Raw genomic sequence first — 144,179 nt, forward strand, 5'->3', positions numbered from 1 at the left:
GGAAGAAAATCCTTGAGCAACTTTTACGACTGCCTGATCAATAGAAGTGTGAATGTCAATAACCTGAAGTGTTTGTTAACTAAATGCTGACACCCAAATTCCTGCAGCCAAAATAACCATTACGTAAATCACTCAAAAAACAAAGTGAGGGAAGAAACTATAGTGTTTTCCTGGTTAAAACAAATAGCATGCAGTAGAAGCTTACACAAAAGCAAAAATACAAAAGAGAAGGTTAAATAAAGGTGTTTTTTGAAAATGCAAAATGACAAAGTTGATTACATAGCTATAATACTACTTGACCATATAGCTATGTACTTGATCTGTGAACTCAAACTAGAATTGAATTGCATGTTTACACAAAATGTGGTTTTATGTCCACAGACCTAGACAGGTAGCATACAGAACATATAGTTATACTGTTACTTGATCTGTGAACCTAAACTAAAACTGAATTATATGTTTACACAAAATGTAGTTTTGCATCCACAGACCTAGAAAGAAAGCATACAGAAGAGGTGCTAATGTTAATTTTGCATATATATATCTAAATGCCACTGAAGTCTCCCAAAGAAAACTTCTCAGTTTTTATGCCATACTGAGCTCAGATATTCATCAGTGAAATGCAGCTTCAGACTACCAAAAGTATACATGATATTTCTGGGAAGAAGTTAAAGCACATATCTATCCCTAGTCAGAACTAAAAGGAAAATTTGGGCTGTTGGAATGCACTCAGCTCTCCCCTGCAGACTTAGCCTCATTTTTGATCACTTAAACCTTCTGGGGTAAGAAAATGTTTCCAACATGCCTTAATAGACAAGACTCAGATGGATTAATGAAGTAACGAAGAATCAAAACTCTCCCTAAATAGGGACACACACAAACAAAAAGTTAACTCTAAAGTGGTCTACAAAAACTCTGATAAAGCAGTGTGAACTACAGAAGCCTGTTAGGTAAGGACATGACATGTTGAAGTGATGTACTGGTACATTGCTGTCTGGGGGAAGAGGGAAAGATCTGGCAAAACCCAGGATGAGTATTTAATGTATTCTTAAAGATTTCATAGTTTTCTCCCTCATAACCTATTTCTATGCTTAATCTAGAAAACTTTGCTTTAACTAGAGAGTTTTCCCTAATGTAGAACTAGGTTTCCCTAGTACAGTACTTTAATTTTTATTTTTCCATGCAAAACTGAACAGATTACTTTTTGTCCTAACCCAGTGAACATGGAAAACAACTGTTCACTATCTTCTTGACATTTTGGAAGTCTACTGTTATGTTATCAATATTCTCTTAGTCTTCTCTTACATAAACAAACTCAGTTGTTTAAATTTGTTGCGAGGAAGTCATATTTTAGAAAACTTTTTTCCTGGATCTCTGTTCTGGATTCGCTCCAATTTATGTGCTTCTTTCACAAAATGTGATTGGGTGAAGTTTGAAAACTTGATGAGGTCTTCCCAATACAGAATAAAGAATTCAGTATATAACTCTCATGTTATATACCAAAGGATCCTGTTAATTCAGGTCAATACTAACTGTTTTTGTTGTAACTGCTTTGCATTGTTGACTCATTCGATTTCTGGTTAACTTTATTTTCCATCTTATTTGCAGAGCTGCTATTGCCTAATCAGTTCTCCCAACACCACAAAGGGTTTTTGTTAGTTATCTCATTTTTCCTTCTAAGTATGGTGTCCAGTGCTTTTCTCTCTTGGATTTATTCTCATGATTTTGTACCATCACTCCAACATACCAGGCTTACTTCAACCTTTGCTGTTCATCTTCAAAGTGCTTCCATCCTTACTTACTTTAATCTGAAGTATAAATTTATGAAGCTATTCCCTAGTGCATCTCCAACATCATTAACCTAAATGACTAGATTAGGTAGAATCAAACCATCTCCAGGAATAAAACTTGCAACATATCCTTGAAATATGCCCCCAGTTTGACAGAATCACTGGTGATTACTCCCTGAATACAGTAATATCCTTACATTCCCATCATCTCCACCATATTTCCCTAGCTTACTTATGACACTGTTCAAAACCTTTATTAAACCTGTGATATATCACAGCTACTGCTTCCTCTTTAACACTAAGCCAGTTATCCTGGAAAAGAGGAAACCAAACTGGTATGGCATGTTTTGCTCTTGGCAAATCCACCTTGTTTTTATTCAACTTCTTATCTCTTACATGTGTTATTTTTCCCTAGATACTCCTCAGAATTTCTTCCAATAATATCCCACCTGTCTGTCTTAAATCTATTTGGGGCTTCCTTCCTTTCTTTAGAACTCTATTGTTTTTGTAGTCTCCTATTACTCAAATTATTGTCTGACCTCTGACTGAATTGAATTTCAAACAAATTTAATTCCTCTTGCTTATCTATTAGCTTCCTCTGCGTCTACAGTAAAAAGTTGCCACCAAGACATTCCCAGAACTTGCTGGATTGTCTGTGTCCTCATCTTCTGCTTTCCCAAAGTGCAGACATCTGAACTTTAACTGTATCTTTACTGTGAGACTCTATCTATCTGTTCTTTCCCCTTTTATTTTTACCTGAAAACATTGAACAGGTCTGCCTCTGTCTCTTTCTGGACTTCAGAAGGATCATATACAATCTGAATGTACAGTTCAAAACCACCTCTCTGTTCTTATCCTCTCCTGTACCTTTGTATATCAGCATTCCAGTATTCTCTAGCTATGTTATTGACCAGACAGTTGACACTTATATATTTCCCAGCGTATTGTGAAAAAGGGAAGAGGAAGAATTGTATAAAAGTGCAGAATAATATCACAAAGAATATAGGATAAAGCTATAGGGATAAGTACTATATGTTTTTTGTTGTTGCTTTAATAGAATCACTTAAGAAGGAATCTCTCTTTTTGGAAAGAATGGAAGATTAAATCATAGTTTAAAATCAGATATTAACTACTGGAGATCTTTTAAATGTTTATTTTGGAAACCTTTTTTAATGTGGAACATATTTAGCTTGCTGACACAATCTGTGAGCTGTAAATCAACTAACAAAAAGTATATTTCTCATTTACATTTCTTTCATTTTCTCTAATTTTGTCATTATGCATCAGGAATGACACAAGTAAATTAGCACCACAAGTTGCAGAAATCTGTGAAAATATTTAATCTGAAAGAACAGTCAGTCTAGTACCCATTTGGAAGGAAATCTAAGACATTTCTGGGGGGAAAAAAAGGAGTACAGAAGAGCAGCCAGCTGCCTGAAGAACTTGCCAAAACATCAGATTATCTCAGTGTAAAAGAAGATCTGAAGATAGGTAAGGACCAACATGGCTCAGTAAGGAACTCTCTAATGAGTTTCAAATGCAAAATAAATTGTACAAAAAGTGAGAACTAGGTTCAGTAGCTATGGCTACTGATAAATACTCTGAATCCATAAAACCAGAGAAGCTAGCAGACAAAGCTAGATGCAGCTAGTTTATTCCTTCAAGTGAAGCACTGGGAAAGGAGACTTAAGAAGGGCATGTCCTTCCCATCCTTCCCAATAGCTCCCCCTTCCAGGGAAGGAAGCGGAGCCACTCTGCAGTCAAGGAAAGAGGCCAGAAGAAAGCCAGGCAAGAGGGAGTCTGACCTCCTTGGGAAGCAGCAGAGCTGGAGCTCCACACCCTGCTCCCTGGGATGTGTCTTATATCAGCTTATATCAGCTGTTCATCGGCAAAAAACAAACCATGACAGTCGCAGGACCAGACACTCTCATCCCCCCGCCCTTTCCTCTGAGGGTTGTAGCATGCCAGGAGGGGTAGAGCATCCTGGCATGTACAGTCTGGCAAGTTGTGGCACTCTTCTGCAGCTCACTCTAAAAAACAGCTTAGATCTGGTCTTTCCCCTTCTCAGGGGAGATCTTTCATGCTAAGTCTACCATGCCAAAGGCAGGAGCCACCAATACCTACAGCTGTGACAAAGTCCAGCTTTTCAGGCTTCTCCTTGGTGTCAAATGTCTCTGTGCATAAGTCTAAATATCCGCACAGGTCTAAATGAGACCTATGCGCACATCACCCTGCAACAAGCACTTCTGAGTACGTATCAGCACCTAACCATAGACACTTAGGAAACTTCCAGGCCAAGTAGAAACACACCTGCAGGGTTAGACAATGCTGGAAATGAGGACACAGAGTTGTTGTTGTTGTTGTCTTGAACCTACAGACCAAGGTGTAGAATGTGCAGAATGTAGGCACGCTGCAAGCTCAGGGAGTCAAAGTTCACATTTAAAGATGACGGTAGTTCAGTCTATGGGTGTGGACGGCCTAGTGCAAGTCTAAACAGAGAATAATGACAGATGACCTCTGTCTTGAGATGTAGATGAGAGGATATATTTCAAAGCCAAAGGCAATCTCTCTCCTTTGTATCCCGAATGTGCAGAGATTTGTTGTATATGCATTGTGACACAAGATAACATGCAAAGTGCTTAATAGTTCCTTCAAAAAGTAACTTGAGACCACAAAGGCCTTCAGCATTAGCTTACACCTTTCCTAGGAAAAGCATAGGTTTGTTCCCAGATGAAAAAGGAAAAGTATCTCTTTATGGGAATTAAGTAACTTGTTTCCAGTCATCAGCAGGCCAACGTTTGTGGAAAAGCTTTCCTTCTCAACTGAAGCCAGGAAAGCAATACAGAGATACTGTGTGAGAACATATGGTATGATTTCATATTTTATCTCCTGGTAGCCAAATTGCAAGAGACAGCTAGCCCAATAACAGGAAAGACAGGTGTGGAAAATTTCAGGGTGGAGACTGAGATATGAGACTAGATATGCGATCAGAAACAGCCTGGGACAGGAAGTCACAAGCTGTAGGGGAGGGGACAGGATAGGTAGGTAAAGTAATCAGGCAAGGGGCAAACAGAAAAAGGTAACGCCATAATCCAACATTTTGAATGGCACTATTTTTTGTGCCCACCAGCTATATCATGGTATACAACACAGTATCATTTCTCTAATTCGCCTCCTCCAGCTCCCTTTGACCCCAGCCAGGCCTGTCTTGACTAACATACAACTTACCATTGCCCTACTCAGGCCTCTCAACTCAAGTGTCAGCAGGCTTCTGCATAGCTTCACACTCACTGATGATGCAAATGGATGTCAGTCTGAGAGGAAATATTTAATGTTTTAGCAGTCTGAGTTCATTTTTAATAAAGGAAAAGCTCTCTTAGGAAAGCATACACAAAAGTTTTGTGTTTAAACAACAGGAATAAGATTGCAAAATCAAGCCTTCTGAAATTAGGCAATATAAGAATTGAGGTTGAAGGCTTAACGCCACACCTTTGTTCAGACTCATTATGATACATTCCTTAAATGTATTATATTTTTCCCCACCTTACAGGGCACAGGATGGACCAAGCCATGGAGGTGAATCAGGCCTCCACTGTAAATGTTCATTCACTGCAAAAGCTGGAAGCTGGCAAGGGATGCAGCAGGGGCTGGAGGAAAAGAAAGAGCAGACTGACTTTTTTAAGGAAGTGAATGTTTTCTTGGAGAATTAGGTTTCATCCTGAGCTCTCCCACAGAGCTCCTGTGGAGTAACAAACAAGTCATTTATACCAAATACACACAGATGGTCAGTGTGTGTTTTATGTACTTTAATGTCCAGTTAGATCATTAGCTCATTGCTTGTAAATGATGCAGCAAAGAGACTTTGAATTTATTGGCCAAAAAAGGTTAGCTGTGTGCATTACTGAATGGACACCTGGTTGTTAATGTCCCAGGTAAGCATAATGACACCGCAGATAAGTCTAGCTTTTGAATACCTTAAGAAAGCTTTCCTAAAATTTTTTCTTCTTCTTTTGCAGTATAATATCATCAGAGTTACTCTGTCATAAAACAAACAAACAAACAAAAAAAAACAGAAAAAGTTTTCATAAGTTTTTCCTAGATGAAAATAAGGATAGCTGTCAAACACTCTTCCCTTCTGTCCTGCACTTTCATGTATTCATTATGAGGTACTGGAAATTGTTCCCCAAGCCCACAGTACAAACACAGCTTTGGAAACTAGTGTTTGAGACCTGACTTTAAACTTGGGGAGAGCCACAAGGTCCAGGCAGTGGGTTCTGAAAGGCCTTCTAGGCCCTGTGAGACTGCAGCAAATAGCTGGAAGTTCATTAAAATGTTTGGAAAGAGTACATCAAACTGTTGAAGAGTAAGTTACGAAAGCCTAAAATACTTCAGAGGGAAGCATGTGTCCACAAGGCTAATGACTTTCCAAACCAAAATGTCCAAGCTCTCCACTAGTGTCAGGTTTTACTGAAATTCTGCTGTGTCTGTAAATATAAAGGTAAGCAAAAATAAAGGTTTTTGAATGCAGGGAGGTCAAAAGATGGGCAAACAAATTACATGTGGTAAAAAATAGCTGTGCTAACTTTGAAATGGGCCTTTTCTTTAGTCAAAGCACGTACACATTAACTATTTATCCTATAAGGAGAAATTCAGACCAAGTAAAAAAAGCTGAAACTACATTAGTCACTACTTGACAACAGAGTGTGTTTCATATCAAGTGTGGCATTTGTTTCTCTACCTAAATTTAGCTCTCTCCCACATGAACTTGGAGTCATCACTCCTACAGTGTTTAAATGATATGGGAAATGCAGAAGTTTGAAAATACAGTAAAATCAATATCTGCATTAAAAATATTGCCATTAAAAACATTGCCATTATTTCACTGTAGTTCACAAAAGAATTGTGGTCTCTGATCACATGCATTAAAGCTATACTTGAGTCTCCTGGAAAGGCTGAATGACAGCATATAACCAGAAGTATCCATGGGTTACTGACATATTTTGATTTGTCTCCAAAAAGTTAGTTATGGACCCAATTTCATGTCAGATGTACTGGAAGGAGTCAAAGGATCCCAGCTTCTGAGCTAGCCTGAACTGCCTCACCGCTGAGGAAAATACATCCCTGTATTAGGCAGTGAGGTCAAATTGACTGCATCCAAACACAGAGAGGAGCAGCCAGCCCTGGGCCATCCTGTTGCCTTAACAGCACTTGGGACTTTAGCTGACCAGAAAAAGTAGTTTGCAGCACTGGAGAGCTTGAGGCTGGGCCTAAAACGAAGGGAGAGTTGAGCCACGCTGGCAGAGAAGCTGCCCTGGGGTATCAGGGCTTTTCCCTTTCTCGCAAGAGGCTGCCCAAGAGATATGGGCAGGTGGGCAGAGGGTGCTGATGACGGTGACGAGAGTGGCACACAGGGTGCTCACGAAGAGAAGGGAAGGTGAGGTAGCTGTGCTTTTCCCTGAATAAAAGCCTATTTATTTCAGGCAACAGTGACATTATGATCCAATAACACTATGTCAGCAGGCCACTTGTTTTTAAAATCTCTTTCCCCTCCAATGCTTCTCTCAATGGCTGAGTAAAGCGCTTTGCTTCAAAGGGAAGAACTGGGTGCCCGTAAATCCAGAGACTCCAGAGAGTTGAAGAGAGAGCCTGCAAGGCTACCAAATTTTAGGCAAGGAGGTCCTGTTCTGCACCACACATTGTGCGCGTGGTCCCCTTGCATCCTCTTTGCTGAAATATATACTACAAACATAATAAATGAAAGGAAGATGCCACAAAAAGGAACCACTGAAACTGGACCAACTGCCTAGAGAGACATAGGACCAAGAATAATCTCTGTAAACTTTGTTTTGCCTGGGCAAACAAGCTGTAGCATGCCCAGACCTCTTCAAAGCACTGCACCATAATAACTTGTTTTTAAGAATCACAAAACTAAAGTGCCATGATCCCCTTTTTAAAATCATTGTCAAAGTAGCATTTAATCAGTTTTTTTTTAATCAAAAAGAAATGGAATGAATCAAATGTTAAATATTCCAAGCACAAAAATCTAAACTACAGAGCTGGTGACTGATGTATATCCAAAGTATCAGGCTGTTTCTGCATAACCAGACCATGTCCCGTACTGGGTAGGCAGATAATTAAAAACTTGAATTACTAGTTTAAGGGAGGGATCAACATTCTCCTTTTATAATTAAAGTGGAAAAAAAAAATCTAGACACAGGCCATAATTCTGAAATGTGATCTCATAAGCTATAAAGTATTTCTGTCAAACCTTCAGCACTCATGTTCAAGCAGCTGGCTTCCGTGTCCTAAAGCACTGAGACTTATCATTACTGCACTTTTTGCTCCTTGACACTAGTGACCTGACATTCCTGGTAGAGACTCCACTCCTGCTGCTTGCTTACAGTTTGTGAGAGGCTGCTGGCCTGAAGTTCTCAGGTACCCTCACTGGGGTAACATCACTCCATCATCATTCCCAGGGCACAACCAAGAGTGAAAGCCACATGAGTAACCATTAAACAGTAAAAATAAACAAGCAGAAAGTGACATTCATGTGACAGTGGAAAAGGACAGAACAACATGCAAGGGTCTCCTATTCTCTGCATAGTACTGGCACTTGAGTCATTCAGAGAGCTGACTTGTCTGCTACAACACAATTTTAATTAGAGCCTGGAGCACTCGCCCCAGCAGGAAAGCCAAGCCTCGTTAAGCGTTATTTTGCAAGGGTAACTGGCATCTTCTGGCAGTGTCTAAAGCAGATTAGGACTTTGGCCACGACTACAAAGACATATCCAGCAATTGTGTTCAGTATTTAATTCTTTTGATCCTACAGCTCTTAAAAGCTTGAAAGGGCAGTAAATAAGGGCACTGGAGATTTAACTAAGGAAATAATAATAATAATGCAATAACTAAACTCTTAGATGGCATTTTCTTATCTGCAGATCTCCATCCCTTTTCAATGGAAATAAAGAGCACAAAGTTGGAGGACATGATACAACCTTGCAGGAAGACCCCCCCTGTCATCACACGTATTGAAGCCCTTTCATAACTGTACACAACTCCAAGTTAAAAATTGTTTCTTTTCCTTTCCATTTCTCCTGCTGAGAGGCTCTTCCAGGACCTCACTGCTGCAGTGATTAGCAGCCAACTTTTTTTTGGTTATGTGTTTTTTGTCTCAGTCGCCTCCATTAGCTGCAATAATTCCATTCTCTTCTTTCTGCTCTCCCACTGGATGTATTTACAGGCAGCTGCCATGGCCTGTCTTTACCTTTCCAGGCAGAAGAAGACAAGCTCATATCACCTATCCTCACAACACAAGGTCTCCATTCCTCAAGTGTCCTTGCTGCACCTCACCCCACCTCTCCCTACTGGAAGCCCCCTTCTTCCAGTAATCCTTACATTCTCCAGTGAAATTCATATTTCCAAATAGCACTTTATCTGTATGGTTAAAAATATATAGAGAGAGAGCTTATACATTTTTTCCTAGCAAGAAGGGATCAGTCATATAGCTCTGCCATTTTTAGGTGGAGGTGGGAATGTCTGCCCTTTCTCTGCTATGCTTCCTCAGGCATTTTACTGGCTTAAACTCAGCAGGTAAACCATCAGCTGTGATTAAAGGCAGGGTGCTTCTTTCTATGCTGAACTGATAGCTCTTCTCTACTAACAGGACAGAGGCCCTAATCTCCAACATCTGTAGTCTGGCCAGGATACAAAGACAAGAGCTGAGAAAGCACCGTAGTTTGCTCATTGCTGCCTCTGAAGAGTGCTCAAGTTGGCTTCAGACCAGCCATGGCAAGTCAGGAAGGAAAAGAGTGGTAGTCAGATATGGATACATGTAATGATACTCTTTAATTAGCTGTGAGTTCAGTTGTGTCCCCAGCTTGAAAGCCACAAGTCACTTGAGGGTCTTTTTTTTTGTAAGTAAACAAACATAACATCAACTATTTCCAGGCATAGCCTGGCCTAACTAGCACTTATGATGAAGCATATTTGGGAGCCAAAGTAAGCAAACAGGATGATTCACTTATCCTGCAGCAAAGCAGACTGACAAATCCTCCAGGACCAAGGCAAAACAGGACCAATAAAGCCTTAAATAAAAAGTACTGTGCAAGCCCTGCAAGACAGAAATGCTGCATTGTCTGCAAAGAAATCAGAGCCCATCAAGACTTGCATTTTTGTGAAACTTAGATACATACAAGTGGAGTTCCTGCAGCACTGTTCAACAGGTGACAAAACAATAAAAACGATGAAAAAGAGGACTTTCACTTTGTGTCAGGACTGAGAGATTTATTTTTTAATCCACATTACAGAGGAGTTTACTGTTTACACTAGAAATTGTGGTCAGTTCTCAGACAATTTAGTCCTGTGTAAAAACCTAAAATTGGTAAGAGGGACACACAGTTAAAAGAGCCATACTACACTTTGTAGTTACAGATTCACTATTGGGTGAATTTCCCAAGTTCTGACAAGCTGGTTTGGATCCATGTGAGTTTTTGAAAGTTTCCCCTGGGTGCTTGGCTCACCATGTAAGGAACCACAAGAAAATAATGATACATCATACTTCTTGAAAACTGATTGGTGCTATATTAGCTCTACCTGATTTAGCAGTTTGCATCATGTGTAGTAGTTAATGTACAGACTGCTACAGAGTATAAGGTCCAGTGTAATGAACACACTAGAACTGACTAATGAGTCACCTTGTTGCCTTCTAGAGGCCAGGTGTTGATAATTAGCCAGTTAAGTGTAAGAGAAGATACCAGTGTTAGAAGGAGACAATGCGTCTTTAAGGAAGGGAAAAAATGCTTATTTTAATTAAGAGATTCTTCTAGAACATCAATCAATCCTGCAGGTAAATAGAAGAAAAATTATTATAGTTCAGGGAGAAAAAATAAATCTGTTCAGACCCTTTGGAAGACTTCAAATAAGATACCGGCTAGAAAGGTAACATTTCATCCAGACAGGATATGCTGTAAGGTATGCAGCCTGTGGTTTAATCTACACAGAGAGACTGAATCCTTGATGGACAACAAGTTAGGAGAGAAAGAGAAGAGAGAGATAGTCCCTATTTCATTTGGTATAACTACATTAAACATGATTTTCTTTCATTTCTTAACCTGTGCCACTTAAAATATTTGTTTCATCCATTTTAGTGAATAAACGCCCTTCTTTGTATCAAGTCATATGTGATTTTAAGGTCCTGGGTTACAACAAGGCCCTCTTCACCAAAAGCAAAGGCAAATCTATAAACTAAGCCAATGCTCCCTAGTATTATCCTTCCCAAGTAGTCATTTTGACCACACAGGTCAAGTGGAGCGCTGACACCACCAAGGGAGGAAAAACAGAACTGTCATCCAATAATCAATGGCAAGCAGGAAGAGTCTGGCAAGCAGCAAGAAACGGGGATGCAAGCTTGAATGCAGAGCGCCCAAGGGAGATCGGCACAAAGAGCTTGAGGTGTTTACCGTGCTGCAGGCTATAGTTTCTACTGCCCTCCTACAATGGTACAGATAGGACACTGATACGGAATTTCCTGTAAATATGACTACTTTATATGTCAAAGGATAGTATCTTTTTTTAAAGTGGTGTTTTTATAAACAGTCTCTGTTTTTCCATTGGCAGTAGACTAGTTTTATGGTATACTATTAAGTAACAACATTTTTTCTGGTCTACTAGTGCTGCTTAGCATGGCCTGCTAGGAATACATGGGCGCTAGCTCCAGCTGAATGAACTGGCTGAAGGCTGTGGAATGGCTGGCAGCCCCTTTTGCAGTATGCATGCACCGAGAGCCCTTGGCTTTCCTACAGTCACATAGCAGACTTCCTCCTGCTCCCAGGGAGACTCTCTGTGCTTCAGCCTCACACACGCACACTGCAGGCCTTTGTTTTCTTCCTGCAATAGCTGTGGCATTTCTCCAACCCATGGACCATTTTCCATGAGCCACAAAAGTTTTTCCAAGACATGGACCAGACATTTTCAGCACATCTTGTACACTGCAGTCCGCAAGGCATACCTGGATGCCAGACTTCCAACCTTTTGCAATATTTTCTTTCAGCATGAGTCTGTGTCCTTGATCTGCACAGGGAGCTGCCAGCATGAGAACCATTTCCCAAAGTAGCCCAGCAGCCTCGATTATGTGAAAGGATGTCTCTGGGGTTAAACCTCTCTGATAAACTGCAGTCACATGTTCCATGACCAATCTTTCCCGTAACCAAGGGTGGATCCATCTAACTTTGTCTTTAAATTAGTAGTTTAGTCTGAGTAGCTATTGGAAAAAGACAGGCACCTCTAGAGGGCAATTCATCCCTTTTATTTTAGACACCAGAGATAACTGTCTTTCTCCACTGAGTGGAGAGGAAGCATAAATGGCTAGCTGGGATCAGCTGTATTCCTTTCCGGTGGTCAAAGGTTGGGTGAGGGGCACCCCACCCTTGGTTGTCTTTAGCAACTCCAAGGTTATGGGTAGACTGGGGGTTCTCAACTCAAAAACTCATTCCTTATTTTGTTTTGCTCTCCTGGGACTCCTGCTTTGCAGACTTGAGTCAGAATAATCATCAAATGCTTCACCAGCTATTCTCATATTTAAAGTGTTATTTCTGGCTTTCCTGGCATTTCACATGTTTCTTGTGCCTCCCCCCTTCCACCTTCCCAGCTAATAAAATATAAAATTTGTAAGTTTCTCCCTATCTTGATCTGCCAAGATAAGTTCTGTGCACAGCTTCTGTTCTTATTTCCGCTGCTCTGACATTTATGCAAGGGTTTTGTTTGGGAACCAGCATGTCTAGTTATCTGCTGCTCTTCAGATTACAGGTTTGCTCTGTTTTAGATGCTACTTTTGTTAAACATTATGCTGTCTGTTTGGCTGCAAAGCTGACATCAAGATCACATATGCTGTGCAGAACAAGAAAATGATTGATACCTGAACTCAGTTTTCCTTAAAAGAAGTATTTCCACAGAAGCTGTCACTGCCCTGGACACTACCTTGTGCCAAGACCACGGGACACCAGCCTGTTTCCTCCTGTAAATGTTTCTTTTAAGTTAGTGCAGATAGATAAGCTCTGCTGACCAAGTGCTACAGATCTACACAGTCTCATGAATGAGGTGGCCTGATCGCCTTTACATCGTTAATTTTTCTGAACACAAATGTTGTGACACAGAGCCTGAGTTCTTGATGTGAGATGGCACTCTCTGATTCTGTAATGCTTTTCAGGTCCAATCAGAAACTGGTAAAAATAAGTCCTTAGAAACTGGAGGTTGCCATGAGATTCAGGGCATTTTCTTCTCAAAGTGGGTTGGGACTAATGTCTCCAAACTTGCAGGGATGGCCCCACCCAAAGGGCTACACCTATGATGACTACCAGCATACCATGATTTTGACCAAAAAAAAGGAGACAAAAATTTTGATGTTTGGAAGCTGAATAAGAGTGACACATACACACACTGCTTTGGGGAGCTCATGCTAAATTCCTATTCCCACAACAAAAGCTGTCTGTGTTAGTCCAAGTTTCCAGCCACAGGCTCAAGGGGAGCCAATACTTCGAATCAGTAGCCAGCAAGACAAAGATTACCCAATTCTGCCTGCCCACAGTGAGCCAAAAGCCTCAGGGGACCCCAGATGAAGGACAGCCATGAGCGTAGTGGGTGTGGCGGGCCCCAAAGGGCCAGGCCCTTTGGCTCACCAGGATTTGGTCTGCCTTTGGTGTCAACGGGCACAGCTGTGAGGACGGACTGGGAGCAGAGGTGGCTGGGGGATGGAGATCATTGCAGAGCGCTGCATTACCCCGTGACACGGGCGTCACTGTGCAGTCAGGGGCTGAGCTGGGACAAACACACCGCTTTGGGAATGGCCTGCCACCCCTGCTAACCACTTCACAGCTTCCCTCCCACCTGACCAGCATGCCAACACTTCATTTTGGGTTTTATTTTTTTCATTTTTCATGAAACATTCTCAAGAACAGTACAGACTATGATACATTTGTTTATAACAACACAGATCAATGTAAAACATTTACATCATTTAGATGACTTGAAGAAGTCTACCTACCATGGAAGCCTTCAGCATGTTAGTATACTAGTAGACAGAGAAGCAAATATCACTTACTTCTGAAAAGACAAACCTTTGTTTCTTTGCATTCCCATTGTGTTCAAGACACCACTGAGTATGTAACATCAGCTGTCTGTGTGCCTGAATTTTTATCTCACATTCACATTTCTTTCCCCTCCTCTAGTCTGGAGGAGGATCAGAGGTATTTAACCTTTTTATGGCACAAATATTCCATATACCAAAAGTTCTATTTCTTTTCTACCACTCAGTCAAATCCAACCCTGCCCCTACAGCCAGATGTGCTATAATGCTGTTCTTGGAAGATACAGAAGGATGGAAAGAATAAATCACCTTTTGAAAGGTTATACTTATTAACAAACTTCATTTGTTTTCTAGTTAGAGACTAGCGATTGCTGATAAAAATGAGCATCCCCAATGTACCTAAAACTTTCTTGTTTTTCTCATGTACCTTCCAGCAATAGTTTCCCTATAGTTTTCTTCCTTCAAAGAATGGATATCCAAGTGGATTGGCTTATTTCCACACTTGCAGCCACCTTTTTCCTATCTGCCCATAAAATGTGTATTTCCTTCTCATCTTCAACATCCTGCACTTGACAACAATAATTCCTATGGTCTTGTTTGGTTATCACCAGTGGTTACCAACTATTTATTACTCCCTCCTGATCTGCATCAAGACTGAAATCTAGTTAGATTAACCTAAATAGGTAGTGTTTTGCATCATAAGTATTCAATCTGTATACTTCAATTTAAAGGATACATGGTTCCTGAAACTGCTCCAGTTTTAGACTGGTGCAGGTTCATTGTTTATGAGAATCCATTCCACGCTTTTATATTCGTATCAGAGAGGAGAATCAGGTCAGTAATAAAAGAATTGGAAGCACAGAAGGGCAGGATTGCACATCATTACTGGTAATCTGTCAAATCACCTCCAAGAATAAAAGCTGGCATTAGTCAAATGATTCTCAAAACAGTAAAACATCCTCCAAATTCTTTTCAATGCAAAGATAATAACATATTACAGCTGCCTATGAATCTCTAGCTGTGAGAGGTCTGTAGATTAAACAGATCTGAATTAGCCAGTGTGCAACCATTACTTTGATGAAGTTATCTCTGGGGAGGGATATTCTGAAATAGGACACTTAAGCAAAGAGTAATCCAAATGCTTAAAAAAAAAAAAAAAAAAAACACAGATTTTCTGTGGAAAAGTTCATAGTCGTACAGTTGCCACGACAACTGTATTTGGCTCTGGAAACAGAAAAAAAAAAAACAGTTCTTTTTAGATTGAAGTGAAGCAAAGTGAGTCTGGGTGCATAAAAAAAACTCTATTTTCACTCTGGTGTGGAATAGTCCTTCTAGAGCAAGACTTCTCAAATTATTTTTTTAGGTTTTAGGATTTTTCTTTTCCTTTTTTTTTAAATTATAAGACTAGAGGAAGTAGAAAGGGTGAGAGCACCTCCTTTTCCCTACACTTCATGTAATCAGGACACAAATCTGGGATTTTAAGTGCTCCAAAATAATATAAATTGCACTCTAGTTGCAAAACAATAGAAGGAGGTTTCCTGCATCTAGGCAGCATTTTATACAAACTTATAACTTAGTCAGATCATGGAACACTTGGACAAGAGAAAAACAAGCTGATATACTTCCATCCACTGGGAAAGCAGCAGGCCTGGTCTGAAATGTCTGTCTGTCTTATGCGAAGGATATCCAGAATGAAACATTTTCTGTTTGCAGTTGGAGAACACAGCAGAGTTTAAACCTTTGCTATTGTATATCCTTTATCAGCTCTCTGCTTCCAGCATTTGTGTATGCATATCCCCATCAGGATCACACAGGCCAATGCGATGGGAATCATTGCAGTGTACCAGGACATGCCGACAGCTGGAAAAGTAAAGAAATGAAATATTTTCAAAAAACCTCTCAGGAACATAATTCTCTAAGTACAAGGGGGAGGAGGGGAAACCACAACAGAAAGGATGTCTGCCAATTAACCTTTCAGCAGGGTTGATCATCTGTGAGAGGAACAGGCCTATTGATTCAGCGCTTTGGGAAATGGGTTTATCAAGATGGGAGGAAGATATTGGAAAACAATAGAGGGCGAGAATTTAAAGTTCGGTCTTTTTGCGTACATGTGGCTCTTCCCAACCCCTGTTCAGAGTAACTATGGGCTCTCTGTCTTAATTTGGCCAAAGCATAAACACTTCAAACAGGAAATCAAAGCATCACTTGGAGTGCCCCTCACCTCTCCAAGTGGAGAGGGAATATGTAACAGCGAGTCCACTCCAAAGCTCTGTATGCAATTTTCTCATACAGCAAAGCCTATGAATCCACTAATGAACATGCCAAAACTGTGATCTTCTTCCTAAAATACATCTAATTTCCAAGACCAGTGTCAATCCACACCATTTTGGATTATACCAGCCTGTACTGGTTCATGAATTGTCTCCTTTGTAGTAATACCTGTGTAGCTCATGGAAGATGTGAGCAGAGTATCATCTAACTAAATGAGTACAAATCCCTCATCATAGGATGCTTCAGTGAGTCATGAGTTATAACTCATAATGAAGACTGTAAAAGTTTGTGTGCCTTTCTAACATGATATGAGCAAACTCTAGTGATTCATCAACATCATGCAAAGAAGCAATAAGCATTGCTTCACATTGTTTTTACAGCTGGTTCTTGGCCAGTGGTCTCTTATATTGTAACATTAATTGCACTGAGCTTAGGGCTTCTTTTCCCATCACTATGAGACAAAACAACAACACCCACCATAATTTACACTTGTTTGGAGGCAGTCTGTGCATGACGAGAAGGAATACTCTGATCTTTATTCTGCTAAAGTCTTTTTTTCCCCCCTCCCCCCATACTCGTTGAGGCACTGGGGGATGTCTGGCCTTGTTGCACCCAATGGGAGTTTGCCACTAATCTCACTGGGGCCACCATTTCACACAGTATGTCTAAATTTTACCCCTATCCAATGAACAGATCTAACAGCACAGATCCTTATGTCTGCAAAAAATGTCAATAAGGGGTCTACAGAAAGTGTCTTCTGTGCACAGGCTATTCTAAAACACAATGTAGAGTTGAGTCTACAGCAACCAGTTTTCTCAGGCAATAATTCACCCCAGTAATACTTCTGACAGTATAAATGGCTTAGATGATAATTTAGCACCAGAATAATAAAAACTGATTATCACAGGTTTGTCTCTCAAATAAGCTGCCAAACTAGCTACCTTCCTGCTTGACCCTTGTTGGTAGTACTTGGTATCCATATCCATTCCGGGCCAGACACTTGAAGTCTGTATAAAAATCCACTTCTTTAACAGAATCAAAAATCAATGGCACTTCAATGAAGTTTTCACCATTTTCTATGGTTTCTCTGGAAGAAAAAGAAAAATAAAATTTGAATTCCTGTTATAAGCTAACTTTTCCCTATTTGATATGTTCATTCTAACAGTGCATAGTAGGAAAATGCATTGGGTATTTGCTCAGTTCTGAACCAACCCTTCTGTATTAGAGGGCACCCGTGTCTTCTATCCCAGTTGTTGCCAAAAATTTGAGTCTCAGTACGCAGTATCCCTTCTGCATTAATTGAATCTTCCAAGAAAAAATAAGAGCTGGATTTGTCTTGCCAAAATAAAGAAAAGGGAGGGTAGAAAAGCAAACAGAATTCTGTGTACCTTTGAGCTCTCTGCATAGCAAGGAAAGACAGACTTAATTCCTTCCATCTAAAACCTATTAATTTCTTACTGTCACCTGGAAGACAACCTGTGGGGAACATAACCCTGCAAATGTTCACTCAGGAAACTGAACCACCATTCCTTTATAGCACATGCCCAAAACCAAGAGCCTAGTACAAGAAACTGTCTAAAAAGTTTCCAGCTTACTTTAACCTGATTGTATCATCAGCACAACTATTTAACAGGTTTTTTTTAGCTGCAGACAAACATTGCCTCTCGATAACTTCTCTAGCAATGCCTAAAAGATATCTAGCTGCTCTTTAATGATTTGTTCATAAGCCTGCTATGCGCTGTGGCAATGGAGTTCACTGCGGACTCATCCCAGTATTGTACCACAGAAAGGCAGCAACACAGCAGGGGGTGCTTTGCCAGCGATTTCTGCAGACAGTTGGTTTTCCTAGTGACATTCGACGTGTTTCACCTTAATGCCATTCTGAGGGCTTCCTGCAGAACTGAGGTGGTTTGTGCACCATAGACTCCACATGACCCCAAGCTAGAGTGGCCCCTTTTCTGGTGCAATTATACAATACTCTACTCATCTGAGTAAGAAACTACATGGGCTACTCTCTCCTAAAGCCTGCAGTGACTATAGCTATTCAGCAGTATACTTCAGGGCTCCTGAGCATGGGTTTAAGGCTGTCCCATTTACCCACATACACAACATTATAAATGAATGGTTTCAGTCAAGCTGCAGGGAATATCAACATACATAAGGGCTCAGGCTCACAATTTAGTTACCACGACGCCTCTGGCTCCAACTGTGCAATAAATTGGGCGTGTCCAGGTTGTTTTCTGGCACTGAGGCCAAATGGCCAAAAGTAGCCTATGTCCACAATTGTTAAACACTCTCACCCTTTAAAATTTTTGCCACATGTTTGCCACATCCCAAAGCCCTGTTTGGAATGGTTCCTGCCCCATGTTAAGTCCCAGTTCATAGCCAGGATCTGTTTGGGAAGGTGCTAGTTGGAGAGGAACTAGTCTAGCCATTAACACCATGGGCGATGATGTTCCAGAGCCCCGGAGCTTTTCTGGGTTTGACTATCAGTATAGGCAGAGCTACAGTGACCCAGATGAGGGTAACAGGCTTTGTGGACACCCTCAGACCTAGAAGTATGCACACAGTGAGTTAGTGATGCTCAGGTGACAGGTACTAAAATCAGATTTTCCCCCTCCTAGCAGAAAAGCCTTGAGGCATGCAGTTATGAAGCAACTCAGACTGTCTCTGCAAGACAGGGAGAGACAATGGATCAGTGCAACAGGATGTGGGACATCCTCCTTCTCCCTCCCACTAGCATCCCTCCTTGATACTTCCCAGGTGCCAGCTCTAGCACTCACTGGGCCTCTGTGAGTCCGTGTAGCTCACTAACACAGAAAAGAACAGTCCTAAGAGGGAAAAAAATAATAATTAAACAAAAAAACCCCAAACCACTGGATCGTTTTCTGTTGTCTTAGTGTAGTCAAAAGCTCAGTGAAGTATGTCATGAATGTGAGCACTGACACAACGGAACGGATGTTGCAGCTTCCCTAGAACGGGGCAAGGGGAGAGATAAGAGAAGGACTGGGGAGGATCAAATGCTGTCACTTTCTGCTGCAGTCAGCTCTTACATCAGCTCAGCTGCCCATGAAACTACTCCTCATAAGAAATCAAGTGTAAGCGGCTAGGATGGCCCATTTGGCTCATGGCAGCATAACATGAACAAAATCCAGAGATAAAGACTTGATTTCACTCCTCCTGAGGCTTTTTGGTTTGCCTGTTTGTTTGTTTTTCAGCTCTCACATTTACCTCAGAACTGTTCATTTCCCATTTCGTTACCTGACCTCCAGCTGCACAGTGCAGGTTAAAACAATGACCACAACAAAACTCTTTCAGCCTGACTTACTGTCGTTCCCCAACTGTAACTCTGCTTTGCTCATAAGCCACATCAACGATGGTGTTGTTTGCGAGCCATTCCACCTCAGTATAGACATATCTGCTCAGTCCAACAAACACTTTACATGGTAGAGTCATCCTGGAGCCTGTTGTAAAAAGAAAGATAAAAAAAAAAAAAAAATCAGAAACATATTAAGAACTACTCTTTCTTTTGGTGAAAACCAAGATCTCCAGTGGGAGATCAAGTTCCTACACACACCAGCCACCACCACATTCAAAACTGAAGTTAACCCCTGATTGTTTTTGATCACCTACTCCTTGGCAGCAAGATCATTCAGTTTGGCTATCCTACCCCCTACTATTCAAATTACTTTCCCATTGCAACAATCAGTAACTCTTGCACTGGACACATTCATCAGGAGGCAAAACTGTGGTCCTATGGCCCAGTTCTTTCTCATGTATTGCAGTCAAAAGGGCCTGGTGTAATTTACTACTCCAGAGCTTGTTGGAGTACTTGCTTAACCAGCTGTGAAACATCATTCATGGACGCTATAGGCAAGGGCACTCCATTCGATACAGGACCTCCAGTGATAAAGTGATGGTGCAAAAAATTCAGGAATTTTGTTACAATTATCATAACTCTGAGATAAAGATAAAGAGTCTTCACACATTACATTGAAAACACAGGGCTCATTAATGCATACAACTTATTGTTATAGCTGCGCAGATGATGATAAAAGACATATAAACCACTCCAGGGAGCTATGCAGGCAAGAGACTGACTTGATAGTACAACACTGTTGGAAAGAAAGGTGTCAGTTAAAGCTAAGAGTTACAGGACACAACTCTATGTGTAGTACTCAAGTAAAAAAAGCATGATGCAAGATATACCTGGCATTTTCTGAGAAGGGGGAAAAGGAACAGAAATTTCTTGTCATAATATAATCTTCTAAGAAAAATAAAGACCCTATCAAGGTGCTTTATAGCTAATCACAAGTGTCTGGGTCAAACATTAAAAAGCAAAGAAAAATGTTTCCTCTCAAGAGAGCTAGATGGCCTGCTCAAAGCTGTCATTTGATAGATCTATTTCAAGGAATATTGAAAATGGAAAGTTCTTAATGGGGGGGAAGCTCTGAATAGATCTAAGGATATAACATAGTTTTCTTGCTTTGTTAGTTGCTAAAATCTCCAGCAATTTTGCTTTAGCTTCTCCTACATGGAAGATAACATCCAGTCATAGACAACAAGAAGCAAAAAATCACTACAGCACAGACCCTCAGCTGATGCAATTGAGATGAACAGAACTATAACAATTTATACCAACTAATTACACTCTGAGAGGACCTGCTTCGATTTTTCTCTGATTAGATATTTCCAAAAATAACATTGGGCCTTACCAAGAGCAGCTGATGTTGTCTTTTGAGTTGGATACACAATTACTGGGGTAATTCTCTTTTCTTGTTCTGAACAGAGAGAGAGAACAGAGAGTCAGTGCTAGCACAACAGAAAATTTGGCCATCCTCCCAGAACTATAAATACAAATGTGCCACATTTCTCAGCATCTTTCATTTCTTAGTTAAGCATTTGATTATACCCACTGTCAAAGAGAGAAATTCCAACTTCAAGTCCAGACACAGGTGTCTGTGGAAATAGTGAGATAGGATCAAGCTTACATCTTGATCCTGAAAGCAATGGTCATATGGTCACCACAAAGAATTTATGGCAGATGAGTGAGTGTCTTTTGGAAGGAATGGTAACAGTAAGCACAAAGCACAGTCCTCTTCATGAGCAGTAAGTGTGGAGATCCTTGCACATCCATTCTCATACTTGTAAAAGTGAAAAGGCCAAAAGTTTAAGCAGGGAATGGATGTGTACATGGCAGTAAAAATTACACCTTTGACACTAGCACACTGGCAAGGTGCTCTTACTTCAGAAATTGTTTTCGCTAATAGGCATCAGTAAATAGCCACAGGAAACAGCACTCACAGGTCTGTCTCCTTGCAGAGTCCTATCTCTGCACTTGTGGTTTTGTGCTTGAGGGCACAATGCTCTGTACTTGGACCTGCTGGGTAGCAGAATATTGCAATTTAAAATCACATCCTGAAGATTTCTCTTTGTCTCTGCAAGTTACTGTATGTAACTAAGTACTCTGAAAGGTTATTGTAAGAAATCTGCAATCTGTGAGCAAATAAATTACATACTGCAAGCTGGGGGGCAGAACAATGGTAACTGCAAGTGAGGACAGGTGAGGAGGCTTTGACCCACCTTGTGATACCAAGAGGATAAAGATGGGTTCAGACCTCGTGGTCTTTGCAGGCTCTAAACTGTGGAGCCCTGGAGCTGCCAAAGCATCGTCTGGGCTGGGTGGACAAACTAGATGTGGCACTCCTGTCCTCTGGTGGCCAAGCTGCGCACTGGCACTGTGCTCACTGAAACACTGTCCACAGCCATACAGCCAGCAAGTCAATTTTGTTTTACTGGTTTGCGAAATAGTGGCTTTCCCCCACCCCTATTAAATATATTAAATGTTTTATTTCCTAAGCCCTTTGAAGTCATTTTCAGTGACCTCCGTGACACAAATTATTCAATTTAACAACCACAGGCACTTGCAACATTGAGTTCTGTCTTCCACAAATGTGCTGCTAAATCCCAGGGTAAGTGCAATGGTTAGCCAAAGTGCTGATCTGAGCTGTGTTGATGGTACAATGGGAAACYCTGTTGGATCAGTACCAACAACAAGCTCCTCCAGCATTCCACTTTTTTTGGCAATTAACTTGGCAGTGCTAAGAGATTGAATGTGAGTTCTCCTCCTGAGTTTCACTAACAAAGACCACTCTGGCAAGACATTTTCTTAAGTGCTATAATGTTGTAAAAGGTGAATATTTACCAACAGTCTCCAGTCGAATTGTCCTGGTGATTTCATACATTACACCTTCATATGGAAAGGACATCTTGCAGGTATAATAGCCACAGTCTGTCGGTAATACTGAAGTGATGATCAGAGTATTTGAACCTTCTAGTCTTACAAATTTTTCATTGTTATCTTCCAAAGGCAACGCATCCTGGAGAAATAACAACTAGTATTATGGCTCAAATAGGTGTGGGTCTTAGAAGACTGGTTACACTCTGTATTACCTCCAGGTGAAATCACTTATCCTTGTCTCTCATAAATATAAGTTCACTTATGACTGTGGAATCTGAGCAGCTCCATTTTCCCACCAAAGAGCAAGTTCTTCAAATGTGTAACCATCTCTAAAATGCTCTGAGGCATTGTATGAAGTGTGAAGAATTGCTATTTTAATATACATAATGTGCATGTACAACTTTTCAATAAAATGCATATTTTAAGACAGAAGATGCAATAGGCTTTTTCCTGAGTCCTCATAAGAGTAATCTCATAAGAGACAAATACATTTCAGTAATCATGCAGGTTTTCACAACACTATTACTTTCCCTACATGATCTCAAAAGCTGTGATAAATTCCTGCTCTGTATCACTAACACTCTGTTCATACACAGGTTGGAGCTCTGCTGGGAACTGTTACACTCCTTCGCCATGAAGACAGGGTAGCTCTTTCTGACAGTCATGACATGGACTATACTGTGGAGCGAACCTTTGACTTAGATATCTAAGTCAGTTATAGCCTGGTTCTGAAGGAAAACCTGAACAGAGAAACTTTGTTAGTATGGTATCAACCATAGCATAGGCACTACTGTATGAAACCACCCTAGGTGTTATGTCCTATGTTAAGAATGGTAGTTGCAAGAGGCAGAGCATATGATCATAGTATGAGTGTAAATGTAAGCTAAACCAAGGTATGAGGAAAGTATGAGAAGAATCCCATGCTGTCCAGTGCAAGATTAGACCGCTGTGGCCAGTGAAGTGAGGGATATTTGGCTTTTCAGGCAAAACCAGGCCTGCCTACCTGAAAAGTCATGGACTAGCAAGTCAGGCAAGAGACCAGAGTAAGCTTTGTGTAATAAATCTGTTGGCAGTACCTTCAAATGCTGTATTTTGACTGCTAATGAAGACTACACTGTCTGAACACAGTTCACACAGGGGACGCATCCAACAGGCAGTCCTGCTTTATGGGATTCACTACAGGGACCATAAAAAGAAACTCACTACCGAAGAGAAGGGCCTAGTGTGAAGTGGCAAACCCTGAGTCAGGGTAATCCAGCCTTAAAAATAGTTACACTCACTGTGAGAGCATATAATGTGGAGCATTTCAGCCAGCTCATGCATCACATCCTCCTAGAGGTCCTGGAGGACCTCTCTTAAAATTCACATCTGTCCCCAAAATCCCAGAATATAATGCCATACTGTCAAAATGTTAATGACTTGAACACTTCATACTCAAGAGAAATGGAAAGCAGAGATACATCTACCTTTACAAGAGGGATGGGATTAGGGTTTGCACAAAGAAAAATTGAAAGCTCTACCTTGTACCATTTGAGTTCCAGGTCTGTCTTATTTTGTGTAAAGTCCCACAGGTCAGGGCAAACGATATTTCCAGCAGTGAAAGTGAAGAGGACTTGGGGATAGGAGATCTCACGAGCAGCCGTTTTTTCCACGACCGTGAGGTGGATGGACACCTCAGCACAGTAGGAGGCATTCCTGCAGACACAGCAGGGGAGACATTCAGCTGTGAGCACACACCCACAACAAGCACTCAAGTTACACCCTTCAAATCAATGGCAAATGAATTTGAAACCCGACAGCTGTGAGTTAAAGCTGATTTGAAACTGGTAACTGCGGGCACTGAAGCTTTCTCTCTAGTAATTGAGGTGATGTGACCCAGGCCAGTGTATTCCTCTCTGCCCCTGTATTTCCTGCTGATGTGACCAAATCTGGACCACCCCATGGTCTGAGAGGTGCCCTCACTTCCACAGCCAAGCCCTCTGCCCTTAAATTTGAAGCCTCTATTTTGTGTCATTCATTTCTTTATGGCTCTATTTCTCTCCTTAGCCATTTCTAAGAGGCCAAGACTGAGGTCATACCAGCAGAGATGCTGGAAAATCACTGATACTGGTTTTGACACAATCTAAACATGCTGATGACACGTTTGCTTCAGAGTTTCAAACTGGTTTTTTTTGGTTTTGTTTTTGTTTTGGTACATCAAGTTTGCTGTGTACCCTGAGGCTAAATCATGATTTTAATTTTGCAAGGAGGGAAAAAAATGTGTCTTCCTAAGTAGTAGCAGGTGCATCATGAACATTCCACCCATTGCTTTCAAAGAAATCTTAACTGTAAAAATCCAAATGATTGGGACGTAAGGAACAAATAAAAACTTAAAGCATGTATTAAAACACATATACAGTTACTATTGCACAACTAATAGGCATTTCTGTGAGTATATGTTGTTTTCCATAGAAAAGAAGGGGTTCCTGCTTTGAAAGTTTAACAATAACTTTTCCTTCTGACACAAGGTGGCAATCACTTCCATTCCTGAGGAGGAACAACCTTCTCTTTCTGTTTAATTGCTTCAGTAACATCAGCACAGATCATGGGGGGGGGGGGGGGGTAAGTTCTTAAACCCTGTCCTTTCTGACCTCTGAGAGCATGCCTCTGAGAAACGCCTTCATGCACGGCAGCATTTAACTTCTGCCAAGGGTCCCTGAAGCAGGGGTCTGTGTGTGCTGGGCTGAGACCCGCTGGAGCATTTCTCCATGCTGCAGGCAGATGGACTTGCACTACTGTGGAAGCGCTCTGTTGGGCTGTCACATACAGTTTGGGTTCCTAAATCCAAAATATTTGCTCAACAGAAGCAGAGATCTGCAATGTTTGTCTCTACCCTCATTTTAGAGAGTGTTGAAAAAATGGAGTAGTTGAGGAACCGAAGCAGAATAGTCCAAAAAAAAAGGGGATAAAAAACAACCCTTCAAAGTCTCAGGCAACCAATCCGTGCTCTTGGACAATGATTTCCAACCTTTCAGTATTCCAGCCTCACTATCGAAGTCTTCTCTTCTGCCCCACCACTGCAATCTCTGCTAAGACATGCAGAAGTACCAACTTATTATGCAGAGCATAATTTATTAGCTTGAGTTTTACCTGCCCTCTCTTCTACTATTGACACACCTCACTCATGAGGTATGCCTTGCCAGCAGAGAAACAGCACTTTATAGAGGCAACTCCAGATACCGAGATATGTTTTACACCATAAATCCCAGAACAACAAGGTGCCAGTTCCCAGGCGTGTACTGGAAGACTGAATGGAAAGCAGAGCTGGCAGGGGACAAGGACACAAGAAGCCTTCCAGAGTTAGGAGGTTCTAAGGTTCAGGCCCTAACAACGACAGTTATTTCCTTCTTCCTCAGTCCTCCACAAATGCAGATTCTAGTTCCTCTTTTGAAACTATAGGGCAGGCTGTCAGACTGTAAAACCTCAGAAATGACCAAGAAGGCTCAGAAAAGTTATGGCTCAAGCTTCACACTATTGTACTATCACAAGTCAAGTACTCTTCTAGTAAATACACTAGCTATCAGGTCTCAGGAGATCTTTCAGCAAAATCAAGGCAATTGAATTCTGTTTTTAAGGAAGAAAAATTAAGATCAGGGAAAAGGAACAGGAAAGCAGCAAGCCACTTCAAAACCACAGTGACCTGGTATATGCTTCATAATGCAATCTGAAATGAGAATGATACTGTTTGCTTCTCTAAAATTGTCAGGTAAGGGTTGCATTCTATAGAATTGTGTCTACAGTACATTTCTGTTTGACGCAACCTTGACTGACTAATAAATAAATTAGAACAAAATCTTATGTATGCTATTTCCACATGATATTGCAGTCAGAATGGCAATATTTGGTCAAGACTTATCCAAATGGTAATATATTTAGTAGGCACACAATGCATTTAACGGTTCTAACTTTCCACATTTTTTCTCTAATTAAGTTGGTGAGGAAATGATCTTATCCAAACCTGCTACAAGATAACCTGCTACAAGATATACAAGATAACTGGATCTTAGAATCAAGCTAAGAATGCATTTTAGATACAGTCATCTTTTTAGTGCACTGGATTTTCTTTTCAATACCTACCTTCTGCTGCAGATATACACTCCTGAGTCTTCTAACATTGCTGGTAAAAACCAGAGTGCATCTCCTTTTGCCCAAATTCTTGGATCTTCCTCTCTTCCTGATATCATGGTTTTTGAATCATTTTTATACCATGTGATATTAAGGGTCAAGGCAGAAAAATCCAAATGTTTGTATCTGGGGGAAGGGCATTTCAGAACCACAGGTTCTCCGTGCAGTTCATAGTAGTGTTTGAAATACACGGTGTGATCTGGGCATTTTTCTACATAAATCAGAGACATTTTTGTATTACTATTAGTCTGTCACATCAAAAAGGAGGGAGAGAGAGATAGAAAAATGAAGCATATCGTTACCTGTGCTTTCCACTTGCTGGATTCTGAAAGCAGAGGCACCCATTGTGCATGCAACCAGGACGAAGAAGAGCCCACACATTTTTTCCCAGAGGAAATAGGAAGGAGAAGACTGGGGGAAAGCTTCTTGAAATCTGCAGCAAAGTTTATTACAAGACACAAGATACAATTAAAATACTCTACATTAACTTGCATATTGTAATAGTTTTTACATCATTAAGAGTTAACTGCTCTTTTCCTAACTGCAGAACCTGGTGAGCTTTGGTTCACCCTTAGTGAACAGAAGGGCTTCTTCATCTCTAATTCATGCAGGCTGACTTGTGGAATAAGAGCATCTGGCTTGGCACAAACACAACAGTTCTGTCACATTCCTTTCATTCCAGGAGATGCCAACAACATACAACAAGATGCTGCTGTCCCCACGGCTTTTTGGTGCAACAGCTAAGGGTGGAAAAACATAGCTCTGCTTATTTTGCAATAAGGTGTGACTGAGGCACAGGCCATCAGATTTGAGTTAGCTGTAGCACAGCTAGTTTGGGTAACCATAGGAGCAAAATTGCAGCAGAACAAACTTTAGCACCCTACACAGTCACTTCAGGTCTCTCCCAAGGTTGTACAGCCCACACTAAAGCCTGTTTTGCTTTACCTTTCCCACTTCCAAAGTAGACAAGTTAGCATAGCTCAGGCTGCAGGCATACTTCCTCATATAGCCAGAGCCAAGTTTTCAAAGTCTTCATCCAGATTTTCTCTTGGGACAAAATACTTTGCCTCCCATGACATACATACATACCCACTTTGCTGCTCGTATGCAAGGGAGTTGTCAGTGTGGATGCTATTATCATCTGTGGAAATAAAAGATGAGGAAAACCCTGAACAACTTGTGCTAAAAATCTGATGCAGTGATACAAGGGGAAAAGAAACTATCCACTGCCAGTCATTCATTAACTATCATCTGTATTGGCTTAGCATGCACAGGACAGCTTCTGTGTACATCACTGAATATTTTCTGGTCTGCCACAAGATTTCAACTGCTGTAACTCAGTTGATTTCAGGAGAGTAAGTCCTGTGGACTTGGTGTATAACAAATAGAGACTTAATATATACCAAGTGCAAAAGTCTCATAGCATGTGTTTATATGTCATCTGAGTGTACAGCATGCAAACTACATGAAACATGCTATATTTGGGCATCAGTTTATGCCTTATATATAAAGTATTTATATACATATCAGCACATGACACACATGGCTATATGTATTATATAGGTAGACACATGACATATGGTCTTTCTACTTGCTGTAGCTATACAAGTTACATATAAAAATGTAAATTATATACATTTAATGTTAGCCTAACACTATGATTGCCCTGTAGGACAATTATTAAATGACTGGAGAACTACTTCAAACTGTATCCAAAAGCAGAAACATATTTCTCACAGTATGAATGCACTCATACTCATAGACACATAGAACCATAGGCATCTTCTGTGTATCCATATTGCTTGTATTTATAATGTGTATTTAGTCATAATTTCTCCCTATTCTGGTGGCTAAATTTAGCTGACATCTAATAGTTTGACTGTAATAAACTATTTCCAGCTTGTTATCGTCTTTACAATAACACAAAAGCAACAGCTATCTCAGTAATACTGTTTCATAACAACAGGTCTTCTCCCCTACTGCTAGGTCTGCAAACATTTCCAGAGAATTGGGATGGAGCAGTATCTCCTCTCCTCACAAAGCTGGTGCCATTGTTTGCTTCACTAGTAAGCCTCATTGTTCAAATGCTATCCTGTGATAGAGAACTTTTTCTTTAGATGGTTTGCCCTATGAACACACTTGGCTATTTTTTTCAGAGCTTTCAAGTCCCTCCAGTTTGGTATCTAGCAGTCTCCAGAAGCCCCTATCCAATCTGAGGTTTTAGGGGTGGTTTTCATTCCCAAATTTCCATCACATTCACTTACCTGTGGTTCTGCATTCTTTCAGCATTAGTTTCTCCTGAAAGGATGTAAGATTAAAAATTGTTACCAAAGAGTTTATATAGAGTTTAACTCAATACAAAACGGAAATTTGTCTCTTGTTGCCCAATCAGATTTGTGTCAGAACCAAATGACATTTTAGACACACCTTTCTTTCCTTCCGCAGAGTGACAGTGAGAGAAAGAGGGGGAGAGCAAGAGAGAGAGAGAAAAAAAATGTATATGGGTTTCCCAAAAAAGGGGAAATGACTGCTAAATATGTGACTAAATTTCCCTTTTTTCTGACGAACTGTAGTTTGCATACACTCATATTTTCACATGACTATTTTACATTCTACCTAATATAAAACGTTCTCATGAGGAACAAAAGGTATCTTGCAGCTTATCTGGCACCTAAATAATCGCAGTCTTCATATATTGTCTTTAGTAAGTTTTCTTATGGACATGGATTTTCTTCTTTTGTGATTTCTCACATCACTTGTGAATCACAAATGTGTTGGTTTCTCATCCCTTCCATAACATCCACTTCATTGTCACAGTTTACATTAAGGCTCTCTTTATAATTGAGTGCAGAGAGTTAAAAGAGATGTAAGCAGATTATGGCTCATGAGAAGAAAGGGTAAGACATGGGTTATAAAGTGTGGCAATGTTGACCTCAGCCTGTCTAGAACAGGGCTACTGAGTGGAGAACTTAAGTTGGAACTGGACCACAAGCAAATTTTTCCCGGGTCTTGCCCAGATCCAGGTGCTATTTCCTGCAGGCAGCTCTGTACTTCTTACAGTTTCTTGATCTATCAGGCACCATTTGCCATGCATTTCCATCTGCTAGCCCATGAAGGCAATGCATGGTGTCCAACTGACCTGCCAGAGCTGGAGTCAACACGCAAGTCCCTGCTAGCAGACCTCAGTAAAACGTCCCCACAAACTTGGTAAACCTCAGCTAAGCAGCCCAGATCTGGAGCACCAGGGTCCTAGTCTGAGAGTAAGACTTCGTGGTGCTGTCATAAACCAAATAATGACTAATAAAAACAGCATAACTGTTTATCATGGTAACAATGCATGAACCCCTCATATACCATTTATTAATAAAACTCTAACATAAACCATGAACTGTTTATTTAACTGATAACAGCCTCAGTTATACTGGAGACCTGAAAATATTGCTTAAGAACTGAAAATTTGATGGTTTATGAGACAATGCTGCCGTCTTCTACACAGAGAAGAAACATAAAGCTGATGATATCTGTTAACGTACTGCAACTTTTGGGGATGTGTCATATGTTTGTGTTGCACTTATTCCTTTGCGCAGGCAATAGCCACCACGTTACAGCAATTTCAGTGAGTAAACAAAATGAAAAAAAAGTCACAAAGCCCCAAATTTATATCTGGAATTCTCTTTACAGTTTTTATATCCTGATCAACACAGTCGTTGCAAGGGTCACTGTAGCTACCTGCCCCACGGATGGCTGCTCTTAAGCAATCCTGTCAGCTATGAGCATGAAAGGCTGGTGAGGAATTAAAGTTAGCTACAGCCCTGTGGTGCTGCACGTTCTCTGTCAAATGAAAGGAATCATCTCCATTGATGCTAGACTGCCACATTTGGGGAAAGAAACCACTGGTCTGGTTTTCTGGAGCCACGGCGCTTCATTCTGAGAATCTGACCTTATGAATTCTAAAATGATTATAGTTCTTTCTTTGACAGTTCAGGGACAGAAGGACCAGAGAGAAGGACTATCAGGTAAGAAGACCTATTTTATATTAGATCTAATTCAGGTTTTTGCTATATAATAATCTTTCCACTTATGCAACAGAGGTGGGAAACTCAAATGGTAACTTTGTACAACATCACAGGACTCAGACAAATTCCCAGCAAATAAACCCAGACCTTTACCAGATTCAGAAATAGCAAAAATGTAGGAAATGAGGTTTGATGTCTTTAAAAAGCTTACACCTACCTGCAAATTAATTGCATTCAGTGGATAAAGCCATCTGAAAGCAAAATGTTCAATGAACAGAATGAGAAATACTTGCTTTTCTGGTGATTTGTGTTCCACGTCCTTAACACCCACGTGCATACACACACACACATTGTCCACTGCAGCCACTTCAGCACAGATAAGGAACAGTCCTGACTTGCCCTCCAGAAAGCAAAGTTTTGGGTCTCCCATCTGTACACACCACCAGCTACCAATTTTCCTTACATTTCTACAAACCCAGACTCTTTGTGAATACAATCCCTTAGAAAATACAGCTGAAGCTTGCTAAAGGATTCAAAGTGAATTCATAGAGCAATAACGTGTGCTGTCCAGCCTTAGAAAACTAGCGTAAACCCAAGTATCTACAAAATAACAGTGCGGTTCCCAGATAATGTGATGTTTTCTGCCACACCTAACAAGGATCAACACTTTCAATCAACTTTCTTCAGAAGAGTTCCATCCTGGTTATCTTTTTCCCCATAAAATGTTCTGGTCACATGCCCCAGTCCCAGGACTTTAAGTTAGCATGTTATATCTAGAGGTGCAAAAGCCTTGTTTAATATAGCTCAGGAGGAAATGAAAGATAGAACAAGCATTTTTTTGGGAGCTTTGTGCTGAGAAAACCTTGTCACTTTGCGGTCTGTTATTATTGAGTATTTATAAACAGAAATACACAAGTCTAGCATCTATATATATAGACTCTTTTAGGGAACTTGGTGTCATTCTGTGGTTTGGCTGTGCAGCTGATTCATTTGTACAGCTCAAGATGCTGGAGCACAGCTGTGAAATTCCTGATTTGAAGACCAGGCTATTTCCCACATGTGTCACTCTTTGTTCATCTCAGTAGATAGCTATTTCCCACATCAGGGCTACATGCAACTGCCTTGCTACATTTGGGTAGATTTTTCTTTCCCAGGAAATCCCACTAAAACAACCAAAATCCTGTATAATATCTAGCATTTTCTCAGTTCCTTACAACAGAAGCTTTCAAAAGGCCTTCACAAGTAAGGTCCATCTGTTTATTAACCCTTGTTCATGGAAGGGGAAATCTGGGCATAATAGAGGGAGGGATAAGACCATTTGTGTGAGGAATGGTTAAAGGTGCCAACTTTTTCTACTGACTCCTGGATTCTGCTTTCTTTCCTGAAGGAACTCATCAAAGTGGCTCTGTGGTTAATGCTGAGTATGGCATCCAGGAACTCAACTCACATGAATTTTGCTATTTATTCTGTTACTCAATTTGGCTGAGCCAAATTCACATGATTAAAAATAGGAGAAAAATTCTCTGGTTCACATAAGAATAAGGTGGTGAGGCATTAAGAAATATTGAATATTGAAAGCTGGCTGGCAAGCAGATGCAAAGTAAACCACAGCTATTGCACCAACACATGTTCTTGGGCTTATTGATATGGGCAAACCCGGTTTTGATAATTTATAATGTCCCTGTGCATAGTTCCCAGATGGGCTTTTGGGGACCACAGAAAGGGAGAGGGAAGAAGCTTTCCAGCTCTGAGAAAGACCAAGTAGATGGGACAGAAAGCGTAAGAGTAAACAAAGAAATTAGCTTGATATGCAGCAGACACCAAGAATACATGAATTCATACACTTTGCCAGAGAAATAAATCCTGTCATACACCAGTTGTGTCTAACTGTGACTGAGAGAGACTGGGGGAGGTGGACCAGCCAGATATACTGTTATGAGACAGTACTCATTTTGCAGCAGCAATGACACCTTGGTAACATATTGCTTCCCTGCTACCCCTTGGTCTCCTGAGTCTTCATAAGAACCTTTTACTGCAAAGCCAACTGGTGAGGCTGTGAAGGAGCTGGAAGGGAGGAGAAGGAAAGCCTCTCTGTAGACATCAAAAGGTTGCATGGGACAAAGTAAGCACTTGAAAGCCTCAGAGTCATCAGCAATTAAGCCAGAAGTACTTGAGGTGGGAGAAGGAGGCACTGACCACACGATGTTGCTGGCTATGGCGGGCACGCCTGACAGCACAGGCAGGTGGAAGAGCATCACCAGCATTTCTTGGAACAAGAGGGGTGTCAGTGATCTAACGTAATGTGGTCTCTCTCTCTTATCCTGTAACAAAAAGATGCGTCTACCTTCTTTGGTGTCTCACCTGCCCAAATCAAATGGAGTTTGAGTCAACAGAGGAAGATTGGCGGAGGAGATTCCCCCCCTGTCAGTCTTTGCCATTGGTGTACACATCACACCCATGTTTGCAATCTGTGCTTGGGACACGGGAGGATCTTTATCCTGACCACTACTGTTGCACAGGGGCTGCTGGCAGCTGATTACATTGTCTGTGCACATACACACAGCTGTAGACTGGCGCAATAAAGAAATGATTAGTAAAAAAGTGGGGTTTTCTGGCTTTTTATTTAAGTAAAAAAACCACCCTGACACACGGCCTTCACAACACAGATGCAGTGTGGACAAGCAATGAAGGAGGATTGCTGCAAGATTGTTCTGAAGTTGAGATTGTTGAAAGTTGTAAAGATAAATGCAGTCTCTATCCCTATATGCTGAACTGGAGAGAATAATCTAAAGCACCAAGTAGTGGTAACCTCACCACTGCCATGTCTGAATGGCTCTCAAAAGTTACAAATGTCTCTTACTCCCCTTCCTTTCCTCACACACAAAATGATATAGATTCATATAGAATGACATATAGTATTCATGGTTTATCAAGCAGCTGGTTCACCAGTGTAAAGCCTCAAATGCTGATAATTACATATTGCAAGTGAAGTCAATAGGATTACAGCTGAAATGAAAACACAAATGCTTGTGTACTTCTTTGCAGATCTGCAGATGATGGCTGAGAATATAGGCAGACTGCAGCTTGCAGTTCAACTTGAGCAGTTTCCCAAGCTACCAACTATTCCCACTGCTCAGATGCAGTAAACCTACAATGTAAGTTCCTCTACCGTGTCTCCGTGCAAGGCTTTAGGCAAAGCTGCAGCACCAACAAGGTCACTGAGCATGTCTGGGCTGACCAGTGAGTGCTACTGATCCTGAGAAAAACAGTGAGCAGACAACTATGGTAGCTTTTCAAACCACAGGCAATGAGTCAGTAGGGGCACCAGGGACATGGTTTGACAGCTAGCAAAAGCAAACCTGAGATTGCTGAGCAGATATATATTTTTTCCACTTCCAAAATCACAGTGTCTGCTTGCAATCACAATCACTCTTTTTATATGTGAAGCAACAAAACATGCTCTATAGACTTTGATGTGAAAAGTATACAGGGATCAAAAAACACAGCAGTGATTGTGAAAAGCCCACAGTCACAATAGATGGGAGAAGAGTACTCTATACAGTTGAAGAACATGAAGTCATATGGAGTTACATGAGCCAGAAAAACAGGAATAATGTAAGATTTCTAAACCAGTTGTGCTTGTTGATTGAAGTAGCCAATCCAGAAAACAAGGAAGGTATTTCAGAAGCTAAGCAAAAACAAAAACAGTTGAGAAAGACTTTTTTCATGATTACCTTTTTGTTAGCTGAACTTTAACTGGTGAGAAGTTACTTCACAGCTATGAAAAGCAGTGTCAAATATACATCCTACGATCAGGGAAAAACTGAGCTGGTATGGATCCTACATTATTGTAGGTGTACTGGGAGAGTAATGTTAATTTATTTATTTTTTTACATGGACCTGAATGAAATCTTTGTCTCACCAAGAAGATGAAGTTATTTACTTAATGGCAGTAAATCTTCTCATTTATCTTAGTTTTAATAACCTTCTGACACACAAGTGTATTGCACCCACTTGTTTTAAGAAGCAGGAAAGTGAAATACACTTAGTGGATACAGTTACCTGAGGTATTTCTTTCCTAATCCACCACCAAGATGTGTAATTCAGAATCACAGAAGTTGCGAGGGGCTAGGGAAGAGTCACAAAGCAAAACATGAAAGGAAAGATGGTAAAGAAATAAAGACACCAAAGTTTCAGTTGTACTTTGCATTCTTCCTTGGTTCTTCGTCTGTGTTTAACATCATGATGGTCAGCATTTCTGACTGGCATTAAGAGTTGCTTGAGAAAAAAATGAGACAAGATAGGCTTGTTCTGGACCAGTGATATAATGGAAGAATGGATTACAAATAAATGTGTAACAAATAAATAGATGCACTAGATAATGCTTCTCAGGGAAAAAAAAAAACAAAACTCGTGCATATTTGAAAATGGGATTTAGGAGAAATCAAGTCAACTCAGAAGGAAGAGAGAAAAATCCAACATCACCATTGCACCTCCAAGAAAGAAATTCAAGAGCAAGCCTAAAATCATGCTGCAAGATCATGTCTGCTTGCAACAAAGATGGGATATGCTTAGCCTTTCTTTTTATCTTCTTTTTCTCGGTTCAGTATGTGCATGTAGACTGTGGAATGCTGAATAGAATAAGATTTTGAACCATTAATTCAGGTTAATGAACACACTTATTTTAATAAAAGCAATTAACATCAACTAAGCTTGGAGAGTTCCATTATCTTCACAATGGCTGACCACGTAACAGAAGTACAACTACATATGGGGCAGCAAAATTAATTTTAAGTTGATGTCAGACTTTGAGTACACTGAGCTAAAACCTTCTCCAGCACACATCACTCTACAAGCTGCAAAGGGAAGTCTTCATTTTGGCAAACTCTGTGAGGTTTTTGCACATGATGAAGTCAAGACAATATTTAATGTTATTAATCTAGGTCACAGTGTGGGAACAAGAGAGAATTCAGGGAGAAAGATAAGGGGGCACACGGGAAAAACAGTACGTGGCAGCCAAAGCACACCACCCTTTTGCAACATGAGTAACGAACTAGCTGGTGAAGGCCAGACAGTTTGTTCCAGCTGCACGGCGGAGGAGGGAGCGATACGGAGGTATCACGGTCCACCCCTGACCACAAAGGGTTGCATCCCAAAAATAATTGCTGCTCACAGACTAACTGTTGACCTATAGTACCCCYAGCCTCATTATCTCTGCTTACCATATTAAAAATCATGCCCTTTGCTGCATAACGACATGTAAATAAGGGGGGGGGCATACCCCCAACAACCGCGCAAATGGCAATCTGGCCAATGAAGTATGTCTGCCGCGCTTCCACATCCCACCGTCAGCAACTATAAAACAGAGGGTAGCTCACTAAAGTTTTTGGAAGGGAAGAAGACTGAACCGCCGACCTGTTCACTGGAGATTGCTGACGAGCGAGCCTCCTTCTCCCTCCCCCAAACAGGGACGCCTCTTTGGTAAGACTTGCGCCTCCAACAAACGTTGGACGTTACCCAGGAAAATATATTATTATTGAAAGCGCTTAATCGTTAGTTTGAGCTCATAGAAAGAAAATTTGTAGCAGCAGGTGCATTTATCAACAGCAATTCCGAACCTGTTGTATCTGTCGCTTTAATAAAATCTTATTCTTTTTACTTTGCGAAACTGTCTCAGGGAAAGTCCTCACACAGGGGGGCTCTGGCAGGCAAACATAAATTATAAAGATAAGGAAGGGCCTTCCGTCCCTCCCTTTCGCACGACACACAGTTATAAGTTCCATGTTGGAAAGAAAGAGCAGAGGTTTCAGCAACAACAATATGGATTTACTACACATTTTCCTTAGTCACAGTCTGGAAGACTTCACTGGGACACAGATAACTGGAAATAGAAAGAACCCAAAACAAGGGTTTACAGTTCACAGGAAAATTTGGGAAGCTTTAATGAAAGATTGCTACTTTTTTTTTCTCTCTCTTCAAAACTTCCCTGGATTCAGAGCTTCCCAGCAAAACTGAGATCTTTGTTGATCCTTCTGGCTGTAACTTTCAGGATCTGTTATCTCAGGGACATTATTTCACCAGTGTCCTGGCAGGGACCAAGCAGAACCCCGCATTTACTTTAAGGACAGCTCATCAAACCTGACCTTTTCAGAAGTGCTGAGCCATTCCTCTTGTGTTCACAGAAAGCTGAAAGATCTCAGGACCTTTACAAATCAGTATCTTGATTAAAATACAAGTTCTTATGAGTAGGCTTCCCAGGGACAGTGGTTTTGGCAGGATGTATGAATAATTGATACAGTTCTTGGCTTGATACCACAGTTACAGGAACAAAACAAAAATGAGGAACTGAATTTAACCATGTAATGCCCTAATGATATGGCAGTACTGCTTGGAAACTTTAACCACCACTGGCTTTCTTAGAAGCTGCAACTAGCCAGGTCTGCACAGCAAGAACACAGCACCCAGGAACAGGATACCTTGCTGCTGCTTGGCAGCTCAGAGCTGCTGCCTGTTTCTTGACATGTTTATGAAACTGGTCTGGGATGAAAGGTCTGTCATTCCATGTTCCACATGGAATTCACAAATTTTTTTGCTGTGTTTTAAAAGATCCAAGAGAACTCCTGAGAGAGAATAAGTAAGCAATCAGATAATGCTTGGCACTCCAATGGTAATTTTTAGATTCATTAGAGTCTCTTTCTCTCTCTCAATATATAGATGGAGAGGAAGAGAGAGAGAAATATTTATAGATATATATAGATATATCCATAGATGGAGATGTATAGAGGCTGCCACCTACTGAGAGGAAGGACATGTATTCCAAGTGCAAAAGTTCCAAAAAGAATCGAAGAAAGATGAGAAAAACAAAAGAGAAAACCAGGAAGTACAAAAGTAAGCCCAAGCAAAACCAGCAGATGTCTTGGTGGACACAGTTTCACATGAGTCTGAAGAGATTTTAGGTATTGCATCTAAATCTACACTTTGGCCCACCAGGTCTGGACAAACATTTTCCATCTCATCAGAATGCCCTCCTTCATAACTTGGCACTTTGTGAGGATGAGCCAGAGGACTTTAGACATAATTCACATTGCTTTTTGAAAATGCGTTACACAGTGCCGACAGTGTGGGGAGGAGGGTTTGATTTTTGACAGCACCAGTCAAGTTCCACTGTACATTCAAAACATCTCACAGATCTTTTATATTTCTTGTAGACCTTTTCAAGGTTGCAAACCTCCAGCAGCAAGAAACATGTTCTCACACTCTGCGAGTGTAGCTTTGTGCCCTGCTTTGCTGCATCAGATCTTGAAAAAAGAGCAGGAGAAAAGGACCCACTGATTAAAATCTCTGCCTGGAGGGACAGAGATCATCTGAAGGCTTTTGCTGTTTCGTGTTGATCACCAAGCTCAGTGAAAACCCTGGAAAAGGGTGACCTTGGTCATCATATCCTGTCTTTTGCTATCACAGACTGATGGCATGTAACTCCTTCCCCAATTATCCGTATAGCCAGACTGTTACAGTTTAAGTCCATCATTCTTAAAGTGGAGGAGACCAAAACTGTGCTGGGTAAGACCTTCCCAGCACCTGTGTGTGGGCAGTAATGCTTCCTTGCCCACCCAAAATGCCCTGCCTTAGAGCTACTAATTTTGCAGACACATTATCTTGGTAGTTTACAGTCTATGTCAGCACCATTTGTGACTGATGTGCTTCCCACAGCAGCAGAGGTTAATGAGGACCCAGCAGCTGGCCCTGCCTTTGGCACAGCTGACTTTCAGCCCATTTCCACAATTTTAGGATCATTCAGTTCTCCTCCTCTCTCCTCCCAACTCCTTTGTTATTCAGAGTCTTTAGGACAGTCAGTCGTGAAAACATCAGCAAGCAACCCCAGAACCAATCTTTGAGAAATTCCACTCATCTTGCACTCCAGCCAGATATCCCCGTTTCAGCATTCACCTCTCATCTGGCTCATGAGTTACCTACAACTCTTCTCCATACTCCAGCCTAATAACATTTTCCTTGCTGTTCATCTTTCTATCCACAATATTTATTCAGATCTTCAAATAGGTAGGTGGCAACTCAGAAAGACTATGAGGAAAATGAGCACATCTTCAGAAAATTGCTGCTAAGAGGTCTTTACAGTATTCTCCCCCTTTACAGTCAGAACAGTCATTATTAGAGCAACACCAAACACTACTACCAATAATTAAGATGATTGAGACTTTTAGTCTGAATCGTGGGGCTGAACCTGAACCTCCCACAAGGATCCACCTACCCTCTTTTATAGCATCTCAGTGTCTCCTGCTAAAGCAATTCTTTTTGATCCAAAATGCATATTCTTTTCTTGCTCTTCAAGAAACAGACTTGGACAAGGAACCCCTGCACGGTTTCAGTTCTTGCTCTACTGCCTTTTTTCGTTGTTCCACACAAAGTGAAACAGCTACAGGACATTGGATGTGCTAGCCAGGGAAATAATCTGGCTGAAACTATTTGCCATAAACTGGGAAAAGTTTTGGGAAACTCAAAACTTTTTTACAGTAAAACACCAGCTAAAAAAAAGGCTACTTACTATAACACAATTAGTAGCACTTTAGTGAAGTTTATATGTATAATGAGAACTTGAGGACTACTTTAAAATGTGTTTATTTTTTATGGTTCTACTACATTAGAAAGTTCAGTAGCAGCAGTGCTGTGTGTTTTTTAGGTCAAGATCAGTTAATGGCTTTACTGGTGATATCATGCTTACTACAGGATGACAACATCTTGAAAGCCCTTGTAACTAAGTTCATGGAGCCATCAAAACTAGGATTCCCCTCTCAAAAGCACACTCAGACAATTTGTCTTTTCCTCTTCAATAAATTTGCTTCTTCACTTTCTAGAGTCATTTCCATAATAGAAGACAGTGATTTTTCTAGCATATCCTCAAGTCCTCACATGTTTTATAGCTGAAAGTTTGGTAGAACAGGAGAGGTATGAAATTTTCTGGCACTGCAGTCTGCAAAAGGGAGCTATGCAGTGTTTTCTTAATGATTTAAACAGCTACCATTTTTAACAGACTTCTTAAATAAGTGTTTCAAAACCTTGTAATGTTGTAACGAAGAAAGGCGCCTGGCAGAACCGTTCCTTGAAGCTGTACTTTCTGAGAAGATGAAGAAACAGCACCTTGAGGAAAGGATTCTGCCAATGTGTCAACTTTGATGTTTTTGTAAGAGGGGTTTTCATCAGAAGTTGGCGATTTCTCCGGATTTCATCAGGAGAAATAATTATCTAAAGAGACAGTGCTTTCAAAAGGGCTCATCTCTGACTCAAGATCTGTTGTGAGTAAGCTTGAGTTGCTTTGAGTTCAGCTGTTCTATGTTCAGCAAACAAAACACAGTGTTTACAAACCCTGTAGTATTTTATGCACATTATCAAACCCATTTCAGAAACAGATTTTCCTAGACAGGGGACAAGTTTCCCTGCATCAAAGTGGGTGCAAATTCATCCACACTCTAAGCCAAGTTCTGCTGTGCCTCTGACAAGTGTTCTTATCCATGTTTCACCCCACTCTGCTCAATAACCCTCACCTCTCTGCAAACCTGTCTGTTCTTCTTCCGGCACCCTGATCAATCATGCCCTAGGCTGCTGGATCATGTATTGAGATGGAGGACTTTATTACCCTTTTCTATTAAAAGAAGCTTTATTTTGTACAGAGGCAAGTTGCCTGCTGATACTTCTACAGTAAAGGGTAAGTCATAAGCAGAAGCAGTACCATGACACCAAAGACAGACAATGCATAAAGTTGTACAAAGCCAAGATAGACTGTTTTTACCAGAAGGAGTTCAACTGTATCATGCCAACTGTACCACTGTAGAGAGGCCTCTCAACCATGTGCCTGCTTCCCCCACAGAGGCTGCCCACATCAAAGCAAGCAGCTCTTATGATGTTTCCCAGCAATGTTCAGCCTTCATCACAGTATGTCTCTTTACCTTTCTTTCCTGCAAATACATATCCCACTGTGTACATATACACGCACATATGTATACCTTGCAGCCACTCAGGATAGAGTTAACTCTTTTGCCAGTAAAAGTCTTTGTAAGCCAAGAGCAAAAGGTGTTCTGGACCTTCCACACATCAGGAGGAAGACCAACACCATACATATATGTATAGGCAAAAGCTCCTTAGTGAATAGCAAAAGTGGCGGCAATCACCTCTACACCTTCTAAGGGCCCTTATGAACCTTCACAGGCCATCCAACCATGAGGGATCAGGGCCTGCAGCATCACAGAGAAATATCTGTGGTCAGATGGCGAATCTGAAGCTGTAAGAATATAAGAGCTGTCACAGTGGGTAAGACTGAAGGTCCACCTAGCCCAGTATCTGATCGCTGACAGCAGCCTGCAGCAGATGTTTAGGAAGATGCAAGAACAGGGCATGTGGAGTGTGACCTTCCCCCTCACGTTTTCTGGCAATCCACAATTTAGGTCATCCAGAGCTTCCAGAAAGGGTTGATACAGATCCCAATGACGTTTGGCTTCCAGGAATTTGTTGAAGCCCTCTTTCAATCCATGAATACTTCCAGCCTCTACCACACCCTGTGGCAATGAGTTCCACAGCTTAAATATGTTTTTTATGGAAAAATAATACTCCTTCTTGTACATTTTAAACATGCTGATGATAATTTCACTGGACGCTCTCTAGAGCCTGTAGTGTAAAAGCCAGAAAACACCCATTCTGTATTCACCTTTTCCATACCACCCCAGGTTTTTAGCCATAACTACATCCTCCCAGTGGCAACTCTTCTCTGTACTATTGAGTATTTAACCTTGTCACAGAGGGATGCAGCTCCAGGTTTTCTCTCACTCCTGCTACGCACCTGCATACTTTTTGTAATCCTATACCTCTCTTGAGGTAGATGGCCAGAACTGCACATAACATGGATTTTAGAAGGTCCATAACAATATTTTCTGGTTTGCTCTTTGTTCTCTTCCTACCTCAGTGCAGTCCCAGAAATCCAGCCATGTCTAGTCACTAACAACTTCCTGTTTGCCACTTAGGCTTAATACTGGGCAAAGGCACTTCATGATGGCATTGCATGTCCCTCTGTCATGCATCATCTTCATCTACCAAGTGGCTTAGCAAACAAGGGATGGCAGGTTTGCAAAGAGCAAAGTCTACATGCAGCAGTTCTTGTGTTGGCAGGCCATTGCAGCAAGCTCTACCCACAGACCTAGGAAAGTGGCTTTTGACATAAGGGAGATCTTCCTCTGCTGCACAGCCCATCTGACCCTCGGCACTACACCCAGTGCCTGCTAGCTGGGTACTCTGTTTCTTGACCCTTCCCAGAGGTAGGGCAACCCGATGGCTTCCTTTCTCATTGTCTTCAAATTCAGTTGCTCGCCAGTTCCCTTTTTATATGCCTGACTGCAGGGACCACAAAGTACATCAAGACTTTCTCCAAGCAACCAGGCAGAATTTTAAAAAAGCACCGGTTTTCAGGAGCAGTGGAGCTGCAGGAACAACTCTCGTAGGCCCCAGATGTCCTGTACTTTCTAGGGTGCACCATAGAACATGTGGATGTTTCCAGAAAATGTCCAGGAAGGTGCTGGAGCAACTCGTCATGGGACAACTGACCAGAATGCAGAGCATTTATTGGCAACCCACACGCAAGTGGGACATACTGAAATGAAAGCTATGTATATTGATTGCAGAACAGAGTGTACTGTACATACTCTACTCACGCAACCGTATGGAGCTCCAGCACAAATATGCAGCTGCAAATGTAGACATGCCTCTGAGAATGATCTCATTTTTGAAACCAAAGGGCTGTGGATTCACCCCTTGCACCATTTTGTGCCAAACTTCATGCTTTGCACTCTGGCGCATAAGGTAGGTCTCAGGTTTTCTACGTGAAAGAGGTAGGCATAAGGTACCCAGAGTTCATTGTGCAGAAGGCATCTGTACAGTACACAGATTCAGTAAAAATGCTTGTGAAATAAGACCCTGTGACTGTGTTTACTTAGGCAACATCCCTGTGCAAGTATTCATTGATCTGTTTTCCACAGGGGCCGTCCCAGATTGCGTGTAGCCTGCCCTGTTCCGGAAAAATTGCCACATACCGAGAAGCTTGAACTTGCTTCCTCTTTACAAACCTGATTTTGACAAACATGCTACTCTCTTTGACAACAAAATCTCGCCCTGTTTGACTTGGTCTAAATTTCAACCAGTTCACTCCCAGGGGAAGTCAGCAATGCTGAAGAGTGAGATGATGGGACAGCACCTGAGAACAATTAGAATCTGCTTTTGGAAATGTTTCCTGGTAAATACCAGGCCAAATGGCCATTAATAATTGCACCTGTCATAAATTTTAATATGGCCTATTGATGTATATTTTCAAAATTTTCTGCTGTCCTTGAGATACAGAAGTTTGGAAAACCTGGCTCAAATTACTAATTATTACTTCTTGCAGGATATCAGTTATGATCATCATTGCCTACATGTTTTTCCCTAACAAATATGACAAGGAATTTTTTCCACACTGTAGGATGCTTCCAACCTACATTTCTCCAATTTTGGTAGATTTTGGAAGTGTTTCCCTTTGATGACTTCAGTCATCTAAGAGTCTGCACAAAAGTACTGACAGCCAAGAAATGGCAGTTAATGTGAATGGCAGACACCTTAACATTGCCCTAAATATGACCCAGAGCATTGGCCTTTCTTAACAATAACCCAGCAGTGTTGGGGTGACCTACTGGAAAGCAATGCATTTCAGGATATGACAACACAGATGCCTAGTTTCAGGGCTCAGCACCCATCACAACATGGTGGGGAGAGTAGGAGAAGCGAGGATTTTCCTTAATAGCACATCAGTTTCAAAAACAACTAGTGCAACTGTGGACATGCAGTTTTAAGAAATAGAGGTCACTGTTTCCAGACATGATCTACAGGTGAGAAAGAAGAGTTATGAGCTCTCGTTAGCTAGTCTGGATGGTAGCATAATCAGTTCAACATAACAGAATGTATCAACAGAAACTGTTGGGCTTTTTAAAAAAAATTATGCACCAACTTTCCTGTCTAATCATTTCCTTCCAGCAGCTGGAGCTGAAAGAATATCCTATTCAATAGTCATTCCTGCTGGTAAGGTTATGGGTATTGAATCAGTGACTACGCGCATCCAACTAGTCCAAGTCTAACTGTATTTTGAATGCAAGTACACTGGGGAAGAAAGCAGTAGAAGCGGACACACAGTGCAGTTTGTCATGTCAGTATTTAACTTACCTCTCCTTTCAGCCCTAATTCTTCTTTCTTCTTTCTTTTTTTCCTTCTTTTTGTTGGACTCTTCTCTCCACTTTGCCAAGTTTGAATACTGATATAAAATTGATGTTTTCCAATGGGTGGTCTTGTTCTTTTTTGATCCACTGTTAGTTTTCTTTTTGTGAAAGATTTAATCAACGTTTCAACAAAAAAGACACCATGTATCATTTTGCCTGTCTCCAGAAATAATAATTCTCTTCCCCATCTGTGATCCACAATAAATATTCATTTTATCATGTATCCAGAGGTTTATCAGCAGTATTAGAGACAGGCAACTTACAACTTGAAATGTTTTCCCATTCAACATTAAAGAAAAACATACACTTTGCATCAAATATGACCCTATTTATTTTAGAAAAAAAAAATCCAAGTTTCATAAAGTTTTTTACAGATCTCCTTTATCATTCTATAGGGTTAGCAGGGTTCAGTTCCTCTTCCCCAGTTTATACCATATATCTTGGTCTCTCAGCAAAAAGACAGCTGGTACCATCTGTTTGTGCAAAATGCTGCTTACACTGCTAACTTAACAAGCTCTGTTTTAAAATGCTTGCTCCCTCCCCTCCTTTCTCGTATCACACACTGTTCACTTCAAGGATGCCATGCTTTCCTTAAATATGTCTCAAATACATCACTTTTTAAACATAATTCCCAGCACTGATCAAATAAATAAGTTTCAGTCCATCAGTTTAATTAAGTCTCAGCACATCAGCACAGACGTGGGGGGGTTGTCCATTGACGTATGCACCTGCTCATGCACCCTTGTGCAAAAACCTTAAATAGAGACTCAAATCTAAACATTAGGCCTAAACAACTGCAAATGAGGGAAGTGACAGAATCTGAATCTGACCCTGTCCCAGTATTACATGTCTCAGCACTATCACCAGCCACGGGGAAACCTCCAACAATCAAGGCTAACCAGCTTTGCTTCTCTAGCCCAGCTCTTGTTGTGCAGCATAAACCATTCATACTATTCTCTCAATGAGGAAAAGTCTAGGTTTCTAGACAGGGTTCATTTAAGGTAGCATTTTCACTTTCTTGCAGCATCTAAAGTGTTTTTTTTTTAATATAATAAAAAGGTTTACATCAATTTTCTTTGAGTAAAGCAATATAAAACATGCGAAGTATCTTCCTGAAAATCTACTGACATTTACACTTGTGCTCTTTTAAGATTGACATATGAGCTCACAGTTGTACAGTATCTGAGAAATAACAGACATGCTAGTTGCTATACCTGGAGATCAGAAACTTAGCAGAGAACAAAACACAAGATCACTGTAGTTCAGGAAGACCTCTGGTAAATAATAGCAAAATGGACTACAAACCTTCTGTTTCAAATCACAAAAAAATAAAACTATTTAACCTATGAATACCAAGCATTCTGCAATAGCAGAAAGTATTAACAAGTGTTTGGTTACTTTAGTATGTTGTGGACAGCATTATCAGGTCAATACATCACAAGCTTGCCTTGCAGAATTAGGAATCATGTTCTTCCAAACTGGATGAATCTGACACTTAAATTTTGTTCAGTAGAAGTAGTTTGAAGCTTTTAAGTGTAGTAAAGTGAGAATTTTAATCTTCTAACATGACAAAGACAGCAGAAGGGGTTCCTAACACATTAAACCGATAGGACTTCAGACATAAACTTTGATTTTTTTTTTTTTTTGGAAAAGATAGAAAGAAGAAACTGAAGGAGAAATTAAAGGGATGTCTCCAGCTGTACTCTGTGTCTTTTTAGGGGCTGTTCCTTGCCTGACTTCTGCAGGCAGCATCATCACTCCAACCCCTCAACTGGCAACACATAGGCTTAAAAGATCTTACACAGGTAAGATGGGGAAAATACAAGCTTTTGATGCTGAGCCACAGGTAAGTGTGCATGGGTAACAGTTCTCTCTTTGAGATTTTTCTGCCACAATACAAATCACTTAAAGAGAATGCAAGAGTACTATATTCTGTGTAAGGGACTAATACTGTCCATTTAAAATGTAATACATTTCTACTGAAAAAGGATTGTTCCCTGTTGTCCATTACTAAGAATTTACCTAAATTAATTGTCAAAGTACCTAGACAGCAGCAGCCTTCACAGATCCTTCCAAGAAAAGTGTTTCTACTTTAGGAAGACCACAACGGACATCCCAAGTGTGGGAATTAATTAAACTGCTTTCTAATTGTTGATAAATGAAATTTTATTTTTCTCAGAGGCCTTTTCAGAATAGGCTTAACTGGTAAAAATCTTATGAATTCAAAAATAAATACAGTCACCATTAAACCTTTTTGAGGCAAGATATATGAATTCACAGCCTCTTCATACTTGCATCCTGACAACACATACACACGGATAACAAAACCTCCACTCCCAAATACCTCTCAAGTCTCCATGGTCTGTGTGAAAACTCTCACTCTCAAATGGCAAAAAAATGTACTTTATCTGAGACATGAACCACTCCAGGCTGTGGCTTAACTTAGTTCATCAAGAAAAAAAGGGGGAAAATACTGGCAACATGCAGAGTGGTCAAGATACTGCAAGAAGTAGAATTTGCCCATCTTGACTAGAAGTATTTACATAAACAACACCAATGTGCTTCAGCTGAACAGCAAAAGGCACACTTTATTTTTTTACCTCTGACACCATCCTGACATCCAGAAGTATTAACCGCTGCTGCATCTGCAAACTGCAGATTTGTCAGCACCTCCCCACCTATTTTCATTGCACAAAACCTGCACAAGAACCTGTGCAGCCTGCCAGCAAATTCCTTCAGCTCCAGTCTTACTGGAAGCCAGATACACTTTTCTATGGGCATCTCTTTACGAGAATAGCACGTGCTGGAGCGAGATTAGAACTTGCAAAATGGGCTTGCTTAATAACGCCACATTTCAAATCCAAAGGAACTTCTAGGCCTTTGCATTCAGTGTTTGAGAAATGTCAGCATGGAAAATGCTTTCCAGAGAAAGTAGTCAAGAAGGCTATTACGAAATGTCATTAGTCAGGCCTCAGAGTTACCACAGCCAACCTGAACCCAAGTCACGTACATGAAGTTATAGCATTTGCTGATATACATTTTGTAAACAGATGGCCTATTTAGGAGCAAGAGTTGGATTTGGCCTGTTCAAAACCCCTTTTGCAGCTTCATCCCTTCATGTAACTCCTCTATTATTTGCACAAATTTCCATATCAGCCCAAAGCTGTGTGATTAAAAGGTAGAGTTTTGGCCTATCTTGGGGAATTTTGTACTGGAATGAGCACACAGTAATACACTGCAGTGCAGAAATGAAATCACAGTGCCACACAGAACGCATTTTTGCTAGAAGGAGCAGGAGCTGCATTCACTGAAAAATCTTCAGTGTAGAATTGCTTCAGCCCATCACATTGCAAAACAAACATTGCTTTGGGCAGAAACAGAAGTAGGGTAGTAGTTATTTCAGACACTCGGATGTTAGATCAGTACAAGAACTCTGGAGGCAAAGATATGAAGGATGGACCGAGGCATCAAGGAGGAAAAGCAGCTGCAGGAGGGAATGGAACTAACACCACTTTTCCACAGAAGGTTAATTTCACAGAAGCTGCAAAAAGCCAAACTTCTAAAACTTCTGAGATGTTAGGAGTCCTGCAGGCCCTAAAGGCATGATTCCCAGAGGGAAAAAAGCTGCTTCCCCTGAAGTGGAAGCAGTCAGGTTTGCTAAGGGACAGGTCTTTACTGTGCAATGGGATCTGATACAGAGAGACTCCCCTAACTGGTGGAAACCTCCTTGGAAGCCCCCACAGTACAGCACAGAGCATGCAGCCTCACCAGCTTAGGCCTGGCTTGATGCCCTGAGACTATGGAGCATGGCCCTATCCAGCACCCAGCCCCAGTGCAGCTGGCATGCAGCCCCTGGTGTCTCAGCACCCTTCCCTAGGAGCATCGAGAGAGGAACTTGACCTCACCATGAAAACATCTCCCAGTCCCTGGGAAATCATGCCTTCCCTGCATTCAGTGCTGTTACTGCAAAAGAATGGGAACAAGATCTGAAAGCCAGTCATTTAACTAACGGGAATAAGAGTGTGGTGCACTCAGTACTACTAGAAATAAAACTAAAACCGAAAGGGTGACCTGTTCATAGAATGGGAGCAAAATAAAAACAGCAACTTCACTTGGCTCATTTTCATGAGGAGGTCCATCTCTTTTCCTCCTGCTCCCTGTGGCTGAGCTGCAAGGTGGAATAGGTAAGGCCTGGCTCACAACAGGCTCCCCTGGCCAGTGCTTGCCAAAACCAAATCCCTCACCACGGTCTAGGTTGCCCTTTGCAACAGTCCCTCACAAGGAGAGCTGAAATTCCTTCTACATGATGCACAGGAGTCTCAGGGCACTTTACGACCTTCCACAGGGAGAGTAGGTAAAGGCCCAGGCGGACTTGCTGGTGTTATTTATCTGAATTAATTTTCATTGTCCTGAGGTATTTTGGAGTGCGGTTGACTTGAGAAAGGAGCAGAGATTTGCAGATTTCTTCCAGTTTACACTCTAATTTCCTACAGAATCCAGATTCATAGATTTCACTTCCAGGCAACAGTTCTGACTGGAAAAGGCATAAGGGAATGTTTTAACCATTAGTCCTTCCCTAAACCCTCTATTCTGACTGGTCTTTTCAGAACAAATATTTTGTTGCAACGAATCTTAACTGTAAACTGATCCCAGGAGATCAATATCTCGGATCAATTTCAATTAAAAAACACAACTGTGAGGCATTTTCTGTGAAAACATGAAAAACAGCTCTGAATAATGATCTGTCTGAATCGCAGCTACATGCACATGTGCAACAAGAAACACAGGGGATCTTTTCCCCCTTTTGCCCACATGCTGCGGTGCCCACCTTCCATGTCACCAATGCAAAGAATTTCTCTTTAAAAGCTCCCAGGCTGTATGTCATGGGAAAGCTTCTTTGTCAAGCAGAGTGGGTGGAAAAGTCTATTTCACACCATTTCCCAAAAAAAAAAAAAAAAAAGAAGAAGAAAAAAAAGAGAGAGAGAAGGATATGAGCCTTGTACTTCTATACAGAAGATGCATCTTTAAAGGCAGTGAATAAATCATCTTCCAAAGACAACCTTGAGAAATAGACAGCAGAAATGGCACAATCACCCTTTTTCCTCCTTTCACCCTAAACCTCTCTCTGTTCTGTTGACCGCACATTTTCCCCTTAGGAGACAACCAGCTTATCTCCTCTCTAATTAACAGCCATCTCCTGCAAGCTATCTTTCCTCTCAACAAGTCCGAGGCAGCCAACTGAACTCAGAGGCCTTGTTCTCCGTTCACATTTGGCCCACCTGAGGCAGGGCTTGTGTGCTTGGCAGAGTCTCTGAGTTATTGTTTTTTTCCCAGAAATATCCGTTGTTCTAACAAAAAATATCACCCCAGCCTACAAATCCTGTCTGGTAAACTCTTCAACAGCTGTCACACCGCCTCCCATATCCCAGCAAGGACCAGCATGTGCTGTGCATAACATTTTTCCACCCACTGAGCGTGCCACACTACTGGTATGTCTTTTCCTTTTACTGAGGGGCCGGGGCATGGGATCAGATGTAAATCTCCCCAGAAGTCTTCAGGCAGTCACATCAGCCAGCATTACTACTTGTGAAATACTACCTTTGTCATCCAGTGCCTCTTACCATCTGTCTTCGTTCTTCTCCACGTTTGTCCTTTTCAGACCATCCTTTGCCAGCACAGCTGTTTTGCTCATTCTGCCATTTCCCCTTTATTGAGGGCACCTTTGGCTCTTGCTGTTGTTCACAGAAGAAGCAGTTTGCTCTGGTAGAGATGTTGAGATGAAAAAGATTTGTGACATCTATTGTTCCACCTTTCATGTTTCTAAGTGAATTCATATGTTCATCTGTTCATTGACTTATTCATATGTGCTGGTCAGCTCGATCATTGCCAGTAGTTTCATTAAACCAAGAGAATTTGGTTTCTGCTTTGTTTTCAGATCCCTCCTCAACTTCTGTAAAAAGTGTTACAGTAAACCCGCATCAAAACTGGAGCATTTTGTAGCTAAAGCTGGAATTGAGCTCTGCTCTGGTGTCTCACATATACCAATTTGATTATTCCACGCTACCCATTGACCTCTGAAAACCCAACAGCCACATTGGATCTGCAGTTCCATGAGAGAAAGGTAGAAAGCAAACAGTTCTGACAGTGAAGGAGTAACCTTAGTGTAAGCTCACTTGCCTCTGTTAATTAAAAGAAATGGAGAACACAGCATCACTGTTATCAAGGGCATTGCTTGATAAAGTTTGGAAGCACTGCATTTTTGTGGAGGCCCTGAGGGTGCAGGCAAGACTGACCACTGTGCCTTGGAGAATGCAATGTGCTGGTCTGCAAGGCAGGACTGTCAGGATGGCTTCAGTCAGATAACCCATCTTGCAAGAATAGCCCTCGCTGCTTCGTGAGCATGAGAAATGAATGGCTACATATAGAGTAGCTTAAGAACCAGAACTAGGCCCACCAAAGCCAAAAATAAGTGAATGCGGCTTTAAAAAAAAAAACTACCAACAAACTTTTTTTCCAGTTCTCAGGGTGTTTCCAGTGGGGTTGCAAAGCTCTGCCTGATGACTTTGTGAGGGGATGCATTGCAGGGGCAGGGCGGGGGGGGGAGGGATTCACCTGATCACCACAGAAACCAACATCTCTGTTATTCAACCTTGGCATTCTTAGTAGCCACTGTTACAAAATAGGTGGTATTACAAAAGACATTTACCACCTCTCATGTCAAGAGTTAAAAAAGGTCAGATGAATGATGCTTGATGCCCTACCCCCAGAAAATCGGATTTCACCCTTCTGGCTTCTACCAGAGATCCTCCCAGCCCATGTAAATGTCTGTGGGCTTGTTGCTGTGAGCTCTTCTCTTCTAGGCACCTACCTGAAATACATGTGACTGGTCTGCAGCCCTCAAGCTGCAGCTGAGATCTGTAGGTGCTGTGGTCTGAAGGTAACTAAGGGCTTCTCACATGGGGCAGCTAATAAGGCACCCAGCATCTCATGAGTGAAAACACTGGCTAGCTGCATCATACTGTTTCAGTTCTTCATATACAGAAGTCAGAAGGGGCTATGAATTTTCCATCCGAATCTTTCTTTTAAATCAGAAAATTAATTTGCCATTTAATTGATACTTCTCATAGAAAACCTTCTCATCCTGTAAAATATATGTATTCTGATTAAGGAAAGTGAGAGGTAAATTTCCTTTAAGGTCAGTTTGATTGAGACAGAATATTATGTTTAATCAATACATTCTGAAATGCTTAATCAATGCCATAGAAATTACAGAACATTTTCTGATCAGCACTTTGTCTAATAGGACTCCCACTTAGCGCATGGGCTTTAGAAGTATACCTGCCCCCTCAAAAGCATACATGTCACCTAACATAACACATTTCCTTCAAACTTTTTGAGCTGGGCTACGGCCACTGACAGAGAAGCTATCATTTCAAAAAGTGTGGCATGTAGGGAGCAATGTGAAAATACATTCAAAATTCAAACTACAAGTAACATAACGACATGTTGGAGGTTGTTATAGCAGACAAAAAATATATATATTACAAAATCAGGAGTGAAGAAGTTAGTTTTGACCAAGTACTGTAATGTTTCACTTTGACTTTTCTGAAATAAAATGCTTTTAAAATTCCTTTCCAAAAAAATTCAAGTTTACATTCCTTATTTCAAGCAAGGACAACCAGAAAAACATAAAAATACTTCTAATGATAACCTTCCCACTTTACAGGAATGTAGAGAAGCTCATTAGTATTTGGGAATCATAAGTTGATACAACCTATGAGAAAATGGGCACTTTGGATGACACAAAATAAGACAGATATATCAGGCTCCAAACTAATTAATGAGGATGAAGAAAGTTTTTGAATGCTCATCCACCCAGTGAGGACCATCTGCTGTGCAGTAAATAAGGCACTTTAGGAAAAGTTCATAAATGTAATTAAATGCTGAGCAGTAGTAAGATGTGTCTGGGCTAAGGTTAAGTTAGTAACATTAGCCCTGGAATTTTCCAATTTTTCAGCTTTTTTTTTTTTATTTCTGTTTTTAAAGATTTGTATTACAACATGGGCTGGGTATGTTATGCAAGGCAGTTCGCAAACACACGCAACAGATGACAAGTTCTACACAGAAGAGAACACGTCATGACGAACGTGTGAAAACCTCCCATGGGATGGAGGTACCTAAACCAAGTGTGCACTTCCCTCAAGGACAGCCAAGGCATCTGAGCTGCCCTCACTGGGCTGGGAACCCCAAGCACCCGGGCAGCAGTGGCTGGGAGCCAGCCATGACACCAAAGGGCAGCCAGAATAGCGCGAGGCTTTGGTGGCAGCACCTGGATCGCTGCCTCCACAAATATGCCTGACCAGACTGGGTCATTCATAGAGAGGTAGTGCTGGAACAAACCTGCAACTAATGTCCTTGCTCTTTTGCTCTAGCTACTATGTGATATAGGCAAAACTGACTTCTGTCTCGATTTTGGGTTGTCACTCGTAACATCTGAGTTTGTAAATTGGTACCAGTAGAAAGTTACTCTCCTGCTGCAAAGTCTTCGATATCGTCATTCGTAACATGCTGCCACATCAGGTCTCCTGATTTCATGAGCAGATTTCGGGGTCCCTTGCACTCCAACTCTGGCTCCAGGATTGCTGGGCTTCTTGTGGCTCGGCTGCTCACCTGCCACATTTTACAAGGGGCCTTTTAAAGCAAAGTGACATATCGATGACTGTTTGTCTCAATATTGTAAACTGAAACCTTCCAAGTTCAGATCTCTTGGCACTGGGAGTTGATGCTGGAATGCTGTTAGCCACTCCAAAGTGCGTATTCTTGCTCTGAGTTAGGGCCCCCAATTACCAATTTACCAAATCCTTATCTAATATGAAGCATGTGAGTAATTCTGTTGAAACTGGTTGCTGGGCTTACATGATTGATGGTAGGCACGGGTTTATACGCTTCACTGAATCTGAGTTTAAATGATGCCACTAAACAGCTGGGCAACATGAAATAAATCACTTCATAATATCCCTGGTGTTTTCACTAGTGTAAAACTGGGATCCTTCCCACCGGCACATCTTGAAAAGCACTATAAAAATGTATTTATTTGCATCACAAATAATAGATAAATTCATGCTTAACTTGAATTACTCAATTTAAAAATACGAGCAAAAGGAAAAACCATCACAGAAGTATAATAATGATAATTGCACCTTAATTACCCATAACTGATTCTTTATGCCCTGAAATAATTTATTCTCCTTTTATACTTGTCTCTGATATCCATTAGAGTCATTACAACTGCGAGTCTATAATTACATTCTCTGCATTTTAACATTCTGTGCTGGTTTGTGCTCTCCTCTTATCTTTCAGCTAATTTCATTACAGAAACACCAGGAAAATTTCCATATGAATTTTCCAGAAGTTCTTGTGATTTGATTTGGGCACGTTTAGGACTTAATGAAGCCAGTCCTCAGGACGGAGCTTTTGTGCACGCACACGACTCACTCCCCAGCCACTCCGCGTGGCCTCTGCATCACAGCAGGCTCCATCACGAGGAAGTCTGCCTCCAAGTCCAGAGCTGCATTTACAGATACTCCTGGCCCAAAACACTGTGTTTGCCTGCAACTTGCATCTCCCACCTACTTTTGATAAGCACTGTAAGGGCTCTTCTAGGAGAGGACCCAAGTCTGCTTTTCTGCCTCGTGTCCCCAGCAGTAGGAAACACGGGGCTGCCAAAAGCCAGGAACCCCTCCATGTTGCGAGTAAACATGCTCTATGCCATATACATGCATGTGTACACTCAGCACCAGTGAAAAATTCAGTAAATTCATTGCAACACAACAGAAGACTAAAAAGTCAATTCCCTCAATGCTTTGCTTTCTCACAGGTCTACTCTTGCTAATGGCTTTCTGTCTGACTTACCAAAGGTTAATACGTATGAACATCTGACCCAAGAAACCAATCCTGGTGGGCTACATTTTTATCACCTAGACCAAAAGTCAAGCAAGTCAAGCAGCACCCCAAGGGGATAAGTCGGTTTAATGGTTAAGGTGAAAGATTTCTAACTAAAACCTCCATTTTCTTACTACAACTTTGACTCACTAAGAGCTCCCAAACATATCATTTACCCTCTTCTGTCTTTCAGCTTCCCTTACTTGTGAGACTGGAGTCTTGCTAATTATACCAACGGGCATCTACTGAAAATTGTCAGTAATCGGTCTGTGACAAAAGCCTAGGCAAAAAGTATTTTACAATTCCTTCACTCTAACAGTTGTTTCATAGCCAGAAAAATATTGTACCATGGCTAACATGGTGTGGGCAAAATGACTTAGGAGATGAAAATATTAAATTGAAATGGAAATGTGGTAGTGCCTTTTAATGGACAAATTATGTTGAATGACAAGTATGAGGTTGGGCAATAAAAAATTCACACAGAGGGTAGGTTCAATTCGAGTTGGAACAAATTAATCTTACTTTCCCATGCCACATATTTACCCCATAGAACCACAGCAGCCTGAGAATGAAACGTTAAACTCAGTTTCCTGTTATAATTTAACAAAGCAAAAAACCCTGTAATTTCCTCAACTGGAACGGGCACATTTTTATGGAGTCGGGGATCTATTTTCTTAAACAACAAAACACCTTCCTCCCTACTTTTCTAAACAATAATAAACTAGGGAGAACAAGATTAGGATAAACCAGAGAGAGGAACAACAAGAAGAAATAAGATGCTTGGCATTTCTAAAACAAACCTTTTACCCTTTATTGGAGAATACGTTCTGTGGAGCGACGTGATCATGGAGAGAAAATTAAGTGACTGCAATTCCCTGATGTCCTTTAATTCCCCCAACCAGTCATCTCCACAGCAGCTCACACTGCAATACTGGTGCATCAGACTGCTTTTCCATACCTCCCTCAGCAGTACAACATTGCAGTGATTAAAAAAAAAAAAGAGAGAGAGAGAGACAAATCAAAAGAAGACAGTTGTTTCCAAGCCTTCCCTGCTTTAATGGGCAAGTAATAGGCCAACATCTGGGTGCTGGAGCTCAACAATAAATTTGCACATACTGGAACAGAGCTGCAGCCCAAATTTTTACAGCTGCTCCACAGACACAGCTCTTTGAACTTACATCCTTTATATGCACCAAAGTGTCCCAGTAGGCAAGGGACCCGCATTAGATGAAGCTGAAATCCTGGCCACGAGGCATGTTCCTCATAGGGCAAAACAAGTCTTCGCATAGTTAAGTTCCCAGAATTGCTTCCCCGCTGGAGTACTTGTGATTTAAGGGCAAAGTAGAAGCTAGCAGCCAGTAAAACAGACCAGCAATGACAAGTGTTTATGGAATACTACAGAAGAAATACTGCACAATGCAGCCAGAATTTAGTGCTGATTTTTCTTCAGTGATGTTGGGAGGGTGCCTGTGTAACAGGCACAGCTTGTGGGCTCTGCCACGTCAGAGGCACTATCCGCAGTAACTGAGACAGATGCCTCGGCTCCCAGGGAGACGGTGACAGGGCACCAAACACTGAGGTGGAAACACATTTGCACTATGATTATTAGCAGTCTGCTGCCTTTGACCATTCTGATACAGCGAAGTCCCATGTCGAACACAGCTCTTGCTCCTCTCTCTGCCATAGGCTCTTTTCTTTCATTTGAAGTTGTTTCTTGTACAACTTTCCTCTTTTTTAGCAACATGACAGTCTCCATCCCAGACAATAATGTAAATACAACCTGAAGAACTAATGAGCTCCCTACACAAAGAAGGGTCCACAGAGGTAAACTTCCCCCCACATAAATTCCTATACAATCCTATTTCTCCAGCATGTGTCTTTCAGCAAAGCAACCCCTGAAAAGGGCTGCCTCTGTATCTTTTCTGATTTGCAGTTAATTTCAAGCTCATGTTTAAGTGTTCTTTACTTTTCAGCACTAATATTTAACTTGCATTTCTATAAGCTTTGTAAAAATTTTTCCTAGTGGTCCCTTTAGTGTTTGATCATTTCTTTCTCTGGATGACTACTGCAGTTGTTAATTTTAAATGTGCACATACTCTTTTGTTGTGCAATTTACTCATTTCTGTTCTGTGTATATCCCTCCTCCCCTCACAAGATACTTCTGTGGGCCTGTCTCATCACTGCTATCTACACAAGTCCCATGGAGGAATAATACCTGCTTCACAGTTTCAGATTTTCTAATTTTTATTTCCTTCTTCTTGGGAATCAAAGAAACCGTGAAGATTTCCCATATTCTCCGTTGCCTCTGTTAACACCCACTATGAGGCTCACACCACAAACTTACCACTGTGATTGCTGGTTTCGGTTACATACAATAGCTTTTGCCCACAAAGAGGAACATCTCATACTTATCTCCGTGGGTGGCAATGGTGTTTGACGATGCTAAATATGTTCTACTTCAGGGAAGTCTTCAAAAGGTTAAGAATGACTGAAGAAAACCACCAGGTCTGGAGCAGCAACTGGACTGGAGCCAACAGCAGCCTGACTTGCGGTTTGTTGTCCTGCTCATTTTTTAAGCTCAGTTGCCCTCGGTATCTAGTACTCGCAGAAGCGGAAAGCTGTGAGGCTCAAGGATTTCAGATACCTTTGTCTATAGGAAGCAAGTGAAACACAGAAATATTTTTCAACTTACAACACACCTCTTGCCTTCTGCAGACGAAAACGAGAGGAAAGCCAAGAGGCCAGGAACACATACTTCCTCTTCTCCTAGCAGAGACACCAGCCTGTTCGGAAGGAAACGTCTACTGCTTATCTCCACTTAAGAAAACAGATACAGCCCATGGTGGAAAAACATGTGCAGAGGCCCACAAAAATCCAGACAGTGCAAACAGCTGCTTTATATCAAACCTGCTTAGTATTCAAGGCTTACTACTTGGAAGGCTTTGATTTTTATGGAGCCGTGCTATTATACCATGCAAAAATCTGGCTCAAGACTTCATCACACTCTCACAGCCATAAGTAATCCTAGTTGTTCAACATCACATGTCTCAAAGTGGTATGGTGGGAGGGAATATTCACAACACATCCAGGTTCTCCTTTATGCAACTTCTTGTTTCTGAACCACTGGGCTGAAAAAGTTTCCCAGCTTTTCACTTACTTTTTTTTTAAAAAGTAAAACTGTAATTCTCAAAAGAGCCCCAGAGACAGGGCTTTATGGGAAAAAAAAAAAGAAAGAAAGAACAACAAAAAAAAGCCCTCAAAAGCCTGTGTTTATTGTCAAATTCTCTATAAAGTTATGAGATTTGACAATAAGGCTTTTGTTCTTACCATACATGCAACTAGGCAACATGCAGCTTGATTTCTGCAGTCAGAAGATATTCAAAATACTTTCCACATACAATAGGTGTCATTTTGACTTTATTTAAGGAAAAACGGGGAAAAAACAGTAATTTCCATAATACACAGAAGACAAGTTAGATAGCACTGCAAAAAAAAGGCTGAGTGTTTTACTTRTCACCAGTCTGCTTTGCAGCTCTACGATTAGTAATTTTAATGCAGTTTGTCATTTTGTATTACTGTTTAGCATCTTTATAATCAGCAGAGTTTGGGGTTATAAATCACAAAAAGTGTACTACTACTACTACTACTATGAAAAACTAAAAACCCCACAAAAATCACTTTCAAATAAACCATAAATATGTGATGCACATTAGTGTAACAAAACCATTTTTGTAAACATTTTCTCCAACATAACATGTGCATAAGATAAAAAATAAAAACACTGCAGTCATACAAGTTAGGGTTACTTTGACTTAAAGATACAGAAAATTATTACTTATTAAAGCTTAAAACTAAATCTAGGAGCTTTTCTTTTCTTCTTTGCTTACAAAAGCACTGTTTAAAGAGTTCAATGTTTGTTTATGTAGTGGTTGTGTAATACTGTTTTTACCTTGCCATGTTGCCGTGTTGGCACTTCCGCGGAGGCAAAAGCTGCCCTGCGAGCAGCCACCCTGAAGGTGATTCCCCCCAGGAGCCTCAGAGCGTCAACAGCATGTATCCGTCACCTGGGAGTCCCTACAGTATTGCAACATCTGTGCGAACAGCATCAACTTTTAAGGACTACATTAATTTTGACCACATAGCGCTGGAAGAATTAAACCACGCAGACTGACATTTGATCAAATCAGTTTCAGTAAACTATACTACAGGGCCACTGTGTGATTACACCCATGTCTATGATCACGTTGTCTTTCTAAATTCCCTTTAATTCATTATAGTACAAAGACTGACCCTTCTTCTGGCTGATCAACCAGGCCTGAAGAGAACACATCCTTCACCTTCGACGCTATCCAGAAGTCATACGGTTAAAAAAAAATATTTCTAGGTATTCCTCTACCAGCAAATGTAAGGCTTTATTGAGTTTTAAATCTTTTGGTGTGTGTGGCGGGGGGTGGGGTGCGTGTGTTTGTGTGGGTACGTGCACGTGCGCTTGTGGTATGCATTTACCACTCACTTTTAAACCGTTTATGATGGTCAAAGGAGAGTCTTCAGCAAAAATGCTGACGGGGAGTTGAGGAATTTACAGCAGATTAGATGCCAAAAGATGGGCTTGCAGAGCCTAAGCTTTGCACAGGCCGTGCTCTTGACCGTTACTTGATTGCGTGACCAGTCACTCAACCTATGAGTTTTACTGAAGAATGTGTGTTCAGAAAGCCCTACCTGTCATGCCATGAAAGAAAGTTAACCACAGCAGAAGACAAAGTCCAGGAAACACTGAGAGCCTGTTCACTGAATGAACAGCTTAAGGCAGCTGTCAACAAAGTACCCCACCAAAAGAATAATAATAATAAAAAAAGTCAAAACAAAAATAAAAAGATGGCTGAATCATGACACTGTGCATTATTACATCTCCAACAGATTATTATACACTCAAGGTTTCTCAAGTAATGAACATGTAGCCATTAAACAAATTATTACTCTGAAGACATTTATTACAAATGTCAGAACTTATTCATAAAATAAAACTGACTTAAAAAAAAAAAGAAAGAAAGAAAAAAGCCAGAGCTGGGATCTTACATCTAAACACAGGTATACGCTGTTTTTATGAATAAGCAGTATTAACTACATTCTTAAAAGAGTTTTAGTGCATTGCATTCTTAAAAAAGAAAAACATCACCGCCCCAAAATGTTTCCTACAACATTTAACAGTTTATAGAACTAGCCTAGTTATTTTTACCTGCCTGTTACTAAGCCCACATTAGAAGAGTGAAACCTCTGGTTTTAGGCTAAATTCAGACTTCTACTAAGGATGAAACTGGTTTAAAAAAAATGCTTGCTTTCCAAATTGAGTAAGCAAATTACATTTATCAGTGTCTCACCGCCACAATGCTACCGCTATTGCCCCAATGGACCACTCTCTCCTCCTGCTGAAACTTGCTACACAATAACAGTCAGAAACCTTTCCATCTGGTAGTTTTGGTATTAAATTAGACATTAATGGTTTTCATCTAAAAACATATAAACTAAACCACCTCTTTTATTTTATGCATTAAAAACAATGAGGTAGGCACAAAAAATAAACATATGTAGTTTGGATTTTATTTCTTTTTTTTTTTTTAAATTCTGCGAGTGCAGACTGTGGTAAAACTGTTGTTGCACTTCTAGGTTTAAACAAAAATTAAACCTTTAACTGAGGCAGTGCTAATACTGTGACATAACCAAGACCTGGCCTAACACAGAATCATTATAGAAAATGAATTTTTTTTCTTTTTTTCTTTTTTTAATCATCTGCACATGTTTCAGGCAATACCTGGTACACAGAAAAAGACTAAAGTTATTGGCCAGGCCAAAATAAAACCGCAGAAACAAAAAAAACAAGAATTCCACCCCGACCCCTTCCCACCCTCCCTGTCCCCAAGAAGAAGTTATCCTAGTCACTGTGTCTTTCACATTTTATAAATATTAACTTCTTAAAACCTGCACCTTCCTCTTTGTCCACATATTGTCACATTACAAAAAAGAAATGTCAATTAAATACATTGTTAACATTACTAGACTAGATCTGCCCTCTGTTTCAGCAAGTCTGACTCTCAATACCACTTGTCACCTTCTCTTGCCTGCCTCCTGTCCATTCAACAGCATGGTCATGGTAAGTCTTTTTTTTTTTTTCCTCCTCTTTTTTTTCCCCTCTGTTTTAACACTAACAAACAGAGTCCTTCAAAACCTAGGAATCCTGGAGCTGAAGGGAAAAAAAGACCTGTAGCTTTCTAGTGTGATCCCAAATCTCAAAGACATTGTAGCACCTGATGGCAATATCTTTACAGCACCAGCTGCGTTGCAGCCTCAGTTGAAAAACGAAAAGAAACCTAACACCAGTGACGCCTGCACACACATTGACCCAGAGTGCTGCCTTAGTGCAGGTCTGTACTCCAGTTGAAAATAATTCCAAGTTATGAAGATCTCCGACTCTGGATGTCAGCCACTCCTTGTCAAAGCCCGCCACTCTACCAGCTCAGAAGAGAAGTCCTGCCCAGGGTCATGAAATACACTTGGCTGCTGCCGCCCGACCGCACGGAGGCGAAGAAAACCTGCCAAGAAAAGAGAATCGGAAGTTCAAGCAACGGAGCCGTGACACGCCGAGCCTCCCAGCAGAGATTTTAATTTGCCTTGCCGTCCGTGATATCGCAGCACACAGCTGAAATACACAGTCATAATCTTGCCAAGAAACTGGGGTGGGGAATGGTACCTTGTCGTTGCGTTCACACAAGAACTTGAGTCTTTGTGCCCTTTTGTGCATGAACACGCCATCCAAGTGTCCAGTTTCCACTGATCGTATTTCAATAGCTTTTTCTCCCCAGCCCATAATCTGATTGGATCGAATGTACGCTTTGGAAACAAAACACAACACACGGCCAATTACTGCAGGCAGAGGGCAACATGGAGTAACTAAAAAAGCAAAGGACTCTCTCTATGCAATCTCAGTTACAAATGACCAGCAGGTACAATATCATAACTACACACACGTTCAGAGTGCTATTTTTGTCTTAAACATCTTCATGATGTCCAAAGAGTCCTGTTTTTTTTTAAATTATTATTAATTTAATTTAATTTAATTAATTAATTTAATTTAATTATTATTATTATCCCATGCGTTTTCCATGTTCTTGCCTGAGCATTCACAACATAATGGGAACTTTGCAACCTTCAATTAAAGGGAAGGAGCACCAAGTTTTGCACAGACCTTTTCTCCCAAGTTTGGTAAAGGGACAGGCTTAATTAGGTGTTGACAACAAGGGGAAAACAGTACTCAAGGTTTAAATAGACTAAATCTATCCCGTTGGGAATGTCCCCAGCATCCATTCTGCGTCTTATAGTGTTATTTCCCGTCTCTGGAGTCTGTCAGCAAAAACAGAGAAGGCAGAGAGGGGAAGGGAAAGCTAGAAAAAAAATTAGATAACATCCTTTAATAGGAGTAATACTTCAAAAAACTGTTTTCCTTCTTGAGAAATTCTTTTGGATTGAAAAATATTCTGTAAATTTTAAAAGAGATTTATATTAGCTCTCTAGGTGGAAATAATATTTTTTGTCATACTACTCTCCTTTGCACACAGATAAAGGAAAACTCAGATACCCTTCCTTAGGGCATCACTAGGCTAAACAGATTAGTACCAGCAGGAGGAAAATAATCTGTTCTGGATAGCAGTAAAAGTCAAATAAAGGAGAAAGGTTCCAGGATTATGAAAAGGTATATTAAATAAGCAATTTGACAGATAGTCTTAGGAATTCTGCCAAAGATAGCATATGGGAACTTAATGAGGAGTAAACTGTTGCCTCTGATTTGCATTCATTTTTAATAGAAAAATAAAATGAAAATCAATTGATCTTAGTAATGATAATTTTAAAAAATAATAATCTAGCAGTATTCTCCTTTTTACATATTTTTTCATATTAACCTTCAATGAAATTAAACCAAATTATTTACTACTGTATAAAGTACACATATAGCATCCAACATACTAACTCGCTGGAAATTTATTTATTTTTAAATATGTCCGTTGTGGTAACTGGTTTAAATAGTTTCTTAAAATTGTCAGACGAGATCTCAGACAGAGTCAACTGCCTCAGAGCCATTTACTTCACAGGCATTTCCGGCCCCAAAGACCATTCTGGGCTCTACAATTTGCCAGTTCAATAATTCACTTGCTTTCAGAAGAGCTAGTCAAGAGTTAATCATCACAGGAGTGAACATGCTGTGCATGAAACCTCTTTAAATTTCCTCCTTTATTACTGTTTGCATTGCTCTAGCAGTTATCAGAAGTAACCTCCTAATATATGGATCCATCCCAAAGCAAGTAAACCCAGCATGTTTGCACAACAAAATGAAGCTTCAGCACTGAAATGGGGCAGCACAGGCAGTAAGGGTGTCTCTACCAGCCAGGGATCCTAGCACATACTAGTGTCCATAACACGTCTACATTCATTTTACCATGGTTCATTGCTCCTGCTCTCAAAACTACCTACTTTAAACTGAAGAGATTATGCTATTGTGTTAGGGCAATCTAAAATACCAGAAAAGCAATCTTCAGGCAAATTACAATAAATGCATTAAATTAGATATACAGACTGTTAACAACAAAGAATTACCCACAATAATATTCTACTCGTCTGCCACCTTACATGTCTTTATACTGGAGGGTTTTCATAACTTTGTTGCTGACTAGAAAAAATTTTATAGCAGCCCACAGAGTCCTGGTGTTTATTAAATGAGTTTGTTCATTCATGGGCTCCACAACATGTTTGTGTGGATTTTGTTCTTCAAAACTCAGCAGAAAACAATCCATATCATTACTCTCCACTTTGCCCAGCTGTTTTCCAGGAATAATGCAGCATCACTGCTTCCAAATCTGAAGTCAAACCTGATGCATCTCCCTTGTGCCCACATGCACACATTCCTACTCCCTAATTCCGTGTTATATTGATTCTCCTGGGGCACTTACCAACGGATGTTGGCATTTCTCCCCACTGCAGAACCACATCTTTGGTGATCCTTCCATATGTGTTAACATAAACTCCTTCATCCTCATAACAAACCAGCAGCTCCATTCCATCCGTGTTGGGGAGAATTATGATTGCATGAGGTTGGATACTACTCTGGATCTACAAAAGCAAAAAAGAAGACTTTTTTTTTTAATGCCACAGAGCCTGCTCTAGCAGAAAGGACTCTGTGACCTGTTATTTTGGCAGGTAGCAGAGCGGGGATTCACTCACTTTGGAGGCCCTAGTGCTCTGCTCCCCCTGAGCTAGACACCCTACGTAGAGCCAACGAAGAGAACTGGGCACTTTTCAGGCACAAATCCTCTCATCCTAAGGCAGACATCTAAAAACAGGTACGATGAACTGCTCTGTAGGAGTGCCCGTTCCTCCCAACTGGCAGAAAGGGCCTTTGCCAAGCCCATCAAATCCCATCAGTCGGCTGTCGTACCATTTTTATCGTCACCTTCCCTGCAGCCCATGCTGAGCATTTTCAGTGGACTTTGCCATTAAGCTATTATGTTGGCCCACTGCAGGCTTGACTGGGCAGCTCCCAGCCAGTGAGATACACCAACCCCAAAGACAAGATGGACAGTGAGCTGGAGAAGCTCATACGTTCAAATGGGCCTATCAGTTTGGACCCCTCCGCCTCATTTACCACGCGGGCAGCTGGCAGTAGTTCACAGGGGCAGCCTAAGGTGTTGGTGGTCTGCAGGACGGGAGTTGTGGGAGCCAGAACCCCCCACCCCAGGAATAAGTCTTACATGTGTTGGTAGATAAATATCATAGACCGATCCTGAATCCACATCAACGGCATGGAAGCCAGCGCAGGAACCATAGATCACTTTTAGCCTCTGACCCTCTTCTACAGTTAGATCCACCAGCAATGGCTTATGTACCAATTCTCCAAATGACTGTAAGACAAGAATCAGTGAGGAGTGAGACTTACTTTACTGCTGAGCGCCTCAATGGGTTTCATAATTTAGCATGCTCTAATGCGAATATTGAGGGTTTATTCCTTCAGTGTGCCTCTGGCCTCCATCCAACAGACCAGCCAAGCTAACATGTCTTCCAAGGACAAGGATAGATTACTCTACACCCTGTAGCATTTCAACTACATAATATTATAAGCTACTAGGGGGAGGGAAGGAGTGTGTGTTACTTCAGTTTGTTTTTAGTAAGAATTGTTTTCCCCACAGTTCAGGGCAATTTAAAACTCCTTTACTGTTTACTTCAAATTGCACAACTGGCAATAACTAATTGTCTGCAAATCAGTTTGGTAATGATACCAGCCAGCTAACTTTGTTCTTGCAGCATGCAAAAAGTAACAATACTGAATATCACTTAATGACTAGTTTTGCTCACATGAAGATTTTTAGACTGAGTTCAATTCTCTCTGCCTGATGTTTTATTTATAGAGAGAGGAAACAACCGGTTATATTATTGTGTCATTTTGAGTCTTCTGATTGTTAGTTTACACTCAGTTTCAATTCAAAATTTTAGGTATACTGTTTTTTAGAACTAATGAGCTCCTAAATTAAAATATTCTAAAAAGTTCATGACAGATTTAGCAAAGAACTTGCAATACTGCCGTGATAAAGTGTCAGAACATCTTCGTAAAAGGGATAACTACAAGTGGATAGGTCAAAATCTTATATATGGCTGAAATATACTGTTACCTTAAAGGCCATAAATTTGTGGTATGGCTTTGGTGCCCATGCATAGACTTCCACAGAACTCTTCAATGCAATTACCAAGAATTTGATTCTTTCATATTTTACTGAAATTAGAAGAAGACAAAAAAGAATTTAGCAGTAATTCCAAAGTCATTTCAGTTACTTCAGAAAAGCAGAAAATGACAATGTTTCTCCATATTTTTATACTTCAAAGGTTTTTAGTAACAGTGTATTTTAGGATTTATAATTATAGGTAGTTAAGTATTTTGACATATTTATGCCAAAAAACCCTTCACTCTTGTCAGTGTCACCACATTTGGAATTATCTAGTCAGCACACACTTATTTACAGAGCATAAGATGCTGCTCACTCATCAAAAAAAGAAAATTCAGCTTTTAGTCAGAGATATTTCCTATAAAAGAAACCTATGACTGAGTTTCTCTACCCTGGCAGAGTTTATTGGCAGTTACAATCACTATACTGGCATTATTCAAAACATCAATGTATTTTGAGCTGATAGCAAAAATTCCCCAGAGGGAAGGAAGAAAAAAAGGGAACTGAAATGAAAGTTAGAAATGAGTCCATTTCAAAAGCAAAAGGCAAATTTGATAGTGGAGCACTTTCCTTTGTTCCCAAAGCCTGAGATTACTCATTAGTAGGAAAATAATTAAACTTAAGTAGAGAACAGAGAATAACCATTTTCATACTATGGAAAAGAAAAACTGTTACCAAAAATTTCACAGAGAAAGACTAAGTGGCTGCCAAAAAGGCTCTTTGTTAGCCAACAACTTAAAGGAAACAGGTAGCTAAGCAAATGCAAAAAAAGTTATGCCACCTGAAGTTTCTCTAATTGACCTTATTCCCTAAATCTGAAGTAAAACAGAGGAGCTCAGATCACCTTTACTGACAATTTTGTCTAAAGAATAGAAAAGTTTTCTGAGGTTTTAAGGAGTCAGGAGTTTCCCTAGGACTTTTCAGAAACAACACCCCAAAAGAAGATTCTCCAAGAACATATGAGACATTCATCAATATTTCACAACTGTTGTTTTGGGTTTTTTTTCCAGAAACAAAAGCAGCAATTGTACCATTTCGGCCACAGCAATGCTGCTGGGCAGTGTTAGTCCAAAGACTTGAAAAAAATCACACCATTTACCAGGGATAGTAATGTGTCATTACACAGCAAATAGCTGCAAATTCTTGAATATATCTCTGTTCCCACGTTCAGACAGCTGACAAACTAATAGTCGAGCAAGGCTCTGTTTGCTACTACTATTTTCAAGAGGGGACTGATGAAGTCTAGAAGTGTTGCTGGATCTGCATTTGCAACTGCCATCTGAATTGGGGAAGAATATATCCTGGGGACTTCCAGAATGTTGCATTTTGCTGGCCCATTTCCAATGCTCTTTTTCAGGGGAGAAAAAAAATCAGTATTATTTGGATACTACCTATTCAGCCTCAGGAGGTTTCTGCTATCTTTTAACCCCAAGTTTAAACAGAATACAATGCCTTTCAAAACCAGTGAGTAACGCTCTGCACCTCTACCTTCTACCGTTATATCTCCGATCCAAATCTGATTTTGAAACAGGGCAAGAGTAAAAATCTTAGTCTTGTGAGAACAACACTGCTTTAATAAATACTATTTTAATGCCTTTTAGATATTCTACTATCGTGCAAGTCTGTAGTTGTTCTCTCTTCGTAGGCAATAGGGAGACAAAGCTATTACTTGCTCCCTTTTGCTCTGCAGGGAAGGAAGAATACTGAATTATAAGTGTTAAAGGACTTGACGATTTTTCAACAGAAAAAAAAAAAGTCTCAACCTCCACAGCTGTACTGACTGAAAAATACAGTTTTTGTTCAGTCTTGTCTACAAGACTTCTTGGAATTCTATTTTTTTTTTTTTTTTGGTGGTGGTGGTGGTGGAGGGGGGTGTCGAATACAACCACCTTATCTGTGAAAGGAAACCTTTGATAATCCTCATTCTTTGCTCTGGGTACTATCTGGGAATGCACCCAAGTCTTAGTTTCAAAAGAGCAGTTTATCATTTAGAAGAGCCAAAAGTTGCCTGCAGCAACTGCGATCCATAAATACCACTTCACCCTGAGGTCTGAGATCCCTGGTGCATCAAAGAGACAAGGAAGCGAGCAGTGCCAGCTGCACCGCTGGCAGCTCCCAGACTGCAAGTGCAACTGTTCACAGCGCTCATCCCTCTTGGGATGAAACACAGGCCTCAAAGAGGCCTCCCACTACCTGAAGAAATCTGCTTTACATTTGTGGTTCACAGTAAAGCTCAGCACCAGGCTGCAGCCCAGTGTAACAAATCACTCTTCATCTGGAAAAGAATGCCCTTTGTAGCCCCGTCCTTCACTGCTGGAAAGCCTCCCTTAAATAGCTGTTAATGTATTGTTAACAGGCCACTTCATTATGCTGCTGACACCCTGGGGTATGATACCAGAGAAGTGCATTATAAATTGTTTTCTGGGTCAAGCTTTTGATTCAGCAGTGACTTACTGCGATATTTATTGACTATGCCCCACTAGCAGGTTTTTCCAAGAGCACATGTATGAGAGCACATGACTGAGCTCAGCCCGATTGCTGCTGCTCTGCATCGACTGACGCAGCCTGAAGGGTACTCAACTGACTCCTGGGAGAAACCAAAGCAAAGGCAACATCGAGGGTCCACTAAGATGCATTATTTCCAGAAGATGGTATCAGGAAACTGGAGCAGGAGAAAGAGCTCTTAGTTCATATCCCCACCTGCAGGGCAGTAGGCTCACTGCATGGTCTGCTGACTGGGAAAATTCTAAATGTCTTTCACTGGTGTCGGTGGAAATTTCTACAGATAAATCCACTTAAACGAGTTAAGATCATTCAAAAGCAGCCTGCCTAGTGGAAACATGCTTCAGCCCATAACTGTACGGGAGTGGATCTGAGAAGGTGTTAGGAAACATCATGAGGTAAGGCGAAGCAGTGAATCACTGGGAAGTTAAACATATGCTTCTGTTCCCAGATGCCCCTCTGAAGCTAGCACACTAGCTGGGCTTGCTTTCTCCTTCTCCTTCCCCCTCCCCTCCGCCTAAGATCTACATTAAAAAGCAGACATTTTATCACTCTGTTTCAATGCATGATTTCATCATGATTGAAGTTCAGAGAAATCCGTTAGCACAGAGAACAGCAACTGGTTGGTTGGCACGAGCCCCTCTGTAACCTGAAGGGTCTAACAGAGGTGGCTAGGTGTTATCAGCCCTCACTGTCCATATTACCACTCTCCTGGAAGCTACTTCCACCACGGGAAGGAGACAGAAGGGAATCTGTGCCTGTTCCAGTTCACAGCCCCACATCCCATTGCAAAACTTCTTCCATGTTCAGTTTAACCAATATGCTGGCATCTACTCTGTCACTTTGCCAGAAAGGTTCGCCCTTAGGACTAGGGAAGACAGCTAGAAAGAGAAACAAATCTTAAGCCCAGCAGCTACATGCACTGCAGTCCTCTGTCTCAGCCAGCTTTTATCCTGACAGTTTTGATTACCTCATTTACTACTTACCAACTTTATAGTGCACACAGCCTTCCAAGTCGCCCACAGTTGTCCAACCCTGTTTCTTTTCTACTTCAGGATCATTGTGAAGGATTTTATTTCTTAACCAGGACAAATAGTAAACTCGCAACTTGTTCTTCTTGCCTAGCCACAAAGTGAAAAAGATTGGTTTATCTCCACAGAAAGATAAATGCAAACCCCCTCCTGCCCAAACAAACAAAAAACACCTACAGAACAAACCAAAGTAACAATGAAGGGGAAACTGCTGCAACCAGAGAGATCTCCCTCAGCATTGATGTCCACAAGAGCTTTATTTGAGACTCCACCCAAACATACACTTACGTGATAATCAATGACAGAGATACATGGTAATACTACATGAACATAAAATGACAAGCTCAAGGAAATAAGTCTTTGGTTTTCTGGTTCTTAGGACTCAAATAAATTTTATTTCAAAAAGAGGTTATAAACCCACAAAAAGGACCCCAGAGATTCATGCACTGAGATAAATAAATTGTTACTGAGTCACAACAGCCCTTTTTGGCACAGAACTTCAGGAGAGCAGCACAACAGAATTTGAGGCCTAAAATTACCCACACAGCTATCAGAAGACATAGGACTGGTTTGAAAGGAGGAAGCAAAAGCAAAGAAGAACATGGCAACCAAATATATTTTATACATTCTTCACAGTTAGTGACCAGGCCATTTCCATCACTTAAGCCATCCACTGAGACACAAACAGGTCAAGTTTTATTAAGATTGTTTCTTATTCAAGTTTCTTACTCAAATACACCAAAGAAAAGTGCTAAATAATCTCAAAACATAACTACTTTACACCCATTCCGTTTTAAGTAAAAATGTACAGTATCTCAAACTGCAGCGAGAGAATTCCCCATTGCTCATGTAAACTTCATCAGCTTGCTCAGAGCTGACAATGGCTTTGTCAGCAGACTTTCCTTTGCGCTCCAAGGGGTGTATGCAATACTTATCAGGCTGCAAACCGAAACTCCAAGAGATGCTTCTTCTCCACAGGCTAGAGAATCTAAATACTTGCTCACATTGAGCTGTCTTCAACTGACATCGTATCTACTGTGGTCATTAAAATACAGCTCAAACTCACACTCAATACCAGAATGTCTCCTCAAATGCAGAACAAGGTTCACAATAAACTTTATCAGTGGTTCTTTAACAACTAACAGCCTACAAAGCATTCGCTGAATTAATGAGAAATAGGTCCTAATGCACATCCACAAAGCTTGCAACTGCTTTGCTGTACAAAGCCATTAAAGTCCTGCAGATGAAACCAGAGGCGAGGAAGAGAGATCTTTGACTAGGAGCCCCTAAACAAGGCTCCATGAGGTCTCTGCACAAGGAAAGGAAATAGGAGATGCTCTCAGGGACCTGACTTGTCAGCAGAGTAGCTCTATGTTTCCCTGTTAATGCTTTAGCAGTTGCTGTGAGGAACCTCTGCGACTGTGGAGAGTGTTTCATGGCCCCTGGAGCCGAGAGTTATACAGCTGACCTATATTACGCTCAGGGGAAATGGTTTGCTCTGCTTGCCAAGTGACAACAGTATGAGTCCACTCTGCAAAAAGCTGTGACCCACCAGGATGGTCCACCTGGCAGCCTGCCAGCCAGGTCCCATTACAGGGCAATGCTGTTTAATTTGCTTGCAAGTTTTCATAAAGTGCCTGCTGCCACACCAGTCCAGGGCTAGCTGCTCATTCAGGAGGCGATGGGAGCACGGCAGCAGGGGATACCTGCTACAGCAGTACACAAAGCCCCAGCGTTGAGAACTTCCTACTGCACTGGGCTGGATCCCCACGGGGGTCCTGGAGCTGGCACACAGCCCCTTCCCTGGACCGAAGAGTCTTGGCTGCGCTGGCCGGGATCACGCAGCAGACACAGGCGCTCAGGAAAGGCACGCTGCAAGGGCTGAAGAAGCGTATGTGGAAGGAAGCACAGCTTGTGTACAGACTACTCTATTGACACCAGTGCCATCAATCTTTCCATTACAAAGATGCACAGTCTAAAAGATCTCATATGTGATTAGTCAGAGGAGGAAGGGCAGGAGGACAAGAGAAGGCAGTCTGAAAGTGAAAATCTGTTCACTGAGTTTAAATGTAAAGTGGAATTTGAGACCCATTTTCAAAGACTGGATCTGCTATTTCATTTTAAAAAGCCCCTCTGCTCTGATGACACCAAATGAAATGTGAGGCAACATCATGCTGTCCTTTGTTTACCACCACCACAAATGTGGAGCAGATCTGGCAGCAAGTGAGCACGCTGATTTCTTGTCTGACTTCATATTTATTGAGCCATGTTTCACAGAGATAAAGCTTCACCACCGCCACAGCTCTTGAAGATTAGGAAAAGGTACCAGAGCACAAAACAGCAGTCCCAGAAGTCCCACATCTGACTAAAGGTCCCCTCACAAAAGCACTGCAAAAGATGGTCACAAGGGACAGTTTGGGAAAAACTGGAGTAGGGAACAGTCCAGAGCAGAAAGTACTATAATTCTGGGCAAGGAACAGCTCAAAGAGCGTAGGAGAGCTCAAGGTCAGAACTATGGTACTGACTGTTTGTAAAACCATGACAGCTCCCTATCCATTAGGGGACAAATTCTCACTCAGATATTTCCGTGGCTTAATCCTCCCCAGCAGCTTAGTCAAACTTTAAGACTCAGAACAAATAGCACATATGGAGTTTCCCCGCACGTGGCTTTTTTTTTTCCATGCCTCCTCACATGATATGCACCAGGGTGTTTCTCTCCAGAAACATTTTTCACAACAACAATAGAAAAATATCTCAAGTGTGTTCCCATTGTGTTTTAGTGTCTAGACCACAAGGAAAGTCACAAGACAGGAAATTCCTCTGCCCTTCAGCAAGCTGACACAAAAAGAGCACAACCAGTTAGTTATATAAACACGGCAATGCGTGTATTTCAACAAGTTATGCTGCTCTTAATATTTAAATTGGAGATGGGGGGTTGGAGGGATTAGATCTTTCTGCTTGTTAATCTATACCAGTCAGTTTAAGCAGCTCTCAACAACCCTTCTTTTTTGGAGGGTGGGGGTGGTAATTGTTATGGCCATGAAATAAGGAGAAAAAGCCCTCTGCTCCAGTCATTAAATAAGCTGATCAGACAGTGACTTCTATGAGAGCTCCTAGTTCTGGTTCTCCCACAGACATTGTTTCAAATGCAAAGTCCCTTTTCCTATACTGAGTTTTTTGTTTTTATTTTTGCTGTGGTTTTTAATTATTAAGCAGGAAGATTCCAACCAGTTCTTCTGCTCTGTCATCCTGTTCCACCTTCCCGAAGCGCCACAGTCATTCGGCTGTGCTTGCGAAACCCTCAGGGAGTCACAAATGGAGCATGTTCTGCATGCACGTTGTTATTTTGTTTTCCAATATTTTTATGGCTCTGAACATCTGAAACTGTTTTTGCCTCCTGACTGTCTAAACTGAAGAACTGATTAACTCATGTGCTTTAACCTGCAGAGCTGCCTTGTATCATGAGTTGTAGCTCAGTATCAGAAGCTTTGTTGTCCAAGTAAGTTTTGCACTGAAGAAATATACTGTGAAAAAAAAAATGATCTCAGCTTTATAAAATTAAAATACTGTGTATTAAAAGCAATTTTAGGTGACAATTCCCTCAAAATTCTAATGCACAGCAATTTCYTCACACGACGTGTGGCACCTTTCAAATCCCACCACCATGAGCACATCACTTCCTGAAAAAGCCAAGTGAACATATGGCCCACAGAGCAGTAACGAACTGAGCAGTGCTCCAAGCAGAATGATAGCTGTCACTTGCAGAAATCCTGAAACAAAGCACAGAGCGACAGCGACATAACCGAACTAAACGCCCTGTTTGCAGAAATACGATTATATTTCAACTTTCCCTATTTACTTGGAGAGGTGGAGCAACTTACATAAATAAAAAAAACAAAAAGACAGTAAGAAAAGTTCAGTACAAGGGTAGGTTAGGCTGAACATTACAGCGCAGAAGCCGAAACAGTGACACAAGGGAGGTCTGGGTATAAAAGGATAATGGTTTCCCTAAGCACGTTCCCCCAGGCCTGCCTCTCGGTGGGCAGAAATACCTCTTTCCTTCCATGTATTCTAGTAACCTCCCATAAAATGCAGGATAAGGGACAAAGATGGATGAAGGCATAAAACAGCCAAAGATCAGCCAATTTCTTAAGGGTTAATGTAGCGTGTCTCAGCAGAGGAAGCAATAGTTTTGAAGGAAACAAAGAGAACGGATGTGCCAGGGTACTCGGATCGTAACTGATGCAAACATAAATAAACCTAAAACAATTACACACGAGATTTAATCCCAGACACTTGTCATCTGTGTGGGATATGCTTCAAACCAGCAGGTTTTACACAAGCTGGATTATACAATACTTTTGTTTATGAGGTCTACTATATAGCAAACTCTATCAACTGATTCTTCTCAAATAGGCATTCATTTTTAACATACAGCTCTGTGTTAGACATCAAAGGGACACCAAAGAGGATACACAAGAGGTTGGGTGAATTTTTTAATCGTCCTTGATTCATTTTTTCTTTTTAAATGTTTTGCAGTATAGTTGTAGCTGAATACTGAACAAGCTCACAAGCCAATAAAAAAATACAGTTGTTTTAAACAGAAATGAAGTTCAGTGTTGATCATACTAGCATGGGCATGGTTCTTTGGACCCATAGCATAATACCACTAACAAATTAAAGTGCCTGGGTGTATGTTTACCAGTAGCTCTGGCAGACACAATCATTACTGACTACTCTGAGTCCCACAGAGCCTACCCCACAGGCACACAATAGAGCTTTTCCTTTCGCACAAGTGTTGGGAGAGCTAGAGAGCTCCTCTGATGGAGCCAGAGGGGCTCTGGAGCCGCAACAAAATGTTGACTGGTTTTGAAGAACAACACGCTTCCACAGTGTGAAACTCCACATAACATCCTCTCTCTCACACATAGCATAGCAAAGACTAAGTTCACAAACAAACCGAAACAAAAGCAAAGGTAAATGGCTGAGCTACACCTGTGAAGAAGGATTAACACTACACCACATCAAGTTGCTTAACAGCAGAATAACCTTATGCAATAACTCTCTGGAGTCTAAGAGTCTGGAACCTCAAGCTTTATAAAACACATTTTTCATCAGCACACACAAAACAAACGCAACCATCACCACCACCCTTCATCTCCTGTTGGTTAGTTGTCTGCTGTTGCATCCAGGGAGAGACAAGGCCAAAAACTGCAATCTGCCTTCTCACATCTGCAATCTCCCCCACATGCATACTGCACTCCTCTCTCTCTCACACACACACACCTCCTCTATGCCATTCTTATTTCTCTACTTTGCAAGAACATTTCTCATTCTACTGATACAAATACACAAGATGTCTGTAAGCCCACGTAGCAAATCATGTTTTGATTAAAAAGAGGCCAGGTTGGAACTAATCATGCAAGASGGAAAGAATGCCATTTTTACAACTTCACAAAACATTAACTTGTATCTCCCAAAGCTGGAACAAACAAACAAAGCCGGACATTTCATCCAAATCTGTGCAGCTTTCTGAATAGCCACCCCACGAGAGGAAGGACAACGGGCAAGCAGGCACAGGACGTTGTATGGAAAATGACTCATTTGCAGCAAACTGAAAACTCGGAGAGGTGAAATGAGGGAAAACCCGTTGACTTCAGTCAAGTCAGGACTTCCCCCTCAACATATAGACTGCCAAGAGAAGTTTTTTGCCATGCCATGCCTTATAGGGGAAAAATGACACTGAACAGTTAACTTTACCAGAAATTGTCACCAAGACATTCAGCCCTTCAAGTACATCCATTTGCTGGAATCGTCTTCGATTGATGAGTGGATAAACCTTCCCCTGACCACTTCTGTCTAGCAGCATCAGACCACTTTCAGTGCCCACTAACAAGTTCACTCCTAGATGAAACAACAGAGACCAAGGTTAGCAGGCAAATTTTACACATACATTGATGAACTAATGCTTTACATAGCAATTGTCTTGTTTCAAGTATGCCTAACCACTGCTGGTCTCACCTGCCTGCCAAACAGAAGACCTCCTGACGCAGAGGCTCCCTTAGCTAACTGCAGCCAGTGGCTACTGACACAAAATTGCACTGTACAAGACAGTGGAAGACTAGTACACCACAGGGATTTTTCTAGAGCACCAGGTTCCAAGCAAAAAGGCACATCAACATTGGAGGAGTGGTGAGGCATGAAGCGGTACCCCAACTTATATATTCTGAAGGTCTATAAGCTGTAACTGGCCTGGCTAATGGGATGCTAGACAAGAACATTGAGAAAAAGCAGTGGCAGGGGCTTGAAAGGACCAATGGGAGGAGAAGACTGTGGTCTTCTCCTGTAAAAGGATAGGCACAGGGTTGGCTCTCAACTTCCCAACAACCTGAAATAGCAAAATTCTGGTTATAACATCTTTTCCATTTAAATTGTAAAATTACAGCAATGATTTTAATCTGGTGTTTCCAAGTATTCACAGACTTCTTCTAAAGACCATGCAAACATAAATGAGAAAGGTCAGTAGGCCAGTTTCTTTATATAAAGATCCACACTTCCACTGGAACATTCTTTAAGAGTCCACAAATCCTTAGAATATAAAACCAATTACATTTCTGCAGTAAAAAAAAAAAATCTGTAAGAATAGGTTTTAAAAATTAATATATTATCACTATAAAATTTCATAACCATTTGCAATAATTATTACGGTGTTTCAGTTTAGGACCCCACAAATTGTGCAGAGACAGGTCAAATATAGTACAAGGAATGGAAATCAAACCAAATGCAAGGCTCGCTTTATTAGACTTTTGTGTTGCAATCATGATGTTAAACTTGTTATCCTTAAGCATAATAAAATAATGAAATAATAAAAGAGAAATTTACACAAAAGATAATCATAATTATATTGCTAAATGGCCTTAATCCCTAATCAGACAATTATTCCCAAGATATAACTATACTGGAGCCAATGGAAATATCATGCAGACTGATCACATAACAAAGCTCTTCTAAAGTTGTCCCAGTACATGGGAGTCTGCATCTCGGTACACACAGTCTGGATCCGTGGCAATGACAAGACACAATATTCTGCTGGTTCACTAACAGAAATCCCTCTGCTCTCTCATAATATCAAAAAGCGCATTGTTCACAAAGACTAAGATATGAGGAACTGACCCAAATGCTACCCTGCCTACCACAAGTGCAAACGGTTTGCAAAAAGGAGGGCCTTTTCACCCTAGCCCAGAAGAGACAAGGCATGTGGCTGACCAGCAGAGGAAACAGACACAACCCGCGGAGAGCTCAGAAACCATCCCGCTACTCCGCTCTCCCTCTCCTGCCCTCCCAGTGGGGAAACTTCAGCAGGTCCCTGGAAATTACTGCCTCTCCTTACTTGGACCCGCGTTTCACACCGCCCGGCTCCCAGCCGCTCCCAGGGAAGCGGTCTCAAATTGGGAAGAGGAGGAAGGAAGAAGGGCGCAGGCGGTGCACCAAGGCAGGGCCCCGTGCAGGGTGCAGCGGGACCAAACTAGCTGAGAAAGCGCTGAGTACTTAGTCTCGCTACTGCAACTCCCAGATGGAATAACTAAAGCTGTAAGTGATTCAGCTTTGATACATATTTTTGTATTTTTTCAGTGTGGTTTATAGTTCAAACAAAGCCACATGCAAACTGCTCCCGCACGGTCTCTTCCCCTCTTTGCATGCCAGGGCTCAAACGCTTCCTCCTCCACCCTCATCCTTCTCTGTTGGCTTTGCGCTGCAGTTGTTTCTGCTTCAAGTTTCTACACTCCCCTGTCCGCGATGCCTTTTCTTAGCTATATGCATCTCAAGATGAAACTAATGAGGTACTATGCTGGTGGCAGGCAGTACCTGTGCTTTAAAATGCAGGTATTGTCTTTACTCACAGCCAGCCAACTTCTTCCACCTCCACCCTACAATTAAGCTGTTCTGATTTTTCAAACAAATGGAAATGCTGCCTAAAAAAGGTACAGGTTCTTTGGGGAGACTGAGCTTAAAAATCTATGGTACTGCATCCAAGGCATTAACACTAACTTTCACAACTTAGTACTAGTAGAAATAGTATCACAGAACTAATGTAATCAGCAACCTACCAGATACTATGAACACTAGTAAAGGTAAAACAAAACAAAGCAAAGCAAGCCCCCTCTTTTTAGTAAGAAACATCAGCATGAAATGGCTTAATTTGCTGTAGGGAAAAAAAAGCTAAACCTTATCAAGAAATAAGCATGTGCACCAGCTTACACCACTGTCGGTCTGGCCTTAAATATTCAAGAAGAAAGAGCTTTCTTACAGCTGTAAAACACCTCTAGGATTTTACGCTTATACTTTAGATCACCATAAAAGTCAGATATGTAGATCAAAGAAATATAAAACCATTAACACAAATTGCTAATGGCAAAACAAGGCAGATCAGAGAGACTATGAGTCATCTTTACTGATCCTATACATTTTCCTGCTGCCTTCACTCTCTCGCAGTCAGAACGTTTACATTTGCACAAATCTCTTCATTTTATCAGAGAATTATTCATATGAATGCATGCAGAAATTGCATTTGGGTAAAAATTCTTACCAATTAACTCTGGAAAGAAAGAAAAAAAGCAGCTAGAAAGACGATAAGGTGTCGGGGGGCGCTACTTAAGTGACATGGCTTTGGAGGCAAGAAGCATAGGACAACAGTGCTATTCTGAGAAACAGGATGGCTGGAAATAACCTGAAAAGACAGGTAAAGCCTTGCAAAGAGCTATGTAGATGTAAACAAGGAAGTGCACTCTGCTGCTATATACTCATCATTTGACTTTAAGGAAAGGCCAGCTCTCTTCTTCTTAGTCTTGAAAATGATATACATGTGCATTTACAATGTTTTCATTTTAGAACTAGTATATATATATATATATTTATAATATACATGTATATACATAAATTTAATACACACAAGCATCATCTATTAACATCTAGATAATAAGAAAATTCAGGTGGCCCCATGGATTCTGGCCAACAGAGAAATCACAGGGCAGAGAAAAGCTTTCAACTGGGTGTTGCAGCAGTGATTCCACATTATAACAGGCAATAAAAGAACTGCCCTAAGCCTTTTACCAGTGTAGGATCCTGTCTGCATTGTCTGACACCGATATAAATTAGCCCTTGTGACCAGAAAGCCAGACATATTTAAGTCAGCTGACATCCCATATCCAACTCCTCTCTGCTCTAACCAGCATTAAAGAATCTAAGCCGTAGTTTCACACTGGAAAAAATGTCCCAGCTATCCTTCCCTTTTCCTTTGGCCTTCCTACATAAACTGATGACTGAGGTGGAAAGTTATCTAACAAAACACATCTTCGTCCAGCTCTGCAACAATACATTAGGAAGAGTATCAGGAAAAGGATATCTGCCAAAAGAAATTCCCTATGTGAACAGGCACTAGCACAAAGTGTACAGTGCAAAGATGACCACAAGCTCCCAAAAGCTGCAAGAGATGTACTAACAGGGGGCTAGAGAAAGCTGAAAAGAACATCCCAATAGGCTGAATCAAGTCTGAACTATGCCATGAGGAGTATGCATACAACAGTGGGAACCCATATCAAAGCAGAAGCAACGTATTTTAAAAATATAACAATCAGCTCTTACAATGAAAGCATGTAAGCAAGCATTGGATAATGCACAGAAACAGCTAAGGTTTCAGAGGTTTGTTCTCGAAGACATTATGCTCATACTAGCAAGTCTACATTTCAGTACTGCAGGAGCCAAGTGAGGAAGAGGAATTCATTACCCCATAAGGCAGCACACAGAATCTCAGAATTGAATCTCTTCTTGTATTTGCGAATCTCTGGAGTATCGCTCTGTGGCCGTGTGTTTGTAGGATTCACATTGACAACTGATCCTTTCCGTGTGGGGTCTTGCCTTATTGCCTCTGATCTCATTGCTTCACTAGAAAATCCTACTGAAAAAAGAAAAGTAAAGTGCATGTAATATCCCTTAAGTGCTAAATTCTGACTGTTTATTCTTTATACCAAACAATCCAAATCAGTAACTGAGAATACTGAGCAAGTCTTTCTTTTTGTAAGAAATGTAAATGGAAAAAGAAATAAACTATGCAATCCATTGCAAATCAAATAAAAAGCATGATGATAACATTTGTAAGTACTTTAAAGAGCCACTGAAGTCACTGAACCCTTTTTTCAATTGTCTTCTTGCAGCTACTTTACTTACCCACAGAAGTCACAGTTGTCCCACTAGATGGAGAAATCTGTAGTAATCTGGGGTCTATAAAAGGTGTAAAGGAGGAGGAAGATTTGTGTTTCTGGAGTGTGTTACTAGCGGACTGAGTCTGCAATGTAAATTTCAACTTTATTAATATTAATGACAATAAAAAGCAAGGATAACAACAACCAACATTTTTAAGTTACTACAGAATTGTGTTACAGAGCCTCCCCACTCTTTTATGCTTCCTTTAGAGATATATAATGCACTGTAGGCACCATACCTGAACATATGCAAACTGCACGTTACAGTGAAGTGCAGTTAGCTAAATTTTCATCCCTGTCACCTCAGCTGCTAGATAAAATTTTTAGGACTGGCCACCAGGATCAGGTATAAAGTGAGGGAATGTTTCTTTTTCCTTTTTTTTTTTTTTGACTGCTTAAATGCATATGTCTACTTTCTTATCTGCAAGCTGTCCACTACATACAATTTTTGCATTTATGAAGCATCTCCTAAAATAAACTAGTTTAATAAGCTACAAAATTTGATCTTTTGGCTTGTGCAACAAAACCTGAAACATCTGGGATCAAGTATTCACTTTTACGATGGATTATGTTTCAGTGTCCAGTACTGTTCTTTCTCCCTATTTTGTTTAACCTGAGCCTCTTGCCAGAAAGCTGCAGCAGGTTCTTCCACCTTTATCTGACATAGCAAAACATTAAACCTGTATCGAACAAAGGGGCTCATTAGTGTGGAAGGTGTAGCAAACGGTGATATGAAGCTATGAATATGTAGTGGATAAAATCACTGGTGCTTGCTTGAGTTATATGGTCTAAACATGAAAAAACATAAAGAAAGGAAGAAGACAGGTGAAACAATGAACTGTTAAAAGTGGAAATGGAACGACTTAAAACCCTTGCCAGTTTAGTATTATAGTGACAACACTGCACACTGAAGCAGAATGGGACAAGTAAAAATATGTGTAAAGGGTGTGCATGTGGGTAAGTTATACCAAGCAGAACTGGGTCTTTGCTCAGCTTTATGCAAACATAGTTAGAGGTACTTCTTCTTCATCAACTGATCTTCAACCTCTGATCTTTCTAAGCCTCTGCTCTCTGCAATGGGTCTTATGAGTACATAACTCCCCTGCACAGCTAAATAATGAACAGCTCCAGCACCACCAGCCAGGGCCACAGCTTCCACTTCCCAAGCTCACCAAGTTAACTGAACCCTGCTTATTCATTGCTTAGGTCAAAGTAATGAGCAAGCATATCTCCAGATCAATCAACTGATCTATATATCCTACAAGAGCGTGCTTTTAGAAAGATCAAAGACCAACGAAGCATAGCTGAAAATGAAATATTATGCTAGCTGAGTTTCCAGGAGGAAACCACCTCCCCCCAAACCACACACGCACACCACCCTGCTGTTACACGGTTTCACAAGCATTTTTAATACTGTGGTAAAAATGTGCACTGCCACGAGCTGACCCAGCTCACCACACCCTATTCTTGTCATAGCACTTGCATGCCTGCATGGCAAGACACTTCTACCCTTTTTATAAAGTTCACTCTCCCTGTACCACCCCTGTTTGCATATAAGAAAGTGGTTCTCCCTAAAGGCTATGCTGGCCACCCAGCCAGGAGTGCAAAAGTCACACCAGATTCCTCACTTGCTGCTAGAGGTAGTAACAGGCAAATTACACCCTTCATTCACAGGTGTGCATCTCCTCTGCTGCAAGGGGCTATGCATGCATGAACCATTAGGCACCACCAGAGCCCTGTGAGCAGAGGAAGGCACCAATGCCACGTCACACCCAGAATAAGAGAGAGCTCCCGCAGCAGCAAAGCATTGCTTCTCCACGCAGACGCAAGCAGTGCTGGTGGAGAGCCCACAGTCATCTTTACACGGTTGCTTTTCAGAATACAAACATACTTGAAAAAACACAAATTTTCATTTCAAAACAGCAACCACCCAGATTTGAGAACCCTCCCGGGCAACACCTGACATATTCACCCACCCTGCGTGGCAAGCTCTAAAAATCCCCAAATCCCTCTGTGGCAGCTTCCTCTCCCAAACAGTGAGTTTCCACAAGCAACTCCTCATAGATGCACAGTTACTAGCCCAGCCTTTAGTGACAAAGCCAAAATTAACCACTAATTTTTAGGAGGCACACTGCTTGAAATTAGACTGCTCCCAGAATAAAACAGATTTAAAAAAAAAAAGAGAAAAAAAAGAGTATTGGCTTGAAATTACAGTAGTCAAGTTTAGTTTAAAACAAATGCCATGCAATTAATGACTCACTAAAAGGAAGCAAAAATAGTAAACTGGCAAGTTCGGCGTGGGACTGCTCTAGAGTTAGGGGCTTCTTAAACAGAACTGAAATGTGTTATTTTGGGGGTGGGAACAAAGGTGACAGAAAAAAAAAAGCAAGGGGAAATTGGCTGGAGTTCCTTTGCAAACTAGCTACCAGGCAATGCTGCTATAACCCTACGAAAGCAGCCAGCTGTGGTGTACGACGTACCTCATTAGTAGTGAGCTTGTCCTGGGGTGTCTGTGGGGACATGGTGGGTGTCGGCTGGCTGGAGGATGGGGAGGAGGAGGTGGAGGAAGTGGAGGAGGAATGGCTTTGCTGTAAGAGATCTGGCAAGAGGTGAATGCGACCGGCAAAGCCATTGCTCTCATGATGGCTGGCACGCTTTTTGTCAACTGTACTCTGCAGAAAAAACAGGCACACTTGTCTTGCTCAAGTGCTGCTTACAGGCCTATATCCCTAACAAGCTCTCTGCTTCTCTCCCTCACTCTCTTTCTACCTCTTCTACACTTTTTTTTTTTTTAATAAGCTGATAAGTCCTGCCTTGATGCTTGGGTTGAAAGGGAAGGTGGGTAGAACTACCAGAATTCAGCACATTCCCAGCATCTCTGAAAGGCAAAAGCGCAGATGATGTGGTTGACTTGCACAGCCAGTTCCATTAAGAGAAGAGTAACTGAGCCGGCAAGTCTGCTACCGCAACACGGAAAAGCACACTTTGCGGGGGGGTGGGATTTCTTCCCCTATTGTTTTGTTTGAAACTAACTTAAATCCTACACAGATATGCATTTGGACCGTCTGGTGAATGCATTCAGCTAACTATTTAAAACAATAAGCATGAAATCTTAATTTTCAAACCAGTGGGCTCAGTTAAGAAATTGGCATTTGGTTGTGAAATTCAGAAATGCAATTACTGAGGAAACTCCTATAAGCTAACACGCTCATTAACAGATGAGCTCATTTAAAAGCAGGGAAGCATTATCTTTCACAGGCACAAAAATGCAACATTTCAGCATCAAAAGAAACAACACAGCACTCTAGCTCTGTCCACATTCTCTGCTTTGCCACCCATTTTGCCTCTCCATTCCCCTGTACTAGTTGTTTGGTGTGTGAGTTTGTATATGTGTGCGTGTGTGTGTTTGTGCGTGTGTTACCTGGGTGGTCAGTATGCCCTCAACTACAGGTTCAAAACAATGAGGGAAAAAAAAAAAAAAAAAGAATGCTTCCCCCCAAGCCTTCTTCCCAACCCCACTCCTGAGACCCATATTTCGTTCTATTGTAAAACTGAACTAAGTTTCTTGCCCCAGTTACTTGCTTCACACACCTGCAGCTTTTCTACCACTCTCTCCCATAGCCTTTGAGGTACTCTGCATGGTGCTGCCATGGGTGTCACTGGAAAGCAGGCAAAACAGTAGCAAGGGGTGACTACTCTTTTCTTTGCATGCATCAAACATCTTGCTCATCTGAAATTCACTACAGCTATGTCTTGATAATACGAACAACAAATATAATGTAGAAACAGCATGGGTGAATGAGCGAGTGGGTTAATGAGCACAGAAAAGGTGCAACACTGCATAGGAAGGAAAAGCAATACCTGTCGGACAATTAAGGTGCCCTCCTTAGAAGGAGTCAAGGCTGGTTCACTCTCCACATCATCATGGACAATCATGGTTTTCACTGATTCTGTTTCACCGTTGCTCAAGTTCAACGTTGACCTATCAGACAGGCAAGAAATAACTGGGGTGAGATAATAGCATTTGTGTTCTAGCTTTCACTGCTCCACACCACGGCACAGTCAAAATTCATTTACGTTGTGTCCAAAGTGGAGTATTTAACATAACCTGCCTAGAAAAGCTCCTCTGTCAAAAAATAAGTCAAAAATTTGTTAAACACTCCTCCTTGCTTTATTACAAATCAAAGGGAGAAGAGGGAAAGGACACTATTTCTAGAAGTACCGTTCAGCGTGCTTTAATACATACCAATAAAACTTCCTTGAGGAGCTGAGACCCTCATTTTCCATTTGCAGAAATGACTTAAAGAGGCTTATTTGCTCACTTGGCTTCTAAATGCTCGGTTTGATTTTGAAAACATTACCCTCAGTGTTTGAAAATGTGACCATAAATGCTGCTGTCTTGTTCATAGATTGTTGCAAGCTGAAAGAACTAATATACAAGCCAAAATACCTAACCTTCTTTTCCTTCAAACCCTCCAACAGGGAAAACAAAAGCAAAATACAGAAGAACTAACACTGCTCGGACATCATCAGGTCCAGAAGTAGATTCATCTGCTCCTTCTTGTTCCATATCATCGTCTTCCTCATCTGTCGTCCCCGACTCTTCACTGGAGGATGAATAATCCGTCACCTTATGTGGAGGTCTCACATCTTCTACCGCTCGCAATTCCTTTGCCAGTGCAGTTAAATCCTGATGAGAGAGGAACAAGAAAAGTGATGATGCAAGCAAGAGAGGAAGACAGCTTGTAAGATAGCCCCACTGAGTTACCACTTAGTGCCGATTTTGCTCGGCAGTCCACTGCTGTTCCCATAGCTCCAAGCAGTATGTTTTTTTGTCTTATTCATTTCTGATGGTTACCAATACTCCTTTGCAGATAAATTAAAACACCTAAAGACTCAACCTAAGGAGTCCTTGCCCTATTAAAGAAAAATGTATATATTCTGAATCCAAACCATCTTGACTATGGCCTTATTTTATCCCATTATACCATCCAAAAGACTTATATAAGCACCTGGACCCACTCTCRCACAATGGTTGACTGTCACAGTTCATTTTTCTTAACCTTGCAGGCTAATAGCATCCACCGCAAGGAACTCTGGGCACTGAGATAGCAAAAAGATCATAAGACTTACTGAGCTGTCCAAGGCACAGCATATTTGGTCAGCTCAGAAGTTCATCTAAAAGATCAAATTCATTAGCACTGGCTCACTCATATACAACCGTCAAAAAGTTTGGGACATAAGATGACTTTCTCCCTGCAACCTGAAGTGTGGGCAAAGCAGGTTTGCAGTGATCTGCTCTCAATTGTGTAGTTACATATTATAAAGCTAAAAACAGCTTATAGCAAATACTTCACACATTATACTAATCAGAAGTGAAGGAACAACCTCTACGTTTGTTTAAGAAAGTAGCTTTAACTGACAGATTTGTGTGCTAGTGCAGTAATAGGAAGAGAAAAAAGTTTTAAAGAAAGATGGAAATACTGTGATAACCTACTGTGATACCCTTGATACAACAGGACATAGAACTATCATCATCTTAACAGCAGCCAGATTAAAAAAAAAAAAAATCAGAACTCTTTCACAGAAAATAGTAACAATTTAAGGTCTTACCACTTCTCCCTGCACCATTCAGCACAGCATTGATACATTCAGGTCAAATGCGTTATCATTGGTCCAGCCACAGAAAGGAAGCACAGAATTGAAAAAGAGAGAGAGAAAGGTTAGAAAGGAAGAAGATGAGAGAATAGAAACCAATTCCAAAGGCAGAGTAAATTCTCATATTTAAAGCTTTGTCATATGCACAAGCAATTGTATAGCACAGAACATACTGCTGGGCCCACTGATACGATGGCTGAAGCTCACTCTCAAAGACATCACAAATGGATGTTCACATTGTGTTTGTAGGGGCCTACGTAAAAACGAGCAGGGTTGGGGGACAGCAGATGTAACTTACAGCAGGCTTGATAGGTCTGAAGACTTCCTTTTTCTCTTCAGGCTTTTTGGCTGCATTTTCATGACGCTGCGATGGTGAACCCTCTGATTTTGATGATGCTGTGTGCACCAAGACCCCAAAAGGAACAGAACAAAACATGGATTCAACAGGAAGGTAAAATATATTTTCTTATTTCACTTTGGAGGAAGGAACATAGGTGAGAAGGTTTCAGTGTCTGATAGCAAGACATCAGTTTCACTGGTTTACTGTTAAATTTTTCCTGAAAGACTCTACAAAAAGCCATCATAGGCTGTGACCTGCACAGGTGCAGCTGACCTATGACCGAAATCACAGAATCACAGAATGGTTGAGGTTGGAAGGGACCTCAGGAGATCATCTAGTCCATCCCCCCTGCTCAAGCAGGGTCACAGTCAAAATAAACTGTCATGCAAGTGTAAATCAAAGTGTTTGTAGATGCTGTGCTCATTTGCACAAGGGATTGGGTCAGCAGGTGAACCAAATTGTTTAACACAATTGAAGTCGCAAGCTGAAAGACCTGGATTCAGCATCCAAAGTACTCCAGCTTAGACCTGTCCTTAGCAGTCTGCATCCTTTCAACAACCATCAGGGGTGATATGCACAAGGGGTCAAAAGGTGCCTTTGCACATGTGAGGAAGGGAGTTACAGAAGCATGGAGACCAGGCTGTCTGCACATTGGAAAACGCAGCAGTAACTGAACATGAATCGGAGAACATTGAAATATTTTCATGATGATTTCTACATCTATTGTCTTTCCCGAGCAAGAGCATACAGCCAGGAGGGGTATTTCAAAGTGCTGAAGCTAATCTGGTTTTGGTACTGCATGCTCAAAGGTCTTTCGAAGTGAGGGTTATCACCCTTCATTATTAAATGTTGCATGACTCCAGAAATGTTAAGAGGGGTGGGAGAAGGCCTTACATCTCATCCGGAACCGCTCTCCGGATCCACTCTGAGAGCCAGGATGGGAGCCAGGCTGGGAGCCGGAGTTGCTTGAACCTGAAGAACTGCCACTGCCCGGCCTTGGTACGAGCTTCTCCACCCTTTCCCACAGCAGACGAGGCTCTATATTGCTGTTTCAGGGGAGGAAGGAAAGTCTTTGTCATTCACTTCAGTTTCAGATTTCTGTTTCTAAACTCAAACATCCTTTCTCCTCAGTATTTTGCTAATAACTGATCTGAAAGAACACTCACAAACACTGAACTGAGAGCACCAGTGACACTTCACAACCCAGGCAGTGGCTCCCTTTGAAATAGCTACTACCTTACTTAGGATGGCAAAGAAAGTGTAACTGGGTATTAGCTGCTGTTTCCTATTTGGGACTGTGTTGTGTATCTAAGCCAAAGCAGACAATTCTCTCAGCCTGTATACAGCAGGTTTAAAATTAGTTCACATAAACACAAACCATGAAGCCAGCACTATCTTTCCCTCTCAGAATACCCTCAACCACCTTCCAGTAACCAATTCTGGGACTGCCTGTCCACTTTGTTCTGCTGCTTTGGAGACAGCCCCTTCCTCCCCCCTTCTGACCTCAAATGTTCTGTGTCATAGTTCATGGATGTTTCTGCCTCTCTTAAAGTCTAGATCTGGCTGGAAGGATGGAAAGTTTCTGAGAGCTCTTTACTTTAGATCTTACAAACACTTTTGCTGCCAGCAACTCCCACAGCAACCCAACACGACCTGTTACACCAAAAGGCACGATGTTCATGAATGGCCACACATTTTTTTCAGTAATCTTCAGGATATTTTGAAATTATTGCAAAAATTATAGGACAGACAATTCAAAGGAGAGGCAAGAAGAAATTTTGCCAGTGTTTGCTGGCATACATGATACACCAAGGAAAATTAATATTAATCACAACTGAAAAGGAATCCAAATTCTTCCTTTCATGTCCAATAGACAATGCCAAAAGCTCTCTAAAGAAAGCCTGGCTTCCCATCAGCCTTTTGCTTCCAACACAGGAAAGGCAAGGACATGTAGGCTTACAAACCTTGTGGAGTTTCTTTGACCTGCTTGGTTATTTTGCTGCCCACTGCCCTGCAGTGGAGAATCACGACGTGACAGGACAGGTGATCGGGATGTTGTTCTCACAGGTACCTTGGAAGAAAAATGGTTATGTTAAACCCATGAAAAGGAGAGAGAGAAGAGGAAAATTAAACCTCTCCTGCTACAGAATATATTCTTAAGATTTTAACAACACTTATTTTAAGTCCAAGTTAGTATCAAAGATCAGAATCAATAAACAAATACCCACAAAACCAAAGAGCCTTAGTTGGGATACTGTTCAGATTTTGAAGAGAAGTCCAAGTTTAGTCTTAATACTAAGTAGTACTTAATAGCTACCACACAAAACACATACACACCCCCTACTCTCCAACTACTCAGACATTTAAAAAGAATATGGCGTTTTGACTGAAGCAGGGGAGGCACAAAGCAATTTGCTGAAACAGCATGAGAATTAGGAGAATAAGCTCAGGGGAACCAAACAAATGCCTGGGAATGGATCAGCAGAAGGCAAAGACTGGTGGGGGAGCAAAAATATACTCAGAAGAAGCAATTCCCAGTGGATGGGGGAGGGAGAGGAGGAGAAAATATATTGAATGTTTCCTTCTTGTTCAGTTCCAACTCAATTTTAAATACGTGCATGATTCATAGTTTGGGTTGCTAACAGATGAAGAAGAAAATTAACTCTGAGCAATAACCTCAGGGATATTTTTAATTCCTTCCTGAATATGGTAACAATTTGTTAACTTTGCATAATAAATTGTCTCTCTGCAATAGCTACATTCTATAAATAATTGCCAATTTTATATGAAGTTTCAATATTGTACTTAAGGTTGATTATCATTAACCCATTGACTGAATACCTACAGTATGATTTCCCTTCCAAAATACCAATACTGGCACTGTCCCAATGGCGTGGTCTTCCCAGTGCCCAGGCTATAACATCCTTAAATAAAAATAAAAAAAAGAATAGCACACATCTGTCTTTCTACTCCTTACCCTTGGAGGCACCTCGTCACTGTCTGATCTAGCCCAAGCCTTTTGGGTGGGGTCAGGTACCTCCGACTTAGAGTCAGAATTCTGATTTAGCACTTCACTGCGTGAAGGTGGATATGGGTCCTGGGAACGAAGATGGTGATGAGCAAATTTGGGAGAAGGGTCACTGAAGGAATGGGATCGCGAGACAGGGGAAACATTGTTCTTGAGAGATGCCAGATGGGACCACTGTACCTTACAAGAAAACAAAACATAAAACATTCAATGCGCTCAGTATAACTGGCTTTCCAATTAACACAGAATAAAGGCAGGTGGGGCAGGCAGAGACAAATTGGTTATGGCATTAGGTAAGCGTGGGGTGGAATCAAGCACTTAAAAGCAAGGCAAGCGCCCAAAGAACGTAAGAGACTGAAAATACAGCACATATGCACTTTTGTGAGATACGCTCTTCACATACACATACACTAGTGCCCAGAAGAAAAGGGGACCTAATATTTGCACGGTGAGGCTGGATGCAAAGGCCACTGAAGACAGAAGTCTTGTTCTGTTTCCCAGTCTTCAGTGGGTTTTGACCAGGTCTCGTGGCAGCACCAATGGGTTGGGAAATTTGAAGCAGATAACCAATTGAAGGGAAGTAAAAAATTAAAGAATGCCACCAAATGCCGCCAGATGTGCAAACCAATAGGCATTGATGTTATCTAATAAATCAAGGAACTAGCTATAGTTCCAAACCTTTGGAGGAAGATCATAACACAAAAGCCTTTATTCCATTACAGTCATTGCAATATATATACATATATATATATATATAAAAAACCCATAATATATATCGTATACAGTATACATATGTATAATGCATATTATACATATCCTATATATGTACCATATACTGCACATATAAACATATTTATACACAAACTACACACAAACACACGTACACACACACATATTCAATTACATGTACTAAGAAGGCACAGCAGTGACTCCAGAATTAAAAATCCATTGGGATTTCCACTGAAATCCATACTGATCCTTCAACCTACTCCCTCCTCATGCATAAACGCATGTTTCAAAATTAAATTCTGAAGCTGAGGAGAAGGAAAGGTCATAACTGAGGAACACACTCTTTTCACACCTAATAATTAAAATTTCGCTTTCAATCCCAGTTTCAGTAGGCTGGTTGTATTTGTTTTTATATGATCGTTATTTTCTCAATTTTTGTACACACAGCTGTTGAAGAGCCTGATTACTCTTAATCTGAGTAGAAGACCCAGACTTCAAAAGTAACTGGCATGGAGAGCATGAAGATACAAGTCCAATATTTTGAAATAATCATAGAGGTTTGAATTAAAGCCAGGAATTAATGAGTAAGAGATGAAGTTCTGTCCTGATTTCTCCCACTCTCCCGTCTGCTCAATCTTTCCTGTTGCCCAAAAGAGTTGCAATACCTAGTCACAATAAGGTAATCAGGAACAGTTTTAGCATGCACTGTCATCAACAGACTTATTTGGGATAAAAGAATTCTTCACGGACACAGAGGAACTATACTGTTTAATTTAATGTCTAAATAGCTCAGAATTTATGGGCTATTTGTAAATTTTAGGCAAAGGTTACTTTTTAAATTCATGCTCTTATTCCTATAAGATACAGATACCAAGCTCTGAAGGTTTTTATTAGGAAATAACACAATGATGACAACCACTTAGTTTAGTGGTTTCAACCTCTTTTTGATTTTTCAGGGGTGGTAGAGAGCTCTATTTAGCAAGAGTAAGCCTATTGACAACCAGCTTCCTTTTCTTAGTCATGTTTTGTGGATCTCTCTGAAGCAGCACTCATACTATATCATATCCAAACCCACTTATTTAGCTAGATTTTTCCCTAATAATTTAAAAAAGTAAGCTAGCTCACTTTTTTTCCTGAACATCCTCTTTGGTAGTAAATATTTTACATAGATCAAATTCTGAATTGTAAAAGCGTACTGCAACCGTGCCCAGTATTTAGCCTACCAGTTCACTGTTGCACAGATAATCATAGAATGTAACAGTTCTAATTTAGTTCTAGTTAATAAAAAAAGGAAGACCATCAGCTCATTAATAAAATAAGCAAAAATAGACAAAGAGCAAATCTACTGAATAAGTTGCTTTGCATAATAGTACTACTCTTTGCATAAGACTTCGTATATGCCAAGATCTGCAAATCTGAAGTCAAAGGAGACATGTTGGGACTTCTGCATTTCCTCCAGGCTCACCAAGATTTTCCTCGGCATTTACCTGGGGTTCCACTGGCCTCTGCAGGGCAGGCTGAGCAGGTTCTGAGTTTCCATTGGAAAAGGACTCTGATCTTGAAGGCACTGGTGGCTCCAACACTTTGCCCATCTGCTTAGACTGTGCTTCAGGGGAGCCCTGATTAGTTTTTCTAAACCTCTCCTCCACCTAAGCCAAAATACATGCAGGTTAAGCCCAGAGTCAATAAAATCAATTACAGTAGAAGTATGAGGGTGATTACCCTTTTTTCTTTTACCATAAAGAAACCAAATACATTTGAGGTTTGGCAGAATACTTATGTTTTTCCCTATAGCTTTCACCAGCTATGGAAAACACAGTGAACTGCACCAAAGTGGCAAGTATGCCAATATGGAAAATCCGTACTAGGCGAGAGGCTACAGGAGGCAGTAAGGTGTGAAGTGACTTGATGAAAGACCATTATGATGCTTCTGTCTGCACAGACTATCCACCAGAGTTTTCCTCAGAGACAACAGAAAAGGATAGGTGAAAATAGAAACAATTTTACAATAAAAAACAAACAAAAAAAATTTCCCCTTGCTATCCCTCAGTGTAGGTTACCCACCTTATTAAACTAAAGGGAAGTATGTTATTTGATAAGCTGAATTCCTGTGCATGTCTGTCTGGCAATGCAAGAACAGATAGGATACACTTCTCTTTCCGGTAATACTGGAGGCAGTTCAGCTTTAGGTATGAAATTGAAGGATTGGTCATCCTCTCTCTTATCAGATATTCCCAAAACGACGTCAAAGCACTGTACTCCGACCTCACAGACTGCAGAGAACAACCCCATCAACCTATTTCCATCTGGTTCTGAGGGATGTGTAGAAGTGACTGCATACTAATCTGGAGAGCTTTTCCAGGGGAAGACTAAACCAGAAAGTGCTCAAGTCCTCAGAAGGATGTCAGGTGAATTCCCCATACAGAACCCTCACCTCTTTCAAGTCTGCGGTACTGAGAACAAAGCAAGCAGTAAGGAGGGAAAAAGATGGAGGGAGGCTGCAGGCAGAAAGGAAATATCCTCCCATTTCCTAAAACAGTCTGTTGTTGGAATCATGGCAGAGCATACATTTCTGCCAGAGGAGCTACCACTGAGGAACATTAAACTTCCAGCACTTTGTATCAAAGCGTCAAAGAAAGATCAAACTGCAGCTAGGACTGATTTCATATGTTGAGATTCTGCTCATAAGATTAGTTTTAATCCTTGTGCCTGGAACATAAAACCAGTTTGGGGGTTGTTTCCTAATTGTTCCCTAGCAATGATGGTCTGGAGAGACTGGCTGTTTACACACCTGTGTCGGAAGACAGAGGTAGGTCTCCAGGACTCATTGGCTGGGCTATCTTTACAAATCCAACCTGCCTCCGCCTTCCAAAATTTGAGGACAGCAATAGTTTGCCTATGGGAACAAGCAGACAAGCTTCTGCCAGGTCTACATGCATTAAACCGTGTCTTGGGAGACACAAAAATAAAGGAGGTGAGAATCTTCATCATATAATCGTTTTCAGCAGCATGCTCAACCACCCAAATCCATCCTTTAAAGTTTAAAAATAGGCCAGACTCCTCCTAGTTTTCTTGTTATGCATAGAACAAGGAAATGCTCCAAGTCTTTCTGTCTGAAGGAGCAGGCTTTTTATGTCTCTAGCTGTAGACGATAGGTTTCCTCCACAAAGCACAGAAACTGCATCAGCTACATTTCCTTAAAAACAAGCAAGAGGCGGGAATGAGATAGCCAGGGCATTACTGGATAGAAACAGGCCCCGTTCCAGTCACCTGAGGCTCTGAGCTTCCTTCTGCTTCACAAAGCCAACATCAGAGGTCCTTTCTCTGGTATACCCTTTCCAACTGGAATGGGAAAAATCCCTAATCATCCTAATTGCTTTGCCAGAAAAACCCACTTTAGCTTATCATCATGATGATCAGCCTCTCAGTAGATGGAGGTTTTCTCTGGACAGGAGTCCTCCTGAAAGTCCAATTCACTGTTTTATGTCAAGAATTAGATCAGTGTTAATGTCTGCTTTTAAGATTAACTGGTGTCACTCCCACTGCCAAGCACAGAGATATTTTGGATACTTCTATCACACTTCTTGAAGGTAAAATATTACATAGCAATCTCTGTGAAGATCTGACTAATACCATGATTTTTCTTTGCCTTCACTTTATTCCTTTTAGCTAGCTCACTTATAACAGAAAAAGAGTATGACACAGAAAAAGAGTTGAGTTATTGGTTCTGCTAAAGGACACAACCAAACCTTCAGGAGCCTCTCCCCTTTCCAACTCTGAAAGGAAAATGGGGGAGGAGGGATGGAGACAGTTCTGCATCCTTCCAAGACCAGCCTTCAGAAACCCTGCTAATGGGCTGGACAGGAGTGCTGGATTGGCATTGTACTTTCATGGAGATGGGCCAAGAATTTGCAACAAGTACATGATGGCTAATTCCACGCATGCGCAAGCTGGACAAGTCTGAACTTCTTCCAGAAGAGAGAGATGTACCAGATATTTCACCCAAGAGGAATGGATGAGATCACAAAAACATGGTTTTTGAAGAACGTGGACAATAGCATCTATAAGAAAATGAGTTTGTGTTTACCATGTCAAAACAGCAATACTTCAAAAGCTATGAACAATTATTGGATAAAGGTGGATTGAAAACTATTTTAATCATGCTCAACAACCCCACGGATTTTTTTTTCTTGTTCCAAAATGTATTTATCTAGTTCCCACACGCTGGCAATGAAAGTCATTAAGAGCTTTGACCAGTACTGCCCAGTCTAGTGGTTTGTGGGCAATATGGTGCTCCATTATTGCTTAACGGAAACAGAAGAACAAGGCCACTGAAAGAGAGCCAGCTGTGCATCAAAGAGGCAATTAATTGCTTAGCAATGTTACCCACAGACCAGTGAAGACTGAGGACCACTCATCGAGACAAACAGCACTTTGATGAGTGCCTCAGTCCAAGAAGGCCTCAGAGAGTTTTATAAGAGCAGGATGTGCTCTCAGAAAGGAATACTTAACATTCCAAAAGTAAAGTGAATGAAATTCAGGTTTGTGTTCATGAGAAGGAAAGTTCCAAGAGCACGGGTGAAAGCAACAAATCTGTAAACAGGTGCTGCGTGCAAGCATCCCTCATGGGTTTGTGCTTTCCAATTGCCTCACAATTTCCAATCCTCAGGACTTGCCAGAAACACAGTTCACCAACTGCACCACTGCTTCCCAGGAAAAAGTGTCCCATGTGATCCTTCCAAAATCAGTTCCTCTCAGTCTGCAGGGTTCCAGAATTTCTTTCCACTCTTTAAACCTAAAAATTCTGCACTACAACACTTGCAGCAGAAGTATGAGAAGTACCTCTCGGGTTCAGAAACTGGTGATCGACAGTTATAAGTACTCCGCCCCTTATCAGTGACACTTTGGCCTCCAACTGTACTGTAACAGAACCATAATCCCTATGATGCCTACAGCCAGGGACAGAGGACAGGTAGCAGACCTCCTCTCCAAGCGCACAACTTACCTCCCGTGCTCTTTCAGTAGGCTCATAGTGGGATTTTGGCTCAGGGGTATGATAGCTTTGTTTATTTCTTTCCTGCTGCTGCTGCTGTTGCTGCTGCTGCTGCTGCCGCCTGTGATCGTGCTGCAGCGACAGGAGGTAGGCTTGCTCCTGCTGCAACTGACGCTGGAGCCGCTCCGCCTGCCGATGCTCCTCCATCTCTCGCCATCTGTATTCCTTTGAGAGAACACGCGAGCAATTCAAGATATGATACTGAACATATGGCAGACGTGTACCTATCCATCCCGTTAAAAACGCACCTTTCTGGTTGCTGTTGCATTTTTTTTGTTTATTTCGTTGTTAAAGCGTAACCAAGAGCTAAGTTGGACCGAAATGGCATGTGTCTCGTGTTGGGAAAGTTGAGAGTGTACTGCTAAGCCTGACATGATTGGAGAGTTATGTCAAAACTGATTTTTATTACAAGAAAAAAAAAGTTACTTATACTAAATCCAGTGTAAAGTTCATAAAGCAATGATTTAGAACAACACTAGGCCATTGTATCCCGGGGTAGATTTACATATCGTGTGCTTTTGATCTGCAACATAAGCACTCTAGTTCTTCACTGAATGCCAAGGTCTGTTCAGAAACTCGACCACCAAACCAGAACTGTTCCACTTTAACATAAAGCCTCCTCTTACCGCCCAGAAAGCAGTGTGACCATACAGCACTTCTCGTATGTGCCTGTCAGCCCACGACGCTAGCATAAATGGCCTTTTAATCAAGCTCCTTTGTTCTTACTGTTAGTGCAGCTGTGCCCAACTAAGGGAAGCCTAGGACTGGCCAGATAAATGGATCCTATAGCTACTGAACAAAACAGATACAGTGCTTTACCAGTAACATGGCCTGCTCCTGGAGCAGCTGCTGCTGTAGAATTTCCAAGTGCCGCTGCTCCTCTTCTAGCTGTCGCCTGATATACTCCTGTCACATAGAAATTACCCAGCAATAAATTTATTCAAAAGGAATGCATCAGAACCCCCTGGGTGGAACACCACACGCTACTTCCCCAGTTCAGCTTTAATGAGAAACGCACTTCAGGACTGATTTGTGCCTACAGAAGAATTTAGGAAGTCCTGTCACCTAAACATCGTATTTTGGCCCATCGGGTCTGAAATTTGGACTCCTGCAAATGTTGCCGGCGTGGGCCAGAGCTAATTTATGTATTTTGGAAGCGATTTCAAGAAGCAGCAAAATGCACTTGAAGGTTTTGGAAAGTTAAAACACAGCAAGTCTGACTCAACACAGCCAACATAAAGTCACATGCAAGTTGTATTAAACATTAGTTTGTTGCACTGGTGTGATGAACTGTTAGCAACAGCTAGAGCCAGGCTTAGTGTAGGCAGACCTGGTGCAAGCTTAAGCTTCCCCAGAGGGGCTCTGCCAAGTGCAGTTCAGTCCTGCCCTGCCGTCTCCCCTGCCGCCCTCACCAAAAAGCTTCTCCTGAGCAGACACTGTCAGCCTTGCTGAATTATGCGATGGTTATGACACAAACAAACATCCACCAGGAAACAGATATTAGACCAGACTCGTTTGCTCTTGCGATCTAGCCATCTTTTCACCTGCATCCTCAACAGGTCGAGACATTTGCCTGCTGCTTCACCTGACCCCCTGGAACAACTCAAACCCTGAAGCACCATACCCAAGCTGGTAACATCCTATCATGCAATTAATGGAAATGTGTAATATGTGCATGCGCACACACACAAGCACACGCACACACACGCACACACACATTTACAGTGTATGCATAAAGAAATTAATGAATCAGCGATACAGTGATGAGAGCTATAGAAAATCTTGTGACAGACTGATGATATACACTACATTGTCATTATACGCAGTCTGATCCATAGTTTGAGTTAAAAAAAAAATTAAGAGGGGGCAAGTCATTCCTTTCTTTTACAAAAGGGATAAAAAATTCACAGTGGCTCAGTTTGACCACATCAATTAACCATTTGTCATTAGTGGCACTGTGCATAATTAGCATTTCAACAGATAAAATAGCAGCTGGGGGAATACCCGGTGTCTGCCCAAAAGCAAATTGCTGTGCTGTAATTGGAGATTTTTCCATATATTTATTCCCATTGGTTAGTCTTCTTTTCTTTTGACTCCAAAAAATCTTTGAAACATACACATACACAACAAAAATTCCCTAGTAACATGATCATCAATGTTCTCAAATACTCTGATTTTACATAGGAAAAATTAAGCATGTCAGGCCAAAACCAGTATTCCTGAAGTTAATGGTAAATTTACAATCAGCTTCTAGGAGAACAGATTTTGGCCCTTTATTTGGGATCAGTATTTTGCAATACATGCACAGTAATTATTACCCTGATTAAAGTCTGTAAAGGATTTTAAAACATGCAGATTTCATGCATAAATATGGCAGTTGAATTTCACAGTTTCAAAGGTTCCTCACCTGTACTTTCAATGTTTCAAGGGCACACTGATGCAACTTAAGATATACTAGCTGCCTCAGTTGGCACACATTATAGATGATTTTAGACAGGCAGAGTAAGAGAGAGGAATTATATATTTAACTATATAAAGTTAAGGAAGGAAAACCCTCTGCAGCTTAAAGGTTTCAAATTCAAATTCCTTTCAAATATTCATTTAAATTCATTTCAAATTCCAAATATTCAAAGTTTATGAACAAGCCTCTGACCAATTTGGGGTGCCAGAACCTGACATGAAGAGAGTTGTCTTTCTCTCAGAGGCCTTCTGAACGGGGGCATATCCCAAAAGAACTGCGGATCCAGCAAGACAAGCCTAGCACCAATTTTCAGCACCAGTGATTATTTCACCAGTTCTGCTGAGTTTTAGTTAAGCCCAGGAGTGCGAGCTGAATTTAGAGTAAGTATCATAACAAGAGCTCTTTTTCAAGGGACTGTTGAGGCTGCCAGAATTTTCCATAAAGCCCTACGGTCTATGTTAGTGCATTTGCTGTCAGAGATAAAGATGAAAGGGTCAGCGTTAGATTGCCTCTAGGCTTCTTCATTCTTACTATTTTTTTTTTTTTAATAAAATTAGAATTTAGAAGAAACAAACCTACTGCACACATATCGCTATCATGGACTCACCTGCTCCCTTTCTACCCTCCTCTTTTCCTCCTCTGCTCTTCTTCTCTCTTCCTCTTCCTTACGCCTCCTCTCCATTTCTTCCAGACGTCTTTTCTCTTCCTGTTCTCTCCGCCTTTGCTCACGCTCTTGTTGCCTTCGAGCTTCCCGTTCTCTTCTTTGTTGCTGCAGAAAGGGAAAAGAAACCACAAAGTTTTACTTTTGTTGTTATCAAAGAAAGAGGTGGGGTTGTTTTCTACTGGGAAGAGAAGGATTTACCAGGACTGGCAAGCTTTGCTACTGAGCAACAAAACTATTTAGGCAAGTGTTCCATCAGGGGACAATTTGTACCCCCCAAACTAGTATCCCTAAAAGCAGCATCGCTTATTCTCTTGGGTTTCTTCACAAAAAAAACTTTTTTCACGTACCATCTTCTTGGCAACCAAGGTGCAGAAGCTCACTGCTGCTTGTCAAAACCAAGAGGGGCTCAAGCTGAAACCTCAGTCTTTGAAGAACTGTTGAACTCTGGTATTAACCAAAGTGACTATTTTCTTGACTTCAACACATTGAACTCACAAATGTTGCCAAAAGGAAATTATTAGCCCTATTGAATCAGCTAAAACTCAAATGACAATCATCTGAGTTCTTGGTAAGCAGCTTCACTCTTAACACTGTCCATGGTCCGCTAAGAATTTGGTGTTGTTGGGTCAACAGTCAAGCTCGATTTAATGTACTGCCCAAAACTTTGCCTAACAGAGAATGAAGGCTGACCAACAGCACCTCAGCCCCTCCCAGAACATCAAAAGCACCTATATTTAAAACAAGAAAAAGAGCTGAGCTAAGCTTCTATGGTTACACAGATAAGCTTCCATGCATGATCCAAATGTAAACTTGTGCTGATAAGTTGTCCCAAGTCTGAAAAGAATCTGGAAAACAGCTCTAGAAAGTATTTTTGAAATTCAGAGAAGACATTTAAGATGTCCATACAGTTGTGACCAACTCTCCCTGCACTTCTGCAGAAGCTACCAGTTACTCCACCTACATCAAAATCCCAGGCAGCCTCCCACAGCTCCCTAAGTGTCAAAAGACCCAGCTGTCTCCTGTTCAACCATCAGCTGGGAATTTTTCTACAGCATCTACTTTCACTACAGATTTCTACAACATGCTGAAAATCATAAAAGAAATTTAGACAAAAAAAGAACAGTCAAATTTAATCTGATATCAAAAAACACAATAAAGAACCATACTGGCTATTTTTTTTCACATTTAGGTCAATGAAATCAGCTCATTTTCTGACTGAAGCAAAGCTGCCACGGATTTGTCAATCTTAAGACACTCCCAACAGACACTGTTTCCTCATGGGATGAGCTTTCTTTGCTCAGGATATTACCCTAAATGTTTGTGAAGTAACTAAAAGTTCAATAGCTTTTTCTGTCTTCTGGGATCAACACTGACTCCAAGGTAAGGTATAAGCATTGAAAGAAAAGTGGGTAAAACATGGTAAGAAATGGTAATACTTAAATAAAATGGGTTGCTTCCCAGGTCTCTTAACTAGCTGCAGTTTTGTGAAATATGCACCTTTCTTGAAGACTACTGTTTAAATGTACTCACTTTGTAACTACGACATTGTTCTTCCTTCTCTATAAAGTCATCCTGGGTTCACTACTATCTTCCTATGCCACAAGACACAAGTTCTTTTCTGCCCCATATTTTCTGTATGTTCTCAGAAACAAAGCTTCCATGCTCTTGCATCTCCTCTCCTAACTAAATACATCTGCTAGGTTTTTCTCTCTCATTTAAACAACTTCTCTTCAATGCATGGAGATATAAAAATAGTGAAAGTGCTCCAAGGCAGCTATGGAACACAGTGGATTTCATAGGTTTCACTGCTTCACTTCTTTCATTTTTAAGCATTTTAAAAAGATTAAGTAGGCACTTCTATTTCTGAATATACACATCTGTGTCAAACAATTTCTAAATTTAAGTCAATATATTCAGGTGCCTCTTGGCTAATCAAGTCTGACAGGCTCTTTGTTTAAGAAAACTAAGATGTGAAGTACAATAATTCTGTTGCCCTGAGGATGCAAGACACGACACGCTGCTGACTGGTTGATATGCACATTTATCAACTCAAACATTTCTTAAACATATGAAGCCTGTCTGGCTAACAACATTTTGTTGACATCGTTGAGTGGATACATTGCAAATCTTGGGATGGCATCAGTTTTCACTCCAAGGAAGATGGGTGGACTTTAGGTCATTCTGAAGAAACAAACTCATCACTGTTTGAGTCAATGGAGAAATTTTCAGTAATAATTATAAATAACTGAACTTAATAAGATAAAAAGAACAGAAGTTCTGAATTGACTAAGAGGGCTGATTTCCCAGGACATCATGAAATAATCAAAATCCATTCCACTTTAAAATAAGAGATTTTTAAGGAAATACTGAACAAGATTGCTAGCCCAATACCTACAATAGATATACTAATATCTATCAGCAAAAGAAGAAGAAAAAAAAAGGTTCTCTGCCACCAGCGTGTATTTAAGTCAAATCTCCAAGCGCAACTGTGCTACTGTCTGTGCGCCAAAGCACACAGAAAGATGGGGTTTCTCTGCATCACTTCTACCTTCGTGTCAGAAACCGCTTCAGCCTTCTTGCCAAGTGGGTGAAACGTAAGGCACCTGGCACCGGAAGAGTCCGCAAAAAAAGCTGGACACGATCTCATCATGCCCAGACCTAGTCGTAAGAGAAAAGCTTCACTTCCTTTGAACGTGGTTTTTGAAACCTGAGCATTGAACTATTGGCTGCTAACAAAACGGAATTTGCTCTTAACAAGCACAGGGAAAGGAAACCTACTGCGACAAACATCCCTCAGGTCCTACTCTAAATTTTGGCAAAAGCAACGTCAAAACGGTTTAGCTGCAAGGTGCCACTGACCCAAGTTGGCTTTAGAAGCAGCCCTTTGGCTGACTTCCTGCCATGACTCTGTGGGCGCAAGTCACCTTCCCAACCACTTTTAGTAACTCTTCCATGAGGATATACTGAAAGACTGTGTCCTTTAGGTTTGCCCAAAGGAGGGGGAAGGAAGAAGGAAGGACATTACAATTTCTGGGCTGAATTAAAATAAATGTAAGCTCTGTTTATAAAACTTGCACTTCTACATTTTAAAAGTGTGTTTGTTAGATATTTTAATTCTTGTCATACACCATTAACCATTAAATAACCCTGATGTAAAATACTATTCCTGTACACGCCCATTTAGAGAGCAGGTACAGACCTGGATTCACTGAAATTATGGATGCCTATACAGATTTTCTTTAGTTGAATATGAGATTACCAATCTTCTTGCACATGTCAGATGAAAAAATTAATTTCAAAGAGCTAACTGTTAATCAGAAGGTAAGGGGAGAAATTCTTTACAGAAATTTCAGAAATGCTGAAAGAGAATTTTAATAGAACACAGTCTCAATTTTCTGCATTTAACAAAACATTACTATGTCCAAAAAAAAAAAAACCCCACCAGAAAATATATTGTAAATGCTCTGGCTCCTTATCTGACTTTAGGGTGCATTAATGATAATCTCCCTAATGGTACTCTGACATCTCCCAATGGAAGACCATGCAGTAGAGCATGATTTACCAGGAGGGGGCAGTGCAACTACATATGCAGTTGGTATCCACAAACAATCCAGTTCATACAGTAAATTGCAATAGATGAATACAGACTTTCTAATTTTATATTCATAAAATACTATTACTTTGTCTTATATTCAGAAGGTTGATGCATACATGTAGTAATGATTCTTCCATGAAGAATTAGGTAGCCTGGTATCATCTTAGGAAGAGGACTGGAAAGACTGATAAAGTATCAAGAGACCTTTCCTTTGCCCATACTAGAAAGAAGCCAGAAGTAGAACTTCTTACTCAGTACTTCTTGCCTAATCCAAACTGCAGGCAATGCAAATGAAGTAGGTACAAATAATCTCCCTTTCTAAAAGAAACAAAACCCTGGCAAAAAGCACCTGTGGGTACATCTACATTAGCATCTTAGTTCAGATCAGGAGTGCTCTTCTGATGTGAATCATCCAATCATCTCCACTTGCCAGGTTTTGCTTCATATTTTGAAGCGGTCTTGGAGTGCCAACCACTCCTTTTGGATGAAATTAAAAAGGCAGATGCATTCCAACCACAAGCAGGCATGCAATCTAGCTTACAAATAATCCAAAGCAACTCCTCCTGTCCTATAACACGTGTAGTGAAGTGTTTGGGTCCTCAGCACTTCAATTATTTGTGCTCCACAAATCTGTTTCTACTGGACTGCACTACTCGGCAATGGAGTTCTATCCCTACCGCTTCAAAATCATCCATCTTAGGTTCCTGTAACCAGGAACAGAGACATTATTTAATCCAATTACCCTGAACTGAGGAGGTCTACACAGAACAGGATTCCATCACAGCTAATTCTGAATTTGCCAAACCAGACTGATTTTTGCAAGGTGCAAATTCAAATGCCTTTCTATACCTGTCACACTGAGCCCTGGTGCCTACCTTTTACTGAACAGAAACACATTACAACAGCCTAGAACAGCTCCGATTTCTTGTTTTAACCATCTAGAGCACTTAAAGTCATACAGCTGATATTTATGCAGTTAACCTTTATACTGATTCAAAAAAAGGGAGGAGGGGAGCAATCCCCTTCCACAATGTTTCAAATAATTTTCTGCACTTTGACTAAGTATGATTTCTGCCTCTTAAGTAATACAAAAATTATAAGATCCCTGCAACAACAGGCTTTGGTAGTCACCTACGTGCCTTTTTTAAAAAAAAGTAATCTTTTCTCTAATACTGCTGAGAATTACACAGTTTTTGGCAGATGTCCTAAACACCATTCCTTTAGCAGTCTCGATCAAAACTGTCTAGGCTCTGTGCCAGCATTGTAAGAACAAGCCCTCAATTTTAATTTAGGAAGGTGGGGGGAAGGGGGTATAAGCAACTTGTCCAGGGAGATTATCTAACGCATAAAATTCTTGTCACAGAGTGTCAAACAGGTTTACTCTACACAACCAAATATTACAAGAAAGCCACACCTGGTAAAAGTTTCAATAAACTGATGGAAGCCCAGAGATTCAATGTCTGATACTAATCTTAACTCACATCACCAAGCTTTTTCTTGTTTACTGGCTTCATCAACGCAGGGGGTGAGTTAAGGACAAAGCGACAACATTTCAATATTTTGGCCTTCAATTGTGTCACAACACTGATGTTATCTAAATACGTGTCTATCACCGTCTATCACCCTTCCCCCATCTTAAAGAGAGTTTGTTTTGGCTGCTGTTTGTTGAGAATCACTCGGGTTCATGCATTTTGTCAACAGAAGATTCGGTGGACTAAATGCATTTAAGTGCTTGACGTGAGCCACTTTCCTTTTTTTATAATTCCCTTTAAGAACCACATTTCCCTCCCCCAACTTGAAAAAGAGAAGCTTTACAGCTCATCATTCATATTTACATCTCTAAGGGAATCAGGCAGAGATTACAAGTTCAATAAAAGATGAAAGGTTTTCTCTTTCAAACTTCATGTGGTTTACTGTGTAACTTTATTCACTAATATATCAACCTACAGCATGCACTGTCATGGGGTTGCTACAGTTGTTGGTTCTGCTTTGTATTTTAAGAGGCAGCAGGACCAATTAAACATAACTTTCAGGTAACTGTGTTTGCTTTTTAATTGCTCATTAAGTTATGATTTCTGCAACATTCAAAAGTTAACTTTCAATCCTGTGCAGCAAAGAAATGCATTTGTTGTTTCCCTTATTAACAGTAGCATCTCCTTTATTTTAAACAGAAATTCCAGATTTTTAAGATTGTATTGATCACTGAAGATAAAAGAGCTAGATAATTTAATCGTAATCCCCTTCCATGCCAAAAAAAAATTCCCTCTGCAGAACCTTAGAGATTATATAGGCATTTAAAAGAACTCATTGACTCCTATACTAAGCAAAATTTTGGAGGCTAAGCGATAACTTTAACTTTTGTTGCCTTTCATAATATTAAAAAAATTTAGTTTTCATATTGTCCCATGTTAACTTTGCCTCACCTCATTTTATCACCTTCCTCCTGCCCCCCCCCCAAACTGCTACAGAGCCAGAGTCTAAAAACAAGCCTACAGCTGGAAGAGCAACAATGTTTATCTTGGCAGTCGCAGAAGGGTGAGGAAGAAACAGCAGAGAAATGGAGTTTACATGCCTCCCCCTTATCCCACCTCCTGCTCCATGTGTGGCTGAGTCTTCGCTACCAGTCCCTCCTTAGAGCAGCACTACATTTGCCTGCATACTGAAAAGGAAGCATAAGGAGCATAACACGGACCAAAAGGCTCTCTGGAACTTTGCATTAGTTGTTATGCAAATATGTCACATGAAATTTAAAGTTGGGATGCAAATCCACATTTGGTCCTCGTTGTGTCCTCATTAAACATTTACCAGCATTTGGAAAACTAGACTGGATGTAGTTTTTCCATCATAGATGAGTGAACAGTTGAAACAGCAACTCAGAAAACAGAGGTCATTTAAGGACAACTGGAATTTGACCCTGTACTTCCTGAAGAGCCAGATGATTGGTTTCACTTTAGCTCTCATATCCAGTTTTGGCCTGCAAAACTGTTTTGAAATCTTTCTACATCTGAAACTTGCACTGAATTTTCCATTTATGTATACCTAAACACACACAAGATCTTACGAGACCTTATGAAAACTAGGACAAAACAATATTGTGCATGTACGTTTACTGATTTTTTTTTTATCTTCAGGTAGTGTACGCAAACTGTGCATTTACCGTATCACAAAAGTATGATTTACTTATTTATAAATTTTACATAACTATAATTTTCACAGATTTATAAATCATATTTGTATTTCTTATTTATAAATCTGGGGGGAGGGGTATTCATCAGGCTACTATGGATGAAAGAGTAATACATCAAAAAATAGGTTTCCACCTACCATGAAGAGTGCCAAACACAGATATTTGCGAAAGCTTTAAAGTGAAATTCTAAGCATGTAATGGCCCAAGAAAAAGTCATCTTGGGGTACTGCCCACTTTAAAAAAAAAAGTCATATGGGAATAATTAATGTCWCCCCTTCTGTACAGCTACTCAAAGTCTAGACTTGTTGCCTCTTCTTTTGAACAGGGACCAAGACACAGCCTCCCCCCAGTACCTTCAAACAACCAGGCCTTGGCTCCCACTGCCTCCATAGGAGCTGCTGGATATTCAGTGCTTTAGGAGACTGCTCATATTTAAGTAGCCAGACATGGACTTAAGTGCTTTGCTTTACATTTGCCAAGGGATTTGTACGTGTTGTTTTCTTTCCTGAGATGTGCTGGGACTACAGGGAACTCTTTCTAAATGGGTGTGGGAATGGGAAAAACAAGTGGAACAGGGGCTCCTGCCACCTGAGCTCCAGCCTTCTTGCTTCTACCTCTTCTAGCCGTCTCCTCTGCTCCTTCTGCTGCTCGATGCGCTTTTGCCTCTCTGCCAGCAGCTGCCTCTTGTACTCCTCCTGCTCGCGGAGCTGCTGCTCCTGCAGCAGCTGCTGCCTCCGAAGGGCCTCAGACCGTTCCTTGTTTTCCTGCTGCAGCCGCAGGAAATCACGTCGGAGAGTTGATTCTCCAGGCACATTGACAATGGAACTGCAATAAGAGGAAGTTAAAGCCTCCCTTACAATAAAGCCTGATGGGCCATTAAATACCTTTTCCAAAGCAGGGGGAACATTAATAAAATATACCGTTTCTTTAAATTTTAATCTCGTTTCCTTCAGAATGAAGACACTGGATGCATATCAAATATATGCTCTCAGTGGAAGGTGTGAAATGAGGCCAAGCAAAATAAGGACCAACTCAGACATTTTGAAGCCTTTGACCAGAACCCACCGCCCAACCACATTCGCTGTAAATCTCCCTCCATTCAGAGCTCTCTGGCACTAAGCCATGTGAGGGGAAGCTTTAAAACCTTTAGCAGTCACAGAATAGGTATTCAAACCCTTTGGGTGGTAGGGTTTGTGTGGCTTGTGCATGCACTTAGTCAGAGAGAGAAATTTAGCGTGCTCCTGATTTACAATCATTGATTTTTAGACTTACTGGTGCAGATTGCCCAGAGCCCTCCAAACAGCAATTATTACCTTGGCTCTCCTTCTTGTTCAGGCACTTCCTCCTCCTCCTCCTCACTTCCACTGTATTCATACTCCGTCTCATCTAGCAGGAAAGAAACAATGGCCTAAGTAGGGCTTATCTCCAAACTTTAAGACACTTGGAACTTGTACTAGCACCTTCATGAACCAGTTCCCAGCCCCTGCAAAGACAAGATTCACCTCAGACCCTAGAACTCGTCCTGCATATACCAGCACACCTTCCTAGACACATAAAGCAGCATAGTGCTTTCCAGCAGACTTTCAGCAAGATCCCTGAATGATGCCACATTTTCAGTATAAGACAAAACACTTGGGAAACCCCCGCATCACCTGAATAAAGAGCACAGGCTGCCCAAGACATTCACTTCATAGCAATCGTGATGGGTTATTTCCTGTGTGTGAGCCTGATTTATGGCATCATTCCAGGAATGAACCTACCACAAAACAAGAAAGAGAAGGGAGGGATATGCCAATATCCTCCTAAACACTGTTTAATGCTTGTCTTGAAGAGGTAGTGGCCTAGGAGTGAGTAATTTTAATTTATCTGAAAATAAGACACTTGCAATTCATATGTTCTGTGTAGAAAGACAGAACAAAATGTAAAAGCCTGTTGATAGTCAAAACATGAATTAAAAAAGAACCTTTCAAGGGTCTGAGTTTGGGTTGTTTGTTTTTGGGGGTGGGGGGGAGGTGATTTGGAATGCAAAGCAGGACAAAAGTATGTATTTTTAATAAGTCACAAGACTTGACTTTTAGAAGCTGCATACCTTTCTCTCCTCTCTTCTTTCTGGTCCTGTCTATATGGTCCTTAAGCTGGATTCGAACTTGCCTTTCATTTGGTTGGTCACGTATAAACGGATGTTTCAAAAGTTGCTCTGTAGAAGGTCGCTGCATATAATTCTTCACTAGACAACCTTCTATAAAGCTGAAAAACTTTTTTGACCTGAGAAAGAAGGCAGGGGAAAACAAAACAAAACAAAATCACAGCTAAAACTCAGCTCAAACATTTTTTTCCATTCTACCCCAAAACTTAAATCCTTTCCTCTAAGAGCAACATGCCCCAGAGGATGGTTCAAGCACTGTCTGAAAGCGTGCTGGCAAACCAGACCTGAGCTTGCTCCGGCTGCACACCAGGCCAGATGAATATGGGGCGATGCACACATACGTGCAGTACTTTGGCACAGCATCACAGCGACGTGCCCTCTTTCACAGGTATCACTGCCCTGAAAGGCAGGATGCATTTGTGAAGGTGAATCACGCAAACCCAGCTGTGCTGCCTCTGGACCGGAGCTGGCTTGCGTCCAGCTCGCTCGGAGCACAGGCAGGGCAGTTCTGGTGTGTCTCCACCTGCCCATGCTATCTAAGGGCATGTCTCCTTCAGAAAAGCCATGAGGAAAGCTGCAAGAATCGCTGCCAACATTCCACTAACGCAAGTAACACCAAGCTACGTTCATACGCACCTGGGTGCAGTGAGTTAGGTTTGCAAGAACTTAAGATTATTTTAATACCTGAAAAGCCACACACGATTCTTTGCAAAACACTATGTGAGTGCTGAACAGGGCTGTTTGTTTAACATGGGCACCTGGGGTCATATTCTCACTGACACAATTTAAGGGCATTAACAGAACTGAGCGTATGCTGTAACTGCTGTACGTGGAAGAAAGTGACAGGGTACATAAGCTTGTTAAACTGGAGCACCACCTTGCTAAAATCGCACTTCAGTTGAACTCTTGAAAGTAGACCTGCCCAGATAAAAAACATTCAACAAGCAGAACGCCAATAGTGAAAATATTCAGAACCGTATTTTTTCTTCACTTGGCCTATTTTCTCATAACCTGCCATTCACTTCACTCGATGAAAACAGTTGAATCACAGCAGCCTTGGCTTTGGCCGGATTCACTTTCTGATTGTTACGTGCCCTCAAACAGTTGCCATCCTTGGGTGGCAAACATCTCCACTGAATGGTTAAGCGTAAAAACCAAAATGGTTTCCATCTTTTGCTTCATTTTCCTACTGTAACCTAAACAGTTAAATTCAAGGTAGCCTCACCATTTTTTGCTATTCCCCACACCAAATGTTATGCTTCCAAGCAAGAAGGTGCCAGAAAGGCACATGCAAATACTGTACATGCATCTCTATCCTTTAATATATGCAGAAAGCAAGTGTGAGAGAGGGAGCAGGATGCCCTGATAGATACAAGTGCATAAATAAGCCAATCCAGGCAAACACCAAGCCCAGCAGCAAGCCAGATTTCTATTATGTTGATACTTAATAAGCAGTCACATCACTTCATTATTTTGACAGGTTCACAGCATCCTGTGATCACATTCAAACGATATGAAACCTCTTTCTAGGGAATATTTTTGTTTCACACATGCCAGTTGTAACCAGTAACTGGGAGGAAATCCTCCAATACTAATGGATTCTTCTCAGCTGGCAAGAAGGGCACACTCAATTTCAATCATTTACAATAATTATAGTAAAAGCCTTCATTAGTTTTAATAGCTCCTTTCAACTTAACAACTAGAACACTATAGTACTGTTCTGTTTCTTTATTATGCTACATCTGAGAAAACATACTGCATATTAAGAATGCTGCAGGAGTTTATTTTTAAAAAATAAGGTACCATTTGTCGCCTTAATATGGATGCTGTTCTGTCAAGAAAAAAGCTTGTTTTTTATATTCCCAGGATTCAAAGATAAATTTTCTCTGGGATAAACAGAACTAAAATAATCAATGCACACTTTTTATTTTATGCTTTGATTCAATGGCACAGAAGATAACAACAGATTGATTTTAGCCAACTTCAAGGGCTTTACAGTTCTGTGGAAGCAATAACAAAGCAGCATGCTGTGAAATGCAAGAAAGCATCGTGATATAAAAAGGGGTTACAAACCAGAAACTACTACATACCATTTCTTGGATTTTAACCGCGGGGGAGGGTTTCTGGGTATCAGAAAGAGCGCTCTCATGGGATGCATGTCACAAAGTGCTGAAGAAAGAAAACAAAACCAAACAGAAACATACAGACATTTGCTTCGTCGCACTCTGTCTTCTCAAGACTCCGTCAAGACCATGGCTTCAGCTGCCATGAGCGTCCCCACCAAACCCAATCACTTATACAGTAGATACAGATAGGAACACAACTAAATGGAATTAAATGAAAATGACAACAATTTCACAGCTCGATGTGTGAAGGGAGACCCCCAAAAGAGAAAGAAATCAAGGCACAAGTTAACCTTCAGAATCAACCATGATGGGAACATTTGTGCATGGCCCTCCTCCACCTCAAAGTCATCTAGCTTATGTTTTGGTTAAGACGATGCCCGGAAAAGATCATGGTGGACAGGAAAAATGACACAGCTATCGTCTCATACAAATTCATTTACTCCACCCACCCTCCTCTCCCATTATGCAAGCAAATGAAGCAGGACACCTCCTCAGTTCTACTCTCCAAACTTGTGGACCTTTTCTTTATTCCAAGACCTGCTGGGTTTAGAGCAATGAAGAGTCTGCATAAAAAAAAGGGTACCCTGCAGAATCAAAATGCAGACCTGCTGCTGCCAACAACAAAAGTCCCACTGGCTTCAGCAGATGCTTAATGGGAGTCAGAAATCTCTGCAGAGCTGTCCTTCGTCCTGCTCCAGAACAAAAGCCCCCACTGCAGGGCTGACAGAAAGGAGGTTACGAGCAAATCCTCCATTTGTACCATCTTTCTAAGCTTGACCTCTTGTACCATCAGTCTCAGCCTGAATGGGCACTGCAGGAAGTGATAATGTTTTCCACACAGCAGAAATTCAGGTGGAACAGACTGATGGGAAGGAGGTTCTGTGTTCAGAGATACAGGGTGATATACCCTTTGCACAGCCAGTCCCTGGATCCCTGCAGCTACTATCAGAGCGCCAAGGTTAGGGATGGACCTTTCAGAGCAGGCGGATCCAGCACACCAAAGGACAGCCCAAGATGAGAGCTGTTTAGGATTTACAGTGAATGTTTGCTTGCTTCCCAAAAGCCGCTCCTGTGATTTTACACTAAGAGGGGCCAAACCAGAACCTCTGCTTCGGTTTGGAAATGAAAAATATTATTGTCCAATTCCAGGCTTGCAAAATCCAGTGACAGAGCTTTTAATTGAGAGCCAGAGAGGCAACACAATGTTCTGAACAAAAGAGTAAGACAGAAAGGAGGTCAAGTGGTAGCTCACTTAACATGGTGCTAGGTGAGGTACCCTGGGAGCAGCTCTCATATGGGCATGCATGCAAATGTGAAATTAGGAGGGAGGGGGGAAAAAAAAATAAAAGAAATCCAACCATCAGACCTTCTAAAACATGAATCAAAACAAGAACATGGTGCTTCATTTTATAAATTTTACATTTAAAAACAAACAAGCAAAATCAGTCAGAAGCTATAATGAAATGACCATTTTCTAGCCAGGAAGATGTCAATACTTCATTCTCAACTTGATCATTTCAAAGAGGGTTGTCAAGATGGGCTATTGAGTTGGGGGGATTATTTTGCTCATGTGCAAGAAAATGTATTAATTAACTCACTCTTAGGTATCTCAGGCTGCTATTTTGAAATAGAGTGCTCCATTTGGGGATGGGGGAAGCATATTTGCCTGTTCATTAATAAAGGATTTTCATAAAAGTTAACATTAAAAAACAAAACAATATGTATAATTTCTGTTTGTTTGCTTTGTAAATCCTCCTTTCCTCCTCGAAAATATCAGCTGTATGCTTCATTATTCTGAAGGAACAAGTATGAGAGGGGAAGAAAAAGCTATAGAGTTCTGCATTTTTGGTTTTCAGGTTTCTCTCAAAAATATCAGTATCAGCTCATGAATATTCTCAAGTAGTGAGCATTAAGTTCAATACTCTGTGTTGAAGATGAATTTATAGTTTAAGTCACCTCATTTCTAAGGAAGCTCAACACCACCCATGATGAGTTGAAAGAAAAGAAGAAGTAATGTTACCATTACGCAGATTGATGGAAAATCAACACAGAAAAGAGTGCTACAGAAGTATTTTTCATAAAGGTCTATTTTCTAGATGCCCCACTGCACCTCTCCCCGGCTGAGGTTTAAACATCCCAGGCAGGTCATAGACAAATTGGGACACAATTCCAAATTATAGTATATTTATAGGAAGGACGTTTAAAGCTCTCTTAGCTTCCAAATATTCAGGCTAGAGAAATTGAATTACTGCATTGTAATGCTTAAATACTATCTTATCTTTATCAAAAGCATTGCTATTTATGGGATTTTATATTTATAGTGCAGGCAAAACCAAAGAGAACAGAAATAACAACAGGACACTTTCAGAAACCTCAAAGCTAGGCTTAGATTACAACCAGCATCTCCTAAGTATATGTTTCAGCCTTAATCAGCCCACTGGAAAAGCACACATATCACTTACGGGGAGCTCCTTCTGCCATCTCAATGGCTGTAATGCCACATGACCAAAGGTCACTCTGCATAAAGAGAGACAGAGACCATATGTTAGTAGGTACATTTCCCCATTTAGACAGTAAAAGAGTACTACTTATAGAGGCCCTGTAGGTGAGACTGAAACCCAATACGAAGGCTATTTAAATAGTATAAGCTACTTTTTCTTCTAATAGTATCATAAAATGCTACTTCTCATATCATACATATACAGACAAATGCATGCGCATTCATACAGAGTATGCAAATGGTACTTGCTAATAACACATTTAAAAAAAACAAACAAAAAATGGTAGGTCTTTTTCAAGGTCTAAACCAGCAAAAATAAACAAAGAAACACAGATTAGTGGACTATACTTCTGAGTATTTTCTATTCCCAAAAATCAAATAATAGGTTTATATAGGGAAATAACCATCACTTCTAAACTTGTAAGAAGCCTCCATTTTGCACGATACTTGTAGCCAGAGCAAATGCTTCTTCCAAACCATCTCAGCTTTGCTTGAGACATTATGAAACAAGAATCCTTCAGTGGAAGTCTTTCAAGACATTACCTCTGGATATAGTCCCTGACTAGCAGTTAACTGCACTCGCTGCTGAATGACAACCAATGAGGGTCAAATATAGGCATCTGCTGAAAGACTCCTGGTGAGGAACAAAATCAAGAGACTCCCACAGCTTTAGGGGCAAAATGCTGGAGGGAGGTTGCTGAAAGGAGTATGGCCAGTCTTATGAAAGACAACTGTTCTTGAGAAAAGCAGTGTTCATTTCTGCTACGCTAATGATGATAATGATTAAAAAAAATTAAGTGAAAACTAATGAGTAAACAAGCTTTTTTGTACTATGAGCAGAGAAGCATTTCTAATGACTTGCAAATTGCATTTTCAGACCCAGCAAGGCAATAATTTCTCTTGGTCCAATCCATTCATTTAAGCTAAACTGCATAGCCTCATGGTCTTAAAAAGCTTTGAACCATGACTTTTCTAAAGGATGGAAAAAATGGATAACTGCTCCAAATCCCTGCAGATCCTCCCAGAAACAAAAAACAGGTGGGTTCAGACAGAAGGAATTTCTTTCTACTGCATTAACAAACATAATAGAGAGTTTTTTATCCTTTATTAAGTCTCCATTCCTTCTTAATAACTCCATCTTGCAAAGATTTAAAGTGCATCTTAAGTACAATGAGCTGATGGATGTAAAATGCCATTAAATCAAGAGAAATAGGCTCAGTCTTAGTCAAAGATGGAAAAACACCAATTCAAATTACCTGGCAATTTAGACCTACACAAACATACCGATAGCTAACATCACCATCAATTGCAGCAAACTGTATTCATTGTAAGAACTTGATCATAGGTTTTCTGATATCCTCACTGCCCTTCTTGGGTAAAAGTTGGAATAGTTGCATCAGTCTAAGTGAGGATTTTTTAAAGTACATTTTTACATTCTTTCTTCTTTTGTGCTTTCATAAGAGCAAGCTAATAAGCACTTTGAAGGTTTCAGAATGCTTTTATTAGAGAAATATAGCTTTAAACACATATATGTAATATTCTCAGGGTACTGCAAATACCATCAAGCCAATTATGGTTTTGCAGTAATTAGGTCTTTGGTTTGCAGCAAACTATGTGAAAAATAATCTTTCTTAAGAAATACTGAGATGGATGAATCTCTATCAACATTTATACAGTATTTAAGAAATACTGAGATGGATGAATCTCTATCAATATTTATACAGTATCTCAAAATCAGGTACAGGCATGGCATAAACAGTTCCTTCTGTAGTTCGCTTACTCTCCAGTCGGTAGTTCTACTTAAGGCAACACCTAAAATGTATTGTTCTGAATTATTGAATATGTCCCAGTTATTGTAAACACAATTTAAAGTACAAACATCATACAAATTGAGAACATCAGCTTTTCCAGTTAAAACTCTTTTTTTGTTTTTTTCTGAGTACTTAACAGCACACTAAAGTCCTCCTTATGCCTGGAAGCTATGACAATACAAGTAATGTGAAAGGTCAAAATTTGGCAGTGACCCATACCTTGTACTCCTGTACAAGAATGTACCTATACAAAATAAATTACTCTTAGAAAGTCTCAAAAACTGCCATCATCCATGAACATTCATACTGCAAGTCTAACTTGTTTTACTCTGCAAACAGGACTCTTACTCTGTAATCATATGTAGCATCTGGATTTTCATCACAGGCAATAACTTCTGGAGCCATCCAGTACGGAGTTCCAATAAAAGTGTTTCTCCTGCCAACTGTCCTGTCCAGCTGAGCACTCACACCAAAATCCACTGCGGGTGGGAAAAGATTAAAATAAAACAAGAGGGGAAAAAAATATGCAGCAATTACTCTGTAAGATGATTTGGAAATAAAACCATGTAGATATTCCTTGTGGGAGGACCATGCTGAAGAGAAATATGATGATTAATATCAAGGCAGCTGAGTCCTTGTGTTTCACATGCAATATGCTCAGGCCACCAGAGTCAAGAAACACAGCAGCATACAACCAGCTCTTCTGGCCTCTCCCTGGCCTGCCTGTACAGCTTTCTCTTCCCAGAAGGGAGAGCACAGCTGCAAAACTACTGTCTTGGAGGCTAAGGAAAGACTCTTCCCCTTCAAAATGTTGGAGCCAAGAAAATTTGTCTATACAGAGGGACCCCCACCTCCCAAAGGTACTGCTCTTGGTGGGGGAGAACCACACTCGTGAACCATTCTCCTTTTTTGCTGTCCACATTTTCTGCTCTAAAATCGGGCAGCAAAAATAATCTGTTGCTCGGGGAATTGCTCTCTGCTCTAACACACAGAGCAGACGCATTGATGGGAGCAAAGGATGAGAATTACTCAAGAGGTGCTAACTTTGAGCACATATGCACATGGGTTCCAAGAGAGGTGCCCAATTCATTAGGTGAGTGTTTTTCTCCCTTCAATTCTCCCCCCCTCCTAATTACATTGGTACAAAGGCAGTCACAACAGCAGTGGTACAAGCTTTTCTATACTAGAGCATCTGCTCTAACAAGGGCTGCGTCAGCATCACTAGATCTGTCATCTCAGTGACACAGACACATTGGCGCAGGCAAGCTCTGTGGGAGCACTGGTTTGGGAGCTACTGTGCTCCACTTCAGACCAGAAGGAGGAAAGCTCTCCAGAGAGCTTCCTCCTTCGGCAGCCAGGACGTCTTCCCATGCCTCATGCAGCATGAAGGTGTAATGCAAAACATACGGGATGTGGGCTGGGTGGGAGGGCTTCAGCAGGGTTCTATATTTAACCAAAAAAAGGTGGTGAATGCAGTGTGATACAAACACAGAAGGTTAAAGTGTGCAGTAACTGGAAGAGACACATTAGAGAAAAAGAGTATGTCCGCTTGGGAGGGACGGGTACAGGCCAGGGAAGAGAGTCGTTCCCAGCAGGTATTCCAGGGTGGGAATTGTATTTTGAACTTCATGCTACAGCTTCATTGAGAGTGCTGTCCAGATCACATATTTGTGTCCAGAACCTGAACAGCATGGTACTATTTTAATTAATGTTAAATACAAGAGCGATCCCCACCACTTCCTGAGTCCAAAATAAATGGAATCAGCATGAAGCCAGTCACACGAGGCTCAGTGGGAGATGCAAAACAATCTACTCACTGATTCTGGCATGAAAGCCAACAACCTCTAACAAAATGCGACAGTCCTGATTCCAGCATCCCAAAGAAGGAGGAAATACATGCAGGGCCTCGATTCATACAAGCGCAGCCACAGAACTCACGTGCTAACGAGCACGCAGAGCTCTTAAAGGATGAAATTAATTTGGGAACATCAAAAAAAAACAAAGGCTACGTGAAGCGGGAAGTGGACGTGCTTGCCTACTTACCGAGTTTCACTTCTGCATTCTCTGTTAGCAACACATTTTGCCCTTTGATATCCCTGTGAATCACGTGATGGGCATGAAGATGTGCCAATCCCTGCATTACAGACAAGAGAGGAAGGAGATGACATTTAATTAGCTCCTCGCTTAGCACCAGACTGTCTGTGCCCCCCACCCCCAAAGCCCATGGCGTGGTGCCCTGGGGCCACCCGCGCAGCACCAGATAGCCAAGCCCAGGCAAAGGCCTCAGGCTGCGCACGCAGGCACTTTGCACAAACGAAGCCCAACATCTGCACGGTGCAAACCCTTCTCGGCTGTCACTTGAAGAAAGTTCGGCCACCAGAAAGTCTCAGCACAACGGCACTGTAAATGGCATTTGCACTGGGGTATGTCAGTGACATCCTGACACGTGCGGGGTTGCCCTTAAAAGAACGGGAATTTAGTGAGGGAAGGGGGGAGGAGGGAGAAAGGAGGAAGCACCGACCTACATAAAATTGATGCCTGTACTCCCCTGAGAAGGGGCGGGAGGGTGAAGGACTAGCATTTATGTTTGAGGGCAAGGGAATACTGACAACAGAACAAAGGCTCCGTTGCAAAGCTGCACTTCTCCAGACGCCATAAATATGAAGCCAGATAATTGTTCCTCAGCAGAGACCATGTCAAAAAAAAAAAAAAAAAGGCAAGAGAGCAGTATACTTTCCAAAGGAAACAAAACCTCCTGGCATACGGTGCTTTTTGTTGAGACAGCACCTGGATGCATGCCCCAAAGCGTTAGCCATGTGGAGGGGGGGACGAGGAAGACATATGTTGCATTTTACTCTCTAATGTAATTGGTAGAACAATAGGCAACCGTCGTAGCAACTGCCTGTGTTATGGTCTCTCCTCAGCACTCTGCTTGGAAAACTGTAGTCTCTGGTGGGATCGTCTTGCTTGTTCATGTTGCCCTCGTAGACTCTTAATGTTTTATGAAAAATAAAGAAATAGAACCTTTACAGCTGCAAAAGGTTAAGAGAGTAGTGGTTGCTGCAGAGAAATATTTTCTAACACATGTTCTTCATTAAATGGTCATTTACCAGTTTGCCTACATAACCATTGGGCTATTTTCTTTTTTTAAAATAGTTAATGAGCGTGACAAATAATAGAGTCTACAGCTCCTCCCTGCATATGTCACAAGCTAACAAAACGAACAGTTAATGTCCTTGATACCATTCACTGACTGTTAACACTAAGTGTGGTCTTATTTTTTGCAAGAACGACGGCTTTTCCACAGCTTCACACAGGATACTTTCTAAGGCCTTATGCTCCACTGCCCCAGCCAGGAAGATAATCATATATGTTCTCTCCAGAGAACAATGTAATCTAACTGAAAAAAATACATTCAGGTTTGTGAAGAGTTAGGAAGAGACAGGGGGTCAAATGTTTGATTCTTCTGCAGTCCCCACATTAGTCCTTCGAGGCCCCTCTCACCAGCACACCAGGACTCATTAGGTGCACTCTCACCCATGTCTCCACCTATAAATATCTTTTGCACTTTAACTCATCTAACTTTCACTCTATCACACAACCTCTGTTCATCCATCTCTGACATAAACTCAGTGTCAAAGCAGGTTTTGCAATGCCTCATACCAATGTGAATTTAGCACTCCTTTTTTTCCAGATATTCCAGTTCCTGCTAGCAAACAATTAAGGCTCCTTTTAAAAATGTCTAACAAGAATGAGAAAGTAGCTTTCAGATAACTCTGTTCTAAGGTAAATGATTTTTTTTCCTCTTCTCAGCCAGCATGACTTTACCTCCTTACTTAAGGAGAATTTAGGACAAATGCAACATGGCATGCAATACATCCAAAGTGACACAGGTGTTCTCAAATCAAGCATAAGGTCTGAATTGCAACAGTTAGCTTTACTAATATTAAAGCATGCCATCCATTTGATTTGAAATACAACCATCAGTCGGTATTCATGACAGCAACTTTTCTGCTTGTTAGTATACAACAATTTAAAATGTGCCAGCCCAAACACCAACAGCAGTACTCACTGCTAGCATTTGGAGTTAGAGCAGGAGACCACAATTGTACATCTCCCTCCCTCATAATCTCAAAAATCACTGAGACAGAACAAATGTGCAACACAGACAACAGAAGCATTGATTTATGTAAGAGCCATTGGTGGTTTCCTTTAACATAAAGCCTTTAGAACTTCATTTATGATGAGGCAATTGAATAGACATACTGTGTAATGGTACGGGTAGGAGGCAATTTGTTTTACAAAGAAGCACAAGGAAAACCATACCAGATTTACTGAGCACAACAAACAAATGCCAATTCAGAAAGCACTTCAACTGTACCAACTGGAAATTAAATATGAAGAGTAATTAGTTAAAGCTTCAGTTTAAAAAAAACTGCTAAGTGGCATCCGTCTTCCTGAGAAACTTTTTCAGTGCCGTATGCTAGCACTCTACAGTGCTCAACCATATAAGACATATCTGTTTGCTTTAGATAGACTTCAGGAATATTCAGCATGTGAACACATCACAGCACAGAAGCCCTAACCGTTGGCCTGAGCCAACAATCCCCTTTCTCCACACACTTCACTAGCAGCAGAGAAAAACGGCCGCAAGCACATTTGAAACATTCTGCACTCCATTTTGTTATGACACTCCTGCAATCTCAGCGTTCTAAAAGCAAGCGCCTTGTAGACACGCGGACGCTGTTTCTCAGCTTCTAAAAGGTAAGGGCACTGGTTCTTATGCTGGCTTCTCACAACACAAAGTTGCCACTTTCTGCAAGGCTGCTATTACTGTACAGTACAGCTTTCACAAACCACAAATATTTGGAGCTCCTGTCCTCACTGTCAGTTAGAAGGCAGAGTTAAATGACATGGAGCAGTCACCCACCTACTATGACGTGGAGCAGCCATCCACCTAATCCTACACACTCTTCGAATGATTATGTGGCTAAAGGGATTGGTCAGAAACAATTTCTTGCAGAACCTCAAGGCAGTTTACATCTCTGTAAGATTGCTCCTGTATTTTCAAGTGTAATGGACTATTTTCCTTACCCTGAGAATCTCTCTGGAGATATATGCTATCCAGTCTTCCTTCAGAGTATTCCCTTTCGTGTTCTTCACAAGGTCAGTGATAGAGCCTGCTCCACAAAACTCCATAACAAGCTGCAAAACAAATATCAGCATACAGTTCATAGCTGTCTAGAGAAGCAAAATAAGCAGGGTGCAGCAGCAATTTGGGAAACCCTCACGAAGCACAGAATATAATCTATTTTACGTTCTATGCCTGGAAAGTGGATCCAAACCAAATGTCTCCAGCATGTGTCAGACATATATGGAATATGTCTCACATTAGTTACCACATGTTCAAGGACTGATCTAATCACTGTAATTTAATGTTGGGAATCTGGATTTGCTCAACTATGCAAAATGCATTAGTAGTAACGGGAATATAGAGCACATCTGATGCTGAAGGAATCAAACTGATCACACCATTGCAACACATCTTATTTACAACTCCCACTTATTTATGGGAGACAAGAACATCCACTGGTGCCCATAAACTGCCAATTCAAACCCAAACTTCAACCCTCCAAAGGGTACAGGTGCGATGAGAACTGTCATGAGTAAAATTTTCAAGCGCAGGTTTATTTTTACAGCCACGCATTCTTACTGCTCAGCTCATCTGCCTTGCTCTCATGAAACATGCTAACTATCCATCTGGGAAGCGAGGAAGAAAAAGTTACTTAAAGAGCAAATCAATTGCTAGTAGCAAATCTTGGTTCAGCCTTTCTCTTAAGGATGCATGATTAGCCTGTGTGATTCACTTATCTGTTTAGGCAAGCACCAACTTCTACTAATTTGTCTTTCCCTAATGAGATATTTCTGTCATCCTCAAATGATATCCGAAAGGGATAGGCTTATGAGAATGCTTGAGAACTATCTGCTTACCCACAGTTGGTCATCATGTCCTGGAGGACTTTTCTTAATGAAAGCACCATAATAAGTTGCAATATTTCTATGATGAGAATATTTCTTTAGCATATTAATCTCCAGTTTGATTTCTTCTTCTTCATCCTTTGGAACAAAACAAAAAGCATACGTTTAATACAGCACGTGCATCATCTACTTCCTCTTCTCACTCACACAAGTAGGTTTAAGAAAGTTCAGTTTATACCAGCATCATGCTCAATATGGTTTGTGCCAGCAAAATCTATTCTTTAAGATGTTCTAAAACAAATCTTTATTTTCCCAACTTTTCAGCAGTTGAAAAAGCAAATAAAGGATGCACTGAACTTCAACTAGTAATGAAGCAGGACAGGATCTGTTTAAAAACCCTGTGCTTATAATACCTTAAACAACCATGCAGCCAACAGGCTTCTGCTTCTATGTAACCCAGAGAACCAGGAAAAAATGTGAATTTATGTTGGAGGAGTAGGATTTCCCTCCTCCTCATTTTTTCCCCTTCAACTTCCTCCAACTTTTAAAAATTCAAATTTTCTAGTTCAAAGCCACGTGGTGACTTGGCGCAGTGCTGCTGCTCGGCGCGTGGCAGGGGCCCACCTGGGCCCAAAGGCAGCACGGCCGCCTCAGAGCCCCCTCAACCCACCTTCCTCCTCCTCCTCCTCCTCCATCCAGCTTGGCAGCAGAGGAAGAGCAAGTGCAGCAGGAAGCAAGGGCTGGGAGCCCAAAGCGTAAACAGGATGCTGCTGCACAAAGGCAGAGAGGAAGGATTTCCCCTGGCTCCCCCGGCCTCCGCCAGGCAACCCGCATAGAGCTGCTCAGGTGAGCAGCAACCTTCCTGTCCCCGCCATGTGCAAGGTGAGCTCAAAATAAATAGGTAAGTGTGTCTGAAGTGAGTAATGCTGTGCACAATTCCTTAAAAACAATCCATTTTTGCAGTTCCATTTTTGACATTCGGGTAAGAGGCGTGGAAAGGGCAGGATGCCGGCCACGGGCGCTCCTAGGACCTTCGGTGCATATGGGGATGAGGAGCAGGGAGGAAACCCGACAGACATCGCCCCTCTCCATGCGGCAATGCGCCTCCACCCACCCTCCTCTTAACACACCTGGGCCACAGGCACCCTACTTCAGCACTTCTCAAGCCAATGAATAAAAAAACAGCCGATTTACCCCTTCAATCACAATCTTTAATCACTCTGCAGCTTTCGACACCTTATATATCTAGGGGGAAATGTCTAACTTGACCTGACTCCAGGAAGAAACTCTCTTCTCTTGGGCAGCAGGCCGATAGAAACGGCAGCAAATATTTTGATTATCCTGTAATGTCAGAGCTGATTACATAAGAAAGGTTTAAGCCTTAAACTTCCTTGCAATCTGTATCATGCTAGCAATCAAATATCCTCTTCACAACATATGCCGATGTTAATACTAACTTCACGTTAACCATATACACTGGTAGAAAACAATTATCTCAAACAGACTAATACTGGGATGCAATGCTTACTTGTAAATGAGTATAAAAGAATTCCCCAAATGCACCAGGGATAAACTATTCTTAAATCTGTTCATGATGCTTCTTTAAAGGAAAATACTGTGCATTTCTGAAACATTGGCAAAGCAGTAAAACAATCTTGTAAATCAAAGTTCCCAGTGAGCCTGGGGAGAAAGCATGATCACCAGAACAGCTTCTTGAGCCAAAAGCTAACTCGGTGCTTCCTCAGCTGTTTCTACTGCCATTGCTGTTGTGTGAATTTTTTATTTCATCCATATGTAAAAAAATTAAAAAAAACACAGAAGAATACACGCTTGCACTAGAAGCAACCACGCTGAACTTTGTGAACTTCGACTTCAGACAAAAAACTATAAAGGGAATTTTGTTAACCTTAATAGTTCGGGGTTTGCTCACTACTAAGTTCAATATATATAATTTGATCAATCTGCTATTTTGTACCAAGTCTTTATATAAAAAATTATTTTCTGTCCTCAGCACATGAACACAATAGCTTTTACAATACAATGGGCAGGATGTCCTAAAGGCTGTTCATGCTTATCTACTATAACAACGGTCACAATTACAATGCTTGGACAGGATCTATTTCTGAAACAAACAAACAAACAAACAAACAAAGGCATGTATAAATCCAGCAGACCGCAGGTGGTTAATGCTCTTTCAGTTTTCCCTTGTAGCTGTATCAAGGCACCTACTCCGTGACCTGCAGCAACCCTAAGCATCTCCCTTAGCTAAGAATACAAATGGTACTAAATTGCCATTTTACCTGTAGCTGAACATTTGTCCACCACACAGAAAAGTGTGGTGACCTATGGTTCAATCCAGCTTGAATACCAGCTTACAAAAATAGATGGATTCAGTAATTCTTGACAGATTTTGGCAGATTTCACTTAATGTGGATCAATAACTCCCTGGCACTGAGTCCTGAAGACTTTATAGTGACATGAACAATCATAAGGATTAATCAGTTTAGAGAGCTCTGCAGCATCTCTGTATTACATGAGTCATTAAAAATGGTGGCTTATCTAGAATAAAATTGTTCTGTTCGAGTTCCAGGTCCCTTTTGATGAATATTCCAGCCTTTAGTCTTGAACGTGTCAAAAAGCACCATTTCAACATTTTTCTAAAGTGAGAACCATCATTTTCCAATTCAAAATATTGTTTGCAGTATTTTATTTTCATTGAAAACCATTCAAAAAAAATTTTTTTTTGGAAGGGTGATACATTGTCTCTGAGCCACAATTCCTTCATGGTTTCAGCCCTTTAAAATTACAGATAATTTCCTTTCTTGATTCAAGGTCTGAAATCATCTCAGAAGTGTGGCTTCATCTGACCAGCTCTGTCACCCACACTCCTTTTTCTATCGGTGGAGAAAAACAGTTTTTTTTCCAGGGTACAACTGTTTTCATCCCAATGAGGACATCCGAAACAATTTGTGCCCTACTGGTGTTTACTTCTCTCCTCTAACCATAAAAGGAAGATGAGGTCATTAGCAAAGACACAGACACCAGTCTCGCAGATGTCTTAAGTTAGGCAAGGTGAATCCCACCCCAAAATCTCACCGGATAAGAACATTTCCGCACAGTCCTCTCTATTAGCACGTGCGTCGCAGGGAGAACGTACTGCGGACTGAGGGGCTACTCCTGTGTGCGGGGGGCCCCGTTACTGCTGCTGCCCTGGCGTCAGGACGTGCTACAGCCAGCCTGAAGGAAGGAAGCTCCCCAGCATAGGGGCCCTGCGCAACGGCCACTAATAGCCCCGCAGTTTGACGGGGCGCCAGAACCACAATGGGAAAAATTACAACCAACTGAGGAGAGAGACTGTCATTCTTGTGAAGGAATACAAAAGTACCTCCTCTTTCTTGGAGGAGAGAGGCAGCTGGTAAGCCCTTCCTAGTGATTTTATGCAGCTGGCACCAATTACCACTTTAGGCCATTATCTGTGGATACAAACTCCCATTGAAACACTCTTTGTCTGTGCCTCTGATAGGGCTGTTGTAAAGTGTTTGCACTTACACATTCACTGTCTGCTTGTGACAGCATGTCTGATTACTAGCAATTTTTGCAGTAAGCTCTACTTCTGCAACAGTCACGTGATTAAATCAAGTGTCAGAGTGGATTTCCTCTTCGTTTTCCATGTATTTCCCTTCAGAGATTGTATGGACACACTAGCATCTTTAGGAATTTTTAAATACCATGCTGCTTTATCAAAAGGACTTTGTCCATAAAATTAAAAACTGCGAACAACATCCATGGAGAAATTCACCACCATGCAGTAAAATAATTTTTTGATCATTTGAATAACACATTAAAAATAAAACCACCTATCAGCATGCCACCTAGTGGCTCCCAAACAGCTTACACTGCAATATCCCAAAACATCCTCTCATGTCTCTGAGAACACCACATGCTTTTCCATTATTTAGTGTCCTCACTAAATATGTGATTACACTCTCTCACACAGAGAGCGAATCAGCTACTTGTTACTTCTATGACTTAAATTAGGATTTTGTAAGTGGTGATCTATCTGAACACCATGCCACTGGAGTACACACAATAAAAAATAAAAGCAACTAAAACAGTCCCATGTAAGGAATATTAAACTGGACAACTCAATTATGCAACTTCAGCAGCTTTTTCAAAAGCAAGCTTCTTGAATCATTATCACAAGAAAATCCTGCTTATTTACACACATTTTTAGAAGACGAGGGATTCAAAAGCACATTGGGGGCTACGCTGGTGGGAAGGGAGAGGAAGGAGCCCACAGCTCAGGAAGCACCTAAACCATTTGTCAGAAGCAGAGAGGACATTACCAAAGGGAGAGGAAAAAAAAAAATCACTCCATGCCCACCCCATTTTCATATTCTTCCCTAACCATCACTGTTTAGGCAACTCAAGAGACTAAGCTAAATAGCCCCCGACCTGTGCCAGCACTGCAACTGTTACGGGACCCCTACGAGAATCCAACTTTGAGAAACAGACCCAGGGGGAGGAAAGGGGAATAACGCTGTCTTCCAAGCTCTGCAGCACAAGGAGATCACTTCGGGAGCTGAGAGTAAGACCAAAAAAAAAAAAMCAAACAGAAATGTAAAGGTACAGTGAGAAATTATCCCAGGCCGTGTAAGTGGTGACTTTCCATCCACAGCCACCTCGATAGAAGAGCTGCCTTAGCGCTGCGGCTACCTCAACAAGCAGCACATGCTCTTCGCTACTTTCTGATTTTACGCTCTTAAGGGGTGGCACAGATGGGGGAGGAGGAACAGGACATTTTCAGAAGATTTTATTTATCCTAGTAGTACGATGATGGGAAACATGAATGAGGAAACACAGCCAAGCAGAGATAAAGCAAAACAAACTTGCTTTTACCTTCATTACAGAACGTTATCTCTCCTGCCAGATAATTTATATGCTACTCTAAATCAGTTTGCAGAGGAATACAAATTGGTTCTCTCAGTAACTTTCCTTTTTGTTTCAAGAAATGAGACAGTGAAAAATCTCAGCCCTCCCCATACAAGCAACATTCAATGGTTTTAAGCTATAACCAAGGATTTTAAGAATTAACAACACTACCCCAACAGTGGCAATCCAAATATGCAGGAAAAGGGTGGGGTGAAGAGGGGGGTAGGAAAAGGAAACCTCCAAGTCTCCTTTTGTTTGCTTTTTCCCATGCTGCCCACGAAGCTCTGCCAGCCAGTATCAAAGGAACTGCATTGCTGGGAAAATGACAGCTGGTTACACTATACCTGGGATTTCAGAATAAGCTACACTTGCTAAGAAGCACTAGCTCCAGGGGTAGTTTCTGGGATCTAAGGATCTTAAAATTATTTGAGAATTCAGATACATGTGGAGCAAGACATAGCAGCATCTGTACTGCTCTGCTATGAGAGGGGAAAGGGAGCACTAAACCACGAGCACCCAGAATGGCGAAGAGGAAACGTTTTTGCCTTCAGAGGCATCAGGACTAGGACAACGCATCCTTTCTTTCACCATCTCCCCCCACAGCCCGTCCATGTGAGTTCGGGGCGGGGGGGGGGGGAAATCACACAAGCCACAAGAAACCCAGTTTGTTTTCCTTTCCCCCTCCTCTCTCTTTTCATTTCTGCTCTCCCCTTCCAAAAAATAAAGTCTTAGAAGGCACCAAAAACCAAACAAAACCTTCCAGGATAAATCATGACACCAACTTTTGCAAACCACCATTCCGCTTGTGTGTCACATCCTCTCTCCTCCCTCCTTCCCACACCCCAAACCTCTGGCTTTCATCCATGCGAAACTGAATCTGTCCAGGACAGGGAAAGGCTGAATAGTGCCTAGCACAATAGGTGACCTTTTCTGGTACTGGAATCCATAATATATACAGTCATTAATAAAGTTCTCACACACAAGGGGGAAGTTTTGGCAAAAAGAGCTGGGGCAGTACTGCATACAGCGCAATATTTAAACCAAGAGCTGTGGTACTCCAAGACGGGAAGGAGATTGTAATTTTGGGAGGAACCTAACCACAATAAAAATGAGATTCCAAATGCTAGGCAAGTCCCTGCCAGAGCCTGCCAAGGTAGGAAGTTCATATAAAGAAGAACAGTTTGCAATGCTGAGAACGCAACTTAGAGAAATCTAATCCTTTCCAGCACCACAACGGAGTGTCAGAATTGGGAATATGATATAAAATAGTTCTTAAAGAAAACAAATAGAGACTTCTTGGGAGGAAAAGCCTAAGCTGTTGAAAAGACTTTAATCAAGACATTCAGTAAACATTTAACAAGTTCATATACAGTCCCTCCTAAATCTTAACATACGAGAGCCTCTGCTTTGCTACTACAACCCATCTTTCTTGGAGTGTTTTACTGAGCTTTTGAGCTTTGTTACCCTCCAAACCAAAGACCTCATGCAAGTTTATTTCCCTTCTGTTTCTCTTCCCTGTTACTTTTTCACTCCCAGAATTCATTATACCTATCCGGCTTCAGGAATAAGGTCCTTCTTTCATGTACCTCTTTCCCACAGGCTCTCCCCACCTTAGAACCAGCATGTTCATTTCTCTGCACTGTCCTTCAAGTCCTTCCTAAACATGTATCTCTCCAAAGGCCTGCAGACTGTTCACCCTTCAGTAAAAGCATTCACAGTGCCACGTGCTAAATGTTTCTGAAGGAACACTGTAGACATCCAGGAACTAACAACATGGGTGCTGACCTTCCCCCCACCATCGCTGTTAGGTTGCATCTCAACCTCTGCCCCTTGTCTGGGCTGCCATGCAGAGGAAGCCCATAGCGGTCTTTACCATTTACAAGCTCTCTGCAGCCCATCTTGTCACTGCAAGCTGCCCATAAGCCTCTGAACTGCTGCCAGAGTGGGCACATAGCCGAGCCGCCAGAAACAGCCGAACAGCAACACCCTGCTCTGGTGCCCTTGCATAGAGGGATTGCGAAAGACGGCTGTGATGTTTTTGCAAGAGTCAAAAATCTCAGTTTTGTCCAAACTGGCTAGGAGAACAGGGCTGCCCCTTCTTACCACGTTTGGTTACCTTCAGTTACAAGATTTCATCAAGCAGGTTAAAAAACACACTTCCCAATGCATTCAAAACAGAGAGAGCATTGTCTCCCTTTGGCACAACCCTCTCTGCTGCATGCTTAGGGCACCATCTGAAACAGAGAGAAAACGAGCCAAATTGTTTGCAACAGTGCCATCACTGCGGCTGTCGCCATAAAGCAACAATAAAGTTAATGGGACAAAAGAGCGTGAGGGACAGAGAGCTTTTAAGAAGGGTCCCAGTGCTGCCCGAAAGAGCCTGTGTAAGCACTATTGCGTGGACACAAGATGGAATCACGTGTACAGGAAGGAGCCAAAAACCACTTGAAGACAATAGTTGTTTGTTGTCTCCCCAAAACTACCTCCCCTGCCGATTGCTCCGACAACAGTATTTTCTTTCTTGCCTGACGCACCCTTGGTGCCTTTGCTGATCGCTGAATGAGCTGCGCTGACGGCACAGAGACTGCACTGCTACTGACCTCCCCTAATAAAACCCCAGGACACTACAGGCTTTTCAGAAGACAACCAAGAGAGCAACATCCTTAGGGCAAATCCCTTCAACCATTTCCAAGGCTGGCCCCTTGATCCTTGGTCACGATTACTTAAGAGTTCCCTGCTCAGACTGCATGTTTATCTCAACTATACAATTCAATTGTCCATCCTCGTCAAGCCTAAATTATTTACAAGTTATGCAACAAGCTAGCCTTGTACTGACATCTTCAGAGCTCCCAAAAAACAGGGGAGGTTTAGTACCCTTCTTACATTACTATTACCAATGTTAAAAATGTCTGTGGCTGTACAATTGTATATCTGATCTCAGATTTTTGTGATCAGGGCAAATCCTTGCTAGCAGATATCAAAAATAAGTCTGCATACAAAGGAAACAAATGAAAACAATTTTGCTTTATACAACGCTCCAGGTTCGAGCAAAAACAGGAGAGAGAGATGACAGAGAAAATCACCTCATGCGGAAAGCACAAAAGTTGCATGGCATTTCTACCTCCAATCTCAGCATTCATTTAATGCCAAGGAAAGCGGCGTCTCCAGGGGGTGGCAGGGGCAGGTTTTCACAGTACTTGGCCCCTGTCCCCCCCAGCAGTGTCCAGCCCTGGCACACCACTGCTCCCACCTGGACAGACAGGTTTCCTTCCCAAAGGGGGCTGACACACAGACACCTCCTGCATGTGCAGTCCAGACATTGCTGGGCCACTGCCTGGATGTAGGAGCTGGGAAAGACTCCTGGGTCCTGTGGTTTTGATACAGCCAAAGAGAATCAATGAGAAATTAAAATTCTAGTTTGAAACTACGCTTAAACTTTGAGGGGGTTGCGAAGAAGGCAAACATTTGACAGAGGAGAGAAAACAAAAGGCTGAAATTACTGGAAGGGTTGCTCTACGTGCAAAATACCACATGGAAACTATATTAGCAGCTATCTAAGACGGGAAGGTAAAATACACGTCAGAAAACGGCAGTTCTGGCATAACATGAATTGTCTTCTGGTATATATGTCATGATAACCTATAATTACATGAACAAGCTAACAAGTGCCTGACAGAACAGATTCATTCAGTATACAGCTTCACACCCCAACTGACCGACAAGTCCTGTACATGAACGGGAAAGAGAGACTTGTACAACCCCTCTTTCATTTTGTACACTGAATGAAACCCAAATGCTAAAAAGAAACAGTTTGCAGTCAGGAAACCAAAAGCTGTCACCTTGCACAGGTGAAAAGGAACAGAACAAAGAAGAGAAAGAGAAAGTAACCCCACTCTGGCATTTCCTCTGAGCTGTTCCATGTAGGATCCTTTATTAAAAAGAGATCGGGCTGGAGAAGTGGCTGAGGAGAGAAATGCAGAAGCTCCACCACACACCACCGCTTCTTTGTCCGACAGCCACAGCCTGGTTCAGGTCAGAAGCAAACACATGGTTTTGCAAAGCCGAAGAGGCAGACTGGTGCCAGTACTCCAAAATCAATTATATGGAAAACAAAGGAATGGAGGAGCATGAACCAGCACCAACACAAGTGCCAACAGCAAGCAGCTGGCAGCTACAAAACTAGCACCGTCTGCTTTCAGGAAACACAGTCTTCCCAGTGATGGTCACCCCTCCATAGGATGAGTCCAGTCTTAGGCGGACAGACCCATCCTCTTACAGGCGTCTTTTCCCCCACACTATATTGCAGGAGCCCAAGGCAATTACGCTCCAGGCTTCAGCATGACAATTAAGTGCCTAAAATTAGACAGAACGAATCCAGGCCTTGGCCATTAATGACATCAACAGTTTTCTCAAAAGGCCAGCAAACAGCCACTGGAGGCCTGAAAATTTTGTTTATTATTGACTTACGCTTCTGAAACCAAATCGACTGGTAGGTGCAACTTCAGCTGCCCAGATTCCCAAAGTCTTTCAGGCTTTAATTAAGCAACCCTCCTCATTAAAATGTTGCAAGTGCTGCAGTTTTTCCCTCCACATATTTATAACTCTGTACGCAATACTAACACAATATTGCATTTTGTCAGAAAATGAATATTAAAAAAAAAAAACAGAATTACTGCATTTTCATTGCAGCCCACCAACACACTCATATAAAGCAAAACACTTCACTTAGCACATATCCTATGAAGAAATAGATTTAACACTTCTTTTTAAAGTCGATCTGAGGTATACCTGCCAGACAAAACAGGATCTAGTACACAGCCATCAAATCTCCAAACATCTAAGGTAATATGTTGGCTTAGGAGCCAATAGCCATATTTAAAGCCTGCTGTATGTGCTGTCTTTAACCCATGCTCTCTTTTACCCACAAAAGGAAAGCTTTGAATTTTGGGCCACACTGTGGCCTCCAAAAAACTCCTTGTAAGCAAGGACTAGTGTGAGATCATGATCTGCTTTATTCAACACAAGGTTTCTTTTGTGAACTAGCCAAAATACGTAAATTACACAGGAATAAAATGAATCGTCCCATCTGTACATGTGTCTTACAAAGATGACTGAATGAAATAGTGAGCAGGCACAAGTCCTTACAAGTTTTAATCTCAGGTAATCTTTGCCTAAAGGTTAAACACTTCAGCTGCTCTGGTCCAATATTAGTCACCGTTCAGCCTGTGCAGGTAATCAGCACCCTTCTCCTGTGCCTTACATAAAGTACTGAAAATGCAAAATGACAATAGCTACCAGATAGGATCTGACATGTCCAAATGGCAGTTTCTCTCACAAGAAGAGAGGCAGAATGGATCACAGAAAGAAAACTGTGTTGGAAAGACAGCAGCCCACTATCATCTGTTTAAAATACAGGCTTAACATACATCATATGCAGAGACTGCAGGTGGCTGCAATGAGAAGAAAGAACACAGAAAATCTGAAAACATCAAAAGTGACACTAGCAAAACACTTGTGGCAAAGGCCTGATTTACACAAAGAGGGAAAGACACCGGGGGACAAGATGACCCAAATTTTATTTCTGGGATGAAAATGAGACTGTACACAGAACAATACAATCATGGAGTTAAGGTGACTGGGCCCCAAATTTGCCACGTTACTTTTTTTTTCCTTTTAGAGGCTTGTCAAATTCCATTTTCTATTTAAAAAATTCCCCAGAAAACCAGCTTCACTTTTTCCCCCAATATTACAAACAAAGCAAACTTCACAAGCCCACAAAATGAAGTTTTACTCCCACCACCATCACCACCACCACTTTTCCCTCCTCACCTATACTGCTAGATAAGAACAGCTCCTCCCAGTAGCTACAGAGCAGAGGACCAACATCTGCTTTCTAGCTATAAGACAGACAGCTCTATAAAAACACAAAGAAATATACCATCCTCTGCCCTAGGTAAGGTTGACTAAAACTACTTGATTCTTACTAAATAAGAAATGGCTTGCTAGTTTTGATATCAGCGGTACTCCTGTACAGTGCATTTTTAGCCACAGGCCTGTGACATGGAGGGAGATGCTCTTCACAGTTGTGAGGTCTCAGTCCTTTTTCCTGAAGAAGAAAAGTCTCCTTCTGCAAACGGCAAATGGAGGCCCATAACTGATGTCAAAACAGACCCAAGAATTTCTGCTCTTGCACACTCTTCAGCAGCGTTCCTGAAGCCTACAACCAGCTAACATCTTTGGGCGTAGAAAAAAAACCCACTGAACGAGAGAGCTGAGCTAGTCTGTGGGAATGAACTCTGAGACAGAAAAGAAACAATTGGAAAAATATGGCCTGAGAGCAATTTGATGGAGCAATGATCTCTCTTCAACTTGCTTGTTCACATAAGAGAGAGATCCACATTTAAAATCCTAAAGGTTTTCAAAGCAGGAAGGTATACTAATATTATATTTTACCTCTAGAATATGTTTGTACTCAGAAATTCAGCTTTTTTTTTTTTTTTTAAGGAAATCCATTATAGAATGATTTACAACTGACTGACAAGATGATGATGATGATGACTCTGTAATTATTAGGTCCAATCACTCAAATCACAATTTACCGGCAGACACACAAACTACTTGATTCACGGCTAGCATTTTCTTCAGCATATACTAGGTTCTTCCTAAAACAAGAAAGGAGACAGATAATCTCTATCAGTAACAAAAAAATCTGATTGCTCAAGAAAGAAATCCAGGGACATTTGCAAGGGGCAAATTTCATTTTATGTTTGTGCCAAACCCTTCCAGAGAAGGAAGGACAAACAGGGCTGTGACAAAAAGGCTTTTCCTTTATATTCAGATGAGAACAGCTGTTGGACAGGTACAAAGGTATGTCCAAGTCTGTGCACACATGATAAACGAGTTCTTTATCAAATCGGTTGCTGAGGTGTTTTTTTTTTATTTTTATTTTCTTTGGTAGATTTATGCTGACTTACCTACAGCATTTAAAACCATCCTGCATTGCCAAAACTCTATAAAGGCAGTGCACTTTAGTGTACAAGTAAGTGTGCTTGGCACCGTGCCACTATGTACAAAATCATTTTCATACAGCTGCCAGCAGAAGGGAACTATATTCTTGGACCAGATGTTTCTGTTGCCAGTGCTGCCAAGCACGCCTGGAAACCTCACAGCTGAGCGGTGCCGCAGGAGTGAATTAACAATGAACAGAGCCACAAGATGCTCGTGTCCATCTATCAGGAGAGACATTGCAGCCCACTTTCCCGGCCTCCCCCTCTCAGAGCAAGGAAGCTGCCGACAGCCAGCTCACTATTTACCTGCCTGAGAAAAAAAGCCTTTCTGCCTCTGTCAATATAAATAAAAGCAGCAAACACTTTCAGAAAATATTTCACCCCAGCTGCATCTATCCTTAGCTGGGCAGGTGACAAAGAGACCATGATTAACAACCGAGAAAATAGGACTGGGGAAAATAGAAATGATCCTAATATTACAGTACGAGTGTGTTTTTGCTGTGGGCTGTGAACAAGCTTTCATTTATTAAACAGAGTTTTTCACCTCAGAAATCAGAGCTGCTACAGCATCTCCCTCTCTAGCTTAAAAACAAACATCTCAGATCCCAGCACAAACCTCTCACTCTCGAGCTCAAACCCTGAGGATCCCCAGCTTAAAGATTTTGTGGCCAAAGCCCTGGGCAAGGTTGAGAATAGGAGTCCAATTCCCAATCCTGACCCAGACGCCCAGTGAAACTCCAGACAACTCACTTCTGCCCCGCTCCTGCAGAAGAGGGGCTCCCTCCTGCCCCACCAGCCTCCAGGCTTGGCCTGCAAGCCCAAGGGCCTTTTATGATTGTACCGCAACTAACGGAGGGCACCCACGAGTGCTACAAGGACAGAAATAATAAATCGGCTGCTTAAAATTGTGGACTTGCATACGGCAGGCAAAAAGTGACCTGAGCATGAGAAAGGGAGCCGGACACCCATGTGCTGGTAAGATGAAAATTAGCTTCACTCTGTCCAAAACCAGAGAAACAACTGCCTTGATCGTGCCACTCCCAATTAATCAAGACATCCGTAACAGTCTATAACACAAAAAAAAACCTGTGTTAGGAACAAAAGAGGTGAAAGCACACACATGTACATATTCACACTGGAGCAATGTCTGCGGTGACGAGGGGGAATACTGCTTGTTTGCTTTTGTGGCGAGGGGGTTGTTTGACTTCTTGCGCATTATATGTGACCAAACAAAAGGCAGACAGAAAGAGGAAGGGTATGTTTTGAGTCTACTGGAACCTGTTTTGGTCTCTTCTTCTCCCCACCTCTTAGAAAGGTAGTTCAGACCTGAGCAGCCTGCTGCTGCTGTAGGTTATGCCCAGAGACAGCATCCTCTCCAGCAAGCATCAAGAGCATGATCACTTATAGCTCTGCAGGTTGCCATTCCTCCTACCAAAGAAAAACACATGCACATATCTACATGGCCACTTCCCAAGTGGACCGCTTTATGCTTTCGTTTCTAGCACTCCTATTTTTCAAATGAAGTCACAAGCTAGTCCTCCTTCTTGTTTCCATGGTTAAAAACTGATGCACAGCATCTTGACAGTAAAACAAATGTACTTGTGGTGTATTTCATAGGAACCCTCCTATACAGTAAAAAAGCTGATCTCCTTGGAAAGAATATAATCTCAGCTTCCCCAGCCTCCAGTAGCCACGATGTCTCTTGTGCCAAATAGAGCTCCAGCCTGCTTAGTGATGCCAATCAGGTAGCATCTGCATGGGAGCTGCGCTTGCATCTAACATCTGGAGTAGTGCCTAATTTAAGAATAAATTCAAAAGTCATATGTTTAAAAAAAAATGGAGAGCCGTTCTTGTCTGCATAAATAAATAGTCCCCTTCTCAGGGACTTTTCCTTTAAAACAAAAGTAACGCTATCACTACAGGGTCTCTTGGGAAGATGATTCATAAGCAGGAAAAGGACTGTAATTCTATGCTCGGGCTACTTAACCTAAAAGATATTACAACCTTTTACTATGCTAGTCCCGTAACATGACAAAGTGACAGTCTAAGAAATCTTTCTTTAATCACTCTGATTTGAAACCAAACAAAGAGCAATTGGCCTAGCCAAAGGCATGGAGCGGGGGTAATTTTCCATTTACATCTGAACAAGGAAATCTGGTTGTTTGGAGAGCTTCGAAATTCGGGAGTATATGCTGTAAGGGCCCCAGATTTGCTCAAAGCAGAGTGGTCTGACAGTTAAGCCCTGCACAAAGGCACAGGCTGCTGCAAACGTGCCAGCTCCAGTCCCGCAACCCAGGAAAGGACCCGGGGGGTCGGTTTGGAAATGTCGCTAAGCATCATGGAAGCAGCAGAAGTCCCACACACAGCAACCGGACCTCTCCAACAGCTGGGGAGAGGCAGCTAAGTGAAAGACCATGTGCGGCGAAGGTCAGCTCCTGCCAGACTACAGGCATCCAAACAAAGCCCGTCACAGCTGGCGGCTCCTTGCCTGTGGTTTCCTCTAGCAGAGTCCCTCCAACAGGCACATGCAGAAATCGCAAAGCCCAGTCGAAAAGGAAAGCCTCACGGAAAATGCTGGTTGCATTGGTTAGGCTTGTGTTTGCCTTTTTACTAACAAATGTCACCCCGCTAGAGAAAGCCCATAGCTGTACTTTGGCTGGCACGAATTAAAAAAAAAAAAAAAGAGGAAAAGGAAGAACAGCGAGGCTCTTACAAAGATAGTTAAATGTAATAAATAAAAAGAGAAAGTTCTAGGGCTTGGGTGTTTTTTTGCTTTTTGAAAACTCTATTCCCACATCAGCTCCATCTGTACTCTCACAGCATCTGGAAGTTTCTGTCACAGTGATCAGTAGCAAACAGCTACCATTTGTCTTTGAATTGCAGCCATTACGTGCTTCAAAGTTCACACACCACAGAGAGAAATCGAAGAAGCTCAGAATTCTCCTTGGGTTAATGCTGAGCCTCCAACCTCAAGTACAATACAATAAATGACTACAGTGCGTGTGCTCTACTCTATATAAAGGCAAACCATTGTGGGGAAAAAAAAAGGGGGGGGGGGCATTGCTTCTTTTCATGACCTAAAAAACTTCCTCACCAAAAGCAGGGTTGGCTGAGGGCAGCTCTCCAACCTATTGGCAAACCTCTTCAAAGCAAGACACCCAGTTAAGGTTGTCTTTCATACAATACGGCCCTTATTCCCTCACCCCTTTCGGTTCATTAGTAGATACTTTCCCCCAAAAGCCTTACCTAGCTGCAGCACATACAGCAACACAACAGTCAAAACCGAGTTTTCACCCAGTCACCATAATGCTAAAATTGGGCATATGCACGCACATGCCTGCGCACACTGCCAGCCTGCACATCACGGCTCCTTCCTCTCAGGGAAGTGCAGAAAACCACAAAACCACGTCTGCTGTTACCTACCCAAAAGTCCTGGTCGTCTCACACCTGGAAGACCTGGTAAGGCCTTGTTTGAGCATTCACATTGTAAAGATGATTAAAAGACACAGGGTAAAAGGGGGGGAAAAGAACAAAAAAACGAACAAGTTCTCTGAATATGAAGGATGCAAGAACCACTGAACACCAACAAGCTGTTATTAGCATAACTCAAAGGTCAGTGTTGTGCCGCTGTGTACCAAACCTCAGGAGAAACATCTGGCTCTTCACATCATGTAGTAAGCAAACAGGCATCTCACTCTGAAACCAGCCCTCTAGTGATGGCCAAAAGCACAGCAGTCATGTAGGTACTTGTCTTTAGTGGAACAAGGAGAAAAACTTAGACAAAAGACAGTCACCATCGCACAATAATTATGGCTCATCAACCAACGTAGGTCAAGACAGGCAGCTCTCAAGGAGCTGGTAACAGCTCATGAAGCCATGCTAAGCAGGGCATTCGCAACTGTTTACCCACACTCTAAGTAGCTGTTTGTCCTCCAAAGGCTGATGATATATGGGGATTTTGTGAATGATCATGGATTAGGCCCCTAATCCAAAACAGGCATCAATCCATCATGAGTGGTTCTTAATTAAGCCCCTTTCAAAGGAAAAAATGTGGAAAATTTCCAAGACAGTAGGCATGATACTAAATGTCATTAATTTTTTTAACCTCAAAAACTGAAATCCAACTTTTTGGTCTATATTGTGACTTTACAATAGGCACAATCACTGCTGTCCACCAATTATACATCTCCTGAATATTCCCAAGTTTCCGCAACTACATTCATCCCCATGCTGCAGAGGAGACCAGTAAAAAAAACAAAAAACTTCAATCCTTAAGAAAAATTCCAGCCAGTTAAATGCCAGCCCATGTCAGCCCCCATCTAGATGCAGCACTGCCTCAGGGGTGCTACTGTGTCAGAAGGTCTTTCCTATCAAAGCTTATAACACTCTGTCCAAATCCTCCAACTTACATTCTCCTGCTTTGACAACCAGCTTTTTGAAATTCACCTATTACAGAACATGCTGCTTTTTTTTTTTTAATCTGCAAGTGGTAAATCATTAGATGCATCATATGCAACAATGTTAAAATGAGCACTATTTCCCACAGTGAAGTCTGCAAAAACATACATCTTAGACCACTTTGAAACTACTGCCAGAGAAAGTGGTGATTTAAGTCTTATCTAATTAATACCCGGGGGAAGAAAAAGCAATATCCACTGAATTAGCAATGGTACAAGTACAAAGCAAGGGCAGACTGGGCTTTTGATTTTGGAGTTCACTTAAAGCAAGGGCATGTCTTTCATAGGTAAACCACCTTTGGCTACCTAGACTGAACTGTTAACGGGCTGTTTTCTTTTGCCATTCACTAGCTAAAGCACTAGCTAACGCAGGATTAACCAGGTTTGCATGCCTGCAAATATAGGGCAGGGTCCAAAATGTGGTTTACTTAAGCCAGCCTGCTGTAGGTCACCAGATGACAGTCAGCTGGCAGGGACACCTCCTCACCACAGTTTTGCTGGCTCCACCATGAGCACTGAGCTTGCCATCCAGCGACTCTTTGCTTCTGACATTATCCTGAACACTGAAATCCAGAATCACAGTAAGTGTTATGGAAATGGTCCAAAGCAAAAAGTGAAGTAATTTCTGAGGCAAGCAAGCAGGCTAAAAATAGCTTGCTGCACAGTGGAAAGTATTAGAGGATGGGGGAATCCCTGCCTGAGAGCTTCAGACTTGGTTCTTTGTTCCTCAACCCACAGGTGTGGAGCACCACGCGGGCGCCTTCAGCGGCCACTGCGGGTGGCTCAGAAAGATGGGGGAAGGCGCTGGGAAAGGAGCTGCAGCCAGCTTTCCTCCGAGGTGCAAGAGGAGACCCTGCGAAGCAACCGCTCTGGGGGTGCGGTTTCCCACACAGCTTCGCGGCGAGCTGCCGCTGTGGGCCAGCACCTGGCTGCAGCCTTTCCTGCCCCCTGCCCTGCCTCAACCAGCCCCTCCGGCCCCACAGCGAGCTTCTGCTGGAGTGCAAACAGGAGAAAGCTAACCCTTAAAAAAAAAAAAAAAAAAGGCAAATATTTCTTTGCTATTTGAACTTTCTGAACTATGGGATGAGACAAATGCCAGTGGTGGCGCAAGGGAAAGGGCAGGAGCGTACAGCTGGGAAAGGGGGAGGAGAGAGGCAGGGCTGCCCCCTCAACTACAGCCAGACATTGAATTGGCTCTGCTGTACTGTAAAACCTCATCTTCGAGGGAGAAGCAGACAGAACATAGGGAAAATCTCTAGATACTGTCACGTCTCTGTCAGGAGGAGGCATTGCTATCACAACAATGCCATCTGAATATTTATAAATAGGAAACGCAACTGTTCCTCCTGTCTTTCCTGTGTGTAGGAGAGAAATCCTGATTAATTCATATGGGTGTTTGTTTGTTTACATTTACATTTGTATACCAGGGAAAGAGACGGAGTTTGCTATTTACATGCTGATCCATCCATTTTTGCCAAAACGGTGCAAACGACAACACGCGAACAATTTGCATTGCAAATCAAGGATTTGCTATGTACATTTCCCAAACTGTTTTAACCAAAACTGAGGAGCAGCAGCAGCTCTGAAATAGGAACCAACATTACCCTCAGGAGCTTGAATTTGAGTGGAGGCTTGTCGGACAACACAGCCCTCTCTGATCTAACTCAGTACAACTCTGTCATCTTATAATTGACCCAAGGCTTCATAAAGCCTTTACACTTAAACAAGTTGTTTCAAACTGCCACAGCAGGAGAGCTAAAAAAGGAAAATTCAGAGCTGAAAAATGGGTAACTCATTTACAGTTTAAAAAAGGGTTTGTCTCACAGAGGGGAAGGGGAAAAAAAAAAACAACACAAATCCATGCGCGAGAAAAGGCTGCTAAGGTGACATAGGCAAGAGACGAATAAAACCCTCCTTAACGCTGCTGCCTTTGCCTCACTGTTTCCAAAGCAGTGAATCACCACGGCCTCGCCGCTGGCAGCAGCCACAGCCGGGAGGACAGGTTAGCACAGGGGGAGCCAAGCAAACAGCTAGCAACCGGGATTCTCGCTTTCCCTTTTGCCTGTGGTCTGTTTTCCCAATTAAATTTCCATTCGCTAAAATATTCCGTGTCAGAGACGGATTTTCAGGAATCGGGTACATTCTCCTTTCTTGATCCCACGCTCATGTCCAAGGCACTCCGCCAGGCGAGTAACCATTACCTGAAGGAACGCGGGCTGCTCTAATTTACACTGGGATTTCCACTTAATTCTTACCAACTCGTTTAACACTAGAAATCAAGCACTAAAATTCAGTTCAGAAAGGAAGAGCTACAGTGGAAAATATCCCTGCTCTGGTGAAAAACTGCAGAAACACTTCACACATCAACCAAGAGGCAAAAAACTTGGAAGCCTATTTCATTTCTGGAGCTGATCTCTCCACAGAGAGGCATTTGTGACGGCCTCCCCACCATCCTGTTGAACTAGGAGCAGAAGAGACCAGGATGCTCGACTCTCACCGTACCTTTTGCATCAGTGATGTGCTAGATGCAGGAACTACTATTTTAACTTGTGGACACGATGCAAAACCCAACGGTAACGCACTCTCCGCACAGAAACAGTAGCTGCTTCTGCAGCTGATTCTCTCACTTGGCAGAGACGCCACTCTCAAGTCAAAACATTGGAGAAGTAAAGCCTGACATGAAAAAATTAACTGGGAATCATCAGAACAAAAAGAAGGGAACCCTTCCTTCGCCGGATTCCCAGTCTATTCCAAAAAACACCCCTGCTTGAAGCAGGGTTTTATTAACATGAAAAAAAGGCAAGGACTTGAGAATGATGCTGAACTGTACATTTATTACGAAGCCCCAATCCTTGTAATACAATGACAACACCTTTGCAGCTTTAATTTAGCAGCAGAAAATGTTCCCTCTTTTTGTGAGGCTACAGAGAGCCCGTTCACAGGGCTTTAATCTCTTTTGGATTAAACCTAGCTAGAGGAGTGTACACAAGCCCCTTGCTGGAAAAGGGCTTAAGACATCTTCAGGACAGGAGACAAAGAGCATCTTCCCCTGAACTGATCAGCTAAACTAGTTTGCACAGCAGCTTCGTGGCTCTCCTAACGCTTGGCACAGCCATGTGCTTCCTACTGCATATTAAGAGATTGGGCACAGGGGAAGAAGACTGCTTTCCTGTCAGGCACAAGGGGAGCATTAATCGTAGTTACAGATCAGCTTAGAGTACAATGAATTCCCATATCCTTCTGCATTAGCACTTTCCGCCATAATCTCTAGTTTTAGGAGCCGGGTTTTGAGACTGTATTTTAGCCAACAACTCCCTACACAATCACTCAAACTCTCTGTCTTGCAAAAGGAGCACTGTTGAGGGACTTTGAGCAAATATTTTTCTCTCATTAAACATTAGAGAACAACATTGCTATTTTATATTTTTTATATATATATATACATATACACACACACACACACGCACATGTTTAAAAAAGGGGGGGGAGGGGAGAGGACATGGGATAAACTCAAATGCACAATCCTATCTGTAAGCCCATAAACGAAAGAAGGAACCAGAGGAAGCTTTTCAAATGCTTAGAGGTTGGTTGTGTGTGCCAACCTGCATGAATTCTTATAGCTGCAGCATTCCCATGCAAGCCGAGCATCAGAACTTTTTCTTTAAAAAAAAAAAAAAAAAAAGTTATCTACCTCCTCCTGCTGATTTACCACAGCACAGTGGCCAGCTGACTGCTAATGGACAGTGGCTAAGTTCTGCCTACCATTCCCAGAGCAGAGGCAATAAATTTCACCCTCTCTCTTCTCTACGCAGCCTGCCAATTTCCACATAACGTGTTGGGAGCTCATATCTTTGGAATTTCTCTCTCATTAAGCTTGGTTGAAGCCGGCCAGCGGATTTGGTGGAAAAGAGGGCAGCACGCAAATGCATTATCACTGAGAAGCCTCATTTCCTTAGGAAGTCAAGATAAAAATATGGAATGTCACAGCAAAAACAGGAGGAACCAAGAGGCAGGTGGAGTTTATGAAACTACAATTAACAACAGTCAAGAAAGATTGTGTTTCAAGCAGATATAACCACTCTAACATAAACAGCAAATTAATTCCCATACCTTTGATCCTAATGCCCAGGTCTAAATTTAGAGTGCACCTCTGTAAAAGAGTAGCTCACCCTGAAACTGTGATTTCCTGCTTGCCTATTTGGATAGCAGGAATATGCCCCAGCACCAGGTTTCAGCCTAGATACTTGCTAAAGTTAAAGCACAATGCTCTGTCACAATTCTCTTTGTTTTCATTCTGCCCAAACTGACAAGAGCACACATGTTCTAGCACTGTATTGACAGAGTTGTCTTGTTTTCCCTGAGTAGACAATATGTCTGATTCACCAGTGGTAAATTGAGCTGTGCTGTGTATCTGACAGAAATTATACAAAATGCAGCCCCATGCTTTTTGCTATTATCTGCACACAAAACATTTCTGTTTCACATCAAAACTTGAGTGTCTTCAGGCAGTTCTATCAAACAGCGCTTGATAACACAGTGGTAAAACACCTACGTCGGGGCTGCCTGCATGGACGCTCCCATCAGCTCCAAAAAAATGCTCCATCATTAGAACTTGAGCAGATTATTGCTCAAATTCATGTCAGTGCAGGCATGACCAGTAGGTTAAATATCATGATTGTGAAAGCATCTGCAGTCTACCCACACAGAACTTTTACCACTGCTCGCATTAGGGTCCAGATTTCCCTAATACAGATGCTAGCAGCCATTCCTTTGAAAAACATTTGAAAAATCACACTATCACTGGTGACTTTCCCAACAGTGCAGATCTCCAGATTATTGCAGGTACCAAACCCACATACTGCAGGAATATATGGGCAGGATTACAGATAAATACATGAGTACTGCCCTCTTGGGAACTATAAACAGTACTCAAAAGCTGTGATTCAAGCACCTGTCCTACTCATTAAAACAATGGTGATAGTCATCATTAGCTGGTCTAAGTGACTTACCCTTTGCTTCTGTGTGTGTCAGTGCAATTTCATTACCAGACCAAGGGAAATAAGTTTTTAAGAAAAAAGTCCACACTTGGCCAAAGAGCTCAAAACTTGCACACAAACCTTAATACATATCAGCATTCCCACCCTTCTGCCAATGGAAGTCAGCTGGGGCCTACATAGCATGCTGTCTTGCAGTATGCTCCAGGTACATAAGCGCATATTGGTCAGCAGTAACAGATCTCAGCGGCACAGTTCAGCTACGGAGTGTATCCTGACCATCCTCTGTTGTGCTACAGGAGGATGTTACCTGGTTCTCTCACAGCCAAGCTGGGCAAAACGTAAAAGCTGTCTCCCTAAAACAAGGAGATTCGACTGCACTCTAGACTACAGCAAAGCTCCCTCTATGCAGCCATAAATTCAGTTAGTACAGTCTAAATTATGTTACGATTTATGGGGCAGCGGTGAAACACTTTCTGGTAGACAGCAAAGAAGCCTTGCACATCAGACCTGGCATAAGCACACAGAGGAGGGGAAGGCTGAGACAATACAGCTCTCTTTGCACCTTCTTAATACGCTGATTCACAATCAGCCTTGAGTATGAAGCCAGCTCCTGACATCAGCTGACAAGCCATTGCAACAGGAATACTACTAAAAGAGCCACACTAAGCCTTCACAGTCAAAGCTCTTTTGCTGCTGACAGATAATAGATAGCGGTGAGGCAGCAATGGTGCCCTCAAGGATTTTTATGGCAAAAGGAGAATATCTGTTTCTTCCAGCTGTGAAGCAGTCATGTTCCAAAACAAAGCATGCTAATACATAATATAATTTATACACACACACACACACACATGTCCACAAGGACAACTGACAATAGGCTGCACATGCAACCAGCTTTCCACTCAGGAGGAAATTTTTCACTAAGAAATTGCATGCTGGAAAAAGCAGGTATAGAAACAAGCATAAAGAACATTTTACATTTCCCCTCAACCCCCATTGCCAGTTTTTCCTCCAACCGAACAGTACCAGCGTGAAGGCGCTGGGGAACATCGCAACCCAGCACCTTCTAACTAGCTCTCTCCAGTTGATCCATGCTGCACAGAGTTTCCCAAGCTGCTTCGCAACAGCCTGGCCCGACCTCAAGCAGCCTGACCCACTTCCTTGTGGAGCTCCCTCTCCAGCCTCCCTCCTGTTCTGCCTCTACAGAGCGAAACTTGGCATCCTCCCCCTTCCCGATTTTAGCTCCTCCAGCCTGACAGGCTTGCTAACTACCCCAGGATTCTGATTAACAGAGTGAAAACTTGCCCTTCATACAAACTGGTGCCAGCATTGGAACCAGTTCCAGGAAAACTCCAGGAAAGTTTCTTGGATTATGTCCAAAATCTCAAAACCGACTAAAGCCAGGTGTTAGATGTACTTGCTTTGCCGGGAGATAAAGTCACTGTTTCTAGTAGTCGGGCTATCTTCACTACAGGGGACCAAAGGCTGCCCAGAATTAAACATCCTTCTCCTCCATTACAACTGTGAACTGGCAGATTAAGCGCTGATCTGCCACACACGGACTATGGCCTAACTCTGACATTGCGAGCCCCCCGCAAGGCTAGCTATATTCTGCTCTGTGTCCCTCTGAGGGCGGACAGCCTTCGCTTGGAGCGCAGCGTTGGTGCCTTGGTGCCCATCTGAGCAGGGTGTCCAGGAGAGAAACCAACAGCACAGAGCTGACACGGCTCCAGCAGAGACTGGCCCCACGCAGAGGTCACTCAACACAGCAAGACCACCGCAGCTCTTTTTGACCTTCTCCCAAAACAGACGTCACTGCCCAAGGGACCGTTCTGTCCTGCTCTGTTTTTCTCTGAACTGCCATAGAAAGCTCACGGCAGCTTTTGCGTTGACCCAATCTCTGGAACAGATCAGAGGTCAATCAGCTTCAGGAGAGACCGGACCAGCAGGGCTGAACACATTGTAAATACCTTTCCTATTTATTCCTTTTCCACAGAACGATTCTTTGTTTTGCCACATAGTTGTTTGGCCAGAGACTGCAGCATTTTGTACAGACAGGAAGCAACCTCACACTTGACAGACAAGCCATCAGGGTGCTAGTGAGAAATTCAAATTTTTAGGTACCCTAACCCATTTTCCACACTTCTTATTAAGAGGAAGGGACACAGCAAAGGCTCATGGCAGCTCTACTGACTTCAAGTTTGCTTTGGCTAACTTAGCAGTCAGGTATAACCACAGATTGATACAGAAATGCTTTGTTAGGAAGCTGTGCTAAGTCAGGTAAAGCAGCGTACTGTCGTCTCCACACTACCAAGTTAGGCCACATTCAGCTCCTTCAGACTGGCTTGGCCCCAGCTCTACTGCACAGTGCAGTGAAGATTTGCATTTCTCAGCCTTTTAAGGTGATGCATCCACATTTCATTTTTCCTCCAAAAAGATCAAGATTCATGATCTTCATGATTCATCTGGTTTTCATGGGGAAAAATAAATTGGGCTAAATTTCTGGTGTATATTATTTTTGTTCTCCCCTCATTTTATCTGCCTGTAAATGTGTGAAAACACATTCTTATTTATCTGCATTCTTTCTGCAGACCACTTTTGAGAAATCGTATGGACCATGGTTATAAAGATCACGGGTTATAACAACATGTAGGCCATAAGATATAGGCTCATAAGAATCAAAGGCTTGCCTGCTACAACAGATAAAAAGCAATCAGCAGAGTTGGGGAGATGCCAAAGCTTAATTCAGTAACTTTTACTGCCCAGGTACAGGAGATGTGCCATATTTCTGTGCAGGCCTGGAGGTTTTGGGTTGGGGTTGTTAATTTTGCTGCATAACATGTGCAGAAAGGGCAAGACAGGCAAGCACTAAAAGCAATCCAACTTCTTTCATAAATCAGCAGGATACAGTATCCAGTTGTTTACTTAGCACAATTTTACACAGACTAGACTGGACAAGTCATGAAACACTGAGCACAAGAGCCGAGAAATGCTGCTATTACAAAGGCATGCAGAAAACTTTCCTAAAGGATGCCAAGAGTGTGTGTGGGAAGAGGTAGGAGGAAGAAGCAGCAGCATCAGGGGTTATAACAGAAAGAGAAGAAGTGATTGCGTTTTTCCCTCAAAATTAGTTATTAAATATTTCAAACAGAAAAGCATCTCTGTTAGTGGAACACAGGACTGACACTGGAAACAACTCTGCAGCTGCACAGAAAGCCTCCAAGAGTTAAACAGAGTCAAGCTGCCTGTTTAGGGTGTAATGCAAGTTAACAGCTTAGATGCACACAGATTTGCCAAGTAAGCTTTGCTAAGTTTTAAATGTTTTTTTTGCTTCACAAGAAAATCAGTTCTTCTAGCTAAACGGTGACTGCCAAATCTTACAGCATACTTGTGTTGCATCTGATAATGTCAGCCATGGTTCACTTGGTGTGCTACAGTACTACACTACAGTATGTAGCAAGTAACTTCTGGAAACCTAACGGTATGGTTAGTAAGTGCCCTTTGAGAARGGGTCAACCCTAGCTAAAAACAGTCTTTTCTGAAACAAAGCCCCATAAGGAACTGGGACCGTACAGTAGAAATATTAAAGACAGCCTACAAGAATCTCTCAAATAAGGCCTCCCCCCACTACACGCACGCAGCCTGAGATTAATCCACATATGTACATTTCAGAAAATAATTTTTAAAGCATGTATATGCTGATAGTTCATGTTGTTCCCCTTTTAAGGTCATTGAATTCATTCCAACAACAGATTAGCTTTCAATTGATGAAGGCTGGTGTTTGTTTTGTTTTTATTTGTTCTATGCTGAAATGAAAATTTTCACCCTACATGTGCTTCAGCTTCACCCTCAGAAAGCGAAAATTTGATCTACAAATGCAATTCTGTAAGAATACTTGTAGATCTTTTCTTAATTTGTTTAGAGAGGAGGGCAGGCAAAGAGACAGTAAAGCTTTATGCACGTCAACCACCCCCCCAACGTTTCAGGCAGCAGTACTAACTAGTCATAATATATTCAAAGATCAAGCTGATATCTTCAGCCCACGTCCTCTTTTCTCATCCTTACCACCATTCTTTTCAAAATTAAAATCAGAAGAGAAAAACCACAAGAAAAGCAGAGAAGGGTGAAGAACATTTCGACAGTGCCATGCACAGTTTGAGATACAATGTTTCTTCCAGCTTCTCTAGTTGGAGGTTATACTACCTCATTTTCTTCATGTGAACCAAAACTTCTTCGGAAAAGCATTCACCTTGACTTCAACATTCCTTCTTTTGAGCAATCGAATCTTTGCAGCCCACAATGGATGTCACCTTGTGATCCTGAGCAATGCAAGAATTGCAGAACTGGGCCTTGATAACTGAAAATTTGGGGTGTGCCCACACTGCTTGCCAACACATTAGATATTCTAATGCACTAGATGCTTGGCAAAGCAAGCACTGGATCAGAGCTGAGAAGGAAGAAAGTCTTCTGTCTGTTCCCAACACAGGTCAGACAAAACAATCAGATATCATCCACAGCAGCAATTGTATTTAAGCAGAAAGACATAACATTGCCAGGAAAACATTTATAGAGGTACAAGTCACCTAGAGCTTCAGTAGCTACTCATCAAAATCCCAAATTCAGTTTTGTTGAACAGTTTCCATTCAAGCCCCTTTCCCGATACGTATGTGCTCAGTTACCATTAGTCTGTGAGTGCAGCTCATATAAACATAGCTTTTGAAGCAGGGGGAGAATGTAAATCGGAGGCTGCAGTTCCTTCTGCATTTCTTTCAGGATGGTGCTGGCTGCGGCAGCCACTTCCCCTCTCTGTCTCCCCGTCCATCCCCACGTTCTCTCCTCCTACTCTCTCTTTAAGTTGTGGCAAACTAGAATGAGGATGGAGCTGCTTTAAAGGAGGCCTGCTAGCCAAAAGAGATGTTCATGAAACCACACCTCAAGGTACTCAAGCCATGGCTTGATGATTAACGCCATCTCTGGCAGCCATGTCAGTCTGAGCTATTCCTGCCCCACCGCCGTCGTCGCCTCTTTTCCAATCTCATGCCACCTTTTTCATAGTGACAGCACAACTGTTTGCAATGTCATGTGCTAAACTAGATCAGTGAACCAATCCAGGTTATAAATAACCAAGGGAAAGAGAAGCGTGAGGGTATTTTTAA

The 144,179-nt window shown here is 41.5% G+C and overlaps 2 protein-coding genes across 3 annotated transcripts; both read right to left on the minus strand.

The window, feature by feature from the left end:
* Positions 1-13,701: 13,701 nt before the first annotated feature.
* On the minus strand, positions 13,702-49,502 carry LOC112966420 (interleukin-1 receptor type 2-like). 2 transcript variants are annotated; one of them, XM_026066512.1, is made up of 11 exons: positions 49,484-49,502; positions 28,810-28,843; positions 27,635-27,686; positions 26,848-26,978; positions 26,498-26,756; positions 23,902-24,076; positions 22,346-22,520; positions 20,856-20,921; positions 19,469-19,604; positions 17,082-17,227; positions 13,702-15,729 (listed from the first exon to the last, which is right to left on the minus strand). In XM_026066512.1, the coding sequence occupies exons 1-11, from the start codon at positions 49,484-49,486 to the stop codon at positions 15,602-15,604; spliced, it is 1,305 nt and encodes a 434-aa protein (XP_025922297.1). In that variant the 5' UTR covers positions 49,487-49,502; the 3' UTR covers positions 13,702-15,601. The 2 variants fall into 2 exon arrangements, with proteins under 2 accessions (XP_025922297.1, XP_025922306.1); XM_026066521.1 differs by lacking the exon at positions 49,484-49,502 and having other exon boundaries at positions 27,491-27,686; positions 28,810-28,840.
* Positions 49,503-57,204: 7,702 nt separating this feature from the next.
* MAP4K4 (mitogen-activated protein kinase kinase kinase kinase 4) lies at positions 57,205-117,880 on the minus strand. The gene is made up of 30 exons (XM_026066331.1): positions 117,872-117,880; positions 117,646-117,771; positions 116,749-116,859; positions 113,698-113,788; positions 112,003-112,133; positions 109,806-109,860; positions 107,308-107,386; positions 105,161-105,336; positions 104,385-104,457; positions 103,686-103,896; positions 96,233-96,394; positions 93,984-94,070; positions 93,117-93,329; positions 89,599-89,760; positions 86,319-86,425; positions 85,249-85,400; positions 84,313-84,410; positions 83,970-83,978; positions 82,871-83,046; positions 82,218-82,338; positions 80,837-81,028; positions 78,322-78,439; positions 77,882-78,052; positions 73,858-74,001; positions 68,053-68,187; positions 64,514-64,614; positions 63,599-63,748; positions 62,801-62,960; positions 60,550-60,689; positions 57,205-60,391 (listed from the first exon to the last, which is right to left on the minus strand). The coding sequence occupies exons 1-30, from the start codon at positions 117,878-117,880 to the stop codon at positions 60,308-60,310; spliced, it is 3,744 nt and encodes a 1,247-aa protein (XP_025922116.1). The 3' UTR covers positions 57,205-60,307.
* Between the last annotated feature and the right edge of the window lie 26,299 nt (positions 117,881-144,179).

This window comes from Apteryx rowi, unplaced genomic scaffold, assembly GCF_003343035.1.
Source record: "Apteryx rowi isolate R43461 unplaced genomic scaffold, aptRow1 scaffold_103, whole genome shotgun sequence".
In the NCBI taxonomy this organism is placed as follows: domain Eukaryota; kingdom Metazoa; phylum Chordata; class Aves; order Apterygiformes; family Apterygidae; genus Apteryx; species Apteryx rowi.

What these genes read in the sequence shown, in the direction of transcription:
- MAP4K4 (XM_026066331.1), bottom strand. An exon ending in AAAGAAGAGAGGAGAGAAAG is followed by an intron (nt 104,458 to 105,160) that starts GTATGCAGCTTC and finishes CTTTCCTGCTAG; the next exon opens with ATGAGACGGAGTATGAATAC. An exon ending in AGAGGAGACGGCTAGAAGAG is followed by an intron (nt 96,395 to 103,685) that starts GTAGAAGCAAGA and finishes CCCTTTCTGCAG; the next exon opens with CAACAAAGAAGAGAACGGGA.
- LOC112966420 (XM_026066512.1), bottom strand. An exon ending in TGGAACTCAAATGGTACAAG is followed by an intron (nt 22,521 to 23,901) that starts GTAGAGCTTTCA and finishes TTATTTCTCCAG; the next exon opens with GATGCGTTGCCTTTGGAAGA. An exon ending in GACAACATCAGCTGCTCTTG is followed by an intron (nt 19,605 to 20,855) that starts GTAAGGCCCAAT and finishes TTTTTACAACAG; the next exon opens with GCTCCAGGATGACTCTACCA.